The sequence below is a fragment of the Mirounga leonina genome, unplaced genomic scaffold (genome assembly GCF_011800145.1).
Source record: "Mirounga leonina isolate KUSES-001 unplaced genomic scaffold, KU_Mleo_1.0 Mir_114, whole genome shotgun sequence".
Classification (NCBI taxonomy): Eukaryota; Metazoa; Chordata; class Mammalia; order Carnivora; family Phocidae; genus Mirounga; species Mirounga leonina.
Genome location: NW_023270265.1, coordinates 22,561,762 through 22,705,940, shown reverse-complemented (window position 1 = coordinate 22,705,940; position 144,179 = coordinate 22,561,762). Strand labels below are relative to the sequence as shown.

At 38.4% G+C, this 144,179-nt stretch overlaps 2 protein-coding genes and 1 long non-coding RNA gene across 4 annotated transcripts in view; 1 reads left to right on the top strand and 2 right to left on the bottom strand.

Moving 5' to 3' along the window:
- The window catches only part of CCNJ (cyclin J), a 20,832-nt gene extending 89 nt beyond the window's left edge, over window positions 1-20,743 (bottom strand). The window contains exons 1-6 of one of the 2 annotated variants that reach the window (XM_035025912.1): window positions 20,559-20,742; window positions 19,799-19,908; window positions 11,158-11,368; window positions 3,796-4,095; window positions 3,549-3,708; window positions 1-2,985 (exon numbers count right to left, since the gene is read on the bottom strand). The exon at window positions 1-2,985 is cut by the window's left edge and continues 89 nt beyond it. In XM_035025912.1, the coding sequence (XP_034881803.1) occupies window positions 2,574-2,985; window positions 3,549-3,708; window positions 3,796-4,095; window positions 11,158-11,368; window positions 19,799-19,867 (1,152 nt within the window). In that variant the 5' untranslated portion in view covers window positions 19,868-19,908; window positions 20,559-20,742 and the 3' untranslated portion in view covers window positions 1-2,573. Of the gene's footprint in view, window positions 2,986-3,548; window positions 4,096-11,157; window positions 11,369-19,798; window positions 19,909-20,558 lie in introns of both variants that reach the window. The other variant, XM_035025905.1, reaches the window with a different exon arrangement.
- A 9,934-nt stretch (window positions 20,744-30,677) lies between these two features.
- CC2D2B (coiled-coil and C2 domain containing 2B) lies at window positions 30,678-120,887 on the bottom strand. Its single transcript, XM_035020550.1, has 34 exons — window positions 120,846-120,887; window positions 119,321-119,372; window positions 117,793-117,869; window positions 117,373-117,439; window positions 115,039-115,133; window positions 110,519-110,717; window positions 110,081-110,217; window positions 109,851-109,979; window positions 100,969-101,178; window positions 98,044-98,141; window positions 93,600-93,740; window positions 92,184-92,292; window positions 91,865-91,983; window positions 88,946-89,123; window positions 86,514-86,664; window positions 85,108-85,255; window positions 79,879-80,017; window positions 78,546-78,749; window positions 72,168-72,260; window positions 71,896-71,987; window positions 70,444-70,614; window positions 62,193-62,289; window positions 61,075-61,184; window positions 55,602-55,698; window positions 48,960-49,058; window positions 46,202-46,384; window positions 45,838-46,035; window positions 43,840-43,929; window positions 41,956-42,069; window positions 39,924-40,058; window positions 39,404-39,526; window positions 34,605-34,663; window positions 32,740-32,917; window positions 30,678-30,866 (listed from the first exon to the last, which is right to left on the bottom strand). Exons 1-34 carry the CDS (start codon window positions 120,885-120,887, stop codon window positions 30,678-30,680), a joined length of 4,323 nt encoding a protein of 1,440 aa, XP_034876441.1.
- A 21,218-nt stretch (window positions 120,888-142,105) lies between these two features.
- The window catches only part of LOC118020744, a 5,009-nt gene continuing 2,935 nt past the window's right edge, over window positions 142,106-144,179 (top strand). The window contains exon 1 of the long non-coding RNA XR_004681998.1: window positions 142,106-142,180. This is a non-coding gene — a long non-coding RNA (uncharacterized LOC118020744). The remainder of the gene's footprint in view (window positions 142,181-144,179) is intronic.

Sequence of the window (144,179 nt, the reverse complement as noted above, 5' to 3'; positions counted from 1 at the left end):
TGTCACAACACAGATACATTTTGGTTTGCAGTCTGTACTTGAGTAGTGTTTATTTAGTGGACTTTGGTAAAGCCCTTTATACATATCATTAATCTCTTCACAGTACACATTTAATGATGGTCCAGTAATCTCAAAAAAAAAAAAAAAAAAGACCTACTTTAAAGACTAACCAATAAATTAAACAAAACAAAACCCACACAACTCCCCCCACCCCCATCCCGCAAGGCTAGCAGTTGTGAGCTATTATTTATATTGAAACTTAATGTTTTAAAAATAGTTCTGATTCTCCAACCACCCCATTCCACCCCACCCTGGGTATGCAGCAATAGTAACCAATTAATTATTTTATTCTACCCCCCACAAAATTAATCCAGTGTTCTTTAGCTTTTTTAAATACAAACTGGGAAAGTGTTATAAGCTTTTTAAAAAGGCATATTCTTCTATAACAAGAATGACATTTAAACCAATCAATAAAAGCATTTGACAAGACATTAAATTACCATAGGCACCGGTTGTTGTTTCAAGTTGGGATCTCTATCCCAATATCTTACATTCATAGCATTATTGAGGTAGTTAAAATACTGAAAATTGGACTCCAGATGCTGGGTTCTGAATGTGAATGTGAAAGATATATTCTCTTTTGAACCCACTTTCCCCCAAATAATTCAAGCTCTCTTTGAGGTAAGAACTACCAAAATCCAATTAGCAGCCTTCTGTAAAGAGGAAAAGTGATTATACTTTCAGAAAAACAATTTTCAGGGTTGAAAACTGCCATGAGTGAGTGTTCTTACCTGAGTGGTTTTTTATCTACCAGACTAATAAATCCACATCATGCCCTATGTACTCTAATTATAAAAGTTACCATTCTTTTAAGGAGAGGACATTCTCTAGGAATTCACGCTGGCAGAAGCCACCCACCCACATTTATCCACTGGAGCCATCTGATCAATCCACTACTGCGTTGAGTCCCTTCCCTTCCTAACAAAAGCCATCGGCGTGATTACTGAGACTCCAGCTGCATACCCACAACGTCTTTATAATAAGTTTGTCTTCAATGCATATTGTGGCAGTCACACACCTGCCATGCAGTTTCCCTTCTATTCAAGTGCTATCTTTAAAAAAACACAAACAAAAAGACACACCTCACTAATTTTTAAATCAGAAAGCTTCCCTCCACCAAATCTCTCTTCTCCCACAGATAAGAGCACAATGTATAGTTTCAGTTATTACAATGCTTTCTTTTTTACTTTTTATTCCCCCCGAACTCTCTCCCCCCCACTGCCCTTGCTGTAATGACGACTTATTGCTGTTTTCACTCATTACCGACACAGTGAAATGTCCCAGGGCCGTTCTGGGGCTAATGTAATCCAAGTGGCTGCTGCAATCCAGTACTGGGTTCCTTCGCTGATACACAGATGGGCTTGGATTGCAAGGCTGCTTGTAAAACTTGCCCTCCACGTGACAACGTGCTGCTCTAGCACAACCTGAGAACTACCCTGGCCACATTCCACTTCCAAATAAACCTACAGGACTTCATTCTAGTACTGACATTTTACCGTTACGCCTTCCCTTGAAAAAACTTCTAGAGTAACAGCAAATCTGAGTATAAATCATTGATTGCACTGAGAAATGCAAAACCTATATATGGATTATGAATGATAGGAACCACTTCATTCATTCTAAGCTACAATTAGGTTCTCAGTTGAAAACACATCCTAGCAAGAGTATTGTTATTAACCTATGTTATAAAGGTAGTTCATACTATAACATTCCCAAAGCATGTTGCATTACAGTTAAGTGTTTCCAAGTAGTACAAATTCCCTGAGTTAAATGTGTTTTAATCCTAAAGATTTGAGGTTGATCACTTAGGGCAAAAAAACAACAAAAATTTATGACCATGATTTTAAGAGATCTACTCCACCCTTAATTTTAGTACATAAATCCAGATACCTATATATTGAGATAGGAAGTTATAGAGACTCATCTAAAAAAAAAATTTTTTTTTTTTTTACTGCACAGATTGGTAGAGCATAGCAATTCATGAGTTTAAACTCAGTCAAAAATTCATTTATAGACCAAAAATGTAACTCAAAACTGCAGAATAAAAAAAAAGGACCTCTTCAAAAATTAATACTGTAACTTTCCTTCATAAAAAGACCATTTGGCAAGTCCACAGATAAACATTAGTCTCTGACATATAAGCCAACATTAGGCCCAGAGCCCACCACAGATCAAATCTCAAAATGGCGATTTAGAGTCTGTCCAAATTTTCTGTTGTATTGAATATTTTTGAAATATTTGGACCATCAGCCAGGGCTTGAAAGTTTTTGTCATATAAGGATGTGTTTTAACAGGATTTGATATACATACTGTTAAAGTGTTTGCAGTGTTGGTTCAGTCCTCCCCGGTATTCGTGGCACACTGAAAGGGATATTCTGTCTTCCTAATGCTGGTATCCGAAGCATTCTGATGCAATCTGGATCCCTTTCCTTTTGAAGAGAACTTTACAAAAAGCTTGCCCCAGAGCTTCAAGTCACAGAACAGCCTGGGTCAGGAATTACCTTCACATAACATCACCTTTCAAAGCAGGGAGTGATGCAAGGGTAATGTTCATTTATCTGATAACTCCGGTTATAAGAAACATTCAGACAGGGCTTAACTTCTACTGGTATTGCCAGGGACATCCCGACACCAGTCTGCACGTGCCCAAGGCCCTGCACACTGGTTTGGAAGCCAGCAGGACACGTCTGTAGTGTGTAAGACGAGGTGTGTGTGGTAGATGCAATCTGCGGGCAGCTTGGCTGCTCGGCTACAGGATGGCGGTACTGCAGCGGGGTGTGGTGCGTCTGATGGAGATAGTGGGGCTGCTGAAAGTGAACTGGCCGCGAGGCCTGGGAGGCTGACTGCAGCACACTCAGCTGCGCCGGCTGGGCCCCCGCCTGGCCTCTCTGTTTGTTTGCCTCTTTCACATCGTTATCATGCGCGCTGTACGGAGAGAGAGAAAACTGTTAATAACGGTACTTCCACTCTTCAACGGCTGACTCCGCGGACGGCCCCACCGCCTACACGGCAGTCACTTTAACCGGAATTCCGACAACGGTGCGATCTCACTCTTATCCTTCTAAAAAGCTCCTTCCTTTGGCACAAACCTTGGGAACTCGCTGCTGGTAGCCTGGAGGCCTATTTCCTGCTTGGGAAATATATCCACAATAAGCACTTGAACACCGTTGCCCCTTTGGTGACACCCTGGTGGCGCCACAATTCAAAGGTGTGGAAAGAAGGAGCAGGGCAAGAGCTGCCCGGAGTGATCTGGGTTACGGGCTCACTCACGCAGAGCATGCCGTGTACCCAGAATCGTGACGGCAGCGACAGCCTCTCCCCAGGAAACAGCCCAGGTGCAGCCTCCCGCCAAGCACTGCTCACGGCAGCCAGCAACGGTCAGGGCCGGTGTCCTAAAAGCTCTGGGCTTGCGAGAAGTTGTTTGTAGGACCCCTTATCCATGAAGAAAAATACTGAGCAATCACAAACACAAGATTAAGGAGGCTTACATCAATAGCCGTTCAATGCACTGCACTAAAAAATCCCAGGAGTAAGCAGTAAGACGATGCAGTCTTGTAGGCCACGTTGGAGAAAGACGAAGTATAATCCTTGAAGAAGCCACACATGCAGCAGCTACTAAAGAAGGTGCATAATTTAGAAAGGCATAATCTGTGGAGACATCAAAAATGAACTTAAGCAACAGAATACACAAGTCACCAGCTCCCATGTCATCTCCTGGCATCCACAATGACTCACCTTGCAAAGATACTTCCAGGAAATAATCTGCATACTTGGCCATGTAGAGTTTCGTTTTCTCCAAGCAAATCATCGGCCAGCCATCATGAAGATCTGTTTCGTGTACTGCTTCGGAGAGATAATACTCAATGAAATGGGCAGCTGTTGGAAGGCAGAGGTTCCACTGAAAGGTTTCTAATAGTAACAGTTCCATATGTAGCAAATTTTGCTTTGTTAATACTAGATTCATATTAGTCATACAACCCAGGCTGTTGAGCTGTTCCAGCTTAGGCACACTATCTTCTTTTTCTTCAAATTTACCTTATAAGCAAAGGGGGGGGAGAGAGAGAAAGAAAGGTTACACAAGCCATCATATTATGGGATTTGCTGTCTCACTGCAAAGATTTAGATGCAAAGACATTCTTTCTCCTACCTCGGGCCGATACAATTGTGCCAGAACTCTGGCTCTCATATTCTGCGTGTTTTCTTTCCTCCTGCCCCCATCCCCTGTCCCTCACCCTCCTCTAAAAAAAATGGAACATGTAAACATGCTGACCTATGTGACACTACATAATGAAAATAGTCCTATGTGCCAATGAAAAAATAACTCTCTCAGATCTCACCAGCTGAGTATTTCCAGGAAATTTCTTTTGGGGAGGGAGAACAGGCAGTGGTCAGTGGAAGAAAATTAGTTTATTTTAGAATAGAAGAAAGTGTACAGAATTTAATGTCTGAAGTTATCTGAAATGAATAACTTCATTATCTGAAAATATGGAGTTATCTGAAATCAAAAGTAGCTAAGCTTCAAGTGTTTCATCTTGGTGTATTTTTCAGAACAATCTCAATTCTAGAGAGACAGCAGGAGAAAAAAACTGGGTGAATATCTAATAAGCCTTCTCATTCTACAGAGCAGCCTCCTCTTCAGAATTCAAAACAGAAACCTAGCTAAATCTGTTAGCAAAAAAGGGAGGGGAGGATACTTTTTATCTACTTTTATAACCTCTTCCTGAAAGCAGAATAGAAGTAGACAATCTGATGGCTGGACTTCATTATTCTAAGGCATTAACTTCTTTTCAGGAAATATTCATCCATATGTACAGCTGAGAAACAGAATTCCCTCAGAATTCTAGCCCCAGAATAATGTTCCTATAGGTTTTGTACCATCTTACACTTTAATCTTAACTATACAAAAATCATTCATTTTAGGTATCTCTAGAACTTATGGCTGGAGAAAATTGAAACTATCAACTACCAGTATGGTTTTCCAGATGCAGCAATAGAACCAAAGAATTGTCTTCAAGTTTCTTTGGGTTCATTCCACAGTGGTCCATAGAAGAAGGGAAATTAACTAAAACCTTCTACCTTCTAGTATTATGTTCTATTTTACATTAAAGTTTAAAACAGTCATATTATATTGCAATTATTCCTAATTGTATGCAACACAATCTATCATACAGATTTCTCACAACAGCTTTTATGCTTGCTCAAAATTACAGTTGTTAGACTATGTTACATATTACTGTATAAAATTTTTTGTTTTACTATTTTGATAACTTTTTCAACATATTTGGTTTCCTTGGAAATCTTCTAATTTTATTTTATCCATTAAAAACATACTTTGGAGAAGAGCCAGAAAGACTGCCAAGCAGTAGAAACCAGGCAGGCTTCACTGGGAAATTTCTCTTCCAGAAGGGCTGGGTTTGTATCACCCACCCGAGGTACTACAACAAATGGCAGTGGCCCTCGGGACAGATGTTCAATGGACTGGACCCAGTGGGCCTGCCTCAGGGCTGGGGAAAAGCACTGCTGACTACTTGGGTCTTTGCTTGGAGGGTGGGAGAACTGGAGTAGAAGGCTGTGTCTCCTATGCCAGGAGAGTCAAAGCTCATGACTTGAAGAAGAGTTGGAGCCCAAAGAGAATTCCTCTCCCGCCTCAGAAATTCTGACCTTCTTTAAATCTAAATTATTCTTAACACTAAATATTGCTGTGGGTAGGAGTTGATTTAAAAAAAAGTACACAATTCAGACTTTTAAAGAATCTAGACAGCCCTTCCCAATTCAAATCACATAGAGAAGAATTTCCCAAGTTTTTCCGATATGATATACTTAGTACAGCCAAATGCACTAACGTGGTCTTTAGAACATGGTCATCCAGCATCATCACTGCATAAAGACACAGTAAAGGAACCACCGCTCTCAGTGTCAGAGTGGAGAATGTCCCAGGAATTTAGTTCAGTCCCTCTGGATGAATCATTAAGGTTCTTCAAGTAAGTACCCTGCCATGCGCAGCAGTGACACTAGCAATACACTTCAAAGGACCATCGTAAAAACTCATGTGTTTATTTATATCATGCTTGAAGTTCCTTTGAAGAAACTAATACACCATAATTCACTGTTTAACTCAAGGATCAAGAATGTTCCATATTATCTTCCTGAAACTTTCAACATTGAAAACAAAATTGTATATGACTAATTTCAAAGCTCAAAAAAACCAAGATAGTGAGGTTGGCCAATTCATTTAAGGTCAAGTAAGTTGAATCAAATAAAAAATGGAAGCCAAAAAGGAAGACTTATGTTTGAATTCCCAAATCTGTACTTCTAGATCAAAGTATTGCACTGGGTTATATGGGAACGACAACTATCAAAACAGACAAGATGTCAATATTATTAAGCATCTACGTGGTTTCTGTATTTATAAAGTACTTGGCTAATCCAAGTGTGAAAGCCTTTGCAACTTGACATGTAGAGTTAAAAATAACCTTGAACTACATAAATAACCATACTTGGGATTTTATTCAGGCTTATGTTTTTTGGAACTTTTTCATTATATATAGTGACATAAATATTCAGAATCACGGAAACTAAAGGATTTCAAAATGTGTGACAGTGTCAGTGAGTACCTGCATTCGTATCCATAGTTTTTGTTGTGCTGAAAGCTATGTGCATGGGTATTTTAAATCTACTTATCTGTAATACCACATACAGGTCCCAAACATCAGTTTCTTCAATTGAAAGGAAATACCAGAAGCCATGTGATTATATTGATAAAGGCCTCAAACAGGAAATAAGGGCACAGGAAATTCACATCTGCTTCCCAGAAAATAAGGAATTAGACGCCACAGAAACAAAACATCAGACTTTCTTTCCTTTATAGGAAATGCTCAGATCAGCCATGGAAACGAGCACATTTTCAAAGCCAGCAGTGAACGGCAGGTATGTGGCAGAAGGGCAAGGATCAAATGTCATACTGTAAGCTCTGCCAATCCACATTTGATTCTGTTAGTACCGAGTAGGGAAAAAAGTCATCCTTAATATATACCAAGGATTTTCACAAATTTGTAAGACTACCAATCTAATGGAAAAACAGGTAAGGAACAGGAAAAGACAATTCATAGGGGGGGGAATAAAAGGTTCTATTCTCATTAAAAATTGAGATGTAAATCAAATCAACTATGAGATAAAATTCTGACCTTTCAGTTAATTAAGTAAAAAGCTCTGTCAACCCATTACTGGTAAGCAAGGAGAAACAAGCACTTATCACAGATTTTTCTACTAACAGCCTATAATCTTACTTTGGCTTCATCTTGATTCTGCGATCATTTCTTAGTTACACAAATTATCAAAAGCCTCATCTCCAAGACTGCTTTCATGTTCTCCACAAGTTCAGTGCTGATCAAAGAAGCCAAGGGAGGCCAGGGTATACATGACAAAGAGTTGGAATTTCAGAATTTCCCAGGATAATTGGAGACTTTTCTGGAAAGAGCCAGAATCTTTAGGGCTAGGGAGCCAGATTAAAGATTACAGAACAGATTATGGCAGAATTAATCATTACAATGCTGACTTTTGTTTCAATTTCCTATGTGCTTTTAAACATCTTACCCACTTGATCCTCACAACAACTTTGTCAGTTAAATGTCTTTATTTTCATTTTATGGACAAGTACCTTCAGACTTAAGGGCTGTTGAAATTCATATTGCTGACAAGACATACAAACCTAGGAAATTCATCACTGTAATCCCTACTCTAAAACACTGCATACCCCTCCTCTCCAATCAAGGACAGTCTGTAGGTCCTTTCTTCCTACTTCCAATAGTGCAAACACAGGCAGCTGGGTATGCATATTACCTGGAACTTATACCCTGTGCTCGATCTTTGGCCAAACTAGAGACAGCCTCCCATCCTACTTAACAAGTGGAATCCAACTGTCACCCAGTCCTGTCAGCTGTAAGCTGCTCTTCACTTTTACACAACAGGCTGCCCATCCTAAAGCAGGTAGCAGCTGGAAAAGGACATACAAAGTTCAATCATTCTGGGAGGAGATAAGCATTACTTAAAGTTTATGAAACCTAACTGGAGAGCTGCCAAAGGTAAGAAGAGTGTAAGAATGTAAAAAACACTAGAATGTATTCCACAAATTAAAAACAGACATTAGAGGGCGCCTGGGTGGCTCAGTTGGTTGGGCGACTGCCTTCGGCTCAGGTCATGATCCTGGAGTCCTGGGATCGAGTCCCACATCGGGCTCCCTGCTCAGCAGGGAGTCTGCTTCTCCCCCAACCCTCCCCACTCTCATGCTCTATCTCATTCTCTCTCTCAAATAAAAATAAATAAAATCTTTAAAAAAAACCAGACATTAGATACTAAAAACAGGCTACTAGTTTATAAGCACCTTAAGTGCTTTTGTTGCAGTAAAGTTACAGAGCAGAGGCAAGAGAGATTGTAGCCAACTACTAAGAGCCAGCCTCTTTGATTCCTGACCCAAGCACAGAGCTGACAGCTTGAACTTTTTTTTTTAAAGAAAGATTTTATTTTTAAGTAATCTCTACACACAACATGGGGCTTGAACTTACAACCCTGACAGCTTGAACTCTTGCCCACTACCTACCTGGAGGGGCTGAGACCCTGGGAGACACCTACCTCATACTCTTCCATTCTCCAGTGGGAAAGGAACAATGGAAAAACAATTCTCTCTCAGGGAAAGAGAGGGTAAGGGGTGTCAGTAGAACAAAAGGAGGAGGTATCTGACTCTTTCAGTAACAGCTGATTAACAATTCATATTTGAACCACAGCAAATACAAATCCTAAAGCCTAGTTCCTGGAAAATGTGCAAAATCATCTTCAATAAAATAAACTGATCATAATCTTAAACTAACAATAATTAAAAAAAGAACAGCTGAAAACTCCATTCCAATCAACCTAAGATGGTGTGCAAATAAAGTATCCTTCCCCCAAACTGTACAAATTGCAGAAACTTGGCACCAATGCCAAGCACTGCATGGTAGCCAGAAATCTTAATAGATTATTTGACTGGAGTCCCCAGTGAACTTTCGCAATAACATGTGGTTTATGAGTATCTAGTTTAGTATCCCCTAATTCTTTGGGGATAAGTTACCAGTAAGTAAACTTAAGTCACAAATGTAAGTCAGTCCATGAACTCTACATCATTCATAATTTCACAGTCCACCAGCAAGAATCTCCCACTTGGTCTGCACCACACTTTTAAGAATCTCAGGCATAGAGCAAATGGGACTTGGTAGTGGTAAAAGCACAGTGACAGCCAAAACAGGCAAAAATCATTTTTCATTAACGATCCAAAGTTTTTAAAATAACCTAACTTGTGTATGTGATTTCCAGTATCTCTCTTCTATAAACTGATCCTATTATAAACTAACATTTTGTAGGATAACAAGAAACCATTCCATGTGTGGATTCTCACACATCCGATACGTCAAGGATGGGTTTTTCTAGTCCTATGCAAACTATGAAACCACAAAGGGCTTCACAGACAGTGATGAAACATATACAGAATTGTACATGAGATTGCTTATGAGAATGACACTCTGATTAAAGGTTAAAGGTTAATTATAAATGCAAGTATTACCTCTCCAGCTTTCTGGGTAGAGGGAGAAGAACAGGTGATGTGTCTGAATCTTAGAGGACAACAGATTAAAGGAGAAATACAGATTTTCAGGAAATAGATGGTATTCTGGTAAGACTTTGGCTCAAGGTGCATGGTAATAGGGTGGGACGATAAGACTGGAAAGGTGGCGGGGTCTAGACGAAAGGTTCTAAATGTTACATTAAGGAGTTTCTACCTTAACCCATAGGGAGTGGGAAGTCATTACTGGGGCTGTGTTTATTTATATTCAGCCGGGTCCACAAAGGATTTGAAATAATTTAAAAAAGACCTCCAAGGAGACAAAATCAGATCAAAGGAATAATAAGGGTAGAAAAAGAAATCTGTCCTAGAAATGATTACACAGGTCTGCATTTGGTTTTAGGTTTACTTGCAGTCTAAGAACAAAGTTGTTCTAGAAAGAACTCTGGTGGCAGGGTATGGGGGAATGTTCCTTAGACAGCAGCCATACAAGATCCCAAACCTCAAGTGGGGGTTAGAGATGAAGGCAGTAGGTATTTCTACATCCTACTTTAAAGTGGTGTTTACATTCCTATTGTAATGTCATAAATAATATAAAGAGTAATGAATTCAATTTCAATATTATATACAATCTTTCTCACATTACTAAAAGAAGAAAAACCCAATTTCAATTCCTTTACTCATCCTCTTTCTCTTTGGTCAAGGTACTAACAATGAAATAATTTACAGGAAGAAGCTAAAAGAAAGAGGCACCAAAAGACCCACCAGTACATTCTGCATCAGGTAACAAATACGGTTTATCAGAGTCTACCTTGCAGCTGACCACGGAACTGTGCCTACTGCAGAAGCAAAGTCCTCCCCATTTGTAGCAGAGGCCTGTGAATCTTTAGTTCATTAAGCCAACTCATTATGTAGTCAGTAGAAGGTATTCTAACAATACAAGAGTACAGTATCTTTTAGACAGAGTTTCTCAATCTAGTTCCACTGATATTTTGGGCCAGTAATTCCTTATTGGGGGCTGTCCTGTATATTGTAGGAATTTAGTAGCATCCCAGACCTCTCCTCACTAGATCCTAGCAGCATCCTCCCAGGTTGTGACAAAAACCAAAACCGGCTTCACTCAAAGCCAACTATTTCTTGTGGGGCACAGTTTTTCGCAGTTGAGAACTTTAAGGCAATGGTTCTCAATTGGAAAAGTACATCAGAATCACCTCTGGAACTCGAGCCCCATGATACAGATTCTGAGTCAGTAGATCTGGAGTGGCCTAGACTTTTGTAGCAGAATCTTCAGGATGTAGGGCTTAAGAACATGTTTTCAAAAGACTGCAGAGCCCCTTCTTAATGTCTAGTTAAAAATTATTATGCCAAGAAGCACTTTCAACATAAACTTTCTGATATTAGTAAATTGGAATGAATGGAATCTGGTGATATTTCACTGAGCTCTACATACATTTTCTTTATTATAAACAATGGAAATTTCCAGTCATATACATGAGGTTCATACTTACTTGCTAAAAGCAGACAGGAAAGTGCAACTAAATGCAGCTGCTGGATAGATATGTCATATCGATCCATAAATAAGTCCAGCAAATAGACAGCAAGATGTCGGGCAGAAGGGCAGAGGGTGAAGCGATTGCTCACAATGGCAATCAGGTCAGCAAAATACCTTCTGAGACTTAGTTGAGGGGACTGGCCTTTGTAGGAAGGCAACTTCAGCTCCTGTATCAAGAGGAACAATATTTAGTCTAACATAGCCCGTAGGAGTAGTATACCTGCACAATGCAAAGACGACCCCCCCAATATATTAGTGTTAACAAGTGCCTAGAACACTTTTCTTGAAAGAAACACAAACATGAAAAAGTTGATTGGAAGGATAATGAACAGTATTAATTAACAGCACTTGATTTAAAATTTAAAACCAAACTTTTCTCCTTCATTTTTAACCATTTCTGATGTGAAAAATTGTGTTTCTTGCATTACAGAATGGATATATTCCAGCAAGATTTTTGTATCTTATTTTCCTTACCAGGTGTTTTCAGAAAAACATCCTTATCAAAATCCCAACCACACAATACATACACAGCCCTTCCAGAAAGCTCAAAGCTTTGGATCAGAAGGTAACAGGGAAGTGAATATGCTCCTGGTATGTCACATACTTTACTACACTTGCAGAGGTATGGAAGGTAGAGACTAGTATTCATCCACTAGTATCTTCTAAGCATGTTTCCCTTTTAGCAGTTTTATGACGCTCTCTTTTGCCATTACCTTTTCATATACCTAAAATTTCTCCCCTCATTGCTGTTCAATCTCAGAATTGTATGAACCCATTTTTTTCAAGTTAGAAATTTTCTGTAGTACTAAAGTATTTCCACAGCATAGAGAAAGACAGGTTCTAAATTATTTCATGAGATCAGCATAATACTAAAACTAAACCCAACAGGTATCACAATAGCAGGAAATTACACAGATATGACCCCAAAAGCACAGGCAAAAAAAGATAAATGAGACTTCATCAAAATTTAAAACTTTTGTGTATCAAAGTTCACTCTTTTCAATAGAGGGAAAAGGCAATCCACAGAATGGGAGAAAATATTTGCAAATCATATTCGGGCAAGAGGTTAATATCCAGATTATATAAAGAATTCTTTTATACATGCAATCCAACAACAAAAAAACAACTTGCTTAAAAATGGGTAAAAGATATGAAAATCATTTCTCCAAAGAAGACATATAAATGGCCAATAAACACGTATAAAGATGCTCAACATTACTAATCATTAGGGAAATGCAAATCAAAACCATTATGAGATAACATTTCACACCCACTGGGATTGCTATTATCAAAAAAAACACAGGGGCACCTGGGTGGCTCAGTTGGTTAAGCATCCGACTTGATTTTGGTTCAGGTCTGGGAGCTGTGAGATGGGAGTCATGAGATGGAGCTCTGCATTGTGCTCCATGCTGGGTGTGGAGCCTGCTTGAGATTCTTTCCTCTCCCTCTAGCCCTCTCTTTCTCTCAACAAAGCAAAATAACCATAGAAACAGAAAACAAAATTAACAAGTGTTGATAAGAATGTGAAAAACTGGAAGCTTTGTGTAATGGTGGGAATATAAAATTGCACAGACACTGAACAATGGTATTGCAATTCCTCAAAAAAAATTAAACACAGAATCACTATATGATCCAGCAATTCACTTTTAGGTATACACCAAGAAGAACTGAAGAAGGGACTAAGATATTTGTATATATATTGACAGCAGCATTATCCACAAAAGCCAAAAGGTGGAAACAATCCATCAACATATGAATGGATAAACAAAATGTATTTTAGTTTAAGAAGATGACAGGGCTCCTGGGTGGCTCAGTCGTTAAGCGTCTGCCTTCGGCTCAGGTCATGATCCCAGGGTCCTGGGATCGAGCCCCACATCGGGCTCCCTGCTCAGCAGGAAGCCTGCTTCACCCTCTCCCACTCCCCCTGCTTGTGTTCCCTCTCTCGCTGTCTGTCAAATAAATAAATAAAATCTTGAAAAAAAAAAAAGAAGATGAAAAAGTTCTGAAGATGGAGAGTGGTGAAAGTAGCAGAATGTAAATGTACCAAAAGTCACTGAACTGGACACTTAAATATGGTTAAAGTTCTATGTTGTGGACATTTTACAATAAACAAACACCAAAAACCGAAGTTATATATCTAACTTAGTAAGGTATAAAACTTTAGATAAAATGTTAGCCAATGTAATTTAATAGTATATCCAAAGAATATCATCAATTGTAGTACATCCCAGGAATTCAAAGATGGTTTAATAGCAGGAAATCTACTACTATAAATCATAATTTAAAAATCACACATGAATATTCACAATCATCTTGACAGATGCCAAAATAGCATCTGGACAAAGGTGACCCTGGGAGAAATAATATCAGATGTATATTTCTTTGATGAAGGAGGGAAGGTAAAAAAAAAAAAAAAACCTCAAATTAAAGAGCCAGCATCTCACTTGAAGATAAAACAGTAGAAGGATTAGCATTCTAGTGCCTGCTATTGCAATATTACTTAACATTATTCCGTGAACACTAACTAATCCAAATAGAAAAAAGAAAGAAAAGGTTTAATGACTCGAAAAGGAGAATCAAAAGTCAGTAATAGGAAAAAAAATATTTTTTAGATGATAGAATTTATATCCAAGAAAACCAACAGAAAAAATAAACAGTATTCAGTAAGACGGCTGTTCACAAAATTAATATTAAAAAAATCAATAGCCTGGGGGCGCCTTTGGCTCAGGTCATGATCCCAGGGTCCTGGGATGGAGCCCAGCATCGCTTCTCCCTCTCCCTCTGCCTGCCGCTCTCCCTGCTTGTGCTCTGTCAAATAAAATCTTAAAAACAAAAACAACAATAGCCTATTTACATATTAACTGGTTAGAAAACAGAAGATTCCATACAAAGTAACTATAAAAATTAAAACATCTAGAAAAAATATTTATATTTCAGCACTCTATGAAGGTAACATTAAAATTCTAAAGGAGTATGGAAGACTTGCATACATACTCCATCTCACGACTCCCATTTTTCTTGGATAAAGAAATCGATTTGATAACAATGGCATTTCAAATCAGGAGAATAGATGAATTTAATAAATGTTTCTGACACATAGGACAGAGTGAATTTCTCTATTATTTAGAGAAATCCTACACATACACATCGATAAGAAAAAGGCAACATTTAGGGGTGCCTGGGTGGCTCAGTCGTTAAGCGTCTGCCTTTGGCTCAGGTCATGATCCCAGGGTCCTGGGATTGAGCCCCGCATCGGGCTCCCTGCTCAGCAGGAAGCCTGCTTCTCCCTCTCCCACTCCCTCTGCTTGTGTTCCCTCTCTCGCTGTGTCTCTCTCTGTCAAGTAAATAAATAAAATCTTAAAACGAAAAAGGCAACATTTATAAACAGTTTACAGGAAAATTAAATATGGTCAAAAACATATAAAAAGATGGCTATTCTCATTCAAAACTAAAGAATTACATACTTTTTCACTTCCCAGATTATATTTTATTAACTTTTGCTTATGCTATCAAGAGTGGAAATAGGAACTACCATGTATTTAATAGGTCAGGTTGACAACTGACATGACCTTTTGGAGGGAAATTAGGTAATATAAATTTTTTAAAATGCAGACTGCAAATACCTTTCAACCTAGCAATTTACCCTACATATAAGAAGGTCCTTTGCAACATCGTTTTTATAGCAAAATAGTGGGAAAAGCCTGATATCCAAAAATCTGGATGAATCTACAGAGATTTATTGCTGAGTGTATAGAGCCAATCCCAGGTCACATACTCGTAATTCCACATACATAACATTCTTAAAAGGACAAAATTACAGACATGAAGGACAAATTAGTGGCTGCCAGGGGTTAAGGGGGAGAATAAGGGTGGGAGAGAAGAGGGTGTGGCTACAAATCATAAGAGATTCTTGTGGTGATAAAAAAATATTCTGTATCTTTGACTATATCAATATTAATATCCTGGTTGTGAAAATTATACTAAAGTTCTGTAGATGTACCACTGAGGGAAACGGGGTAAAGGGTATAGAGGATCTCTCTCTATCATTTCTTACAACTGTATGTAAATCTACAATTATCTCAAAAAAAAAAAGTACAATAAAAAAAAGCTTGGCATTCGTCAACAGGGAACTGATAAACCATAGGACATCAATTCAATGTGGACATTAAAATAAAGGGCAGTTGATCCAAATGTGTTGATACAGAAAAAAAACATAAATAGAATGAGTTGAATGATGGTGAGGTGAAAGGATGGTACAGAACAGCGAATATATATTCTGACCTCTTGTATCAACAACAAAAAATATTTGCATATATACTAATTTATTGGGTATCTTTTCAGGAAAAAAACAACAACGGTGGTAACCTTAGGGGATCAGGGAACAGTGAGGGTTGGGAAAAGCTTTTTAACCATATGCATGTATCACTTAAAAATTCTAAAAAATAGGGGCGCCTGGGTGGCTCAGTTGGTTAAGCGACTGCCTTCGGCTCAGGTCATGATCCTGGAGTCCAGGGATCGAGTCCCACATCGGGCTCCCTGCTCAGCAGGGGGTCTGCTTCTCCCTCTGCCCTCTTCCCTCTTGTGCTGTCTCTCATCCTCTCTCTCTCAAATAAATAAAATCTTTAAAAAAAAATTTTTCTAAAAAATATTAATAAGAGTTACTTGGTAGATAGACTAATAGGCCATTTCAAATTTTTGTGCATGTGAGAAAAGCATAAACAAATGCTATTTAGGAAAAAAACTACTGGCTTAGGCTTGCTTGGTTCTTTGAAGAGAAAAAAAATATTAACCTCCCCCAATAAAAGGAACATGCCGATTTCTCATGCAGCCCCCAGGATCTCCTCTTTTACCATTTCTGCAGATCTTTAGAATGGTGTAAATGAGTTACAATTTTAAACTTCACCTTTCTTTGCTGTCATCACATGACATTTATTGAGCATCTCTTATGTAGCAGATACTGTGTTAACCCCAGGGATAAAAGCTGGCTAACAGCCTCAAGCCTCTCTTGCGGAGGTAAACCAAAACAAAGAGATGATTAGGATATAATATAGTAACCACAGGGTATTACAGAACACTGAGACGGAAGATCTAACCCAGCTCAGGGGATGGAGTGCTGGGAAAAAGCAAAGTCAGGTTAGGCTTTCTTTAAAAGAGGTCTGAAAGGGGCGCCTGGGTGGCTCAGCCGGTTAAGCGTCTGCCTTCGGCTCAGGTCATGATCCCAGGGTCCTGGGATCGAGCCCCTCATCGGGCTCCCTGCTCCGCAGGAAGCCTGCTTCTCCCTCTCCCACTCCCCCTGCTCGTGTTCCCTCTCTCGCTGTGTCTCTCTCTGTCAAATAAATAAATAAAATCTTTAAAAAAAATAAAAAATAAAAAATAAATAAATAAAAATAAAAGAGGTCTGAGGGTCGCCTGGGTGGCTCAGCCGGTTAAGCGTCTGCCTTCAGCTCAGGTCATGATCCCAGGGTCCTGGGATCGAGCCCCAAATCGGGCTCCCTGCTTAGCAGGAAGCCTGCTTCTCCCTCTCCCACTCTCCCTGCCTGTGTTCCCTCTCTCACTGTCTCTCTCTCTCTCTGAAATAAATAAATAAAATCTTTAAAAAAAATAAATAAAAGAGGCCTGAACAAGGTGTTAAAGCTCACTGGGAAACAGCTGGAAAACACTGTAGTTGGTGGACTTTATTTTTCACTATATTAACTTTATGAAATGTGGACAAAACAAAGGCAAGAACACCAAAGACCAACAGGAGATTTTTAACGAATACATTCTCCTTCTGTCATTTTAAATGGTAAAGTACAAGTGCCTACCAGATGGCTGTCAGATTTCGTTCTCCTTGTCCAGGTACTGCCTGCTGTTGGGCAAGCTGAGGAAATAATCTGTGCTTCTCTCAGCTTACAAGGTTTTTCTACTATCTATTCCTGATCCTCCAGAATTTTACACTCTTCTTCCTCCCTGCTTCTCGGAATCCCGTAGGACCAAAGCACTGAGACCTGGACTTGTCATCTCCATCTCCAGTCTCAAGTACCAGTCAGCTCCCCACCCCAAATGCCATCCCTTTCCCAGAACAGATTACTGTCCAGCCAGGATGGAAATAAAGGCATAGAAGGAATACTCACAAATGTAAATACAACTCTGTGGGATATTTTCTGAATGTTTCTCACAAGCTAGCATTGTTCGCATCTGTCATAAAGACTCCTGAAAATACCTCCCAAGCATCCTAAGGCACTAGTATATACAGCAAACAATGAGAAGACATAGGTGTAAGAAGACAGTTGCTTTGTAGGGTTTTTTGGGGGGGAGTGTAATTATATTTTACAAAAACAATACATCTGGTTTTTGGGGTTGAAGAGAATTTCCATTTGTTGTCATTTTTACCCTTCTCTAGTAGATACAATGCTGGTCGAAGCAATTATTTCTCTATACACCTTGGATCTAAACACAGAATACCTTCCATAGTGTCTGAATGGCACCTGCCCAAAGGAAGACCTAAATTGAGATGCTCTGATTTATAGGAGATTAGACCACGTAAAGCGGATTATACCTTTCTCATTCACTATTACTATTTTAACACCTGGCATAGCACCTTGTACACTGCAGGTACTCATACATGTTGAGTAAATAAGCATATGACTATCCAACTAAACCACCTAAATAACAGCTTGGAATTAACATGTATTATTATTTTTTTTTTAATGAGAAAAGTTCATTTTAACTTTCCTTGACTTCAGTGTACTACAACCGGGGTTCTTTCCAGTTCTACGATGCTCAAGTTTACTGATTAACATAAATTATTCAAAAAAGTGTGGCCTTTGTGTCAAATGTGGCTTACACACGGCTTAAAGATAAAATAAAGACAACCCAGGGTAGCATGCCACAGGTGGCCCAAGGTAATTTTCAGTGCCATTCCCTCAGACTCTGTGCTAGCTCATCCTCTTGATAGTTCGTAAGCAACTTTAGTACAGGGTTGTGTCTTATTCCTTCAATCCTCCCCAGAGCCTAATACACAAAAAGTATTCAACAAGTCTGTGGAAAAAAAAAAAATCCACTTCCAACCTCAACTGACAAAATTAATTCAGGAAATCATTCAGGATTAAAATTAAACATAAAATAACTGAAAACCATGGAAGTCCATTAAGAAAAATCTTTTGAGGGGCCCCTGGGTGGCTCAGTCTGCCTTCAGCTCAGGTCATGATCCAGGGGTCCTGGGATGGAGCCCCACACTGGGCTCCCTGCTTAGTGGAGTCTGCTTCTCCCTCTCCCTCTGCCCCTCCCACTGCTCCTTCTCTCTCTCTCACACGCTTTCTCGCTCTCAAATAAATAAAATCTTTAAAAAAATAAAAATAAAAAATAAAACTAAAAGACCACATCTTAAAAAAAAAAAAAGAAGTATATGGACAATTTTCAAAGTGGAAAACCTGAAACTCTCTTCCTAACATTCCAGAGAACCATTCCACAGTTGAGACTTTTTTGTGATAGGAAAAACCTCTTAGGGGGCTGAGGTGTCTTTAGTCCATCTAAGAGGCTGAATGTCAGAATTAATACATAGCATTTAGAAATCTTAAACCTCAGAAAAGGGTACAGTTGGAACAATTGAAGTTAGAATTAGGTTTTCTAATCTAGTTAACCCGGCTTAAAAAAAAAAAAAATCAAGATACAAGTTCATTATCATCCCAGGATCTCCCAACTCCAACAGTCAGCATCCCTTTTATTAAAGAGTCAGTGCTTTGCTTCTCTCTCATTTTCTATACATAACAAATGGCTATCTCCACCCTTGGTGAAAATGAGTCAAGTTAGGGATAGTTTTGATCTGGTCTCTCTTCTGGTTATCAAAGAGGCAGAGATAAATCCTTAAGCTGGGATATGACAGAGTAAAACTGTTACTTAAGAGCAACAATACGCAGACTTTGCATTATGCCAGAAAAGTGAATTCTCCCTACCAACATCTATTAAATATATTAAGTGTACTTTCTGCCTTACATTTGTTGGAAGCAGCAGTTAATTCCTACCTTAAGGCATTCTGAACAGCCCGCAAATCTGAGGGTCTCAGGGAAAATAAGTTATGGCTTAGTGCTTCTATATACCAAGCCCTGTTCTAAAGCTCATGTACAGTATCAGCTCATTAATCTCACAATCCCCGCCCCCACAAGGCACGTTCCATTATTATTATTCATTCTACAGATGAGGAAATTGGGAAACAGGAAAATTAAGTAACTTGTCCAAAGTCTGACTTACAGCAAGTTAGTGGACAGGCTGGGGAGTTAATGTACAGATGTGACATAACAGCCAATGCAAGAGCAACTACAGAACAAGGAGGGCTACTCTGCCCAAGAGAAAGGCAGCACACACATCTGTTTAAGCACAGTATCAAAGTCATGTTCCACCTTCCCTCTCCCAAATACCGCGCCCCACCCCCTTCCTCATTTAAGTTGCAGGTTCTTCTGATACATCCAAAGGAAGAAACTAAGAAGTTAATTAACCTCGAGCAAATAAGCAAACGCGCCCTTTCTGGTCTGGAAACTAGCGACCGCACTTCCCAGGGAGCTGAGATTTATACAAACTGGCACAAAACACTGCAAGGAAAAGTCCGGGATCGGAGTTACCTTGTATCGAAGCGCTTGATGAATGTCTGCGGCCAGCTGTCCCCGCCACCACTGTCCCTCCAGCTCCATGGGACCGGGCGGCGCGCCTGCCCAGACGCGGCAACTTCAGTCTGTAAGACACACCCCAGACGCGGTCACGGCCAGCACCCTCCACACGACCCTCCGCGCCCCCTCCTCGAGGGGTGTGCCCTCAGGCCACCCTGGGTGGCTGTTCCTCTTCACCCGCCTCGACCTAAAGCTAGCACCGATGCAAACCAATTCCCCGACGCCGCGCATAAGGCCCCAGTCAGGAGGAGCGGGCTCACGCTGAGAACTGCCGGCCTGGGTGCCGGGCAAAGGGGTCCAACTTGGGCCCGAGTTCCCAAGGCGCGGCCCCGGCGGCGCGCACGGGAAGCTGGAGGCGGAGGCCCGGCTGAGGGCTCCCCGCGTCCCGGGTTCGAATTCTCCCGTCGGCCGCGGGGAGCCGAGAGACTGACACCAGTCGCAGACCCCCTGAGGAGAAAACCTCCCGCGGACAAACCGACGGACGAAAGCCCGCCTGGCTCCGGGTCCCGGCTGCAGGAGCCCGGGAGCTCGTTCCTCCCGGGGGGCCTCCCCGCGGTCCCGCCGGGGCCGGCGCACACCCAGGCCGCCGCCTCCTCGTCCGGAGCAGCGCAGGGGATCGCGCGGCCCCAGAAAGGCGAACAAAAGGCCGGGCCGGGCGGGTCCGGTGTCCCGCGCCCAGCACAGGCCTGCCGGTCCCCACGGCGGCCTCCCTTACCCGGAACCGCGGCCCTCACAGCCCCAGCCCCGCCGGCGTGCCTGGGACGCCGGCCCCGCTCATGATGCGGACAGTCGGCCGCGAAGCGCCGGCCTCAGCTCGGGCCCAGCGCCGGGGCGCTCGCGCCGCCCATTGTTAAAGGACCGGCAGGCGGCTCCGCGTACAAAGCCAGCGCGGGGGCACATGCGGCCCCGCTGCTGCCAATCTCGTCTCGCGATACAGCCGGGTCACCCTGAGCCGTCCAATCGGCGGCCGGGCCGGGCCCAGGTGCAGCGGTCGGCGGCGGCTCGGCGGCCCTGGTCGGGACCCGGTAGCAACAACCCGCGCCGCCTCGGCGCGACCCGGTGCTCGGCGTGGCCCGACATCTCCGCCACCGCCTACCGGGAAGCCGGCCCGAGGGGCGGGCAGAGGTCGGAGGAGGGCGCCAGACAAATTACAACGTTGATCATCATTCCGCGGGCCAATCTGGTCATGCCACTCACCTGCTGAGAACCTTCGATGGCTCCCGATGCCCGCAGAGGAAAGTTCTGAAGCCTCAGTTTGGCGTTTAAAACCTTTACAGTGTGGATTGAATCTGCTTTATCTCACATCACAACAGCCCCGTATACATCCTAGGGGCTGCTCAGTGGGATTATTAATCCCTCCACAAATGCTTTAGCCGTTTCCAAAGCTCCTAAACGGGCTTGCTCTTTGAAATTCTGCTAAGTTCCACCTCAAAACCTATTCCTGCTTCTAGAAACGTAATTTATCATTCCCCCTCTTTATTTCCTTTGCTTTAGAGATCCCCAAGAGCTTTGAGTAGAGATTACCTTTAGTAACCTAGTTTGTCAAATCCAAAGTGGATGTAATTTGCCATCTGTGGTCTTAAATCAGCAAACTACAAAACTGTGGAAACACTCCAACATCAAGTAAGGTGATATGGAACCTGGAATATGATTCGCAGAAATCTAATCAATTGTATTTTAACCTTTTTGGTGGAATATCACAACAGAAGTGCATGGTCAACCCAGGACAGTGATGCTTGCTTTTCTGAGAATGTGGATCAACCTCATTTAATATTTAAAAATGAATCATGGAAACTTCCCCCTTTTACTTAGAATTCTTTGTCCTAAAAGAGGCATGCTTATAGCTACTATAAAGTGAGGAATGTATGTTACATAAATCAGTCTTATTACCACAATGACATCTTGATATATTTGAAGAGCAGCTGCAGATACGTATGTGAGACAATGCTTAAGCCCAGGAGAGCAGGGCTACAGGAACTAATGGCAAGACAAGGAAAACTCAGAAGCAGAGCTCGGCAGAACCCAGCCTAGCCCAGTGTTGTCCAGGGAGAGGCTGCCCAGGCCTATCTCAGTTGCAGGGTTTCCCTAGAGAGGAGAGGAACACATCCAGGCCAAAACCTCCATGCCATTTATAATGGTGTTTAAATAGTACCTACCTCCTTAGGTTCTAATTCATGTGCACTAAGCAACTTTATGACAGTAATTTGGCATCCCAATAACTTAAATGTGCAGGGTCTAGTTAAGAACCCTTTCAGAAAAATAGGTCACAGACTGTAATCATCAGTATAATAAGTAGGTTGTCTCTCATGGCTTACTTTGAAGATGTTATTCACTGGGAGATATTTGTTCACAAAGAATTCTCAGATTTTCTGGATTTACCTATGATGAAAGGAACTTAATGTTCATTCATTTTATAAATTTGTGTGTGGGTATGTATACACACATATATACGTGTGTATATGTATATATACACTTTATATATATATATATATATATATATATATATATATATATATATACACACACATATATATATAAATGAATTTGCCCTAGTATGTCTTAGATTATAAATCCCTAAAGTGTAAAACTCAGGTTTATTATGATTTCCTCATTAATTCCTTTCGGGCAAGCTGGACACAATTAGGTATTTACTTAATTCCTTAATGAAGTCTGGTTTCATAGAGTTTATATTCTAATGGGGAGAGAAACACAGTAAGTGAGCAACAACAAAAAGTCACATGGTGACAGGTGCTGTGAAGAAAAATAAACAGAAATAGAGAATAGAAAGTGACAGTGAGCAGACATTGTTTTACCATAAAGTGAGGTGTGCAAAGGCCTGAGGGAAGTGAGGAAGCATGCAGATATCTGGTGGCTGAGTGTTCCAGGCAGAGGGAACAGCAGATTCAACAGCCCTAAGGAGAAGGCATGTTTGGAATGAACATGGAGGTCAGTGTCTGCCTGGAGTGAAGAGATAGGAAGCACTTGGAAATCTTGGAATCAGCAGCCGGCAAAGGTATGAAAGGATGGAAGTAAAAAAAAGACAGAACTTCTACACAATGAGCAGAGTAGAGAACTCGCAAAGGGTCTGTTGTGCCTGCTGCATAAGGCGCAAAACGGATTAGGCAAAAGATGAGGGCAGGACCAGATTCTCCGGAAAGCTTTTAAAACTCATGAACTTTAGGCAGTGAAAAGCAACTGATGTTAAATTGTTTTTAAAAAAAAAAAAATTTTTTTTAATGAATGTATGCAAAGGTAATACATTCAAACTGAAAACTGTATACTGTGACTACCAAATCTCCCTCTCTCCTCTAATCTCAGTTCTTCCTACAAGCAACATTAATACCATTTTCTTTTGTACCATTCTAGGGATATCCAGGTACTTAAAACCATGCATATACATAATGCATGCCTCATTTTGTGCAGAAATAATCACACTTTACACTCTCTGTTGTGTACCTAGTTTTGTCATACACTATATTCTGGTGAACATTCAATAATAGAACATCCAGGATTCCTTTCAATGGCTACATTGTATTCCACTGGATGCAAAGGACTAGAAGCCAGAAGCCCTGAGCTCTGGTTCTCAGTTCTTGATTTATTGCTTCCAGTTAGAGTACGGGTATTTTATCTCCTCTGAGACTCAGGTTCCTATCTATAAAGTGAACTAGATGATGGCTGAGATTGCTTCTGACTTTAACATTTTAGGTTCTTTGCTCTTGCCACACACATGACAAAGTCTTCTGTGGGGAAAGAGACCTGACACTAGCCATAAAGCTCTGATCATTATCCAGTTTTAAAGGTTTTAAATTTAAAATATTTCCTGGCAATTCATGTCTGTACACCCATTAAAAGTCAAATATTTCTAAAAGGCATATAATGGAAAGCAACCATTCCTTGTTCCACTCCCTCCTCACTCCCAATTCCCATTCCAAAAGGTAACCACTTTGATCTCTTTTAGCTATTTCTCATGGTGTTTGCTATCATCTTTCAAACTGTCATGTTTATATTATGATTTCAATTTGTCATTTTTAGATATATTTACATATTGTCCTGGAAAATAAAGATTTAGATGCCATACGTTACCTTTCACACACACATTTCCCCCTTCCTCCATCTCCCCAATATATAATTTTAAGATATTTTTTGTTACATCTACTTTCAGTTGCTTTCATTGTTATGACTACACAAACATGTTCACTGTTAAGCCACATGGTGTCCTATAATTATACTTTCCTTTTCGTTTTCCTGGACTTTTTTTCCTTAGCTTTCGTCAAGCCTGTATCTTAAGTTTTCTACATTCTCCAATAGCTCTGTAAAATGTCTCCATTCAGCTTTCAAAATAGTCAAACCTTCAGATAATTTATTGGTTTTATCTTTCTGCTCTTGATTTATCCTCCTGGATCCATCTACCCTGATACTCCAGCTCTAATATTGATGGCTTCTCTCTAGAGCTCTATCTAGCTGCCTATCCTGGGATAGATTCCTGTTCCCAGGATCCCATGTCATTCTTTTCCTGAGTTTACAGAGCCCAGTAGCTTTCTGAGAAAGGGTACCTGGGAGGCAAATCTTTGAGACCCAGTATATCTGAAAATATCCTTAATCTCCCCCTCATCCTTGGTTGTTTGCCTAGGTACGAAATTCTAACATGGAAACCACTTCCCCTCATAATTTTGCATTTATGCTCTAATTAATGCCTTCTAGCCCTCTCATTTTCTGCCAAGGGAATAGGGAGATGGTGTAAGACTGGCTGATAATGTTTTGGAGGCTACATTGAAAAGCAGCCTAGAAGACTGTCCTCACTATAAACAGACTTTCACATGATTTCTCTGTTCTCAGTAAAACCCCTTTCTCCTTCCTACAGTTCAACCTCTTTAGAATATAAGCTTTCAGACTTCTAGTGTTGGTAAGTAGAGTTGCCTGGCTACAAAGGATGAGGAGGGAGATCTTACAGTTTAGTCATTCCTTTTAAAGACTTTTAACCAATCATCCTATTTTTAATTCACCTAGTATCTCTACCCTGCCTCCATCTTTAAACTATCACAGGTCCTGGGGTATCTGGGTGTCTCAGTCTGTTAAGTGTCTAATTTTGTTCCAGTCATAATCTCAGGGTCCATGGATGGTCATGAACTCAGGGTCCATGGATCGAGCCTCGTGTCAGGCTCCTCCTCAGTGGGGAGTCTGCTTCTCCCTCTACCCCTCCCTCCGCTTGTGCTCTCTCAAATAAATAAAATCTTTAAAAGAAAGATGTCACAGGTCCTGAGTTTTCAGAGGTTCTTGTTGACTTTGGGAAGTCCCAACATCCCTGAATCTATAGCCACTTTATTTTCAACTTTCTCTGCTCTGGTAACTTGGTTATCATGGGTCTATCTACTTTCTAGTTTCTAAACTTTTATTCACTCTTGTGGTCCACTTGAGAGGGAGTAGAATAAATTCTGTGTTCAATCTGCTATATTTAACTTGAAGTTGAATTATTTCCAGTAAAAGTCTTACATTTCGTTCTTGACTTTTTTTGATATTTCAGAAGTATGTTTCATAACTACAGCTCTGTTGGTTCTACCTCCAAAATATATCTTAAATTGGTCTACTACTGTATTAGGTTTCCCAAGACTGCCATAACAAACTACCAGAAATTGAGTGGCTCAAAACAACAGAGATTCATTCTCTCACTGTTCTGGAAGCTAGAAGTCTGAAATAAAGTTGTCAGCAGGCTCCTCTGAAAGCTCTAAGGAAGGATCCTTCCTTGCCTCTTCCTAGCTTGTGGTGGCTCCTGGCAAATCCTTGGTGCTCCCTGCTTGTAACTACATCATTCTAATCTCTGCCTTCCTCTTCACGGGACCTCCTCCTCTGGTGTCTGTGTCCTCTCCTCTTCTTGAAAGGATAGTAATCATTGGATTTAGGGCCCACCCTAATCCAGGATGACCTCATCTTAATTATATCTTTCTACATATATATATAAAGGAGGAAAGGTAAAGAAATCTATATGGTGGTGATAGTTCTACAATCTACTTAAAGTGGTAGATTTTAAGTAGACTGTGAAAAGTTAAGTATGTATAGTACAATCCCCAGAGAACCCTTTAAAAATACACAAAAAGATAATAGCAAAAAATATATACATTAAAATGAAATACTAAGAAATGCTCAAATAACCTAATAAAGCAAAAGAAAAAACAATGGAACAAAAACAGAGAGGAAAAATGGAATACAAACAATAAAATGGTAGACCTAAGTCCAAACATAAATAATGACCTTAAGTCATGCCAATGACTAAATATGCCAATTAAAAAAGAGATTGTCAGAAGGTTTTTAAAAAAATAACCCAACTATGTGCTATTTATAAAAAACTCACTTCAAATAAAATTATATAGGTACATTAAAAATAAAAAGATGAAAAAAATATATATACCAAGTAAACACAAATCCAAAGAAAGCTGAGTAGTATACAAACATCAGACAAAATAGACTTCAGAGCAAAGAAAATTAATAAGGATAAAGAGGGACATTGCATAATAATAAAAGGGTTAAATAACCAAGACATAAATCCTCAATGTATGTGCAGTTAACAACAGAGCTTCAAAATACATGAAGCAAAACCTGACAGGACTCAAAGAAACAACAGACAAACCCATAATTACAGTTGTCAACTTAAATACACTTCTCTCAGTAACTGACAGAACTAGTAGACAGAAAACAGCAAGGGTATAGAAAAACTAAACAACACTTTGACCAACTGGATCAAAAGATATTCTTATCAATAAGAGAATGGTTGAATAAACCCTAACATATTCACAACAAAGGCCACCACATACTACACAACTCCAGGGGTCCTTGCACATAAATTATGAGTCGTGTGGTGCATGGACTGCTTAAGTGTACGTAGTGGTTCTGCCCACGCTTTAGAATACTATGGATCCTTTAAGAAATAAGGATTAGTTCACTTGGAGGTATTTCTACTATTTTCGAAGGAGAAAAGCAACATACAGAAAAGCATAAATATATGGTCCCATTTTTATAAAGCAAACAGGAACATATACACACACACATATGTACATATGTATATTTGAGAATGATGGTAAGTGGAAGGATGCATACTTGGTTGGTAAGCAGGTGAGTGAGGTGAATAACACAGATGGAGGAGGGGAGAGAACAGTGGGATAGGAACCCAAACAAAAAAAGAAAGAAAGAAAAAGAAAAAATTAGCTGCATTTAAAAAATATCACATTTATGCACTTACACAAAATAATGAGTATCTGTAGGAGTAATTTTTAAAGTAGTCTTAAATATGAAAAATATTTTACTCAGTTACTTAACACCTTTCGATGATTTGTTATTGTACTTGAAATAAAATCTGAATTCCTTACCACGACTGATGTGATCTGATCTTTGTCTACCTCTCCAACTTTACGTGCCTCTGCTGTCCCCTCCTTGTGTCTCTCTCTGGACTCAAGCCCTTTGCAATTGCAGTTTTCTCTGCCTGCTAGGCTTTTGCTGTAGGTTTGCATTACTGGCTTCCCCTCATCTGTGGAAGCCACAGGTGCCTGCCCCGTAAGCCACCCTCCCCTTCTTCCTTACCAATAGAACACTGATTTTATTGGGACAGCAAAACCTCATTTACAATACGTGACCTCCCAGCTTGCCCGTAGCTAGGAGTGATACCATTCTGGTCGATGGCAGATAAGTGGAAGTTACTAGGCATGGCCTCCTGGGAAGCTTTTTAAGAGAGCTACACCAGCTGCGTCCTTTACCTCCCCCTTCTCTTTCTGCGTTTTCTTGCCATGGAAACAGTTATGTGAGGCTAAAGCAAAGGTTCTCAAGGTGTGGTCCACAGATCAGCAGTCCAGGCATCACCTGGGAGCTCGTTATAAATGCAAATCACTGGGTCCCGCCCCAGGCCCACTGAGGATGGATGGAGACTAGTACACCTATAACATCACAGATCCACTGCATCAGACTTGGATTGCCTCCTCTAAACCTGGCAGTTATGTGAAAAAGTAATCCCTATTTGGTTAAGCTACTATGATTAGGTTTCTGTTACATGCAACTGAATGCAATTCTAGTTGATAAATCATCTAAACCTCGGCTCTAACATTGTCTCTTTAGAGAGGACTTCCTTAACTACTCTGCTTATACCCTCTATCCCCACCAAAGTCCTTCTCTATCATGCCATCCTGTTTACTTTCTTTATAGCACTCAGTACACACTGAAATGATCTCAGTTATTGTTTATTTGCTTATGGTCCATTTCCCCTGAGGAATGTAAGCTTCACAGGGGCAGGACCTTTGTCTTTTCACTGCTGTACTCTAGCACATACTGATGTGTCTGGTACATAATGGATGCCCCATTATTATTTGTGGAATGATTTAGAGAACTTTAAAATTAGATGTCATATTTAAAATCATGTATTTTTAAGTTAAAAATAGAACTACCCTACAATTCAGCAATCACACTACTGGGTTTTTACCCAAAAAATACAAAAATACTAATTCAAAGGGATACATGCACCCCTATGTTTATAGCAGCATTATTTACAATAGCCAAGATATGGAAGAAGCTTGATGAATGGATAAGGAAGATATGGTATATATATATGTGTGTGTGTGTGTGTGTATATATATATATATATATATATATATATATATATATATAGTGGAATATTTATTATACAGCCATAAAAAAAGAATGAAATCTTGTCATTTGCAACAACATGGATGGAGCTAGTGTAATGCCAAGTGAAATAAGTCAGAGAAAGACAAATACCATATGATTTCATTCATATGTAGAATTTAAGGAAAAAAACAAATTAACAAAAGGGAGGAAGGGAGAGACAGAGAGAGAGAGAAGCCAAGAAATAGACTCTTAACTATAGAGAACAAACCGATGGTTAGCAGAGGGCAGGTAAGTGAGGGGATGGGGATTAAGGAGGGCACTGTCATGAGCACAGGGTGATGGATGGAATTGCTGAATCAACCTGAAACTAACAATATAACACTGTATGTTAACTAATTGGAATTAAAAACTTAAGAATAAAATCATGTATTTTTAAAGTAGACAAAAAATGGTTCATTACAGTTTCAAAATTTTAAGGAAAAAATTTTAGTTGAGAAATCCATACACCTGTAAAAAAAAAAATGCATATGATACAGAAAGGGTCCTCTATGCTTGCCTATGAACACTTTCTCCCTTACTCATGAGTGGCCTAACAATTCAAAAACCATAAACAACTAGCAAAATAGTAATGTAAATATTGAAGTTGCCGCAGAAATGAACTGCATGAGTTCAGTATTTTTTTGGTAACCTTGTCTTTCCATTGACATCGTTTTGTGCTATCCCAATCACCGTGGGAGACTTGTTAATAACAAAACTTCATATAGCATTTAAACACAAACATTCAAATAAGAACAAAAATTCTAATTAATTTTCATATGTGTGCCAGAGAACACACACAATTAGGTTTTAACCTTGGAGAGAAAGCATTCTCTTCACCCACATCCCTACTATTTTACTCTTCTAGTAATCTCAAGTTTGGTCCAAGATGAACATCACTGAAAATAAATGAGGTCTTCTCTGGCATCAGCCCATGAAGGCACTCTGCAGGAGAGAATTCAGATTGAGGATTCCCCAGAGATGAACTTGGGGTCTCTGCTTATGAGAGTGACCCAAGAAGCTCCCGCACTTCTGCACTGGGAGAGGTCAATTTTCTTTCTCCTGTTTTTACCTCCTATAAAAGTGCTCTCATCAACCTTTGGAAATCTGTATCCTTTGGTTTTTCTAAAATAAGTTGTTCTGTAACGTTTAAGTGTATATTTTTTTCTGTGAAGCACAGAACAATTAAAGAGAAGAAAGTGCAGTGCTTCTGACTCAGGTCCCTGTCCACTCTCTCTCTCGAGGCTCCTAGGATCTAGATGGGCCTCCTTGACCCCCCCTCCACGGGGAAAGGAAAGCAGCAGAAAAGTGCCAGAGGCAGGATGGACAGGCTGTTCACTAAGGGAAAAAGGAGCCTTGAGATTTAGTAAGACCATTTTCTCCCTTTCTCACAGAATCAGGAAAGCATATCAAACAGAGCTTCTTGGGAGACCCTTCCAAATAGTTGGAGCTGGAAGAACTTCAGGTCAGTAGCATCCCAAGTGAAAACTTTTAGGAAGCCCCCAGAAGCTGGCCTCAGCCCTCAGCCCAACGTGGCAGATTTTCCTTTGACTTCACTAGTGCAATAATCTTTTATCTTATGAGAGGCAATGACCTCATGTTCGTACTGGAATATCTTCCACCTGGAATGGCATCAGAACCAGCATCAAACGTGCCAAGCTCACATTGGTAATGACAACATTTTGTAAGGCAGGGTTCTCACTCTTAACAGGTCATCAGAATGATCTGGGGGTCTTGTTTACAATAACATGGGTTCTGGAGCTTCACTCCCAGAGGTTCCGATTCAGTAGGTCTTAGGTGGGATGTAGGAGTCTGCATTTTCAACAAGCCTCCCCAGGCGATGTGACGGAGGTGGTGTGAGGCCTACAACCTGAGTAATACTGGCTTCAGAGGGAGGGGCCAGAATCACTTCTTTCCCATAATAAGACCTACTGTAGACAGTGACCCAAGGCCACCAGACTAACCAAAGTGTTCTCCTTGAAGAGGTCTCCGGTGGGGAGGTCATCTACACTCATTCTCAAAGGCTCAGGGAGTGAGTCTCCATGGTGCCCAACTCTATAAAAGAACCAAAACTTGGGTTCATACTTGGCTAGACTTGAGGATAAGTAGCAAAGTCCTAAAGTATCAGAAAAGTCTTGATTGTTCTGGGCAAGGGGCCCATAGCACATTTTTTTTCCTTTTCCCTTCTTCCTTTTCACTGATGTTGAGCTAAGGAAGCCAAATAGACCCACACAGACAACACGTTGTTTGGGTATGGGTGAATGTACACAGCCAGAGCAAATTCTGTCTGGGGAAACTCAGAAGAATGAATTCCAGTTTGATACACAGCATCAATAATTGACGGTACATCAGTGTATGGCATCTGGATAGGAAATCCTGTGACCTGGACAAAAGACAGAATGACGTGTAAACCCATGCTATAATTATGTAGGTAATCAGGCATCACTGTATGCAAAAATATCACAAAAGCCTCAAAAAATGATAGTCATAAAATAATAACAGTTATTTTACAGGTGCTTATGATGTTCTAGGAACAGTACTAAATGCTTCACATACATATTTAATCCTCAAACAACCTTATGAAGTAGGTTCTACTATAATCCCCACTTTCTAGAGAGAGAGGAGCAGAGCCAGAGCTGAAACCAGAGCCTGCACACTCAACACTCCACATACTTGCACCCTTTCTAGAATAGCAAACTGCCAACGAAAAAATTACCTGGTCCTACAAATGAGGTATTTAAGTGAGCATTATGGGAGAATTTATTTAACACTGATCCAGTTCGTATTTCTTAAGTGACAACCATGTGATGGGATTAAAGGATTATGGTACATGGTCCTACGTAAAATTATCTATTTAATAATACACAGACAACAATCATACACCTCTTTCAAACCTTAGATTACTTACTTCAGGAGGCTTTTCTTGATCCTTAAATCTGTTCATGTGTCCTTCCCATGTGGTTGCAATAGGATGCTATCCTTTCCAATGTTACTTAATAAAATATATTGCAATTATATGTTTTCTGGTCTGTTTCATTAGCCTATAGTCTCTGTGAATGCACAAGATTGTATCCGCCCTGTTTATGGTCATAACCCCAGTGCCTAACACAATGCCTGGCACATAAAATACAAATAATAATTAACATTTGCTAAACACTTGCTGAGTGTTAATCCTCACCATAACCACAAACCAGATAACTATTTTTAACCCTGTTTATCTCGCCCAGTGGGGTGGAAAGTATAGAGAAGTTAGGTTACTTGGTCAACGCTAGTGAGTGGTTGAACCAGGGTTTGAATCCAAGCCACAGGATTCAGCTCAGGTTTATGATTGTGTGTTATTAAATAGATAATTTTACAAAGAAATTCTAAGTTTTAAACCTTGGCTTATATTGCTTTGCTTACCTGTTTACCCCTAATTCTGTTTTTTTTTTTTTAATGCAAAACAAAACAGTTCCTCCCTATTCATGAATAAATAGCACCTGCAGCTCCCCCCGACCTGACAGCCTAAGTACTGAACTCCCAACAGATTCTTTCCTTTCTTCTCTCATAGGGTTTCCCTAGGAGATATTTCCTAGTCTATGGGATAGTAGGGGGAAAGAATCTCACTTTTGGGAGGCTGGGGCTTTCAAAAACCCACCGGAACAGTTCATAGGGAAGAGTCGGTGAGAGGATATCCAGAGCTGGGGGTAGGTAGAGGAAAAGAAGAAGGACCCTAGCAATATACCAAATGCCCACCATGTTTGGTTATGAACTTGTTGAGTTTGAGATGCCTTTTAACCATCCAGGATGATGTCAAATGTGTTGGTAAATACATAAGAGAGGAGATCAGGAGAGAAGTCCAGGCTGGGTACATGCATTTGGAGTATTTTGCATATAAAAGATATTAAAGTTTGCCTGGAGTCCTCTTGCCCAGAACCAAGGACAGGGAATCTATTCTATTACTACCACCAAGGGATCATTTTTCAATTTCTCGTTGCAGGTGATTTCCTTTTGGTCATCTCTTTCCAGAGGTTGTGATTTATATAACATACTACATATGACCAATTCCAAGAAAATGTCATGCAGTGTAGTCATGGTAATAGCTGTTCAGTATATCTGAAATTTCTTAGTCTTTAAATAAATGTATTTTAATGTCATATCATCCATCATCTAGGATCAAGATAAAAGCATTTCAGGGATATTTAAGGCTACTATTACCTAGTAATGAACAACATAGATAAAACAAATGTTATTAATGCACTAAATCATATACACACCCAATAAAACTGTAGTAGTCTTTCAAATTCACTCTCTTCTTCAGATGAAACAAAGCTTCCAGTGCCAAGTTCTAGTTTAGGAAGGATTTTTCGCAAAATATAAGTGCATTGTCGATTCCAACGTGTTGGCTGTTTAGGTCGCCATTCCATCATTTTACATTTCAGAGTCCTTTCAATCCTAACATAAGAATGCAAAGATTAGTTTATGACAAATTACAATTTGTTTAATAAATGTGTAAGAGTTTCGGCACTTTGCTCAAGTATGAGAATGATATATTTTTTTTTAATTTAGGATGAACCAGACCTCTATGGCTAAGGTTATCTGCCATCATTCACATTATTAAGTTGGGGAGAAGCAGCTCTTGCTTGGCTTGGGAAAGCAAGAAGCTTCCTGGAGTAGCCAGCAATGAGATCTCAGGGGCACAGCTCTTTTCCAGTTACCTGTGTGTAGGCAGCTGCCTACTGGGTGTGATGTGACAACCATCTACTGTCTGGTCACTGGACCGACATCCCCATTCTCCAGGACCCTCCCCTGCCATAAAACATTGTGTTTCCAAGGAACTGCATTTACCAAAGTTCAGATATCTGGTCTGGGTGATGTTAGCAGGGATGGATTTATTAGATCAGTTAATTCAGCAAGCAGAGTTGGAAGGAAATAGGCACAGACTGATAAGTATGATGATCAGGTTCCCCTACTAGAATGTACCCTCTGTAAGGGCAGGGATTTGTGCCTGTATATTCAGCCCCTAGAACAGTGCCTGCTGGTAGACTGTTCCAGGGACAGTGCAGGTTGGATTGATGGGGCCCACTTGGGAAGCCTCATCTCTGCACAGAATCAGTGTGTGCTCCAAAAAAAAGCCACTGGGAGTCTCCTCTTGGCTGAGTCCGTGGTGTAACCAAGCAGTTTGGAGTTTGCTGTCTCAGTAGTAGCTAAGCATCAGAATCACTAATAAGGCTTTATCAACATATTGTACCTCCAGATACCGATTCAACAGGCCTGGTCTGGGACCCTGGCATCTGTATTTTTAAATAGTTCTAGAATCTATGAATCTGATTCTGATAAAAAACCAGAAGCTGGGAATCATTTCTCTAGCCCATTTCTTCCCCTTTTTTGTTAAGAATTGAGGAAAAAGGAAGGGAATAAGAGGTGGGAGTTGTGTGCTAGTGAGATAAGAGAGTAGCAAAATTATTTTTGTCATGCTTTGTTTTGATCAGTTGGTAGCAGCTTATGTGGCAGCCTACTATGTCGGCATGAGTCACTGGAGGCAGTAAGATCTAGAAGCTTCTGACACGTCTGGAGTAGGAGTAAGGCCTGCTGCAAAGTTTGTGACTTTGACAAACTTGTTCAGCTTGACTGAGTAACTCCTTAGGGCACGTGTGTGTGTGGTGTGTGTGTGTGTGTATGTGTAAGGGAAGGGGTTAGTGCTGGGGGTGGGTGTGGGACAGTATTGATGTTACCACCCAACTTGGATGTTTTTTCCATACTCCAAGTGGTGGGCCATTTACCTTCATGTCCTTTCAAGAGGTATTAGCTATCACATTATTATTATTACTCTAACATCAACAAGTGTCTGTGTTGAGAACTTCCCAACAGCAGCCCCACAATGTTTCCAGAGGCAACCATTTTTTTTACTTCGATGGTCTTTTTAAGGAGTGTTCTGGAATGGCAGAGGGGCTGCTTTTCGATGCACAGACCAAAAGACAGCTGACTCAGTGGAAGAGACTATTATAAACTCCATTTCCTGCTTCTGTTGCGGAATCTAGAGGTATTTTGAGAGACTGGGTTAGAGGACTGAAAGGTGGAAGGAGGACTGAAAGATTCGGGAGAAAACGTAGTAATTGTAAGATATAAATAAAGGTGATACCTGTTCTTTAGATCTTCTATCATGCTTTTACTAGTCTCACAATAAATTATTTCTTCAGGCTGAAATATACAGACAATTGAAAGTCAAAAAAGATTCTAGGGAGACAACCTTTACATCGCGGTCACTCCTGGAGTGCGAACTGTAACAAGGGGAACCCAAACCCCTTTCATGTGGCAAAATCACTCCACTACAGAGGCACCAAGGTCAAACAGATCACAGTGCTTCCTTTGATTTTAGTACTACTTTACCAGAGCACAGGATGAGGAATTAGGGTATTTTTCCTAGATGAGACGGAGCTGCTGCCCACATTCATTTATTCAAACAAGCATTTGCCATATTTATAGATAAGACCAGATAGCCTTTGGCAAGCTGCTTTAGTCTCTTCCACTGATCAACTGGGGTCTAGGTGAAGTTACTTAACCTGAGTCTCAGTTACCACATCTTTAAAAGAGGGACAATAATCGTACTGATGTCCCTAGGGTCTTGTGAAGATTTTGAAATAAAGTAATACACGCAGAGCCTGGCACATATTGTTCAATAAAATCAGGTATTATTGTTATTACTACTCCTTTAACATGGTTTATCATCTTCCTTTTTTGAGTATCCTTTTCTTTCAGCTTGCAGGAGCTGGGTCTTTTTGTTTGCGTGCATGTGTGTGTGTGTGTGTGTGTGTGTGTGTGTGTGTGGTCCATTTCAATTTCCCCTGTCTCCAAGCCATTGTAAAAACAGCAGAGAGCAATGCTCTACCACGTTCCCCATATTCCCTTCCCTGCCCTATGGGATTTGCTGCAAGGAGAGAGGACTCTTTAAGTCTACCACCCAAACCAGCCCTCCCCGCCCTATCTCGCAGGGCTCACATGGACAAGAAGGCTGGGTTTAGACATTTTTACTTTGGGCATTCCTGAACTGAGAAACAGAGAAAGCTGTAGAGACAGGGACACGAGTGGAAGGAGCGTTGTGCAAAAAGACGGCAACAGTTCTTAGACCTCTAGGTGCTAGAATATCTCAGGAGTGATGGAGAAGATTCAGTCTGTCACGTGGTGATCTAAGCCAGTGGTCCTTGAAGTGTGCCCCCCACCCCCACCCCAGACCAGCAACCTCACACCTGGGAAGCCGTTAGATACAATTTCTCAGTCCCCACATGGGACCCACTGAATCAGAAACTCCGAGGGCAAGGCTGAGCGCTCTGTGTTTCAGCAAGCCCTCCAGGGTTCTGGTGCCTGCCGTGGACAGATGTGACAACAGGCCCAGGCACAGGGAGCTTCCCCATAACAGATCCCGGCAGGAGATGGGAGGCACTGCAGAATGGGAACTATGAACTCCAGCGTCACGTTGCAGGGCCACCAGCTCTCTCAGACAGGACAAGTAAGCCGAATACCTTTATTGCTGCCACCAACCACTGTGCAACCCTCCAACACCTCCACTCCCCTCCCCCGCGCCTTCTCTCCCGCAGGTAACTCATGGATTAGTGAGGCCAACTTCAGGCCCGAAAAAGAGGCCTGGGTTATGTTAACTCGGTACAAATACCTCATAAAGGTTATTTGTCCACTTTCCTTTTTTGGCAAAGTCCCCTTTCTTTCCGGGAATTCCTATCTTTTAAAACTTCAAGAGGATTTTCCTGTTAACTTCATCTCTGCATACCCACATACTCATCTTACATGCTTAAATTTGTGTCTGCGATCACGATACAGAAGTGTTCACTACAGATAGCAGTTTATTTTGGGATGTGTGTGGCAAGACAGAAGATTGAGGGCCATTAACCCACAGGAAAGAAATCAGTAGAGATACAAGCCAAATGCAATTCTGAGTTTTATATTTATAGATTCAACTTGGCAAACGTTTCGTTTCCACGCTCAGGCAGAGTGGTTTTTAGAAACTACAGCTGTGATCATGGCAGCCTTGCCTTAGTGCTGTTGGCTTCTGACTGCCCTGAGACACAGGGACACATCCTTAGCAGGACTCTGCTCAACGCTGAGCTTGTCTTGCTCGCTCCCTGGCAACGGCCAAGCTGCCTTTCAGCTGCTCCCCAGATCCCTCCATGCCCCGCACGTCTTCGTGCTTGCTGTACCCTCACTCTGCTGCGTGGTTGTCCACCCTGAATTTCCCCTCGGCCGGCTCCTGCTCACCTTCCTCCCTTTGCCCCTCATCCCTTTTTCCCAGGAAGCCCAGCAACTGTCCTTCCCCTCAGGTCCTCCTGCTGCGTGCTCCCAAAGCACACTCATTTCTTCTGTAATCACATTTACCACTCTGTCCTGCAAGGGCTTGCTTCTTTCTCTTTGCTCCTTGAGAACACAAGCCCCCAGACTACTGAGACATGTCTTTTCCTTGTGGAACCCATGCCTGACACAGCCCTGGCTCAGCAGGCATGCAAGAAGCGCTCACTAAACGCCTAATAGACTGATTAATAGAACACATAAGACCTCATCTCTAAATGTACCGTTCTCCTCCCTAGGGGGCAGCAGGGCATCAGTCACAACTTTGGGAGGGCAAGAGTAAGGCATGGCCTATGGATGCTGAAAGTGCTTGCTCAAGAGAAATAAGCGCATTTCCCCTTCTTTAAAATGACTTTACAAACAGGAAATATAAAATATATATATATGCTTGCAACATGTGGAGAATGTTTAGAAGGACGCACAACTAAGTTACTACTAAGAGTGGTTATTTCTTAGTGAGGAAAAATGCTGAAGGGGGGGACATTCTTTATACAGTTTAGTACTGTTTGATCCCTTCCCTGCAACCTCCATGCATTCTTTTTGGTATTGTCAAATGCCTCAAATACACAGACAAGCATTGAGAATAACGTAATGAACATCCACTCAACTTACCTACCACTTAGCTATATCTAATATTTGCATTCTTCTATATTTGTTTTAGATTTTTTAAAAAGAAGTAAAACATTACAGATAGACTTGAAGTACTTTGTATGTTGCTCCCTGATCTCATTTTGTTTTTTGTCTCCAAAGGTAGCCTTTCACCTAAATTTGGTATTTATCATTCCTATGAATGCTTTTACATTATCACTATGTGTCTATATATACATAAACAACACATAGTTTTCAAACTTTTATTATATAAGTGATTTTGTACTCTATGTGTCATTTCACATATTCTTTGTTTTGCTTAACATTACTTTTTTAATATTCATTCATGTTGATGTGCATGGCTCTAGACCAGTCGTTCTCAACCTCGGCGGCACATTGGAATCACCCGGGGAGCTTTAAATAATAATACAGGTGTGCGAGTTCCACCCTCAGAGATTCTGATGTAATTGATACACAGTCCAAGTTGAGAACTAGTGTAAATTGTTTTATTTTTTTCTTACTACTATATAGAAGATTTCATAGTATGAATACTTAATAACTCATGTATTCTTTTTCTGGTGGATGAATTGTTTCTTTCCTTTTTTAAAAAATATTTTATTTATTTGACAGAGAGAGACACAGCGAGAGAGGGAACACAAGCAGGGGGAGTGGGAGAGGGAGAAGCAGGCTTCCCGCAGAGTGGGGAGCCCGATGTGGGCTCGATCCCAGGACCCTGGGACCATGACCTGAGCCAAAGGCAGACGATTAATGACTGAGCCACCCAGGTGCCCCTCTTTCTTTTTTTTAATCTTTTTTTGCTATTTCAAGCAATTCTATAATGAACATTATTGTACTTGTCTCCCTGTGCTTGCTCCTTTATGGTATATACTTAGAAGTTGAATTGGTGGATCAAAGATGGAGCATCTTCAATTTTATCAGATATCATCATAATGCTTTCCAAAGTATTTATAGCAATTTACCTTCCCACCATTTCTCTGCTTCTTTGCCAACACTTGGTATGATCACACTTAAAATTTCTTTTGTCAATCTTATACATGTGAAGTAGTGTTTTGTTTTAAATTGTATTTCTCTGATTGTGAGTGAGATTGAGCATTCAAGTTTCTGCTTCTATGAACTGTTTTCTGCCTATTTTTCTACTTTTTTTTTTCTCTCACTTTCTCTGGGCTCGTAGCTCTTAGTTTATGGATTTTGCCATTGCTTGCACCCTGCTGTGCCCTGGCCCTCAATCCAGAAACAGCCACTGAAGTGAAATTTGGGGTGTCCTCACAAAGTGACACTGAGTCCATCACAGATCCACTGGCTGAGCCATCTCTGGTCATTAGGTTGTTCTTGACCTCAGGTGTGAGGTGCTTCCTCCTCCTGCCTCTTATGCCCCAGGCAGTGAGTCTGCAGCGTTCCTTCCCCATCTTCTTTCAAGAGTAGTGAAGTAGGAAGCCCCATCACAACCCCTGACTCCAAAAAGTGGGACTAGCTCTGGTTCCCTGGATTTCATGAACCATTTTCAGACCTTGCTGCTGTCGCCTGTTTGGCCCTACTCACTCCTAGTATTTCTGTCCTGTTTCTATTCCATGAGACAATCGTCATGGTGGAGCCCCGATAAGCCTTCTATTTTTCAATTTTTATATTTTACCATTGCCACGGATGTGGAACAGAAGGACTAGGTCAAAGTAAACTTACTGCACCATCTTAACATTATATTTTCAGTTTTAGAATAAATATTAAAAATTTTTACTTTAAAATCTAAATTCACATTTAAGATGATACCTTCTTCTCAACTCTTCTTTTCTGCAAGCAGAGGAGTATGGTTAGACTAGCCCAAACTCAGGCTGGATGGCGAAGAAAACTAGATTTTATTAATATTGCCAGGTAAATCAACATGCAACCAGCTATATAAACATAACAAGAGCTGGTATGACTGGCAAAGATTAGAATAAATGGTAACTTTCATACAGACACACCTGGAAAAATATAATTTACCTGTATGGTATGTGCTTTTGTCCCTTGGAAATTTTTTGGAAGCAACTGTTTCCAGAAACTTTCCTTTGAATAGTCAAAATGTACAGCCATCGGTGTATTATTTTCTTGAATATTAAACCAGACCTATTAAAACATAAACATAAAATCAGTATAGGCACATGGGAGCACAAAGGCTCTACCCTGGTTAGGATGGAGCAAAATTTTACAGTCCTACTACCAAATGAAGTGGTAGAAGCCAAAGGAGGTTCTGAGGTCAGAAGTAAAACAATTCTAGGGGTATGTGAACATTAGACTGATTACTGGTGCTCAATCTTGGAGGCACTACAGAATCACCTGAGGAACTTTATGGATAAAAGTTTTCCCTGGCTCCATATCCCATGGATTCTAACTGAACATCTGTAGTTTCCTCAGAGTTTTCCACACAATTCTAATGTAGAGCCAGGGTAGAGGTCCACTGTTTGACTCTCAGGCGATAACTCAAAATAAGATTCCGCGCCCCCCACACCCGCCATATACTTACATTTCGATCATCAAACAAACAGTCTACACTTTGTAAGGGACAAAATGGGTCAAACTGCTTATGACATTGCCCAGTTAATGGATTCCAAAGCAAATATTCATCAGTTTCTTGAGTTAATACATAAGCCACTTGTCCCTATATGAGGAAAAAGAGCTACAGTCATGTTTGGTGGGTGGTTGACTTAACTCATTTTTGTATGTGGAAATTATAACGTAAGTATGTGATATCTTTGATTTCTAAAAGTCTTTTTTAGGGTCTTCAAAGTCTTTTTGAAAAGCAAAAAAGCCAAAGCTCCAGAAATCCTCAGGCCCAGGCTAGCATGAAGATTCAAAGAAGAGAACTTTTGAGCTGGTGCTGCCATGTACAGCCCTGTAGGGTGTACCCTCGCAGCAGTAAAACATGTTGTTCTAGAAAAATCCGTATACTCTGACAACAGCTAGCACTGAAATGTTTTGAGGTAGGGATACTTTGGCCTAATTCACACAAAGGCACTATATGGACTAGCCCTGCTTTGAGTGGAATATACTTGGGGACTGAAGGGGAACACCACGCAGAGTTAGGAAATGGACACTTGCCTAAGGCTCTGAAAAAGCCAAGTGAAGTTAAAAAGCCATTAAGTTAATTTTGAGAACAAGATCTGAAGTTAGAGGCTAGAGAGAAAGTATATAGGAAACCATCTGAGGAATAAAAGTAGTCATTATGTTATTATTCTGTTCTGAACATACCTTTTTAAGTTCAAAGTTTTCTTAGAAAAGAATAACAATTTCAGGTAATAATAATAAAGACTATTGAACATTTATTGGGAATTTATGTGCACCAGGTATTGTGCTCAACATTCACACGAAATTTTTTCACTTGCATTCACTTCAAGTTCTTTGAGATGGGGTGATCATTATGCCCATCTTCCAGATAGAGTCAGAGGTTGAGGGGCTTGTCTAGCGTAACAGTAAATGGCATTAGTCCTGTTTAGGGAGAGGATAACTGAAGCTCAGAGAAGTAAACAAGCTAAGATCACACAGTTAGTAAACGGCATTGCTGGGTTTTAAACCCTTCTTTGACTGACTCCCAAACACAAATTCTTAACACCGGGCTGTGCAGCCTGGTCTCTCCAAAGCTCTTGTTCTTTATCACTGCGCTCAACTTCTTTACAATAAAGAGGAGGCCTCACCTCAGCCACACAGCTGAGGTGAAACACACAGCTTAGGTGCCACCCACCGTGTTGACTCACAGGCACAAAAAGCAAACGTTTGTTGAAATATTGTCAACTGTTTACTGCCATCTAGTGGCACTTAAAGCTACACAGGGGGATGGCAAGGGGGGAGATTAACCATGACAAAAATAATAAGCCATGCCAAGGAAATATAGAGAAATAAGTGATCATAACACAAAGCCTAAAACCGGACTGGAAATCTTGACCCTTATCAAGATATTCATGGTAGAAATAGAAAATCCAAAAGACGATAGCTTTCTGGAGGTATGAATGCAGGAGCATATTTAAGTTGTAAAAATTTCAGGTAGGTAAACACAAATTTCAGACCCACATCTTGTATGACTAAAAACTGAGGAAGGAAGAATAGGGAGAAGTATTTCTTAAGGATCTTTAAATCTATTATTAGAAAGTTATAAAGATGATGGTGGTTGATAGTTAACAACCCCTACAACTACTGCTATGACTATTGTTACATCACCACAACCACCACCACCATAACCACCATTTATTGAGTATTTGCTATGAACCAAGGTGCCGTTCTCAGTGTCACATATTCACTATGTAATTTAATATCTTAGTAACCCCATGAAGTAGCACTATTATTAGTATAGCTTTACAAAGAAAAGTGAAGGAAAGCCTTTCTTTACATGGTGGTCATTTTGATGAGCCAACAGTATCCTCTTAACTAAATAACTGGTTGCACATGAAATTCCCCAATTAGCTTGTGAAAAGGCAGAAAACTGGGTTTGGCGTCTTTTAAACTTGCAGCTGAAGGCTGATTAGTTTTGTTTACACTATTTAAGTATTAACTCCAGCACTTACTTCCAACATTGAGGTCCCCAGGAGGACCAAAGCTTTCTTTCCAAAATACAGAAAGAAATTACAGAGTAGTATGGCATGCTCTTCCTTATTTCCAATAGCCAAACTGATGCAGCGCTGAGGCAAAGCAAAAGCAACAAGGCCAAAAGAAAACAGAAGAGAAAGATGAATAATATAAGCATCCAACAGATTTAGAGCCTCTCTGTTCCCTCCAGGTTCAAAGCTCTGATACCTCTGTCTGAGAAAACACTGGGGAGAACACTAACTTGGAATATAGGGGTCACCCTTACTATGGGACAATTAATGTGGATACTGTGTAAGTGACCAAATAGTTCATCATCCAAAAATAGGATATTTCTGTTTAGGACAAATATTAAACTGCCCTTGGAAAACAGGGACATACAGACTGATGTTTTAAGAAACCTCATCTGATAGGAAGTCACATAGAGTTTTTAGAGGAAAGGATCCCTTGGTCAATGGAGCTTCACTCTGTCCAATACCAATATAGTGCTCTCAACTCAAAGAGAGGAAGAGGATGGAGTTGAAGCCCCATCAGGAAGATGACTGAAACTTCTTCAACTGGAAGAACGGGGTGGGGAGAGACTCAGGAGTACTAATATTTACCTGAATGGTTATTTTTATGGTTATTTCTTAGATATTTTAGAGGCTCTTTCAATGTTCTGCAGGATCATAATACCCATGAACATATTCTGATTAGGTCAAAGAGTCTCAGAAGAGTCTAAAGTTAATGACAACTCTTTGAGTGCTACTAGATTTGAATCACTGAATCACTAGAACCACATGCTTGTGTCTCCCTTTGCAGAAGAAGACAGGGTAGCTGACTAATTAAGTTAGCCCTGTGCTCCCTAAATCCGTTTCAGCTCCATTCTAGCCTCTAAAACATTCTAGATTAAGTGCCAGGACCATTGGTTCCAGACGGAAAGTGTCCCTCTCTTAGGCTCCTGTCATACTAGTAATTTTCAATTAATAGTATTTATTGAATGCTTGCTACATTTACGTAAAAATATAAAAATAAATAATCAAGTCTACTTCTTCATTCAGAGGTTAAACTTGGGATATATATATGTACAAAGTGTGGGTGTAGGGTCAATATATAAGCAACTAAATATAATTTAGGGTGGAATGAAAAAACTGCTCTAATTAGGGTTGCCAGATTTGGGGGAAAAAGTAGATGACTAACTAAATCTGCACTTCAGATAAACAAATGTTTAGTATAAATATGTCTCAGATATTGCATGGGGCTTGTATTCTAGTTGGCAACGAATCTAAAGAGAACTTTAATCCAAGTGCTACGGAAGAGCAATGCTGTGTAAGCTCTTCATTCAGATGTGGGGAGGCTGGGCAAAGCTTCTGAGAAGTGGTGGTATTTGTCCTAGACACAGCATCTGTCCAGCTCCATAGTGACAAGCCATATTTCTCCCTGGAGGATGTCATAATATTGTACTCCTGGGATTCCCATCAAATTAAAATATTCATGAGCTACCACTTATAACGCTGAATAAGATTGTTCCTCTTTAAGAATTATTTCTATGGATTGTTATAGAGCTGAAAATGTATTAAATTATCAAATGCTTTCAAATTTCATAAGACAAAGTATTTCATAAGTGCATAAATGTTTCTTTAGGAGAAAGGTAAGAAATACTATATATTTCAATTATAAAACTTAATGGGGGTGCTTGAGTGGCTCAGTTGGTTAAGGTCCGACTCTTGGTTTTCACTCAGGTCTTGATCTCATGGGTTGTGAGATCGAGCCCCATGCAGGGCTCCGTGCTCAGCGGGGAGTCGGCTTGAAATTCTCACCCTCTGCCCACCCCCCACTCATGCACGCACACACTTTCTCTCAAATAAATAAACATAATTCGTTACCTCTGATGTCATCCATATGTCAAAACCATCATTTTCATCCAGAATATCAGGCACAATAGGAATCAAAGATACAAAGCGAGCAATGAGGTCCTAGAATAATATTAACTAACATTTATTAAGTGCATACTACATGCCCATCACTAAGCACAGTGTTTTACATGCAATATCATCACATTTAGTGTATCCCACAAGCCCATCAAGTACATACTATTATTACTTTTGTTTTACATAAGAGGAAACAAGTATAGAGTGCTAAGATAACTTGCCCTGGATCACAGAGCTAACACAATGTATGGAGTCTCTGGGAATAAGCCCAAGTTAGCCTGACTCCAGAGAATGCCTGTTAACCATAACACTTCACTGTAATAAATTATTAAAGTGTTAAACATGATATATATTACATATATACCTTAAATTACAACTGTTAAGAATTTTTTAGAAAGATACTGAAGAATAGCAAAAGTTTGATTTGCTTTTTCCAAATCGATCAGAATTATTCTTATTCATACAAGCTTGTTACAAGCTGTTGAAGCTAGAAAATGTTGGTGCTGGAGACAAGGGCTCAGACTAAAGTAGGAAAGGAGAAAGGGATACAAGTAATGAGTCCACACAGAAAGTTTACTGATATTTTCACTGATTTATAATAGCCATCACTTAGGCACTAATGACCTCCTACATTGGTCACATTTCTGACTTCATGCAATTAATTAAACATGGTTCATAGTCCTTCATAAGCAAAGTTGCTAAGAGTTATATATATTTTTAAAAAGACAGAGATTGTCTTTGAAATAAATCTAGAGCATTATTAACTCCTTGGACTTTGGGTGATAGGAAACAGACGGGAAGAAACTTGTGATGGAAAGGTAGAGTGTAGACAGAGGCAACCTAAATTAGGACTTTTGATTTTATCCTAAAGAGTCCAACTAAGGGAGCTTTATAGTGGACAAATAATATAAATATTCTGAAGTAAGCCAACTGACTCAATCAAACCTGAATAAACAAAAGATATAAACCATTGTCCACGGATGCCCTTTAAGCAAAGCTAATTTTTTTCTCAAAAAGGAGACTTAAATTTCTGATTTCATATTTTCCTTTCCCAGAGTAGAAGGAGGTTTTGAGTCCATAGTGAATAAATCTTCATTTTATATGAAATTCAATTTTGAACATATGTCTCTCTTGTCAGCTGGTAAATAGATATGCATAAAGAAAAAGTCACATAAGGATGGAGTGGGAGGTGTTACGTTGGCAGTTTACAAAGAAAAATATAACACAGTTTCTTCATTCCCACATACAGTGAAAAGCTATCCTGAGAAGGACAAAACCCCTTTAGAAATGTAACTTTTAGGGCGCCTGGGTGGCTCAGTCGTTAAGCGTCTGCCTTCGGCTCAGGCTCAGCTCATGATCCCCGGGTCCTGGGATCAAGTCCCACATTGGGCTCCCTGCTCGGCGGGAAGCCTGCTTCTCCCTCTCCCACTCCCCCTGCTTGTGTTCCTGCTCTCGCTATCTCTCTCTCTGTCAAATAGATAAATAAAATCTTTAAAAAAAAAAAAAAAGAAATGTAACTCTTAATTTTGCCTGGAAGTCAAAGGAATTTTTCAAAGTTTGGTAGAAATGTTACAAAGCCAGTGTGGTCATGTGAACTGCTGTAGCCACAGTGACTCTAGTCCAAGGGGGCAGAAATGAAAGGAATCTAGAAGAAATATTCTCCCCCATCTGGGGTTCGGGAGGACATACTGCAACATAGATGGTTTCTCTCTCAGGAAGCTGTCTTTGAAAGCAAAACAATTTTTAGTAAGAAAGTTATGCTCAAAGTTAATATAAAAAAGTAAACAAAATAAATATAAATTAAGATTGACAAAAATATTCTAAAATTTACTATGGTGATGGCTGCACCACTCTGTGAATATACTAAAAACCATTTAATTTTACACCTTAGGTGGGTGAATTCTATGCAATGTGAATTATACATCAGTAAAGCTACTAAAATACGTATCTTACAAGCGTTGCATTAGAATCATGAAAAAACATATCCAGGAGTTGCTGAGGTGGATTTAGTGCCTTGATGTATCTGGTTACTAAGATCTGTAACCCTTCACCATTAAAGACAGTCGTTGTGATTCTTCGGTTGGGAAACATCGCCTTACAAGTTTTATTAAAAATCTGTGCTCTCTCCAAAACATCTGTTTGATCTGAAAACTAGAATAAAGTTCAAAATATTTTGACATGGTACCATGTTGTTCCCACAGGAAAATATCAAGAACCGATGTTCATTTTTACCAGCTTTGAAATTATTATTACTAGTTTTTAAAAGAGTTTATACTTCTTTAGTAGTACACGTAAAACAATTCAATGTAAAACCTACCTTGTCTAGTTCTGGATTACAGGTGACATGTGATATCTGAGGTTCAATGGTAGCAAAAATATTTAAGAAGGTATGTTCTTTTAAATTCTGCCCATTATAATCTTCTTTAGGAGACACATAAGTCTTACTCCAAGTATACCCAAGCAAAATTGGTGGAATATTTACTTGAAATGTTCCACTAATCTGAAAGAATATATCAATATAATAGATTCCACATGAGGAAAATACACATCAGCAAATACAGTACAGCCCATTTCAGTCTTCTCCAGAGGAGGAAACAGGCTTGCATGCGTACGTATGTGCTGGTTCTATGCACCTGCACAAGGATGATCACATTCTCCATGGTGGTCTATTCACAGGCACCCTTGACACTCTGGGTCCCTCATTAATATGAACTGTGTGGAGAGGGCATATGTTAGAAAGGGATGACATGAGGATGCAGGTTACCCTAACAGAATGACAGTTCTTAGAAGATCCAATTCAGGCTCAGAGAAAATGCTAAAAGACCATATTATGTTTTATATTCGGTCTAGAAAGAGAAGAAAAAATATAACAGCAGGAAGGACAATCCACAGGTCCACAGGAGGAGGGATCTTGTGTGTGTGTGTGTGTGTGTGTGTAGGTAGGAGCTAATTTACAATAATAACAACTAATAATAATAGCTAATAGTTATTGAGGACTTACTATGTGCAAGGCACTGTGCCAAATATTTGATATAGATCATATCATTCAATGAAGTAGGTATGGCTCTTAACTCCATCTTACAGAGAAGGAAACTGAGGCTCACAAAATTTAAGTGATTTGTGCAAACTCAGACAGCTAATGAGGTCTGTCCACTTTTGAAGTTCACATTGTCAACTACCTTTCTATCCTAGAGTCTGGCCTGAGACTGAGAGATATCGAGAGATTTACAGATGTAGGAATCCCTGTACGTCTAACAACTTAAATCTCTATTGCTGGGGTGCCTGGGTGGTTCAGTCGGTTAAGTGTCTGCCTTTGGCTCAGGTCATGATCCCAGAGTCCCCGGAATCCTGGAATCAAGCCCAGCATCAACACTGGGCTCCCTGCTCAGCGGGGAGTCTGCTTCTCCCTCTGCCCTTCACCCCACTCATGCTCTCTCACTCCCCGCCCTCTGCTCGTGCTCTCTGGCTCTTGGTCTCTCAAATAAATAAATATAATCTTTAAAAAAATAATAAATCTCTATTGCTCTTTATTTGCAGCCCTCGTACTTGCAACATGCTCCCGTGTGACATCCCTCTTGATGACACATTATGCAGACATTTCTCCTCTCCTCCCTAATATCCATTCTGTCCTCCTTTCTCACCAGTGGTTTTAGACAGCAACAGGACAGCCACACAGTGGCCAACTCACATAAATGTAAGAAGTCTGCCAGGGTTTTCTGAAAAGTGTCTGTTTTCCTGATACAGGCACGGCCCCTTCTTGCTTCACCCTGCTCTTTTCTACAACATGGATATGAGGCTGGAGGTGCATTGACCAATTTGCAATTATGAGGATGAAAGGTACATGATATTTATGTGATGTGATGATATTCTTGAGCTGCTGCACTGTCATCTAGACTCCTTTTTAGGTGAGATAAATAGACCCCTTGCATCACTGTTAGATTTTCTGGGGCAAATGGCTGAATGCAATACTAATACACACATAATTCCTTCTGAGTCAAATGCCCTCTTTTGTTTGACAAACCATCTTTAAGGACTTGATTCAAACGTTATCTCTTCTGTAAATACTTTCCTGACCTTTCATTCTCCTCCTCATACCCCTCTGACTCAGCCCTGACTCCTCTGAATACCCCACACTCCTCCAAGCCAGGAAGAGTAAGGTACTCCCTACTGTGTGTTCTCATAGTACTATCTCATGCCCTTATCAAAGCACTACAGCATTATTAGGTTGTACTAAAGTGTTAGTTTTCTTCTATAGACAGTGAGCTCCTTGAGGTAGAAAATTCATTTCTGAAACTTCTGTGTCTGGCATAGCTCTGTAAGAAAGTAACAAAGCCTAAAATGGAGTCTAGGCTGAGGTTTTTATATTTTGCTGGCCACGAAGGCATATTTGTGCTACATAACTCAACAGGAGAGCCCTGTGGGGATATCACAGAGACAGGTGCTAATCATCAGTCTCACCATTATCAACAAACAATCCCAAGGAGCTGAAACTCCTGGAACCCATGGTCACAAAGCAACATCACTTATCATTAATCAAAGAACATTCGTGAATCTGGTCCTAAAAAACTATTATATGCAAATATAAGTGTTGCTTTAAGACCTAAGGCTAGCTTTGCTATTCTTTTTTTTTTTTTTTTAAGATTTTACTTATTTATTTGACACACACAGAGAGAGAGAGAGAGCAGGAACACAAGCAGGGGGAGTGGGAGAGGGAGAAGGAGGCTTCCTGAGGAGCAGAGAGCTGGATGCCGGCTCTATCCCAGGACGCTGGGATCATGACCTGAGCCGAAGGCAGACACTTAACGACTGAGCCACCCAGGTGCCCCTAGCTTTGCTATTCTTTATCAGTGAACACACTAAAGATATAAGAAATAAATTTATGGGTGTCTCCTGTTCTAGAGACAGCTAAAACATTTAAATTCTGCAACATCCTAATGGCACTCAAATACAATATTGTTTTAACTGACCTACCAATATATCAATCACAGAATCTGATTCAAAGACAACAAACAGTACATTTCTATTTACCAGAGGTAAAAACTCAGAATAACTAGCAAATAATCACTTTCTATTACCTCAGATTGTTGCAGAAGAGCAGAGAAAGGGAAGACAATGGATCCAAGCCAATTCTTTCTTATATGTGAATGACTACTGCAGCTCTTGAAATAGGGATCCTATTAATATGAATAATTTTTCTATTACTTACTGTATACCATGTGATGAGTAATTTCACAAACTTGCAAATAATTATAAAAAATCATTTTTTCTTTTTAAAAAGAAACCAAAGAGTAAGCAGAAAGAATATTTTTCTCTTTAAAAGATAACTATTTTTTTAAAAGATTTTATTTATTTATTTGTCCAATAGAGAGAGAGAGTGAGTGTGTGCATAAGCAGGCAGAGCATCAGGCAGAGGGAGAAGCAGGCTCCCCGCCAAACAAGGAGCCTGATGCGAGACTCGATCCCAGGACCCTGGGATCATGACCTGAGCCGAAGGCAGACACTTAACCGACTGAGCCACCCAGGCATCCCAAGATAATTGATTATTTAAAGCAAAATAATAACCTATGGTGGAGTTTATGGCCTATGTATGGCTATTTACATTATTGTAGTAGATATGCTCTGTGCAGCAAACTTTGAAAATACACTAAAGAATACAAAGAATTGGGGCACCTGGGTCGCTCAGTGGTTAAACATCTGCCTTCGGCTCAGGTCATGATCCCAGGGTTCTGGGATCGAGCCTCACACTGGGCTCTCCGCTCAGCAGGAAGCCTGCTTCTCCCTCTCCCACTCTCCCTGCTTGTGTTCCCTCTCTCGCTGTCTCTCTGCCAAATAAATAAATAAAACCTTTAAAAAAAATAAAGAATACAAAGAATAAAACTTACCTTAACTCAACCCTGAAGACATCACCACCATTAACAACATTTTAAGATATTAAATGGTAGTGAAAATATGTCAAAATGATGAGGACACCCTCAAAGAGAAGAGAAGCATCATGGATGCTGGGTCAGTGAGAAAAGTAGACTTAGAATAGAAGTTTGATGGTTGATATAACATGGTCAAAAAGAAGCAGGTTTGTTGACATGGCTAAGTAATTTAAATGCATGACATGTCTATTGGAAACAGGTGACCCCCAAGGCTACCTCATTAAGCCCTTAAAACCATGTGATTCAGTTTTCTCTGATTTACCAAGCAGTCTTCTGAGCCCAGTTCAGTTTCTAAGAAAGGTTTCTCTGTGGAGAAGTGATTGCACGATAGACCAATTCTGACTGCTTGGTATGTTATGTTTCTTATGCTAGCTGACAGATTGTTTATTTTCCCTAAGGTCCTGATCATCTGTATCATGGGAATTTCAGATTTGCAAGATTGGTTTGATTTCCTTTCTTTCCTATCCTCAATTTAGCCTTGGGTAGAGCTGGCCTTACACTTCCAAGACCTTGTCATTAAAGAAGTAAACAACAGGCCATCCTGTTAAAGTAAACCATCCATCTGTGTACAAAGAGAAATTAATCATTTTGGCCTGTTTAGAATATTAGGATTGATTCTAGGCATGCTTAAGCCCCATCATGTTGCAAACTGGGAAAAGGAAATTGTGATAGTCATGTCAACTTGACTGAGCTAGGGGATGCCCAGATACAGTAAAGCACTTTCTCTGGGTATGTCTGTGAGGGTGTTACTGAAGATATCAGCACTTGAATCAGTAGACTGAGTAAAAAATCAGCCCTCATCAATGTGGCAGAAATCATCCAATCCTTCTGAGGGCCCGAATAGAACAAAAAGGTGGAGGAAAGGCAAATTATTTCTTCTTGAGTTGGGACATCCATCTTCTCCTGCTCTCGGACTTCGGAGCTCCTGGTTCTCAAGGGCTTTTGGACTTACACCAGCAGTTTCCATGTCCTCAGGCCTTTGTACTCAAACTGAATTATAGTGCTTGCTTTTCTGGTTCTCCAGCTTGCAAATGGCATATTGTGGCATATCTCAGCTTCTATAATCCCATGAGCCAATTCCCACAATAAATCTCCTCATATATATATCTTATATATAATTGATTCTGTTTCTCTGAATACTACTACAAAGATAATTAAAGGGGAAGAGGGGATATATACCATGTATGTGGGATTGGAAAGATCAATATTATAAAGATGTCAATTCTAATCGAATTGATCTATGTATTCAATCCATCCTAATAAAAGTCCTAACAGGTTTTGTCTTGTTTTTGGAAATCAACAAGCTGATTCTAATATTTATATGGAAATACAAAGAGCTAAGAATAGGCAAAGCAATCTTGAGGAAGAAAAACAAAGCTGAAAAACTTAGGTTTCTAGATATTGAGATTTATAACAAAGGTTTAGTAATTAAGACAGTGTGGTATCCATGTAAGGATAGATAACAGACCAATAGAACATAATAGAGATAACAGACCAATAGATCATAATAGAGTCCAGAAATAAACCCACATTTATACAGTCAGCAGATTTACAATAGTGATTCTGTAGTGCAGTGGGGGAGGGGATGATCCTTTCCACAAGTGGTGCTGGGTCAACTAAATAGCCTTATGGCAAAAAAAGTAATCTTGAACCTCTAGCTCACAGACACATAAAGATCAATACTGGTTGGATTTTAGATCTAAATGTGAAAGATAAAATGATTCAACTTTTAGAAGCATCCACAGGATAATATCTTCATGAACTTAAGTGGGCAATATTTCTTAAATAGGACCCAAAAAAGCACCACCACTGCATTGCACTATACTAAATCAAGATTTTCTGTTCATCGAAAGACACATTAAAAAAGTAAAAAAGACAAGCCAGTGTGGGAAAAATACTTATAAAATGTATATCTGACAAAGTACTCATATCCAGAGTATACACAGAGCTGTTAAAAATCAATGGGAAAAAATGGGCAAAATACTTGAACACATCTTTCACAAAAGAGGATATCAAAATGGCCAATAAACATAGAAAATGGTGCTCAATTTCATGAATTATCATTAAAATGCAACTTAAAACCATAAGGTGATATGATTACTTTCATTAGTATGTTTGAAATGAAAAAATCAGACAATGCTAGGTAACAACAAGGATGTGGATCAATCTCATAAACTGGTGGTGGAAATATGAATCGACATAACCATTTTGGAAACTGCCTGGCATTAAACTACTAAAGCTGAGCATATGCACAGTCCAAGAGCTAGCAATTTTACTCTTAAGTACATTTCCAACAGAAATGCATTAATTTCCCTAAGACACGTCCAATTACATTTATATCAGTTTTAAATGTAAGAGCTGACAACTAGAAAGAAGCAAATGATCCATCAGTCATAGAATGAATAAAAAAGTTGTATATTCCTATAATAATATACCATACAGCTATGAGAATCATTGAGTAACATTACAGATGACTCCCACAAAGTAGAGTAGAAATAAGCCACTCACAGATGGATGCATACTGTATGAGATTTCAACCATACAAAGTTCAAAAATAAGTAATACCTAATACATGTTGTTAGAAGCTAGGATAGTGTCCATCGACAGATGAATGGATAAAGAAGATGTGGTATATATATACAATGGAATATTAAATCAGCCATCAAAAAATAAAATCTTGCCATTTTCAACAACATGGATGGAATTAGAGGGTATTATGTTAAGTGAAATAAGTCAATCAGAGAAAGACAATTATCACATGATCTCACTGATGTGGAATTTAAGAAACAAGGCATAGGATCATAGGGGAAGAGGGAAAAAAATGAAACAAGACAGTCAGAGGGAGACAAACCATAAGAGACTCTTAATCTTAGGAAACTGAGGGTTGCTGGAGGGGATGGGGGTGGGGGATGGGGTAACTGCGTGATGGACATTGGGGAAGGTATGTGTTGTAATGAGCACTGGGTATTATATAAGACTGATAAATCACAGACCTGTACCCCAAAACAAATAATACATCATATGTTAATTAATTGAATTTAAATTTTTAAAAAAGAAGCTAGGATAGTTACCCATGGGGAGGAAGTAACTTGGAGAGAGCACAAAAGATGTTTCTAGGGTGATACTAGCAATATTTGGTTTCATGTTCTGAAGCAATGACATTTTTTCCTTTTTAGCCTTTGTCTCTACTATTTATTTTCCCTTGGATAGAAAGCAAAATGTTTGCCAGAATAAGTTTGTCAAAACAAATTTAATTAAGAAACCTGGAGTTGAGTCTCTTGCATCTGAATAATCTAAACTTATCTGAAGTGGTCTGTAAACTCTAGAAAAAGCATATAATTAAAATTAATCTTCAAAAATAAAATGTTTTAAAGAGTTATGTTTTTCAAAAATCATAGTACCAATTATTAAAAATTCACAAAGCACTTTGGCTACAAATGCAATAAAACTAGAATTTATTTTTTTAAGATTTTATTTATTTATTTGAGAGAAAGAGTGAGAGCACAAGCAGGCGGAGTGGCAGAGGGAGAGGGAGAAGCAGACTCCCCGCTGAGCAGGGAGCCCCCAACCCAGGGTTCAATTCCAGGACCCCAGGATCATGACCTGGGCTGAAGGCAGACACTTAACCCACCCAGGGCCCCTAAAACTAGAATTTAAAATCAAAACTTTACACTAGAGTCACTCAAACATTTGAAAATATAAAAACATAATATTAAATACCTTGTAGGTCAAGAAAGATAAATGTAATAAAAATACATAGAAAATAACACAAAATAAAAATAATCTAATATAAAAGATCTAGTCTAAGATATTTTAGAGATAAATTCATGGTTTCAAAATATTACCACTACTATGAGAGAGAGATTGATTCCAAATTCATCTCAGCCCAGCTCTTCCACCCCCAGTGCTAAAAATAGGCCACGCCACGTCTGTGAGACTTCGAGTCCTCAGCTTCCTGCTAACGAAGGGGAGACCCACAGGAAGTAAGAAACAGTTGATAGCAGGAAGAAAAAATACACAGGGAAAAGAGGAAAATCGAGGCATGGAAAGAAATTGTTTTCTAAAGAATAGTGATCGATGATAAACTAAAACCTTCTTTCAACCGGGTGGTCAATTTGGGGCTCATCCTAGGTCTGGTCTTTTATGAAAAAATGGAATGTTTGGGCCTATAGTTACCTTGTAACCCAGTGCATGAGATGAAGGCAAGAATATAGGCCAGGCCCTTTCCTTTGCTAAAGAGCATGCCAATGTTGTCACAGATGTCTGATACCTGAAGCATGTGGATTCCATTCACTAACAACATAAGCACTTAAAAGAACTGAACTATTAATCAATTACTATTCAATTCTGGTCAAACTGATCATTGAGATAATTCACTTCTGAGAGAGAAAAGTCGGTTAGGCATTCTTTTGGGTTTCCCAAGTTCTACCCATTATTAGTTTAGATATTCAGAAACTACTCAGTTTAACTCCTTGGAGAATAGCCATCACTGGGGCGCCTGGGTGGCTCAGTCCGTTAAGCACCTGCCTTCGTCATATGATTATCATATGATCTCACTGATGTGGAATTTAAGAAACAGGTCATGATCCCTGCTCAGCAGAGAGCCTGCCTCTCCCTCTCCCTCTGCTTCTCCCTCTTCCCTCTACTGCTCTCTCCTCTTGTGCGCTCTCGCTGTCAAATAAATAAATAAAATCTTAAAAAAAAAGAACCATCACCAAATTACTCTTCAATATTTTTACCTTCAGCCTTTATGAAGAATTGATAGAAAACGTTTTAATAAGAATGTGTGTCTGGGATCCCACCCTCTCTACCTCCCCCTGCTCATGCACATGCACATGTGTGTGCTCTCTCTCTCAAATAAATAAATAAATAAATAAATAAATAAATAAATAAATAAATAAAATCTGATTGAATAGAACTGGGTTTTAATCCTACGAATAATTTGGTGTCTTCTGCAGAAGTGGTGTATATTCTAGGATCAGACAGTGAGAAATATATAACCCATTTTCATTTTGTTTCATTTATCTTGGCTACCAGGGAGCTCACATTTAAATGTTATGTTTAATTTTAGAAACCTACTTGTCCCAAATTCTTGGTATATTTACCCCTCCTCCTCCTATACGTGGTTTATGATCTCTGTTATTTTTTAACTGACTTGTCACATGTCTAATTTTATTTCAAGTTACCCCAAATCCTTTTTAGAAAATGCTGGAAATAGACATTGCATCTAAAAGCAAATTTACCCTAGCACATACCCTCCCCAATGTCTATCATCCAGCCACCCCTTCCCTCCCACCCCCCATCACTCTAGCAACCCTCAGTTTTTTTCCTGAGATTAAGAATTCCTCATTATGGTGAGCTCTGTGAATTGTGTAAGACTGTTGAATCACAGACCTGAACCTCTGAAACAAATAATACAGTACATGTTAAAAAAAAAGAAGATAGTAGGAAGGGGAAAATGAAGGGGGGGAATCGGAGGGGGAGATGAACCATGAGAGACTATGGACTCTGAGAAACAAACTGAGGGTTCTAGAGCAGAGGGGGATGGGGGGATGGGTTAGCCTGGTGATGGGTATTAAAGAGGGCATGTACTGAATGGAGCACTGGGTGTTATACGCAAAAAATGAATCATGGAACACTACATCAAAAACTAATGATGCAATGTATGGTGATTAACATAACATAATAAAAAAATGAATAAAAAAATAAAAGCAAATTTACAAATATGTTACTAGATTTCATTCAGTTTGACTTTAGAATCAGTTCAACATTATTATAATTATTCTAATTTACCTCATGTTTTTCAATAATCATTTCATCAAAAATGTTGATATATATATTATCTTTTATTTTAGATAAGCTTGAGAAGCTATAGTCATGTCCTGGTGAGCTGTAAATAAGAAAAACATGTAAATGCTTAACTTATTTTATAAGAGTATTGTACATAAAGAACCATAAAATTATCTGTTCTTTTCTTTTATAAACTATAAGCTAAGAAAAAGCTATGTGTTTTGCAGATGAGTGTTATCTTTCACTAAAGCCGGTATGTGCTTTGTAAATTATCTTATATCTCTCTTAAAGTAATTTGCATGAAAATAAGAATGTTTAAATTTCAGGCAGAAAGACTTTCACTACAGCCATCCATTGCAAACAAATTATCCAAAGTATGGCGTATTAAGATTTTCCAAATACCTTAAACTCTGCTACTTTCTGCTAGTTCCCATATGTAGTTAAACTGCTCTTTTGCTCTCAGCTAAGAGATGACTGTTTAACCACAGAACTTATTCTCTTTCCCACATTTATTTTCTCCAACTAGAAATTGGAATAGTGGAATGCATTTTGCAAGCTGTCTGTTGATGGCTTACTTGATTGGATACGTTTTTGGAGGTAGCTGAAAGGATAGTGTAGTATACCACAAGCCTAGAACTTGCTTCACTCTTAGCTCCAGCTTGTGCATGGAACCTTGAACCTTGATCAAACTTCTAACAGCTCAGAGAAGTTAAATAACTTGCTTAAGGTAATGCCACCAGCAAATGACAGAGCTGTATGTGAACTCAATTCTGGCTGACTCAAAAGGCCAGGCGCTTTTCACTATACCAACTGCCATTGATATTACTTATTAAAGCTTGTTGCTAAGGAAGCAACTACTATTTCAAAGGATCTCCAAAAGTTTGTATAACTTTTGAGACCTACAGTCAGTGGCAACTGAAAAGTGTTAGCTGAGATTAGAGAACAATTTTAAGTTGAAGTTTCCTTATATTTTTAAGTGATAAGCTAACTTCCCTACCCTGTTCTTCAAGAGTTCCCCTTCGTGTTGCAAAAGGCTTAAGACAAGACAGAGGAGGCAATGAATACTTACAACACTATGCTGGCAGGAGAAATGATAACTGTCATCCTCCAGACATTTTTGTGTGTGTCAACTTAGAATGTCTCTTAAATCTCTCAAGTCCTGCATCATCTTGCATTTGTATTCTACTAAAACCTGATTCAAATTTCACCACAATTTCTCCTCCAAAGTAGAGCTCACGAGGCTAATACTATTTATTTATTATTACTCTCTATCCCATTTGCATGTGGTTTTCATTCACTAAAATGTCATGTGGAGAAGGGAATAGAGCTCTTGAATCTCAGGGAACCAAAAGTGGTACTGAATGGTGTGCCTTAGCTGAACCCTCTGATCTACTTGGTTGTACTCTAAATGTGTTCTTGGCGTATCTTGCTGCTATAACTGTGAGAATGCAAATACTCTACAGCCTCCTTCTCTTTAGTTCACTTATAAGTTTATTTATCTTATCAACTATTTTGTGTTCTCCTAAATCCATTTATTTAATAGAGAGACACCATCAAAGAATAATGCAAATAGGAACCACATGATCTGCAGAACTTGAGGGAGCTGAACAAGATTGGCAGGAGAAGGGGAAAGGACACCAGGACAAGAGAAAGGACTTTGATAATGGATGTGGTTGACAGTTCTTTATATTCTTTCACACCAGGGAGAGCTAAAGATACTTAGGAAGTGATAACTGGAAATGGCTAATTGAGTTTAGAGAACAATTTTAAGTTCTAGGTTTCAAATTTGTCTTGATCAACGTACTTTATTTCAAATAACAAAAACCTATTTATACAGCTATCGTATCAAATATAAATCTTGAGAAAGAAGAACAAAGCTGGAGGCACCCAATTTCCTGATTTCAAAATATATTACAAAGCTACAGTAATCAAAATAGGATGGTACTGGGATAAAGATAGACATGTAGACCAATGGTATAGAATAGAGAGCCTAGATAAATCCCTGCATCTACATCAGGACAACTGGTCTTTGACAAGGATGTCAAGCATATACAACGTGGAAGGAATAGTCTCTTCAACAAATGGTGTCAGTAAAACTATCAACATGCAAAAATATTCACATCGACCCTTATTTTACACCATACACAAAAATCAATTCTAAATGGACTAAAGACTTAAAATGTAAGTAAGACCCGAAACTATATAGCTCCTAGAAGAAAACACAAGGGAAAAGTTTCATGGGATAGGTTGTGGCAATGATTTCATTTCACAGATATGACACCAAAGCATGGGCAACAAAAGCAAAAATAACAAGTAGAACTATATCAAACTCTAAATCTTCTGCATAGCAAACAATCAACAGAGTGAAAGGGAAGCCTATGGAATGAGAGCAAATTTTTGCAAACCATATATATTATAAAGGGCTAATCTCCAAAATATACGAGGAACTCATACAGCATTCAATAGTAAAAAAAGTTAACAACCCAATTTTTAAAATATGCTGAAACTTGAATAGACATTTTCCAAAGAAGATCTACAATGACTGACATGTATTTGAAAAAATGTTCTAGGCCCCTGGCTGGCTCATTCAGTAGAGCACGTGACTCTTGATCTCGGGGTTGTAAGTTTGAGCTCCACGTTGAGTACAGAGATTACTTAATAAAACCTTTTTTAAAAATGCTCAATAATTGCTAACTAATAAAAAAATGCTCACTAATTATCAGGGAAAGGCAAATCAAAACAACGGTGAGGTACCACCTCACACCTGTCAGAATGACTATTACCAAAAAAACAAAAGATGAAAAGTGTTAGTAAAGGTGTGGAAAACTGGAATCCTTGTACACTGTTGGCAGGAATGCAAAATAGTGCAGCTGCTATGGAAAACAGTATGGAGGTTCCTCAAAAAATTAAAAACAGATTTACCATCTGATCTGGCAATCCCATTTCTGGGAATCTATCCAAAAGAATTGAATCAGGATCTCAAAGAGATGTTAGTAGTCCTATGTTCATTGGTAGCACTATTCACAATAGTCAAGATGGAACATCTTAAATGTCTGTTGACAGATGAATGGATAAAGATAATGTGGTATATACATACAATGAAATAAATTCTATTTACCCTTTAAAATCTATTAATAGGGTAGATATCATGTTAAGTGTTCTTTCCAAGTTAACAAAAAATGAGTAGACCTGAGTAAAGCAAATTACCCTCTGTAGTACTGGCTCACGTGATTATGAGGCAGCCAAGTCCAAAACCTGCCAGGTAGACCAGCAGGCTGGAGGCCCAGGGAAGAGTTGCTGTTCAAGTCTTCCCAGGGGGAGGTAAGTCTTTTTTCCATTAAGCCTTCAACTGATTAGATGAGGCCTACCCATATTCTAAAGGGTAAGAGAGAGAGAAAGACAAGACACAAAGATACATACACAAAGACAGACACACACACACACACACACATACCCTATTGATTCTGTTTCTCTGGAAAACCATGATTAATGCAATGACATTCTGGAAAAGGGAAAACCATGGAGACAATAAAAACATCAGTGGTTGCTAGGTCCCAGGGGAAGGATGAAGGGATAAATAGATGAAGCAGAGACTATTTTTAGGTCAGTAAAACAATGCTGTATGATATAATGGTGGGTACATGTCATTATACATTTGTCAAAACCCATAAAATGTATAACATGAGAGTGAACTCTGAAGTAATGGTTGATAATGATGCATCAACACTGGTTCATGGATTGTAACAAACATACCACACTGATGCTGAGGGAGGCTGTGTGTGTATCGTGAGAAAGATATAAGAACTCTCTGTACTTTCTACTCAATTTACTGTGAGACTAAAACTGTTCTAAAAAATAAAATCAGGGCGCCTGGGTGGCTCAGATGGTTAGGCGTCTGCCTTTGGCTCAGGTCATGATCCCAGGGTCCTGGGATCGAGTCCCACATCGGGCTCCGGGCTCAGTGGGGAGCCTGCTTCTCCCTCTCCCTCTGCCTCTCCCACTGCTCATGCTCTCTCTCTCTCTGTATCTCTGTGTCTCAAATGAATAAATAAAATCTTTAAAAAAAAAAATCTACCAATTTTTTTATTATTTTTTTAAAGATTTTATTTATTTATTTAACAGAGAGAGAATAGAAGCAGGGGGAGCAGCAGGCAAAGGGAGAGGGAGAAGCAGGCTCCCTGCTGAGCAAGGAGCCTGATGCAGGACTTGATCCCAGGACCCTGGGATCATGACCCAAGCCGAAGTCAGACGCTTAGCCGACTGAGCCACCCAGGTGCCCCTATCAGTTTTTTTAAATGAGAAAAAACTCAATCTCATTAGAAATCAGGGAAGGTAAATTAAACCACAATAAGAATATCATTTTAGATCTATCATATTAGAAAAAATAATTTTAAAAATACAAAATATTATTGAAGATATGGCACAATATATATTGTGTTGGGAGTGTATATTGGTACAGTCACTAGAAAACAGTTCGGTATTATCTAGTAAAATTGAAGCTGAATTCAATTACAACCCAGCAATTCTACTCCTGGACATATATCCTAGAGCAGAGGTTCTCAAAGTATCCCCTGACTAAGTAGCATCAGTAACACCTGGGAACTTGTGAGAAATGGAATTATCAAGACCTACCCCAGACCTAGTGAATTAGAAACTATGAAGGTGGGCCCAGCAATGTTTTAAGAAGCCATATAAGTGATTCTAATGTACAAAAAAGTTTGAGAGCTACTGTCTTAAAAACAAACTCTTGCATGTGTGCTCCAGAAGAAAGTACAAGAATGTCCAGAGCAACGTTATTTGCAATAACAAAAGGTTAAAATAAGCCAAATGGACATCAACAGGAAAAAGTTACGGCATTTTAGTCCAGTAGAAGAATACTATACAGAAGTGAAAATAAAAGAAGGAAAGAAAGGAGGAAGAGGGGAGAAAAGGTAGGAAAGTAGGAAAGAAAAAAAGGGAGGAAGGATGGGAGGGAAGAAAGTTATGAGTAGGAACACAGATGAATCTCTCAAAATAATTAAGAGTAAATAAACAAGATTGCAAAAGATGATTCAATTTATACAAAGTTGAAACATCCACAAGTGAATAATACATGGTTAGGGATAAATACTTATGATATAAAATCATAGAGGGAATGTTAAACACAAATTAGTGGTTGCTACCACTGGGGGAAAGAAAGGGAATATAATTAGGTACTGGCTTAGTGACAGCTAGGTATTGGCCTTTGAAAGTAATGGTAATATTCTATTTTTTAAGCTGGATGGTAGATACACAGGTATTCATATTATTACTTTTCCTCAGAACTTATATTTGCATATACATTATATATATCAATACCTATGTAAGAACTATTTCATAATTTAAAAGCTTAAAAAATACAGCCTATCTCAATCATTAATTTCAAGCAATGGCTCAAGAAAACAATTGTGTTATTGCTCTATTTTTAGAAGCTGAGGAAAGATAGATTCCAACTTACATAAAATCTACTTTAATTTCTTCATTCCAGCATGGATGAGATCCACTTGCTGTACTGGTTTGGTATACAGTGTGTTGAAAAGAAACCTCCACGAAAGGTTGTACAGTATCCTGAAACACATAATAAATACTGACTAGATTTTTGTGCTATCTCATATAGTTGATGAAAGGTAGAAGGCCAGGAAATTACTTGTTTACTGGCTGACAACTGGATGGCTTACTTTTTCTAGTTTTTCAAACAGCTATTATTCGTTCACTCATTTAATAAACATTTATTGGTCCTACTCAATATCAGATACTTTTCTAGGATCAAAAGATAAATGGAACTGACCCTTAAAGACTTTAAAGTCTACCAGGGGAAAATAAACAGGTAAACATATAATTGCAACGAAATGTAAAAAAGAAAAGAAATATATTCAAGGTATAATAGTTACTCAGGACAGCCAATGATTTTCTGGAGTAAGGACAAGGAGAGTTTCAGAGAGAAAACATTGATTGACCTTGAGCTTTGAAATATTAAGCAGTAAGTTTCATGTGGCCAATAATATGGAACTGTGTGGAGGTCATTCCAGACAAAGGAAAGGGAAAGAGGCCTTCTAAAAGTAGAGGTTTGATATGATACTGTCTTGAGGGGGAGAGAGATGTGGCTGATTGGTAGGTAAGGGCCAGATCATCATAGATTTTTGTAAGCATCCTAAAAGAGCTTGTACCTTATTCTTATGCCCTGAGAACAGGGGAGCAGGGAATGAATTGGTTAGGATTACATCTTATAAAGAATACCTTCAGGGGCGCCTGCATGGCTCAGTTGGTTAGGCGACTGCCTTCGGCTCAGGTCATGATCCTGGAGTCCCGGGATCGAGTCCCGCATCGGACTCCCTGCTCAGTGGGGAGTCTGCTTCTCCCTCTGACCCTACCCCCGCTCGTGCACTCTCTCTCACTCTCTCTATCTCAAATAAATAAATAAAATCTTAAAAAAAAAAAAAAAGAATACCTTCATTGTGTTATAGAAAATCAACTGGAAGCTTAAGACTCTAGAGATGGAGCGACCAATTAGGAGCCAGTTGTAATTCAGGGCAAACATAATCAAAATTGCACTTTATAGAAGTGTTAAATACTTACTTCATTTAAGATTTCATCTGAAGCTACTGATTCGATTGTTTCTTTATGTCTGAGGTGAGATATTGATGATTTCAAATTGGTAGGCAGATCCAAGGCTCTTCAGGAAAAACAATATAGAGATATACACTTCAGATAATTGTAACAGAGAGGAGGAATTAAGATGGCAGAGGAGTAGGGGGACCCTAAGTTTGTCTCATCCCTCGAATACAACTAGATAGTTAATCAAATCATTCTGAGCACTTGAGAAATCAGTTGGATGGCAAGTCTACAAGTAGAAAAGCCACCACCTTTTGGAAGGTAGCAGGTGCGGAGCCTTGAATCTGGTGTGATAGAACTGAGGATATGGTGGTGGGGAGGGAGCCTGTTTTAGGAGGCCACTGCAAAGTATTATAAGCAGCAGAGTGCAAAATCGGAAGTTTTAGAAGTCTGCTACAGTGGGGGCTGTGCCTGGCTTGAAGGTGCTCAGGTGGTGAAGTGGGACAGAATCCCAGGTGTGACACTGTGTTCCGAGGATCCCCCGTGACACAAGAAGAATGGGTGGCACCTAAGTGATGCACTGTTCCCAGACATAGGAGCGTGGAAGCTGGCCAAGAACACCGAGTGTAGATGCCGGCTTTCTGCTCTGTCTTGCCATAAACTGAGAACTGTGGCATGGTCGTGGGACCACTTTGCTGGGAGGGGTCCAACAAAAGGCAGAAGCGTGGTGAGACACTCCTTGGGAGGAACATCGTGGGTCTGCCCCACAGGACTCCCTAAAATTTGGAGTTTTGAAACTCAGTCGCATGCCTGAGCTAAAAAACCTTGGACACAGGCAGGGTGAACACAGAGTTCTGGACGGAAACCACGGAGACAAGTGTGATTGATTTCTCTTTTGTGAGGGCTCACTGAAGAGCGGGGGGCCACGAATTTTCAGCTCCAGGGCTAGAGAGCGAGGGGCCACCATATTCATTCGACCCATCAGCGCTGAAAGCCCTCAGGGAGCAGAACAGCGCCACCTAGTGGAGTCCAGAGCCACTTACACCAAGCCCTGCCTCCCTGCACTCTAAGGCACATTTCCATTAGGGCAAGTCCACTTGAGAATCAGGGCTTCAGGCACTCCCCCAGAAGACCAGAAGAAACAACTCACTGGCACCAGGTTTACTGGTCATAGACGGCTGCAAAGTTTCAGCTCTAGGGGAAAATAGTATCTAGAACCTTTTGTACTTTTATTCTTTAATTTTAAATTATTTTTTCAGTTATCTTATTTTTTTCAATTCTTTAATTCATTAATTTTTATTTTTATATATACTTTATATTTTTTATTTTTTGTTTCCTTTCACTGTATTTTATTTCCTTCCTTCCTCCCTTCCTTCCTTCCTCCCTTATTTTAAGATCTTGTTTCTTTTAATAAGCAGACCAAAACACACACAGGATTTAGGTTTTGTTGTTGTTGAGGCTGTTGTTGTTTTTTTTCCTTTCTTCTTTTTTCTTCTGGACAAAATGACGAGATGGAGAAATTCACCCCAAAAGAAAGAACAGGAGGTAGTACTCATAGCCAAGAATTTAATAAATACGGATATAAGTAAGACGTCTGAATTAGAATTTAAAACAATGATTATAAGAATACTAGCTGGGCTTGAAAAAAGCATAGAAGACACTAGATAATCCCTTACTGTAGAGACAAAAGAACTAAAATCTAGTCAGATTGAAATAAAAATCCTATAACCGAGATGCAGTCCCAAGTGGAAGCCATAAAAATGAGGATGAATGAAGCAGAAGAGAAAATCAGTGATATAGAAGATAAAATTATGGGAAATAATGAAGCTGAAAAGAAGAAGGAAAGAAAACTATTAGATCACGACGACAAACTTAGGGAACTCAGTGATTCCATAAAGGGAATATCCAATTATAGGAGTCTCAGAAGAAGAAGAGCAGGAAAAAGGAGTAGAAGGTTTATTTGAACAAATCATAGCTGAGAACTTCACTAATCTGGGGAACACAACAAGCATTCAAGTCTAAGAGGCACAGAGAACTCCCCTCACAATTAACAAAAATAGGTCAACAACACAACATATTATAGTGAAACTTGCAAATTACAAAGATGAAGAGAAAATTCTGAAAGCAACTTGGGACAAGATTTCCTTAACCTAAAAGCATAGACACATAAAGCTGGCAGCAGACCTGTCCACAGAGACCTGGCAGGCCAGAAAGGACTGGCATGATATAGCCATATTTTCCCGACTTAGCCATGATGTGCTAAATCGGGAAAATATGCAGCCAAGAATACTTTATCCAGCACGGCTGTCATTCAGAATAGAAGGAGAGATAAAGAATTTCCAAGACAAACAAAAACTAAAGGAATTCATGAACACTAAACCAGCCCTGCAAGAAATATAAAAGGGGACCCTTAGAGCAGGAAAGAGAGACCAAAAGCAACAAAGACTAGAAAGGAACAGAGACAATCTACAGGAACAGCGACTTTCCAGGTAATACAATGGCTCTCAATTCATATCTTTCAATAACTACTCTGAATGTAAATGGACTAAATGCTCCCAAGAAAAGACACAGAGTATCAGAATGGATAAAAAAACAAGATCCATCAATATCCTGCTTACAAGAGACTCATTTTAGATCCAAAGACACCTCCAGATTGAAAGTGAGGGGATGGAGAACGATTTTTCATGCTAATGGACATGTAAAGAAAGCTGGAGTAACCATCCTTATATCAGACAAACTAGAGTTTAAAGCAAAGACTGTAATAAGAGATGAAAAAGGACACTATATCATAATAAAGGGGTCTATCCAACAAGAAGATCTAACAAATGTAAATAGTTATGCCCCTAACTTGGGAGCAGCCAAATATATAAACCAATGAATAACAAACTTAAAGAAACTCATTGATAATAATACAATAATAGTAGGGAACTTTAACACCTCACTCACAGCAATGGACAGATCATCTAAGTAGAAAATCAACAAGGAAACAAGGGCTTTGAATGACACCCTGGACCAGATGGACTTACCAGATATATTCAGAGCATTTCATCCTAAAGCACCAGAATACACATTCTTTTCAAGTACACATGGAACATTCTCCAGAATAGATCACATAGATCGGGACTCAGCTGGAACAAAAAGATTGAGATCATACCATGCATATTTTCAGACCAAATGCTATGAAGCTTGAAGTGAACCACAAGAAAAAATTTGGAAGGACCACAAATACATGGAGGTTAACGAACGTCCTGCTAAAAAATGAATGTGTCAACCAGGAAATCAAAGAAGAATTTAAAAAATTTATGGAAGCAAAAGAAAACACAACAGTTCAAAACTTCTGGGATGTAGCAAAGATGGTTAAGAGGGAAGTATATAGCAATACAGAACTTCCTCAAGAAGTAAGAAACATCTCAAGTATACAGTCCAACCTTATACCTAAAGGAGCTGGAAAAAGAACAGAAAATAAAGCATAAATTCAGCAGGTAAGAGAAATAATAAACTTAAGAGCAGAAATCAATGATAGAGAAATAAAAAAAAAAAAAAGAACAGATCAATGAAACTAGGAGTTGATTCTTTGAAAGAATTAATAAGATTGATAAACCCCTAGCCAGACTTATCAAAAAGAAAAGAGAAAACACCCAAACAAATAAAATCATGAATGAAAGAGAAGACATGGCAACCAATACCAAAGAAATACAAACAATTATAAGGGAATATTGTGAGCAATTATATGCCAACAAATTAGGCAATCTGGAAGAAATGGATAAATTCCTAGAAACATATAAACTACCAAAACTGAAACAGGAAGAAATAGAAAACCTGAACAGACCCATAACTAGCAAAGAAATTGAATCAATAATCAAAAATCTCCCAACAAGAGTCCAGGGCTCAGTGGCTTCCAGGGGAATTCTACCAAACATTTAAAAAAGAATTAATACCTATTCTTCTGAAAAGATAGAAATAGAAGGAAAACTTCCAAACTCATTCTATGAAGCCAGCCTTACCTTGATCCCAAAACCAGACAAAGACCCCACTAAAAAGGAGAATTACAGACCAATATCCCTGATGAACATGGATGCAAAAATTCTCAACAAGATACCAACTAATTGGATCCAACAGTACATTAAAAAGATTATTCACCACAACCAAGTGGGAATTATTCCTGGGCTGCAGGGGTGGTTCAACATCCACAAATCAATCAATGTGATACATCACATTAATAAAAGGATAAAGAACCATATGATCCTCTCAATAGAAAGAAAAATGCAGAAAAAGCATTTGACAAAATACAACATCCTTTCTTAATAAAAACCCTCCACAATGTAGGAATAGAGGGAACAGACTTAAACATCACAAAGGCCATTTATTAAAGGCCCACGGCTAATATCATCCTCAACAGGGAAAAACTGAGAGCTTTTCCCCCTTAGGTAAGGAACACGACAGGGATGTCCACTCTCACCACTGTTGTTCAACATAGTACTGGAAGTCCTAGCCTCAGCAATCAGACAACAAAAAGAAATGAAAGGCTTCCAAATCAACAAAGAAGAAGTCAAATTTTCACTCTTCACAGACAACATATACTCAGAAAACCCGTAAGGCTCCACCAAAAAATTGTTAGAACTGATACAAGAATTCAGCAAAGTCACAGGATATAAAAAAATTTTTTTAAGATTTTTTATTTATTTATTTGACAGAGAGAGAGAGAGCAAGAGAGTGCACAAGCAGGCGGGAGCAGCAGGCAGAGGGAGAGAGAGAAGCAGGCTCCCCACTGAGCAGAGAGCCTGACATGGGGCTCGATCCCAGGACCCCAGGACCATGACCCGAGCCTAAGGCAGAAGCTTAACTGACTGAGCCACCCAGGCACCCCCACAGGATATAAAGTTAACACACAGAAGTCTGTTGCATTTCTATACACTAACAATGAAGCAGTAGAAAGAGAAATCAAGGAATCGATCCCATTTACAATTGCACCAAAAACCATAAGATACCTAGGAATAAACCTAACCAAAGATGTAAAGGATCTGTTCTCTGAAAACTATAGAACACTTATGAAAGAAATTGAGGAAGACACAAATAAATGGAAAAACATTCCATGTTCATGAATTGGAAGAACAAATATTATTAAAATGTCTATGCTACCCAAAGCAATCTACACATTCAATGCGATCCCTATCAAAATACCATCAGCACTTTTCACAGAACTGGAATAAACAATCCTAAAATTTGTATGGAACCAGAAAAGACCCTGAAATAGCCAAAGTAATGATGAAAAAGAAAACCAAAGCTGTAGGCATCACAATTCCGGACTTTAAGCTCTATTACAAAGCTGTCATCATCAAGACAGTATGGTACTGGCACTGGAACAGAAGAGAGAATCCAGAAATGGACCCACAACTCTATGGTCAACTAATCTTCAACAAAGCAGGAAAGAACATCCAATGGCAAAAAGACAGCTTCTTCAACAAATGGTTTTGGGAAAGTTGGACAGCCACATGCAGAAGAGTAAAACTGGACCACTTTCTTACACCATATGCAAAAATAAATTAAAATGGATGAAAGACCTAAATGTGAGACAGGAATCCATCGAGATCCTAGAGAAGAACACAGGCAGCAACCTCTTTGACCTCAGCCACAGGAACTTCTTAGTAGACACGTCTCCAGAGGCAAGGGAAACAAAGGCAAAAATGAACTATTGGGACTTCATCAAGATAAAAAGCTTTTGCACAGTAAAGGAAACAATCAACAAAACTAAAACACAACCTAAAGAATGGGAGAAGATATTTGCAAATGACATATAAGATAAAGGGCTAGTATCCAAAATCTATAAAGAACTCATCAAACTCAACACCCAAAACACAAATAATCCAGTCAAGAATTGGGTGGAAGACATGAACAGACATTTCTCCAAAGAAGACATCCAAATGGCCAACAGACATATGAAAAAATGCTCAACATCACTCATCATCAGGGAAATACAAATCAGATACCACCTCACACGAGTCAGAATGGCTGAAATTAACAAGTCAGGAAACAACAGATGTTGGCGGGGATGCAAAGAAAGGGGAACCTTCTCACACTGTTGGTGGGAATGCAAACTGGTACAGCCACTCTGGAAAACAGTATAGAGGCTCCTCAAAAACTTAAAAATAGAGCTACCCTACAATCCAGCAATTGCACTACTAGGTATTTATCCAAAGGATACAAAAATAATGATTTGAAGGGGCACCTGCCCCCCAATGTCTATAGCAGCAATGTCCACAACAGTCAAAATATGGAAAGAGCCGAGATGTCCATCGACAGATGAAGGAATAATGAAGTAGTATGTATGTATGTATGTGTGTGTGTGTGTGTGTGTGTGTGTGTGTGTGTGTGTGTGTATATATATATATATATATATGGAATATTACTTGGCCATCAAAAAGAATGAAATCCTGCCATTTGCAATGATGTGGATGGGACTAGAGGGTTTTATGCTAAGGGAAATAAGTCAGTCAGAGATAGACAAATACCATATATGATTTCACTCACATGTGGAATTTAAGAAACAAAACAGATGAGCATAGGGGAATGGAAGGAAAAAGAAAATGAGATAAAAACAGAGGGAGGCAAACCATAAGAGACTCTTAATTATAGGGAACAAACTGAGGATTGCTAGAGGGGGGTGGGTGGGGGGATGGGGGTAACTGGGTGATGGGCATTAAGGAGGGCACTTGATGTAATGAGCAGTAAGTGTTATATGCAACTGATGAATCACTAAATTCTACCCCTGAAACTAATAATACACTATATGTTAACTAAATTGAATTTAAATAAAACAATTTTTAAATAAATTATTTTAACATTAGTTTTGGTGGGAATAGGCAGGGTTTTGCCTATGTTCATGGTGATAAATAATCCAGTTACCCTAGATCTTAGAGAGTTTGCTTTGGATCTTCTTATCATAGGTGGCTAGAGCTAAACATTTAATAATCACCACTCTGGTAGAGTATCTTCTAAATGCTGAATCATGGATTGGATTCAGTCTGTGGTAAAGTTTTCAATAGTCCTCAGCAAAGTAGAAAAATAAGGCCAGTGATACTTTGAGATTATATTCTTTCTATTTTGGGTGTTACGATATTCTTTCTTTTACAAATTGATGATTATAGAAAATGGTGGTGATTTTATGATGTCCTTACTTCATAAAAGTTAGCTTTTGGAATGTGCATTTGTTTTGAGAACATCAATTCTATTAGATAAATAAAGTTGTTGTTTATAAAACATAGGAAAAACTTTTAAGAGGTTTAACCATAGATTAGTACCTAGTAAGCAAAATATTTTTCATATGTAGAATTCACTGGATGTGGTAAACATAAGATAAGTAGAGCACATTATGTGCTAAACACAGAGGGGGATACTTAATATTCCTGAGATACCTGGGTTCTAAATACCGATAATATAGGATTCATACATGAGACTAAATACAGAGACACTCGATATTCAGGACACACTAAATATACATGAGCATTTATTATTCATGATGCCTTAATTTGGCCACTAAACAGTGATCTCCATTCTGGCCCCACATATCCTCTGCTCAAAAACATAAATAAAACCCATGGAGTGCCTGCAGAAGAGCTGAGTAAGATCTGATTTTTGCAGAGGTCAACTAAAATAACAAGTCTGAAACAGCCTACTCTCTCCTGTGTTCTACCTGCAGTCCTGAGAGGGGTCAGTGGCAGAGAACAATGCAGGTGGTGACAGCAGGGTCACAAGTGCTCACAATAGGGAACAAGGTCAAAAGGCATTTATATGATACGGCACCCCAAAACACACATGGTAAAGTTACTGTGGTCATCGCAAACTTCTGAAAATTCTTAATACATGGCAATGATGGTATGACTATCCAAATGAAGATTTCAACTTTCCTTCCATTTCTTTATACGGAGCATTAATAAAGTGCCAAGTTGGGGCGCCTGGGTGGCTCAGTCGGTTGAGCGTCTGCCTTCGGCTCGGGTCATGATCCCAGGGTCCTGGGATCGAGCCCCGCATCGGGCTCCCTGCTTGGCGGGAAGCCTGCTTCTCCCTCTCCCACTCCCCCTGCTTGTGTTCCCTCTCTCGCTCTCTCTCTCTCTCTGTCAAATAAATAATAAAATCTTTTAAAAAAAATAAATAAATAAAGTGCCAAGTTTCACACAGAGGACAGCATGGAAATTTACATTTAAGATAGAGCTTTTGCAAAAAAAAATTTTTTTAAAAGAACTTTTGCAACTGTAAACATTGGTGCACACTGTCTTACCTATTAACTGTTGTGTTCCTGGTAGGAATGTTATAAGCCCGCAATATTCTGACAAGAATCTTAATATCTCCATCACAGACAGTGTGCGCTGCTACCTTTTTTCTTTCTTTCCTCTGAGGCTTTAACTTCCTTCGTCGTTCAACAAGCTTACAAACTGCATGTGTCAACTGGCTAAAGAGTAAGAAAGTGATCAGCTGCATATACCCAAGATAACTTTGTTTTAAAAGACATCAATTTTTATTTTTTATTTTATTTTACAATTTTATTTATTTATTTGACAGAGAGAGACACAGCGAGAGAGAGAGCACAAGCAGGGGGAGTGGGAGAGGGAGAAGCAGGCTTCCCGCCGAGCAGGGAGCCCGATGCGGGGCTCGATCCCAGCACCCTGGGATCATGACCTGAGCCGAAGGCATACGCTTAACGACTGCGCCACCCAGGCGCCCCAAAGACATCAAATTTTAAAGTGAATTATTGTGAATAAGGCCATTATTCGGAACCATATTCTCTCCATTGTGGAGGGGAGACAGAGTTGTCTTAAGCCCAAGGAAAGAACCTTTCTCTAAGCACAGAAGAGATTCTGTGCTCACTATCATGTTGTGAGAAGATGCGATTGCCCCATGCCCTTTGGGTACATGGTCCAAGAAGAGACAAGGGCATGGAGACGTCATTCCACAAAGACATGATATTCTTTCAGAATATTATTCATTTTTCAGGAATCACTCTCTTGAAAGTGATCAGATACTCAACTTTTCTACAGGCTCTGAAACAGGAGTTAGTAACACAAGCTGTAATTCCACAAATCCATGGAATTGCAGCTTTATGGTCACACTCATTTCCACCCCCTCAAAAAACGAAAGTAAAATACAATAGATTTCAGCATCCAAGCCAATTAAAACCAAATTGGTCACATTAGGAATCTGCAAGTGGCCCCAGGGAGGATTCCCAGAAACATGGCATCCCTACTCCTAGTCCTACCCCTGAGGTTCAGAGATAGAACAGTATGAGAATTGAGTTGAGCCAAAGGCTCCCCCACCTGCTGCCTGTGGGTTGTAGCACCCACGGATGGCTGAGGATTTTTGAAAGGGAGAGATTATAGGCTTAGTATGCGGTGCTGCCAGCAACTTTTCCAGGAGCGGCTCCAGGACAGGAAAATCTTAGGACAAAACTAATTTGGGACAAAGGTATTTCTTTTCTTTTTCTTTCCTGCCCTAAAAACTATCAATAAGGAAAGGGTTAAAAACCAGTACTATGCAACTGAAAACACCTATCATATAGATATGTCCAAAATGCAATTTTAAAATAACCAAATATATTTTAAGTCACTATATTTCACTTTATGCCTTGTAAATGCATCCTCTGACATGTAACTTAATATTAAAACAGAGAACTTTGAGGGCATTAGCTTAAAGCTTTATATTTCATATTTAAAAAATAATAATTTTTACGATGTACCTTGCAGATACAATTTCTTCATAATCAGCCACAACATCTGATAAGTTAAATTTGCTAACTTTGACAATTCTTTTCATTATCAACCTTCTTATCTACAAAAAATATATTTAAAGAAATAATAGTTAATATTTGAAGATTAAGTATTTACAATGCTATTGGTGCCACCATTTTTTTAGTCTTAATTTTTGCAAGCAATGTATGTAAAGGGAGATTAGGAGGATTTCACAGAAGTAAATGCAAACATACTGATAATACTATTTTGTTATTGCTACCTTTTTCAGAAAATTGGCAGAATTAATCCTTTGTGCAGTAATAGAATTGACATCTGAAATGGAGATATCCTTCTCTGTCTGACGTTCATATTCCTAAACAGAGAATTAAGTTAGTTTTACCTCTTCAATGTAACAGAGTTCAGAGTATGATGCACTGCAATAAGATATAAAATATTAAATATTCAGTTCATGTGTGGGAGACACTGGCAACACTCTGGCATAAGAGAAGAAAACATTTCTTTCAGATTCTCCTACTGAGCATTAGCTAAGAACAGCTTTTGTCCATATTTCATTTGTTTCTAGGATGAGGTCCATTCATCTTTTAAAATAGATAATGTTGGGGTGCCTGGGTGGCTCAGTCAGTTAAGTGTCTGCCTTCAGCTCAGGTCATGATCCCAGAGTCCTGGGATCAAGCCCCACATTGAGCTCCCTGCTCAGCAGGAAGCCTGCTTCACCCTCTCCCTCTGCCCCTCCCTGCATCTTGTGCTCTCTCTCTCTCTCACACTCACTCTCTTTCAAATAAATAAATAAATAAATAAAATCTTTAAAAAAACATAGAAAAATTAAAACAGTACGTTGAGAAAAAATTATGATTGAGAAAATTATGAGAAAATGTGAAAATGATGGCAAAATATTCTTTATGCATGCATTTACCTGGCAATCACTGAAAACAAAACATATGGGAAGTAGTATAGTATCAATAACTTTAATTTTTAACTTCTAATTTTATTTTTTTAAGTTTTTTTAAAGTAATCTCCACACCCACCGTGGGACTCGAATTCACAACCCCAAGATCAAAAGTTGCAGTCTCCACCAACCGAACCAGCCAGGTGCCCCTTAACTTCTAACTTTAAAAAGTTTATCAATAACGTTAATTTTACATCCAGCAGTTGGTATAAGATTGTCAGGCTGCTTCATCTATATAATTCAGAATAAACCTGCATCTGTTAAATCTGTATTTGTGGGATACATCCCTAGTGCACATGGAAATTGTTTTACATTATGGATAACACTAATGACTACACAAAAATAATGAAGTAGATACTTTAGAACTTTTAGCCATGTTACAACGAACATTCTTTCATCTGAAAGTAATTTATTTGTTCTTCTGATTATCTGCAAGAAATCTTGAATTTAGTTCTGTTGGTAAGTAACAACTTTTACTTAAAGATATATTAATATTTCATATCACTTTACTCTTTATTAATTTATAGGAGCTACTTAAACATTATAATATCTAGATATTAACTTTTTGTTATATGTGTTGCAAATATATTGTCTTAATCTGTAGGGTTTAATTTTAATATCAAATTTATTAACCTTTTTTAAAATTTATACTTTTTGTATTTTAAGAAATACTTTCTTACCCCAAGATTAAGATATCCATTTAAGGTTTGCTTTTCACATGTAACCCTTTTCTTATTAAGTTTATTTTAATTCCAGTATAATTAACATAATTCACATGTAGTTTTCATTACACATGGTATTTATTCCTTTTGTGAGGTCTGAATCTAATTTTCTTTCTTTCTAGACAGATGACCAGAACCGCTTAACAGATAGTCCATCTTTTTTTTCTTAAGATTTGTTTTTAATTTAAAGATTGTATTTATTTATCAGAGAGAGAGTGAGCACAAGTAGGGGAAGTGGCAGGCAGAGGGAGAAGCAGGCTCCCTGCTGAGCAGGGAGCCCCATGCAAGACTCAATCCCAGGACCCCGGGATCATGACCTGAGCTGAAGGCAGACCCTCAACCAACTGAGCCACCCAGGTGCCCCTTTTTAAAGATTTTTTTATTTATTCATTTGAGAGAGACAGAGAGAGTGAGCGAGGGCATGAGCAAGGGGGAAGGGCAGAGGGAAAGGGAGAAGCAGACTCCCCACTGAACAGAGAGCCTGACTCGGGGGCTCGGTCCCAGAACCCCGAGATCGTGACCTGAGCCGAAGGCAATGGCTTAACCCACTGATCCACCCAGGTGCCCCAAAAGTCCATTCTTTTCCAACTGATTTGTGATCATACCTATCAAATATAAAGTTTCCACATATGCATAGTAAGTCTGTTTTGAGGCCCTCTGTTCTATTTCACTGGTTTGGAATTGCATTACTACATTTACAAAATAACTCGGGGATAACTGGCATCCTACAATGTTGGCACCTTACAACTTCCTATCAGTGAACATTTACTCAGATTTTTTTTACATCATTCAAAATGTTTTATAATTTTCTCCATTAAGTCCTTGCTAGCCAGTTGTCCCACATTCCAAATTTGATTGTTTCCTTGCGGTGCCATTTAACTTGTTTCTCTATTCCTCATACTTCTTGTTAAACAAATTAATCTAAAGTCTTAATTTGATTCAGATTACACATTTGTGGCAAGGATACTTCATACATAATGTTGTATATTTCATACTGTATCATATAAAGGGCAATAATGTCTGTCTTTTATTAGTGCATTAGTTTTCTCTTCCTGCTGTAACAAATTATCACAAATTAAGTTGCTTCAAACAACACAAATTTAGTATCTCACAGTTCTGTAGGTGAGAAGTTCCGGTTGTCTCAGCTCGTTTCTCTGCTCCAGGTTTCACAAGGTTGATGTCAAATTGTAGGCCAGCTGGGTTCTTATCAGGAAGATCTGGGAAGGATCTGTTTCCAAGCTCCTTGACGTTGTTGGCAGAATCCAGTACCCTGCAGCTTTGCGACTGAGGTCTCCTTCCCTTGCTGCCGTCAGCTAGGGACCACTCTTAGCTTCCAGGGACCTCTCTCCAGTCTCTGCAGGTGGTCCTCTAAGTCTCTGAGCCAGCAACTACATGTTTAATCCTTCTCATGACAAATCTCTCTGATTTCTCTTGCTGCAGTTTTTGCTCCCAGCTGGAAAAATGTCTCTGCTTTTAAAGGCTCATGTAATTAGATTAGGTCCCACCCAGATAATCCAGGATAATCTCCCTATTTTAAACAATGTAACACAACATATTCACAGGTTCTGGGGATTAGGGAATGGACATCTTTAGGGGGCCGTTATTCAGCCTACCACTATTAATAAGATTAAGTTGGATCATTGAGTCAAGACAGCTAGATATCTCCATTGTAGAGGTACAATGTTCCTTTTGCAATAAAAGATTAGTCATTTTAAATATGGATATTATAGTCAACAAATTTACTAGTTGTGACAGTTTGCTGTAGTTTCTCTTTTGTTTTCTATGTAGACAAATATATTTTCTGCAAACAAGGGCAATTTGTCTTTTCTAATTCTAATTTTCTTCTTTCTGTCCTAATGCATTGGCTCTTAGTGGTAGAGATGTTGGCGGGCATCCTTCCGTTGTTCAGATTAATGGGAAAATTATTGTCTATCCACTAAGTATAATGTTTGCATAGGAGCCTATGAGGAAATGGATTTCGGATCATGTTCCTTACACCAACTCAGTTCAGAGCCATACAATTAATAGGGTATTGAATCACAGTCAAGGGGCAGATTATAAGGAATAGGTTTTCCAGAATGCTGAAAAGCTGGAAACAGAGATTTTGTTCAGGGACACCTGGGTACTGGCTCTATTTCTTTTCTTGAAGGAAAATATGGCTTTAGTGACCTTGACTAGGGATCAAGAACCAAAGGAGGCCAATGTTTGTAAACATTCCCTTAAATGGAAGTGCATTTACCATGTAAGTATTAATTCTCCTGGAGTAGTTAGGTAAACCTTGCCTATTGTGTACAGGGGTTTTTTGTTTGTTTAATTGATTTTTTGTTTGTTTTATTTTGTTTTGTTAACTCTGGCAAAACCCTGTTCTGTGTGGACAGGTCACAATAAGCTTACCCCCCATTATGGTACCAAAGTCCAGGAAAAACCAGCATCTAAATTTGTTGCAGCTCTCCTGTCCTGTGTTCTGCTCTGCTTTCTGTATGTTTCTGCATTACTAGCTAATTACATCTAAAACTCAATGTAATCAGCCAGTGGGTATGTGGTACCTTCTTGTCTCTCCTCCCATCCTCTCAATTCCACAATTTAGAAGAAGCACTTCTTTCAATGGAGTTCACATCAGCAGAGAAACCCAAAATGCTGTAACATTCTTAATCAGTTTAAAAAAGTTCTCTTCTAAGGAAACAATCAACAAAACTAAAAGGCAACCTAAAGAATGGGAGAAGATATTTGTAAATGACATATCCAATAAAGGGTTAGTATCCAAAATATATGAAGAACTTATAAAACTCAACTCAATCCAATTAAAAAAATGGGCAGAAGACATGAACAGACATTTATCCAAAGAAGACATACAGATGGCCAACAGACACATGAAAAGATGCTCATCATCACTTATCATCAGGGAAAGGCAAATCAAAACTACAATGAGATATCACCTCACACTTGTCAGAATGGTTAACATCAACAACACAAGAAACAACAGGTGCTGGCAAGGTTCTGGAGAGAGGGGAGCCCTCTTGCACTGTTGGTGGGAATGCAAAATGGTATAGCCACTCTGGAAAACAGTATGGAGGTTGCTCAAAAAGTTAAAAATAGGACTACCCTACGATCCAGCATTTGCACTACTGGGTATTTACCCAAAGAATACAAAAACACTAATTCAAAAGGATACATGCACCCTATGTTTATAGGAACATTATTTACAATAGCCAAGATATGGAAGCAACCCAAGTACCCATTGATTGATAAATGGATAAAGATGGGGTATATCTATACAATGAAATATTATTCAGCCATAAAAAGAATGAAATCTTGCCATTTGCAACAACATGGATGGAGCTAGAGAGTATAATGCTAAGTGAAATAAGTCAGTCAGGAAAAGACAAATACCATATGATTTCACTCATATGTGGAATTTAAGAAACAAAACAAACAAGCAAAGGGGAGAGAGAGACACACACACACACAAACCAAGAAACAGACTCTTAACTATAGAGAACAAACTGATGATTACCACAGGAGGGGGGGTGAGGGGGATGGGTGAAATAGGTGATAGAGATTAACAGTGCACTTGTGATGAGCACCGGGTATTGTATGGAACTACTGAATCACTATATTGTACATCTGAAATTAATATAACACTGTATGCTAACTAACTGGAATTAAAATAAAAACTAAAAAAAGAAGAAATTCCCTTTTAATTCTAGTATACTAAGAGCTTTCATCATGAATGAGCACTGATTTTATTAAATGCCTTTTGGGCATTTATCAAGAGGAGCATATTTTTCCTTCCTTAATTATGTTAATGTGATAAATTATATTAATTGATTCCCTAATTAAATTAGCTTTGTTATGTGAAAACAAATCCTCTTAGATTATAAAGTGTAATTACATATTTATATACAACACATTGCTTTCCAATTTGTTGAATTTTTATTAGTAATTTTACAACTATGCTCATAAATAAAATGATCTAAAATGATCATTTCCTGCTCTCCTTGCCCAATTTTGGTATGAAAGTTCTATCAGACTCAGAAAATGAGTAGGATTACTTTTCTTTCTTTTCTGTTCTCCGAATAGTTCAAATAAGATAAGGAAAGCTCCTAGTTTCAAGAGCAGAAACTGTTCCTCTTTTATGATGTTATATTCCCGATTATGCTGAGCCTTGTGCTTTGCCTGTCGCAGTTTATGGAACTGTAGAATTGAATTCAATCACTGAGAGAAGCAGCAGGAGGAAACTGAATAACTTTCTAGCTATTCTAAGCTATTCTCAGGCCTTCCCACTGCAGTTTGCTAACTGAAGTTCCTAAGGTCTCAAAACAGGAGACTGACCATAATTAAAAGTTGGGAAATGCTTTCCGAAGCCGAATACCAATTGGCCAGTTTGTGATTACATATATTTCTACTCACCCATGTTTGTGAAAGTCATAAATTATCTGCAAATCCTATTGTTATATGACTATAATAGTCAAATGTGCTAACTGGTGGTGCTAGGACATTGTCAATGAAAAATCATTAATTTGCATTTCCCCTTTCACCTCTGAGCCACACCAAAAGAGTCTCCGGACAGTCCATTTGGTTCAGAACATGAGTGTCCTTGAGTTTTTAAACTTAATGAGTCCTGTATAGTTTTGTTTGTGTATCCTCTAAATTAGGGTTTACAAGCTAAAGGATGGCTGTGTGGCAACAATAAAAACAAACACACACTACTTTTTAAAACAATTTTTATTTACTAGTAAGTGGCTTATTGCAATTTACTTTCAGTCCAGAATAAAATGAAGACAAATATCGAAGATTTTATCCATTTCTTTCTTATTGATAATAACCAAAGTTAAATTAATAAGTCTATTATAACCTATTTTTAAGTGTTTTTTTAAAATAGGTTTTTTAATATAAACTTATTAGTTAAAAAATTAAGATAGATTTAAAGCAGCAAAAATATTAATTTATCATACAATAAGCCACATACCTGGAAGACTAAATCTGGAATATCTTTGTCGTAAAGGGGTATTTGCTGCAGAAGGAAAATGTCTAATTGACCTGCATTTCTAAGTTGCAATAGCTGGAAACGTTTACTCTTTTTCATTTCTTCTTCAGAAACAAAGTTAAATTCATCTTGCAACTGTTCAAGACGAAAATATTTTGGAACATCCTGTCCTTTATGTTTCATGTACTATAAAACATAATTAATATAGCCTTTACTTAAAATATTAATTTTTTAAAATTTGGGAATTATTTCAAAACACTTTTTTCCCCTCAACTGTGAGATGTTAGAGTTGCCATATATGTAGGAAAAGGAGCAATGAATCTATACAGAGATAGAATCTGGAAAAAAAAAGAAAAGAAAAGAAAAAATAGAATCCAGCCTACATAGCTTTCCAACCTTTTCCTGGTCATGACTAAAATGAAAAGTGAAAATATTTATATTGCACACTGGGTTAAAAGATGAGACTATTCATATCTGTTTGCCATAAATGTTGAGAAAGGATCAATGTTTCTGTATACTTGTAACGAACAGAGCACTTTAGCTGGAAGCTGTGATCTAGGGAAGCTTAACCGCAATAATCTATGCATTGTTTTATTCAATAAATGCAAATGTGTGTACACGGTACATGCCAGGAAGAGTGCTAGCTACCAAAGGTTTATTCACTGTAGTTCTAAAAGGAAAGATAAAACACAGAATGAATAGCTACAGTAAAGGGCAGAATGATATCAGAGTCATAGAAGTTGTAAAAAGAAAAAAAGTTAACAGGAAGGAATGGAAAGAAGGGCCCATATCTGAGGTTATCAGGGAAACCTTTATCAGACTTGCAGGCTACCAAGAGCGCCACCTAGGGTGCCCTTCCAGGCAGAGGGAGTGACATGAATAAAGGTATGAAGAGTGCACGTTTGAAGCACGCAGAGCAGTTCAGGTGGTTATAAGAAAGAACAGGAGAAGTGAACAGTTAATGGAGTCACTGAGGGAAGGAACGCGTCTATAAATCATCTTTATATCTTTATATCAGCACCCATAATACCATGGGTACTCTGCAGTTGTACAAGAGATGCTAGCCTGAAGTGTAGCCTATAGGATGCCCTGCAGGTTGCTAAGTAACGGCAGAGTACCAACCACCAGGCCTAAAGTAGCAATTATCTCAGTTGTTGAAACTCTAACTGCCTTTACAATACTGTAAAACTGGTTGAAAATCGTAGCTGTCCTCAGATTTATCTTTATATGCCTCCTGGTGCCTAGAAAAACTGAAGTATAAGGGGGTAGAGCTTAGGAAATAGAATATACAGTACTGATATTTGCTATAACTTACCATAAGAGATTCCATTAAATCAGAATATTCTGGATTATTTGGATCAATTTTTACTTCATTTGCCCACTCAAAAAGCTTCTGTGCATTAATGAACCATGGAATTCCAGGAACACCTCTTGCATCTACATTCCTTAACACACTAACATAGAGAAAAATATCTTGTGAATTTGCATACAATATCTAAGTTATACATCTGTTATACAGGGTAAAACCTACCCATTCCAGGTAGTTAAAGATAAAACCTATGCAACCTCTGCATTTCAGGATAAAACAGAAGATTTAGATGTGATCTCACTCTTGGTTCTTCTCACATTCTAATTTGTATCCTAGCTCTTTGATAAATGTCTACCCCCACCCTTAATAGACAGTAAGCTCCTTAAGGGTAAAGTCTGTAAATATCCATCTTTGCCATCTCCACCTGGTGTAGTAGCTAAAACATAGTAGATGCTGAAGGGAATAGTGCTTGCTGAATGTACTTTGTAAACCCTGAGGATAGTAACTTGTTAAATATTTTCTTTCCATAGGATGTACAATATTGCAATTTAATCAAGATGTTAGCTCTGGCAAAATTAATAAAGTCCACAACATAAAAAGAATCTTCAGGCTCGATCTATACAGTTGAAACATAATACAGAGTAATACAATTAACTGGGAAGTATTCTGCCAGAAGAATATCTCTGGTCACATGTGGCCGTCTTGAGAAGTGGGAGAGCTGCAAGAGCCTAGACTCATAATTCATCCTTGGTGGGACCTCAGCTATAGGCTAAGTGAAGAAGAAATTCAACCCTAAACAGTAAGGATTTCTTGAAAACCATCAATTATCCCAGTTATTTAGTCTCTCTCTTCATAGAAAATTTGCCTTATCATGTGTAATTACAGGGACTTGGACTAGAAAATCTCCAAGATCCTTTCTATAAATTAATTCAAGAAACATTCCAGTCCATAAACTGGGAGTCCAGAAATACAGTTCTGACTCAGATTCAATAATGTCTTAACCCAAACGTGGACACTATCTTATACTGTCTACTTTCCGTCAGCATCTATTCATATTTCTGTGATGAATCTTGGGAAGCTATTGCTAACAAAGCCAATGCCTGGTATGACAGGATATAAGCAAAATTACAAATAGGTGAAGTATGAGTATTCTTCCTTTCTTTAATTCCTATTTCTGTCCTTATATTTGAACTGTTTTTGATATCTTTGTCACAAGAGATCTCTACGGCCTGAGATCTGATTTCTTACACCATCATGTAAGAAATTTTCCTTCTCATAGGAAGAGTCCTAGCCCAGGTCACAAAGCCTGAGGCAAAGCTTACATGTTAATTAACAGATCAGGGAGGGAAACTTATCCAGTTATAGCCTTAAAATAAAAAAGAAGTTGTAAATGGATTTCAATGTACTCCCACGATTTCTGCCTTAGGGAAGGTAATAAAGACCTCAGAACATCTCAGGCCTTTGCTACAATGATTCCTCCAGCCACCCCTATAGGTGTTCAGCTATGGGCTACGGTGAAATCCCTCTGTCACCTGGACTCCCTTCTCCACAACCAAATGCCAAGCAAGGAACACAATTCAGTGGCATTAAGTATACTCACAGTGTTGTACAACCACCATCGCTACCCTATTTCCAGAATTTTTATCATTCCAAACAGAAACTCTGTTAAACAACAGCTCCCCATTCCTCCCTACCCCCAACTGCTGGCTTTGTGTCTCTATGAATTAGGGGGGAAAAAAAATAAAGTTATTAGGGAGGAAAGATAGACCGTCTACAAAACACCAACATGGCAGACTTTTAAACAGGAATGATAAATCCCAGAAGATTATGCAATTATAGCTTCAAAGTGTCAAGGGAAAATAAGTATCAGCCTCAGATGTTACACCCAAACTATTATTCAAGAATGAGGACAAAATAAAGATATTTTCAGATATACAAAAACTAAACAAATTTGCTAGCCACAGAGGCTGACTGAAAAAATCAATAAAGGAGCAGATTTTCATCAGGAAAAGTAAATGTAGAATGAAAGTGTGGAAGATAAAGAGGTGCAAACGTAAAAGTCAATTAACCATGTCAGAAAATTTCATTAACTAGTGAGCATAAGAAAATGGTTTATATTTTAAAAATGTGTTAAATGAAAACTCTGGACAATAATCACTGAGATTCGAGAAGTGTGCTCAATGTGGCATTAAAGTATTCCAAGATCTTTTCGTTCACTGCTTCATCTCAAGCTCATCGATGAATGAATAAATGAATGAGTAAATCAGAGAATTACATGAATACTTTCTTTTGGATCTTCTTGCTCTGAAGGATAGCTCCAAGCTCTGACTCTCACAAGTCAGCCCTGCCTTTTGGAGCAGGCTCCTGGAACCCGGGCTCGGCACCAGCCCTTGAGCACCCACAACTGTAGAAGAGAGTTCTGGAACCAACCACTCTGATCACGGAGGCCCCAACTGTAGTTTTACTTCAAGTTAACTTCATTAGAGAGTGCTCTGGACTTTGAAACCTCCTTTGCAATTCACTGCCTCTTGAAATCTGGCATCTGTCCCACTCTTTCACAGAACTGCTTTCAATCTTTTGTAAACCTGAGTTCCCAAGTAAGTGGAACTGCTAACTGCAGCATCACAGAAGCCATTAGAGAAAAGACTTCAAGAAGCAAAATGATGAGGATAAGCCAATGAATCTGGCCAGGAGGTCACTGGTAGTGTTCAGGAATAAATGGGTTGAGTTAGGGAGGGAATGTGTGAATAAAAAGTGGAGGCTTTGTACACAGATCAGTAGACCACACAAATGAGGACTTGGACAGGAAAAACAGCCAAGACAGGTTTTCAGGGTTTAATCAAATGCTTGGGTTTTTCTTTGTTTTAAAACAAAGAAGGCTTCTTGAATACAAAAGACTAACAGCTTAGGGAAATGGAAGAGATAAAGATAATGTAAGAAAAGGATATAAATACGTCATCAAGATCCTAAAGGAGACAAAGAAAAGTGCCTAATTACCTGTATAAAAGTTAGCTTTAGAGTAAGAAGAACAAATATTTGACTCCAAAAAGAAAGTGAAGAATAGTATGAGGAGACAAAGATTGGAAATAGCTGCAGTGGGGACAATGCTGGGGAAAAATGAAGAAATACAAGCAAATAATGGTTCAGAGTTTTAAAAGCTTATTCACTAGCACCAAAATGGATTATCTTTCTTAATTGTCCATTTTTCTCTAAATGCGTTTATTCAGGTCTCTAAGAAGATGACCTTGTTTACTTAGCAAAACAAGGACATCATCAAAATTGCGTTCCTGTCTACACAGTGATTTCCGTTTCCTTCTCTGATTTAAAGAGGTATTTCCTCTTCTACAGAGCCAAGCTATCACTTGCGTTCTGGTTCGATATCTTCTTGAAGAGTCAAGAAGGATCTCATACTTTAATACATTCTGGCTCTTTTTCTATGGATTTCATCACTTATTCTAAGAAGATAAAAATTGCCCCAATTTTCAAGAAACCTATACTTTGATTCTATTGTCTCTCTTATTTTCCAGCCTCTTTTTAAAACTTCTTGGTAAGTAATCTACAAATACCTTAGCCTCTTCAACATCAATTGCTGAGTACTACTGACACTTTGTCTTTTTTTCTCTAAAACTATTGCCAAGAAAAGCATTTATGAACACTTACTATGAATCTGGCCATATGCCACTGGCTTTATAGTGTTCTCACTGTTATTTTTAAAATAGTCTCTAATTTCAGTTTTGATTTCCTGTTTAATCCAAGTTATATATAGCAATGTTTTAAATTTTAAAAATTATTTTTTTTCAGAGCAAGACTGATCAGAAAGTGCAGTTTCCATATGTCTCCTACCTGCCTCCAACCTGCAGTCTACTCTACCATCAATATCTTGTACCAGTTATAATTTATTACATTCATTGCAATAAAAGAGTTGCATTTGTTATAATCAATGACTGACACATCATCAGCACTCAAAATCCACAGTTTACATTAGGGTTTACTCTTGGTGTTGTACATTCTATGGGTTTTGACAAATACATAATGACATGTATCTATAATTATAGTATCATACAGATAGTAGTTTCACTGCCCTAAAAATCCTGTGTGCTCTGCTTATCCATCCCTGTTTCCTCCTAACGCCCGGCAACCACTGATATTTTACTGTCTCCATAGTTCTGACTTTTCCATAATGTCATATAGTTTGGGTACAACAATGTTTTTTTTTAATTTAATTTAATTTTAATATGTTATGTTAGTCACCATACATCATTAGTTTTTGATGTAGTGATCCATGATTCATTGTTTTTGTATAACACCCAGTGCTCCATGCAGTACGTGCCCTCCTTAATACCCACCACCAGACTCACCCACCCCCTCACCCCCCCGCCCTCTAAAACCCTCAGTTTGTATCTCAGAGTCCATAGTCTCTCATGGTTCGTCTCCCCCTCCAATTTCCCTCCCTTCATTTTTCCCTTCTTCTCCTAATGTCCTCCATGCTATTCTTTATGTTCCACAAGTAAGTGAAACCATATGATAATTGACTTTCTCTGCTTGACTTATTTCACTTAGCATAATCTCCAGTCCCATCCATGTTGATGTAAAAGTTGGGTATTCATCCTTTCTGATGGCTGAGTAATACTCCATTGTATATATGGACCACATCAAAAAATATGTGTTTAGATGGGGAGGCAGAACCATCTTTTTGTTATCATCATTCTTTAATTTTTAAATGATGGAATCTACTTAGCCCTTTATATTTACTGTTTTATTCAAACACAGCACTATATATAAACCAGTATTACCATTTTTATAGATTTTTACTGAACTTAATTCTAGTAATCCTACTTGTGGTATGATCTAGAAATTAATCCCAAGTTCTCTAAGAAGTCCTAGGGCATAGAGTAAGATTTCTAGGATTTTTCTTCTAGCAAGTTGATAATGCATAAATGATTCTTTCATAATCCAGAATGGTTGGGAGATACAAAGGATCCAGAAATAAAATCCTTGGGAGTCTCGGCCTCTGCCTGCAAGAGCTATGGAACCACTTCTCCCATCATCCCTGTAACTATAAACCTAAGCATTAAAGAGATACATTCACTTACATGTAAATCCAAATGAAAATAAATAGTCCAAATCAACTAGACTGCTCTTACCCCTGCTAGAGTTCTCCCTTTTACTGACACAGGTTCTGTGTGATGGTTTGCTGAGGACTGGCATTATTTTTCAAGCATAAAAATTTATTACCTGCAATAAGCAGATCTTAATGACTGTGACATGGGTGTCCGAGGAATACCATTTTCATCTAAAGCCCATGATAGAGAGTAGCTCAGTTTTCCTGACGTCAAAAGACAAAGTTCCTCAGTTCCATTTCCCTCAAGAAGAAAAGGTACATCTATTTATAAAAAGCATTAAAACATGACTTTTTAATAAGGCATAGAATGTGACACATTGTAGATTTTTTTCTCCCTGACTTTACTTGTGAAACCCCAGGCTGTTCTGTGGTGACCCCAGGCTCTAATCTCAAAACTCTCTCTCATTTTCCATCTATGGTACCTCAAGGCAGACCACTTCAAACAGACTACAAAACAGAGAGGAAAATATTGATCTGAAGACCTAGGGATGGACACCTCTGTGATACTCTTCTTACTACTAGAAGCTTTTTTAACCATTCTTTCTGGAAGTGGCTTCCAGCAGGAAACGACTGCTGGCTGCAGAACTAGGGGCAAACCAGCTACTACTCTGTCCTCTTTCCCTATCCTCCTGAGTCTTCCCCCTCTATCCATTTTCTTTTGCAATCTCCAGAGAGCTTAACAATACTCCTCGAAACTTCTGCTGAGTTCCTGGGGCTCCTTAAATTTTTTGCCCTAATTTCTTTTCTCCTGGGTTCCCACAACCCTATTTTCTCGCTTCAGCTGGACTAAGCAAACTACATTCCTGTCTTATTCCTGTCCTTCCCAGGCTTTTTTGCCTACTTATTTCCTTCTGTCTCCTCATTGCTCATTTGTTCATACTTCCTTTTCACTTGCTCGTACACAAGCAGCTGTGAAACTCCTATTTAGGAAGGTGAAAGAAGGTATCTGGGGGAGAAGGAGAGGAATGGAAGTGTTCTCACAAGCCTTGTCCCCTGATGGCAGCTCTCAAAACTTCAAATGCTAACTTGAATTTCATTGCGTGAGGAGTGAAATCAATTGAAAGACAAGTGAACAGAAACATGCCTTCTTCCTTCCCTCCTGTTCTCTTTTTCTTTCACTCCTCCTCTACCTCCCTTCTCTATTCAGCTCAAAGATGCATCAAAACGTCCCGTCCCGTCCCATCCCGGAGCATCTCTGGGCTTTGCTAAAGGACAGGCAGAAGCGGAGCAGTCTCTCTACTCAGAAGCAGAGCTCCTGTTCCAGAGAGTGTAGTGCTCTTATCTCAGGTGATTTAGGAAAAGCACAGGTGCCAATTCCAAATTTTAGATTTCCCAAAGATCTGATTCAAGACAGTTTTAAAAATGTTAGTTTAACATCTGAAAGGAGAATTTAATACACTTTAAACCTAATACTGTAAACACAATGCTCTTTACTCATATAAATGACCCAGGGTCAGGTACGACATGGAACTCGAGAAGAGAATGAAGGTGGGGAGGGGGACATGTTAAATAAACTTACTGCTTCCTACTTCTCCATAAGCAGGTATGACCAGCTCATCAGAGCTAAACTCTACATATTCCAAAACAGTTTTGCTTTTCAACTCTGTGTTGTTAGGTAAAGGTAAATATAGTTTTGCCAGTAAGCTTGTCCTTTTACTTATCTCATAAACCTAAATATAAAAGAAATGGTTGATAGGTCACTGAACATACAAAATGGGGGGGGGGAGCTAAAATGAGAACCCTCAATTAACACATTTTTATTCCTTTTTAAAAATACTAGCATATAAAATAGGTATTTTTCTAGAGCATTTCATCCACATGATTATGAGAAGGAGATAATCCTAAGTCCTTAAAAATATAATGCCTTTTACTGGTTTCAAAGAAAATAAGTTGAATTAAAGGATAACAAATATATTCTGAGCATATAGGTACATATAACACAATACCCAAAAAACTTACTTTTGTATAGCACTTTTAAAGTTCTTTATCTCATTTAAGCCTGATAAAAATGATTAGGAAATAGGTATTACTTTTCTAATTTTATAAATGAAGAAATTGAGGCTCTATATGAAACTACATTCATAGAAATTCAGGTTGAATTGTTTAGGAAAAGGGGAGATTCACTGGCTCATAGAATCAGAGGAGAAGTTAAACAAACCGTGGGAGGCAGGGGAGGGAGAAAGAGTCCCGGAAGAAGGAGTAAGGGAGGGGCTGAGTAGACAGCTCCATAGATGTCTACTGGATACTAAACCCAGGTCTTCTGATTCTGTATGCGGTTCTTTCTACTACCATTCCATCAAATCCAGTCAAATCTGGTTTCTGGGACCGCAGGGCTGGAGGCCCGATCCTGGATAGTAAATGTAAAGGTAGAGGATTCCACCTCCGTAAGTGAAGTCTCCTGGGAGAGCCTCGTCCCCTGATGGCAAACTCTCAAAACCACTGTGTGACTGGAATGGAGTGTCAAGAATGAAAATGGGCCTTGTTAAGTGGGAGAACTAGAATGTTCAAAAGCTCAGAAGCAGGAAATTGCAAGGATGTATGGGGGGAAAAAATCAAGCAGTTCAGTTTGGCTAAAGTGAAAAATGAATAAAGAGGAATGATAAGGAGTAAATTCAAAACGTAGGTCAGAATCTGTTAGGTTAGGGCATATAGATTTATTTTGCAATTTCTGCAGTTGCTCATGGTGTACTTTATCCCCAGCTAGATTCCTTTCTTTCCCTGCCTCTTAGTTTGCTACGATCATGTTCTAAGTGGTAGGATGATGAAGGTTTCAAAATACACATTTATCTCCTTGGAGTTAGGGCAAGTTTTATACTTCAAGTGGTTGGATTATTACGTCACAATTTATTTTAGGTACTACAGGAAAGTATATTCAGTATATTTTTTAAATAGGAATTTCAACAGAGGCACATTGTAAGATGATAGAAACTTGATAGTATACATGAACAAAATGAATGTAGCCTCTGATCAGGGATAGAAAAAAATTATTTTAGGTATTGTAAAAATACCTTTGATTTAGATTTGTAATTATAATTCTCTCCCTACTCCCCAAACCTCACTCTATCTTTATTCCCTCCTAACTTTCCTTTCAGGTCTAATTGCAAGTTTAGCCCCTATGTTAGCCATCAAGACTTCTTATCTAGACTCCTTTAATGTCTCTAATTTTTTTCCATTGTCCTATTTTTCCTTCCTTTAGTGCAGGGGTTCTTAATTTTTTTTTTTTTAAGATTTTATTTATTTGAGAGAGAGAATGAGAGACAGAGAGCATGAGAGGGAGGAGGGTCAGAGGGAGAAGCAGACTCCCCGCCGAGCAGGGAGCCCGATGCGGGACTCGATCCCGGGACTCCAGGATCATGACCTGAGCCGAAGGCAGTCGCTTAACTGACTGAGCCACCCAGGCACCCTAGTGCAGGGGTTCTTATGGTGGGGTCTTTTGATAGGGATCAGTAGTCTGTTATGTGTATGTTCTTTCATCAGATTCTTAAAGCAATACAAAACAGAAATGAACAAATAGATGAATGAATGAATGAATGAAATACACACATACATACAAATTCAGCAAGATACTGAAATCACTAAGTCAGGGCTGAGACAATTTGGAGAAATCACTCAACACTAACAATAGCTGTGCTACACGTTGTAGTTTAAATAACCCTCTTCCATCACACCAGCAAATGAACAATAGTAGTGCTGCACATCCAGGGCTGATAAGAATTTTAGCAGGAGAGAATGGAAGTATTTAGAACAACCACAAATCAAGTAATTTTGTACTTGTAGCATAAAAGACTATTGCTGAGTTATAAATACATTATTTATAAGTATCTTGCCTACCCATATAGATCAGTCATCTCTAAATAGAAATTACTTGTCACCATATAACAGTAACTAATGAGAGATTTAAAATTACAAATGGCATAAAATAAGATACAAAAGTAAATGACAATGGCATACCTCCAAGCAAATTGTTTCAGGCCAGTATATTAACTGAATATTGAAAATTTGCTGAAACATGACTTTAAAATCAAACTGAAGAGGCGATACTGAAGTGCAAGAAACCTGTTTATTGTTGTATAATATTTTAATAAAATACTTAAGCTTCTGAATTTTGGCTCTCCTCTTTTGTTCGTGCCTAAAAATTAAATAAATCTTTAAAGGATCCTTGAAAAACAAAATGGATACAAAATATTGTTCTTTTCAAAATGCACCTAAGCATGTTAAAATATGACCATTTTGAGGACAAATGCTATCTTAAAGCCCAATAACGTTTGCCTATGTGTGGATAAAAGCCTCTCCTACTCTAATGTTTTTTTAAAGAAGATATTTACTCAAAAATAGAAAGAGAACTAATTTAGGTACTATAAATCACTCAGCAATTTATTTTACTAAATTGAAACTTAAAGAGATTCTGGCACTTACCCATCATAAGATGTCTTATAAAAGGAGAAAACTGAGGGACTTAGGAATGGGGAGGAGCTTGAATTTAAAATTTGAAAATATTTTCTAACTTCTAGGAGAAAGACACACTTTTAAAAGAAATATGCCATGTTTTCAATAACCTCACTGAGGTGGCTCTCAGTCAACAGGCTTGTTGTATCCTCTTTAAGGTCTTTAAAAATCCCTTTAGGCTTTAGGTTGTACACTCTTTTTCTCCAGGACATTCTTTCTCTAACCACAAAGATCAGAGAGGCAAGCCAGATTCCCCAGGGTTTCTATTAAACACTTGCTGGGAAATAAACTGATCCCTTAAGTGATATGAAATTCCTAAAGAGAGTCTTCTAGCCATTCATTCATTTGCTCATTCACCCAACATTTATTGAATACCTTCTCAGCTGCAAGGCAACTGACCTAATGATGTTTAGGACTTCTCTTTTTCAGAAAGATAAGCTTTAGGTTGAAACATAACATGCCCTTCTGTTCTCCACCCTAATTGTCCTAGGCATCCAGTATCTCCTGGCGCCCAAATCTGCCCACGTTCTCTGTAACCTTTTCAGAGGGGCAGGAGACAAAAGATTACTTTTTTTTTTTTCCTTTTTAAAGATTTTATTTATCCATTTGACAGAGAGAAACACAGCAAGAGAGGGAACACAAGCAGGGGGAGTGGGAGAGGGAGAAGCAGGCTTCCTGCAGAGCAGGGAGCCCGATGCGGGGCTCGATCCCAAGACCCCGATGTCACGACCCGAGCCGAAAGCAGACGCTTAATGACTGAGCCACCCAGGCGCCCCAAAAGATTACTTATTTTTCCTATCTCCCTGTTGGCCTCTTCTAATCATCTTCTCAATTAACTCTAAAGAAATATGTTAGGTACATTTCCCCTTTATGTTGCCCTCTGAAAGTAGTTTTAATAATGAGCTCATGAACTGATTATGAAAATTCATTACTTCAGGATTATATTTATCCTCAGGAAATCTTGCCTTTTTCATCACCTATAAACTCTTTATAATTCTTCTTTAATCCCTGTATTCCCTTCATCTCTATCCTTGCCATCAGTATATTCTTCTTTCCTAGAGAATCGATCCTTATTCAACTAGACATTTTAAATGGATAAAGACAGCAACGCCTCACAACAGCAATAACTTTCAAAAGACAGCACACATCCCATTTCCTTTTGCCTTGACTTCCACTAAGTTTTAACCTCCATTTATCTTCCTCCTCCTCTTACTTCTAACTTCCATTTTATGGCTCTTGTTTTCTTATCCTCATGTAGGTGGTCCTTTTGGATGCATGTCTCACATAATAGTTATCTCAGGCACTGTTGGGAAGTAGGTGTAGAAAAAACAAAGCTTTCCTCCACTGCTGCACCTTGCTGGTCAGAAAGAGAGCAGTGGTAATTGTGCTTTTGTGTCTGCCACTCTTTATGTCATTTTAAATGTAATCATCCATCCAATCATTTCATAAATATGAATATTTTGGGGGCATTTACTACCCTTCAACACTGTGCTAAATGATGCACATTCACAATACTCAAAGATGAATTGGTACAAAGTGTCTCATGGGACAGGGATGTCGAAAAGTTGGACTTAAGTTCCGTGTTCTAAGTTGTCATATCTTCTTTAAAGGAGATGAGATCTGGGGCGCCTGGGTGGCTCAGTCGTTAAGTGTCTGCCTTCGGCTCAAGTCGATTCCAGGGTCCTGGGATCGAGCCCCGCATCAGGCTCCCTGCTCGGCGGGAAGCCTGCTTCTCCCTCTCCCACTCCCTCTGCTTGTGTTCCCCTCTCTCGCTGTGTCTCTCTCTGTCAAATAAATAAAATCTTAAAAAAATAAAAAATAAAAATAAAGGAGATGAGATCCGTAGGCCCAGAGATGGGAGAAATGGGGATCTATATTAGATCTGTTTTTGCATGAAAGTCCTAGGAATAGGGAGAAAACAGCTCAAGGAAAAAGTCACAACTGGGAAGGAAAGAAGTTTGTGTCAAAGTAGAAAACTGCCCAGAGGATCCTCCAGATACAGAATACTTTTTATGAAAGCAAGAGGTCCCCTTAGTAAGCAAGGGCAACCACATAACCTTATTTTTTACAGTGGCTTTATATCCTACCTATCTATATCTGAACAAAAATTACTGCCATAGCAAAACAAAACAAAACAAAACAAAACAAAACAATCATTAAACCAAACAGGTTTATGTCCTACCTCAGTCATGAATTAGAAGTGTGACCCTGGACAATTTACCCTTCCATAAGCACAAATTCCCCCATCTCTAAGATGAGGATAATACCACAGAGCTATGGTTGCAATTAAATGTGCAAATGCATTTAAAAACTTAAAGTAAAGTGCCCAGCTATGGGACTAACTCAAGAAATCTAACACTATTATTAAAACAATACAATAAAGAGATACTATATAATGAAGAAATAATCCTTTAAAATGCTTACAGTGAACACTTGGATAAATTTGTTAATTCTGCAGTGAAAGAGAGTTGTGGCATCAAGGTAATTGGCCTTATTCTTTTAATATCTGATTCTTCAAGTTCTGAAGCTAAATATGAGAAGTTCTAGAAGCCAAAATATAAATATTTAATATACAATGTAAGTTCATTGCTTAAGACAACCATTCTTAAAATTAAACTTTTATTTCTTATGTTTGTCATTTTGTTGGGTAACTGTTACAAATACCAAGACTTCTTATTCTACCAAGCAATTAAATATTATAACCAGTTAAGAGGAGTTGAATGTTATTTTGCAATATAAATACCTCCTGTTTTTCCCCATTCTTAAATGCTTTTCCTTCAGTTTTCTTCTCAGTTTCAGACATTTCTAACAGTTCTTCTTGGTTTTGTTCATCACATTTATTCATTTTTATCCTAATTAATAATAAATATAATTATTTGAAGCAGAAATAGTGGAAGTATTTGAGATTTGTTACTGGTGTTGCTAACACACATATACACATACGACCAATCGCTTACAACAAACAATTTTACATCCCAAGGACGATCGTAGTGAGAATAAGAGTGAGTGGTGAGCAGGCACAGGTCCAGAGCTACGGTTCTGAACAAGCTTATGGCATCCATGGCTCTCCTTTTCTGCTCAGGGGTTCAGAATGCATGTGTGTATCAGACTCGTTTAAAGAAATGGAGGCAAGTAAGCAGGTTTACATGAATTCAGGACTCTACCACATAAAGTTTCATGCTGGGTAGGTTTAAAAATTGTCAGAAGCACTTACATTAAAAACCACTGCAGCGGGGGAAAAAAAGTCAACAAAGTAAACATCTTTCTTAATAGGCTGAAGTTACACTAATCTCCTACAGTTTTGAAAAAAGACCATGGGTTGTGGGGAGGAAACCAGTTATTTCACTGAGTTCACAAACAGCTTAAGTGATTAACAAGTACAGGTTTTAATTGTAACCATCTCCTCCACTAACCATGTTTTTATGACTGTATGTTTCACCTAGAAGTATGATGGGTCTGTGTGCAGCTTTATAAAAAGTGCCACACTGTTTTCAAATGGCTGTAACATTTGCATTCCCATCAGCAATCAATGAGAGTTCCTGTTGCTCAATATCCTTGTCAGTATTTGTTATTGTCTTTTAAATTTCGTTTTGTTTTGGATTTTAGTCATTCTAAATGGTGTATGGTATATTCACATTGTGGTTTTATTTATTTATTTATTTATTTATTTTAAGATTTTATTTATTTATCCGACAGAGAGAGACACAGCGAGAGAGGGAACACAAGTAGGGGGAGTGGCAGAGGGAGAAGCAGGCTTCCCGCGGAGCACAGAGCCCAATGTGGGGCTCGATCCCAGGACCCTGGGATCATGACCTGAGCTGAGCCGAAGGCAGACGCTTAATGATTGAGCCACCCAGGCACCCCTCACATTGTGGTTTTAATTTACATTTCTTTATTGACAGGATATGATGCTGAACTTCTTTTCATGTTTGCATTTGCCATCCATATGCCTTCTTTAGTGAAGTGTCTGTTCAGTTTTAAAAATTGAGTTGTCTTATTAAGTTTTAAGAATGATTCATATATTCAAGGTACAAGTCCTTTGTTGACTACATTAAATAGCTGTCTAGCTTCTGGATTTTCTCCCAGTGACTGTGAATTCCCAGTTATTCGTGAGCAGTTCCTCAGGAGCCCTATCAGAACAAATAGACAAGCCACTCACCTTTGAAACTGTAACTTTACTGGGGTGCTTGTAAACCCTTGCCGTTGTCGGAGGGATTTTATTTGTTTCCAAGTCCGTAATATACTGTGTAATAGAGAGAAGTCTTTTCCCCTTTCTAAGTCATAGAGCTGTTTTGTATTACTACAACAATAAAGGTAGATCAAAAATACATTGGTGGGTTAGAATTATAAATCATTAAAAATGGCCTAGGAGAATGTAACTAACTCTTCTGGATACCCTCACCTTATGATTTTTTTTTCATTTTACCCACATCTTGGTATAGCTACTGAAATTCCATTAATTAATTCCTTTATGACTTGAAGATTTTTCACTATTCAAAAGTGCTCTGCTAAAATCCAGACTTTTCCAGATGATCTGGTCATTCTGGAGTGTATTTATTATATTTTTTTCAGATTAACGAATGAAACCATTGCTTCAAATTTAGAGGTACTTTGCTGGATGGGGTAGTGATCATATTATTTGGATATTGAGGTAATATACTGTTTTAAAAGATGCTTATTCTGTTTCATGACTTTACAAACACACTATTAGTATGACAAATTACACTAATTGACTTTCTAATGTTAAATCATCCTTGCACTCCTGGAATGATCCCAATTTCACTGTATTATTTGATAGAATTCTGCTTAGCATATCTGTAACTATGTTTATGAATGAAATGGGGTTGCAACAGTTTTTGTATTGTTATCAAGTTTTAATTTCAAGGATAAAACAACCTCAGAAATGAAGTTAAGAATGTGGCCTTTTTTTTTTTTATTCTTTGAATTTGTGAAAATAGAAGTTATCTTTAAATCAGAGGCTCCCAACCTTTCCTATATCAGAATCACCAGAGGGCCTGCTTAACATAGATTGTCAAGCCCCACCCCCAGAATTTCAGATTCAGTAAGGCTGTGGTGGACCTGGTAATTTGCATTTTTAACAGATTTCCAGATGAAGCTGATGCTGCTGGTCTGGGGAACCACATTTTGAGAATCACTGTTTTAAATGTTCTACCGAATCCTAATTTTGTCATCTGAGCCTCAAGTTTTCTTTGCAGAAAGATTTCAAATTACCGATTTGATTTCTTTAACAATGATTGAACTACTTAGGGTTCTTCTTCTTCTTCTTCTTCTTCTTCTCCTTCTCCTTCTCCTTCTCCTTCTCCTTCTCCTTCTCCTTCTCCTTCTCCTTCTCCTTCTCCTTCTCCTTCTCCTTCTCCTTCTCCTTCTCCTTCTCCTTCTCCTTCTCCTTCTCCTTCTTCTTCTTCTTCTCCTTCTTCTTCTTTCACTTGTTGGATATATGCTTTGTTTTTTTTAAGATTTTATTTATTTATTTTAGAGAGCAAGAAAGAGACAGCACAAGCGGGAGGAGCAGAGGCAGAGGGAGAGAGAATTCTCAAGCAGACTCCCCGCTGAGCGTAGAGCCCAACATGGGGCTCTATCTCATGACCCTAAGATCAAGACCTAAGCCAAGATCGAGAGTCAATGCTCAACTGACTGAGCCACCCGTGCACCCCAATTCTGGTTGCATTTTTGTACAGATTTGTCCTTCCCATGTAAATGTTCACATTCTTAGGCATGAAGTTTTTCAAAGTATACAGCATGGGTAATAATGTCCCCCTTTCCTTCCTGATATTGTATATTGTATATTTGTACTGTTTCTTTTCTTTTGTTTTTTTAAAAAAGATTTTATTTATTTATTTGAGAGAGAGTGAGAGAGAGCACAAGCAGGGGGAGGGGCAGGGGGAGAGGGAGAAGCAGACTCCCCACCAAGCAGGGAGCCTGATGTAGGGCTCGATCCCTGGGATCATGACCTGGGCTGAAGGCAGACGCTTAACCAATTGAACCACCCAGGCACCCCATGCTGTTTCTTTTCTTGATCAGCTTTGCCAAGTTTATCAAATGTTTACCAAACATTTGAGTTTACTGATTCTATCATAGCTCTCTTAATTTCTGCTCTTTATTTCCTTCTATTCTTTTTCCTAACTTAAGAATGCTTAGCTCATTCATTTTCAACCTTTCCTTTTTCTCTCATGTGTATTTAAATAAACAAATTTTCCTCTAAGTACTATTTTAACTGTACCACAAATTTTCATATATATTAGTTTTTAATCAGTAAATTAAAAATCCTAATTATCAATATGATATCTTCTCTGAAAAATAGATTATTTAGACATGTATTTCTTAATTTCCAATCATATAGATTTCCTAGCTATACTTTTGTATTAGATTTCTTTCTGCATTGAATGATTTAAATCTGTTGAATATATTGAGACCTTGAGATTTATTGAAATAACAGAACATCAACTTTTGTAAATGTTCCCCGTGTTCTTGAAGAGAGTGGCATTTTGCAGTTGTTGGGTACAACGTTCTCTAACTATATATTAAGTCAAGTTTATTCATCATGTTGTTCAAATCTTTTATATACATACTGAATTTTTTTGGTCTACTTGTCCTGAGAGGAGTGTGTAAATATTGCCCAGTATGTTTATGAATTTGTTATTTCTCCTTGCACTTCTATCAGTTTTGCTTTATTTATTTATTTATTTCTTCATAAGAGACAGAGAGAGAGAGGCAGAGGGAGAAGCAGGCTCCCCGCTGAGCAGGGAGCCTGATGCGGGACTCGATCCCAGGACCCTGGGATCATGACCTGAGCTGAAGGCAGACACTTAACCATCTGAGCCACCCAGGCACCTGCTTTATTTATTTTGAAGCCATTTTATTGTATGCATATATGTATATATGTGTATATTCATATATATGAATACATGTTAATTAAACTGCATCATTTTGATGTGGCCCTCTTTATATCTAGCAAAGCTTTTTGCCTTTCAAGATCTATTTTACCTTATATTGATATAGCTATGCCATCTTTATTTTGTCAGTGTTTGTGTGATTTTTTTTCCCATTATTTCTATTCTCTTTTTATATCCTTATGATCTAGATGAGTCTCTTATAGATAACATATAATTGGATTTTGGTTTGGGATTTTTTTTTCTCCTTTTAAAAAATTTTTTATTGAAGTATAGTTAGCACACAATGTTACATTAGTTTCAGGTGTACAACATAATGATTCTACAATTCTAGAAGTTATACTATGCTTACCCCAAGTATAGCTGTCACCATACAACACTAGTACAATACCATGGACTATATTCCCCATGCTTCACCTTTTACCCCCATGACTTATCCATTCCATAACTAGATGCCTAGAACCCCCACTCCCCTTCACCCTCAACTCCCCACCCCCCTCCCCTCTGGCAACCACCTGTTTATTGTCTAGATTTATGGGTCTCTTTCTGCTTTTTGTTCATTCATAAAATATTTTTTGTTCAATCATATTTTGTTCAATCATAAAATATATATATTTTAAAGATTTTATTTATTTATTTGACGGAGAGATAGTGAGAGAGGGAACACAAGCAGGGGGAGTGGGAGAGGGAGAAGCAGGCTTCCCGCTGAGCAGAGAGCCCAATGCGGGGCTCAATCCCAAGACCCTGGGATCATGACCTGAGCTGAAGGCAGATGCTTAATGACTGAGCCACTCAGGCGCTCCATTTATTTGTTTTGTTTTTAGAGTCCACATATAAGTGAAGTCATGGTATTTGTGTTTCTCCATTAGACTTACTTCACTTAGCATAATACCCTCTAGGTCCATCCATGTTGTCACAAATGGCAAAATCTCATTCTTTTTTATGGCTGAGTAATATTCCACTCTGTATATATACCACATCTTATTTATTCACTCATCTAATGATGGACACTTAGGTTGCTTCCATATGGATTTTTAAAAATTTTAATCCAGTCTATCAGTCTAGACAAAAATGGAGCACTCAGCCCATTTAGATATATTTAGGTTTAACTCCATTTTCTTTTATGTTTTTTATTTGTCTCATCTGCTTCTATGTTCCTTTTTCTCTCTTTTCTTGCTTTCCTTTCGATTGTTTGAATATTTCTATATTGTCTCATTTTCCTCTTATATTGATTTGAGACATATATCTTTTTTCTTTTTTTTTCAAAGATTTTATTTATTTATTTGACAGAGAGACACAGCAAGAGAGGGTACACAAGCAGAGGGAGTGGGAGAGGGAGAAGCAGGCTTCCCGCGGAGCAGGGAGCCCGATGCGGGGCTCGATCCCAGGACCCTGGGATCATGACCTGAGCCAAAGGCAGATGCTTAACAACTGAGTCACCCAGGCGCCCCAACATGTGGTTTTTTTAATCAATTGATATTAAAATTACAACTACTTTCATGTGACACTTCTATGAAATATTTTTACACAAAACTGGGTCTAAAGGAAAGGTTGGAGCCATTTCTGTAATTGCCTAAAGAGTAGGGACCTTCTCTTTTTCTTATTTTATATCCTCCATAGCAAGTGCAATACTCAGTTTAAAGAAGTTACTTGATAAATGCTTGATAAATACATTAATGGTCCCAAACCTACCTTATCTGCCAATAATAATCTTGTAAAGATTTTTTGGTCAGTTGGCTTATTTCCAAATTTTCATTTGCTAGTTTGGTAGCATCTGTCAGTGCTTTCAGCTACAACAAAGAAAAGAGCTTTTCGTATATTCCATTCACTGTTACGAGCACTCCAATTTCTCCAAAGGTCTAGGTGTGTGCAGCAGAAGCACAACTGTATAACTTTTTGTGTATTACTGTCTTATCTTCCAAAATACATTTCATATAAGCACCTTGGGGTAGAACTGAGAAGAGCCTCAATATCTAAGAAATAAACATTATACCTAGAACTTTCTAGGTAATCAGCTCCTCAATTAATGTAAAAAATGCCAGTCAATCAAGACGGCAGATTGAGCCCAGGAATCTACCTTATCTTTCACCTAAAATCCCATGGTTATAGAAAAAATAGCTGTTTATCTGTCTTTATCCATATCCACTGCCAACATTACATCCATATCTATACATGTATATTTATAACTGTGTTTATATCTATATCTGTCTATAAAAATGAATGCGTAACATAGGAAAATAAGAAAAAATAAAATCAAGAGAAAACGATATGCTGAGGAAAGCATAAGATAGAAATATCCTCAGAGAATGTCCATAGAGAAATAAAACTGGAGGAACCTGTACCCTAAAACATATGTAGGAGAAATCTGTCATAGTTAGGAACAGTTTGTAGGAACTCAGTCTAGAGTCAATTAATATAAACTTTTACTGGAAGAAATCAGAGAAGACCTCAACAAATAGGAAGACATACTATAGTTCTGAATGAGGGAACACAATTTTTATAAAGATAAAATTTCCTTCAAAATTAATATAATAATATAATGTAATCACAGTAAATATGGTAATAGAATTTTAAAAATAGAAGTTGACAGACTAATTCTAAAGTTCATATGGACGATCAAATCTTTAAGAGCATACAAAAACATTCTAGAAAAAACGAGGAGTCCTTTGTTCTACTACATTATAATTTAATAATATAGTAATTAAAACAGGGAAGGACTAGGCCATACGTCAATGGAATAAATAGTCCTTAATCTATGTAAATATGTGAAGCCAGTTTATAATAAAGGCAGAATCTTAAATTAGTAGGAAATTATGATGTTTGGATATTAGGCTAAACTTTTGGGGGAAAGAAACTGAATTGGAGCCCAATCCACAAGACACAAATATAAACTCTAGACCGAATAAAAGCCTAGAAATTATACATACACACACATGTATATTATTAGAAGAATATATAAGAAGATAACTATAATTTTGGTCTCTTAGACACTATTGGTTGCCCTTGAAAGGTCATTTTTTTTTTGTTTGCAGAACCCCAATTTTGTTCAATTGCTTAATCATCTTCCACATGTTTCAGAGGTAAACCCTGATTAGCCATTTGTAGCAATTTCATTCTTTTTGCTAGCGCTGGTTTAGGCATAATCATGTGATATAGTTCTAGCTAAAGAGACAGGAGGGGAAATTGCCCATACGTGGGGGAAAGGCTGAAGAGGGTTCTCAAAGCGAGATACTATGCATACTGTGTGTCTGGTCAGCATGCCTTGAACTGGAACAGCCAGTAGTTTACCTGACAGGAGCTAACCAAGTCAATTTGCTGAAGATGAACATTAGAAAGAGAGGAAAAAAGCTAGGGTTGTTGATGATATTGTTGAGCCACCAAATCAGCCAACCCTAAAGTTGCCCTAACTTGGGACTTGTGATGTAGGAGGTAATACGTTTTCCTTATTGTTTAAAGCAAATGAGAGAGCGTTTTCTGTGAATTGCAACCAAAGGCATGCTGACTGATACACTTGGGGTAGAGAAGGTCTTAGGAAGCAAATGACAAAACCTAATATACACAAAGGAAAAGATTGAAAGATTTGGGGCGCCTGGGTGGCTCAGTTGGTTAAGCGACTGCCTTCGGCTCAGGTCATGATCCTGGAGTCCCAGGATCGAGTCCTGCATGGAGTCCCGCATCAAGTCCCGCATCAAGTCCCGCATCAAGTCCTGCATCGGGCTCCCTGCTCGGCAGGGAGTCTGCTTCTCCCTCTCCCACTCCCCGTTTGTGTTCCCTCTCTCGCTGTGTCTTTCTCTGTCAAATAAATAAATAAAATCTTTAAAAAAAAAAAATTGAAAGATTTGATCTCAGAAAAATTTTAATGTTTGCCAAGAGACACAAAAAATGAAACTAAAAAAGCAAGTAAATGAGAGGTACGAATTCATAAAAATAATCGGTGGGCACTCATTTGATTTCTTTTTTTCTTTTTTCTTTTTCCAAACTTTTATGTACCCTTTATGCTGTCATTGGATGACTGGGTTAATCATTCTCAGACCAAGACTTTTCACATTTTATATGAGATTCAAGATCTCTAATATATTTTTTTAAGATTTTATTTATTTATCTGACAGAGAGAGACACAGGGAGAGAGGGAACAGGGGGAGTGGGAGGGAGAAGCAGGCTTCCCGTGGAGCAGGGAGCCCGATGCGGGGCTTGATCCCAGGACCCTGAGATCATGACCCAAGCCGAAGGCAGACGCTTAACGACTGAGTCACCCAGGCGCCCCATCAAGATCTCTAATATTTTTACCAAAAATACTTTATTAGAAGACTTAAAACAACCATATGGCTCTTTTAATCTTTTCAAATACTCTTCTTGAATCATAGGACCAAGAATACCACTGATTAGTGAACCATTTGTAAGTACTAAATACCCTGCAGGATATGTTTGAGGCTACCTCCCTGGCCAGTCAACACCCAGAGTTTCTTTTTAGAAAAACTGAAAGCAACTATTGTTCTAATTGGTTAAATACTTAAAATGCTAAGGGAATATGTTCTAGGATAGCTTGCTCTGTATTATTTGTTTTCCCTTTCGATATTAAATGTTCGGCTCTATAAATATAATGAAAGCCATTCTCACCTTCTCATAAAGCAGCTGAGATAAATTCTGTTGCTGTCTGTCCTGGAAACACTCATAAAGTTGAAGCAGCCTAGCACATAATACTTGCTCTTGATTGAAGAGAGGATGATGGCTGAATTGGAAACCCACAATGTTGAGATCTAATTGGTACATTTCCCTTTGACCTTCCATTTTGTTCCTAATAGAGCTTTCCAGATCAGGTTTCACTGCCTTTTAAAGAAAAATATGTACACAATGTTGATTCTTTCTTTTGAAATTATAAATTTCCTTGTAAAAGTAACACATTAATTGTAAGAAAATTAAGGGATATGGTGAGTGCTGTGAATTGTGTAAGACTGATGGATCACAGACCTGTACCCCTGAAACAAATAATACATTATATGTTAATAAGAAAAAGAAAGAAAGAAAATTAAGGGATATAGAAAGCAATAAACAATAATTTGATCCTTCTTCCTTGAAATTGATTATGGCCCTTGATTTCATAAAATATATTTATATTACATCCACTTTAATCATCTTGCTATGAATTATTATCAGATACTTTACTGTTGTGTGCTGGTAGAGTTTAGACTTTCAAGTTATAAGCCCTGCAACGATTTCCTATAGCAACACTATGACAAATGGTGTTTAGATCTGTTGGGTCAATAGTTCCAACTACCTTATGGTCTAATAGTCATCTATGGGCCAGTGTTAAGTGGCAAACCCTTACTAAAACGCTGTTCCTATGTGAATATACTGGTAATCCCCTGGAAAATTCCCTGGAGGGGCTCGGACCCTCCAAGCAAGTGCTAAGGAGACCATCTTTCTTTATATATGAGACTGTCTCCACTTACAATACAAAAAATATAAATAATATAAGCACTCATTGAGTGTCTACTATATGCTAAGCATTTGGATATGGGTTAGCAATTGACAGATTGCCCCTAAATTAGTTGAAGTCTGTGGGCCTTAAATTATATACAAAATGATTCAATTATGTTTTAGTACCCTATTCTGAATTTAAGCACATTTGTTTGAATACGTATGTGACTTGTTTTCAGCGATATAATTTGAGAGGGCTAATGGGTTACTTAGCATGTACAGTCTAGTTTGTGAATGCCTAGCCACTCCCAGTAAGATCCATGACTGCATCTCCCTGAAAAAGAGAGCACAAGCCCTCTCTCTGGACCAGTCTGTGTAACAGAACATGATTTCCTGTCTGTGCCATTGCTATTACAACTGCTGTCACACTGAAAAACTGTTGTCCCACCTCTGCCTGGCATGGCAGATCCTCAAGGACGGCAGGTCACAGTGTGATGCCTGCATTTCTCCCTCCCTACTCTCTCCTGAGCTAGGAATCTTCCCATTTTCTCACTGCTTTGAGGGAAGGCAAGAGAAGAGTCATAAAATTTGTTTTTGTTTCATCCTTACTTTATAAATCTCTATTCTCTATGGAAGGACCAACTCAGAGGGGAAAACCTGCTCTTGATTCCACTTATAAGATTTAGTCAATTGGTAGTAAAATGGTCATTTACCAGGCATAAACACCAACGAAATAAACAGTTTTGGTATTAAGCAACCAAATTATAAACTTTTAAAAATTAAAGTTCCTAAGCTAGAGAGGACTGTCTTATTGAACAGATTCTGCACTGATCAGTTAAGTGAGGGGATTAAGTGAACTTCTAGAACTAAGTTAGACTAAAAGCACAAAGATCTAGGAATAGTAAGTCAAAGGCCAGATAAACGCACAAAAACATCCAAGCTGATGACAAGTGTAAAATCTACATAAACACATAAGAGAATGTTAGAAGAGGGAGTAAAGGGCATAGTCAAATGGTCAGCGAAAACTCACACAGGCAAATAAGACCTGGGGCAGAGGAACGTGGCAGAGGCAACAGCAAAGAGAGGGCTTTGGTACTCGGGCAGCTCTTACCTGTGCTTCAGTCGCCTTTATATTTCATTTATTCTGGTGAGAAACCCCAAATGAGCCTTGCCTCTAAGTCTAGCTGGACAGAGTAACAAATGTGGAGAAGATAAAAGGGAAAAGCAGGCAGAAGCATTTGTCTGACGCAAATTCCAGAACATCATCTGTTAAGGATGCTACAGAATGAATTTTAATACTCAGTTTAGATGCTTGGTGAGTGACATTTCCATTTATTTCCAAGTCTAAAAGTCCATGAAATACTGAAATTATGCTTGGATGAAGCCAGAACAGATGCACTTAAGGAAAAAGGTACTTGTTCAGCCCAGTGGTTTCTAGTTTGGGATTCTGGTGGTTACAAAGGTCAATCCGGATGGTGGTTAATATTTCTCCAAAAATTGTATATTTTGCATTTATTTGTTATCATTCATTCACAATTGTTCATTCATTCACGCATGCATGCGTGCATTTATTCATTCAACAAACTGCCATTGTTTCAAGGATCTCTCTCCCTAAGAATGGTCTCAATTATATAATTTTGTTAGAATATCTGTGCTTTATCTTCAGCAAAATTTAGATGAAACATATTGTCACCATAAGGTATAAAAGTTATGCCACATAATAGCAAAGAACAGGATAAGATAAAAACTAGGGATTTTCTCTCCTCCCTCTTTCATTCTTTTATTTTTATTTTTAATGGAGATGGGTGTTTTTAGTAACCAAACTGGAGAAAACAGAAAGATATTGCAATGTTGGGTGTGTATGTGTATTGGGGAGGGGGGCTCACTTACAAAATGTCAGTGAATGTGTTATATTATAAATTAGGATGGGGCAGAGACATGCCAGTTTCTCATGGTATTACAGGCACCATGCAAAAAATAATCTTTTCTAAGATTATGCCAGTCAACTGAGGTCTTTCTCTTCTAATGTATACTAGGACCATAAAAGTCGCATTACAAATAATATAAGCACTCATTGAGTCTCTACTATATGCTAAGCATTTGGATATGTGTTAGCAATTGACGAAAGAAAAGAAAAGGAAAGAAAGAAAGAAAGAAAGAAAGAAAGAAAGAAAGAAAGAAAGAAAAGAAAAGAAAGGAAGGAAGGAAGAAAGACCCTACTCTGCAGTCAAGCAGGAAAGAGATTAGGAAAACAGAAGACATACAGACAGAGCCTTGAGAGAACAGCAACCCAGCTGAAATCAGTTAAGTCCCTAATTGGATTAAAATGATTATCCCCACTCAATATGCCTAACAAAGCAAAGGACAGAACCTTTCTGAAAGAAAGTATCTTTAGAGCTTTTATAACTTTTCATATGTAATATTTGCAATACAATGGTCATCGACCATAATAAAAGACAAGTCTAAATGAGCAAAATGAAGAGAAAAAAAAATAAAAACAGACTCTCAGGAACCCAGATATTGTAGTTACTAGATATGGACTTTAAAGTGGTTATCATTGGGTGCCTGGGTGGCTCAGTTGGTTAAGCGACTGCCTTCGGCTCAGGTCATGATCCTGGAGTCCTGGGATTGAGTCCCGCATCGGGCTCCCTGCTCGGCAGGGAGTCTGCTTCTCCCTCTGACCCTCCTCCCTCTCATGCTCTCTGTCTCTCATTCTCTCTCTCTCAAATAAATAAATAAAATCTTTAAAAAAAATAAATAAAGTGGCTATCATTAATGTGTTTTAAAAAACAGTAAAAGAGAAAATACATGAAATCATGGCGTATTCTAGGAGGAAACTGGAATATATACATAAGAATCAAATGTCAAATCAACATTTTAAATTAAGAATTCATTAGACAGGTGATTCTGGGAATATGGTGGCACTATAGTTTTAGATAGTCCCAAATCTCTACCATTAAAGCATGCAGAGCAACTAGATAGCAAAGCCAAAAATCCATGGACAAGATCCATAACAAAACTACATCTCCAAGAATCCCTCGTGAAACCCAAAATACAAGTGGATGGAGACAAACCACCAACAGTAGAAAGCGTGCATAGTGTTGGTGATTGTTTGGAAGAAATCAGAGAAGCAGTGAAGCATCTGAAGGTCCTGACAGCAGGAGAACCCCAAAGAGACAACAGTTAGTTGCTCACCAGAAAGTGCAGCATGCCAACTCAAAAACAGCAGCTAAAACTGGAAGAGGTTTTGTCTACTCCAACTGTGGGGAGTGCAAGGGCTTTTGGAGAGGACTAAAGGGGCTTAGAGGAACCTACTCCCTCAGAATTTTTAGGACAAGTCTTCACACTAAAGAGAAACTGCTAGGAGTGGAATAAAAATTGAGAAGGCCAGGGATCACAGACATTAAGGGAAGAGAAGATACAAAAAAATATCCGGGAAGGGAAATACAGCCAAGAAATTTCAGAAATCCAGCCACTATATATTTTTAACACTACACAAAAACAACATAGTTCTGTGACATTATTAGAAAAGTTATCAGAGGGGGCCTGGGTGGCTCAGTTGGTTAAGCGTCTGACTCTTTTTTTTTTTTTTTAAAGATTTTATTTATTTATTTGACAGAGAGATAGCGAGAGCAGGAACACAAGCAGGGGGAGTGGGAGAGGGAGAAGTGGCTCATGACCTGAGCCGAAGGCAGATGCTTAACGACTGAGCCATCCAGGCACCCAAAAGCGTCTGACTCTTGATTTCAGCTTAGGTCATGATCTCTGGGTCCTGGGATGGAGCCTTGCATCAGGCTCCCTGCTCAGCAGGGAGTCTGCTTGACATTCTCTCTCTCCATTTCCCTCTGCCCCTCTCCCTGTGTGCACTCTCTCTCTCAAATAAATGGATACATCTTTAAAAAAAAAAAAAAAAGAAATAAGAAAAATGAATAGACAGCAAAATAATATTCCCATAAAGTACAGCAGAAAGAAATCCAAAAAACAGACAAAAAAATAGAAATGGGGGTACCTGGGTGACTTAGATGGTTAAGCGTCTGCCTTTGGCTCTGGTCATGATCCCAGGGTCCTGGGATCGAGCCCCACACTGGGCTCCTGGCTTAGCAGGGAGGCTGCTTCTCCCTGTTCCTCTGCCTCTCCCCCTGCTCATGCTCTCTCTCTCTCTGTATCTCTGTGTCTCAAATGAATAAATAAAATATTTTTTTAAAAAGTAGAAATGTACTGTCGAATGAGCTAAAAGACATTGAGAAAATTTTTATGACATTTAAGAACATAAATCAGAATTAGAAAAACTGAGAAATGAGGTGACAGAAAGTGACAGAAAGAATTAAAAATAAAAAAATATTTTAGAAATTAAGCCTAAAATAGAAGGAGCACAAGGGCAAAGAAACACAACAAAAATGGACTTTTTCTTAAGGTGAAGAGGGAGAAATCTTTCTAAATAAAAAAGAAATGAATAAAGAGAAAGAATTCATTGGATGGATTTAGCAGGAGATAAAACAGAGCAGAAAAAAAAAACAGAGCAGAAAATTAGATAAGTGAACTAGAAAACAGATCAAATAAAAAATATTCAGTCTAAAGGATCAGAGAGAAGACAAGGAATAAAAAATAAAAAAAGCAAAATAAGACACAAGGGACATGTGTACTTAAAGTCCCAGAACAAAAAGAGGAAACTGAGGTATCAGACATATTTGCTAAGAAAATGGCTGAGAATTTTTCTAAAACTGATGGATGACATGGAATCATACATTCAGGAAGTTCTAATACCCTAAAGCAGAATAAATATTGAAAAACTCACAGCTTAACATATTACAGTGGAAATTATTGAAAACCAAAGAGAAAAACTGAAAATGCAAATAAGACTTTAAGATGGCTTTTCAAGGGGTACCTGGGTGGCTCAGTCAGTTAAGTGTCTGACTCTTGATTTTACCTCAGGTCACGATCTCAGGATTGTGAGATCAAGCTCCATGTCTGATTCTGTTCAGAGAATAGATTTGCTTAAGATTCTCTCCTCCCTCTCCCTCAGCAGCGCCCCCTTAAATAAATAAATAAATGCTTTTTTAAAAAGATGGCTTTGCAATAGAAACAATGAGATTCAAAAGAGAGTGGAAAGCTCTCTTCAAAGTGCTAAAAGCAAAATAACATCCAATCTAGAACTCTAGACCTAACAAAAAATACCCCATCTCAGATTTTTATTTTATATATTTATTTTTTCTTCAGGGGTGTGCTAGAATTCTCCACTGGACTTGTGAACTTCCACAAAGGCACTCTTGTCCATGGGCGATTGTCAGAATCAGTGTACTCTGGGGAGGAAGACAACAGAAAACTCTTATTCTGCCATTATGATGATACCATTCTTTCTAGCTTTATTCTTCTTTTTTTTTTTTTTTAAGATTTTGTTTATTTATTTGAGAGAGAGAATGAGAGAGAGAGAGCACATGAGAGGGGGGAAGGTCAGAGGGAGAAGCAGACTCCCTGTCAAGCAGGGAGCCCGATGTGGGACTCGATCCCGGGACTCCAGAATCATGACCTGAGCTGAAGGCAGTCGCTTAACCAACTGAGCCACCCAGGTGCCCCATCTAGCTTTATTCTTCTTTATCAAGATTGTTTTGGCTATTCAGGGTCCTTTGTGGTTCCATATGAATTTTAAGATTGTTTTTCTGTTTCTTTGAAAAATACCATTGGGATTTTGATAGAGATTGCATTGAATTTGTAGACTGCTTTGGGTAGTATGGATATTTTAACAATATTAAGTTTTCCAATCCATGAACATGTGATTCTTTCCATGAGACAGTCTTTTATTTTTTTAAAGAAACTATAATTAAAAACAATCCCACAAATAAATTTCCAGGCCAAAATGGATTCATCAGTGAATTCTTCCAAACGCTTAAGAAATAAATAACACCAATATTGTACAATTCTCCCCAGAGAAGAGAAAAAGAAAATAAATATATTTTTCATACAATGGAGTTCTATATAGCAAGAAGATTAAGCAAATTATTATTGCATGCAGCAACATAGAATACCTACTCTATTATTACATTTATGTAAAACAGGCAAAGTAGCAGGTAAGAGTAATCTACAGTGGTAGAAGTTATAATAGTAGTTACCTTGAGGGGAAATAGTTACTGGAAAAGGACATGAGGGGGCCTTCTGGAATGTTGGTAATATTCTATCCTTGATCTCAATGGTGATTACACAGGTTTGTTGACTTCATGTAAATTGACCAAGCTAATATACTGGATATATTTATATTTCTGTATGTAAAGATAACTAAATGAACACATTGCTAAAATCCCTCTCAGAGCCTTGAAAAGGGACCTCTGCAAAGTTAGGGACCCTAACCTTAAAATTCATTAGTTTCACAGCAAAACTGCCTCTGATTGAGGCAATGGCAATTCTCTTTTAGGTGTACTCATCTTAAGACACCAGATTAAGGGGCCCCTGAGTGGCTCAGTCGGTTGAGCATCCAACTCTTGGTTTTGGCTCAGCTCATGATCTCAGGGTCGTAAGAACAGAGCCCCACATCAGGCTCTGCACACAGTGGGGAGTCTGCTGGAGATTCTCTCTCTCTCTCCTGCTGCCCCTCCCCCCTCTAAAATAAATAAATCTTAAAACAAAGACACCAGCTTGAGCTTTCTAAAAGCAATTCTGTATATGCAATTGAGGATCAGGACAGAGATCTGGGAAAGATACATGTTTGGGAGTCACCAGCAAGTACATGGTAGTAGCAGCCATGGAAGTTGGGATTATCAGGCAAAGAGTATGAAGAAAAAGAACATAAAAAGACCAAGGACCTAATTATACATCCTCATCATTGAGTTTCTTTGCTTCTGGTTGGGTAGAATTCTGCTCATCAAATGATCAGAAGTTCTAGTAGACAACTGTATATGTCTGTAATTTATAAAAGTGGGAAAATTAATTAAAGCTTAAATGCATTTTATATAGTAAAATGACAAAAGGTTTTCTTAGCAGCACAAAGTGTTGGTATATTTTTAGAAGGTCCTCAGAACAATTTATAAGCAGTATAAAGATATGAAAAACATATCACAATATAAGAAAAAAATTTTTGATTTACTGAATTCTCTGGGAAAGAAATAGAAACTAGGGAAGAAAAGAGCATATATCATATATAAAGAAGATCCTTACATGTTATAGAAAGACAAGGAGACTCCTAAAACTATTAATCTCTTCAGTTGAGGGAGAGCCCTCATTTCCTCAGGCTGAGAAGTATCAACCTAAGTGCCCTTGCTATTAATATGTCCCTGCTATTGGAATATGCAAGAACTAACAGTAACAATTATAAGAACAGTAACAATTATAAACAGATGGAAGGCATATAATTACTGGGGAGAGCAGAAGTAACTCACAGGTTCAAAGCAACAGAGGGAATAAAGAGTAACATCCTATAAGTATTTTTAGTAGGTATTTTTCCACTTTATATCTACTTACAGCCATATTTCTTATGTATGGAATGGTTAAGGCAAATGAATGGGCAATTGAGTTTTTGTACATAGTTCTGATTTAAATTTTTCAAGCCAATTTTTAAATATAACTATTTCTGTCTAAGTATTTCTTCTCATTAGGTTAATGGACTGTTAATTTTCATAATGTCTTAGAATACATATAAACTTTGTTTCTTGATTATGAGTATAACATACATTCATTTTTGAAATTTAGAAAATAGAGAAAGAAAGAAAGAAGAAAATAAAATAATCCTATGTCCTACTATCCAGAGATAATTATTTGATATATTTTCCCACTCTTTTAATCTATCTACCCATATATGTGTGTATTTATTCATTCACTGATTAATTCATTCATTATCTGTTCTATAAAATTAGGATCATATATGATTTGCATTCTGCTTTTTCACTTTGCATTTTGAGTATTTCCCATATCACTGAATATTCTTCAAAAACATAATTTTAATGGCTATTTTACATTTCATCATAGTTTTGCCATTACATTACTAGATTTACTAATATCTTTACAGGGTGAATTAATACCAGAAACACATAAGTTATACCTGATATTATAAGAATTCTTCTAACCATAATCACAAATAAACTGTTGTTGGTTACCTTTCTGTATATGGTCTTTAGCGCTGGATTTAAAGATCCCTTGCTTGTGGTTAGCCTGAAATTCCATGACTGTCTAATGGGTGAAGGTAATGACATAATTTCTCCACTTTCTTCAAACCAACACTTTCCCTATCAAAAATATTCAAGAAATAGTGTAATAAAATATTTCACTAAAAACAAATGTCACATACAAGCAATGAGTGGTGTAACTTATTAGCTGGCGCACTTGCCTCTTCTAGGGTAAGCAGGCGATTTTCCATTTTGTTGCAGGTCTTTTTATGTATTTGTGGCTTTCTCTGAATATAGAATCCTTCATCTTCTAAAATGCGTGGAATCATATCTTTTGGCAGTTTACACTGGTTGACCACTTAACAACAAAACCTAGATATTACTTTGAAGTCCAAATTATTAAACTGGTAGTGACAAAACAAGGAAAAAAAGGTAACTATCATATACCCTACTACTAAAGTTTAGTAGGAAGTCTAAATATATATATGATAAATGATTTCTTTTAACCAGTTTCCTTAAAGTCAGAGAAGATTTGAAGAACAAATAAAACTTTCTGTAATTTTAGATCAGTACTTTTTATCTATCCAACATACAAAGAAGCTATTATTCTATAATATGATTCATTAATGACTTAAATATTTTGTTGTAAAGAATTTTACCTGGAGAACTACTTGGTACAAAAATGTTTGCCTGTTGTTTTTTTATTTGTTCTTGATCATCTTCATATTCAGCAGCTTTTACTTCAAGTAAATCTGGGAAAATGATTTCCTCCATAAAATCTTCATCTTGGCCTTCAGCAAAATTTTGTAAATTATCACCAAGTGAAAAATGTTTGGGATAACTATCATTTACTGATCTCTGTTGAATACAAAAAGAAAAAAATAAGTAAATATGTTGTCCCCATGATTATATATAGATAAGTGAGATGTATTGGGACCTTACTGTGAATCGTCTTTCTGAGCCATGCCACCTAGTTCAAGCTGAAACTGTTATAATAAAATTTCATTGAACATAGGAAGAACTCATTTAAGGCTTAATAGTATACAGTATGATTTTTCTATAACCTTTCTTTGCAATTCACAATAAAGGACTAACTGAAATAGAACTACAGTTCAAGTCCCTCCTCTCCCATGGAAAATGACCTGAGATATTGGACTACGGCATTTCAACCACTGAGAATTCACAGTGTAAGGCAAAGCCCAGAGACATCAGCCCATGCAGTCTTAAACTGCATTTTTTTTTCACCATTCAGAAAGCAGTATTACCTAAAATTATATGGAGCAGTCATGCTGGTTTCTGGATGGTATGTATGTATGTATGTATTTATTTATTTATTTTAAAGATTTTATTTATTTATTTGAGAGAGAGAGAATGAGAGACAGAGAGCACGAGAGGGAAGAGGGTCAGAGGGAGAAGCAGACCCCCTGCTGAGCAGGGAGCCCAATGTGGGACTCGATCCCGGGACACCAGGATCATGACCTGAGCCGAAGGCAGTCCCTTAACCAGCTGAGCCACCCAGGCACCCTCTGGATGGTATTTAAAAGAAAAAAAAAAAAGATTCAACATAGAAGTCTATGGCAGAGTGATTATAGTGAAATTCTGAAATATGATAGATACTATAAAAACTATAAACAATCTGAATATAGGTATCAAAACACATGTATTACTAAATATAAAAATGGATACTTTTATATCAGGATCAGAAATTCTATATGAGTTTCTTCACACACAAAAAAATCACCAATTTATTCTTTTTTTTTTTTTAAGATTTTATTTATTTATTTGACAGAGAGACACACAGCAAGAGAGGGAACACAAGCAGGGGGAGTGGGAGAGGGAGAAGCAGGCTTCCCACTGAGCAGGGAGCCCGATGCGGGGCTTGATCCCAGGACCCTGGGATCACGACCTGAGCCGAAGGCAGACGCTTAACGACTAAGCCACCCAGGCGCCCCTCACCAATTTATTCTTGATTGACTTTACTTATCTAATTTGAAATCTCTATATATTGAAAAACAGAAGGAGACAGAAAGTGTGTGTGTCATGCAAATAAAATCCCTCAATTTTCCAAAACACACATTTGTGGAGAAATAAATTAAAAAATAATCACAGAATTCCTTTGAATATTCCTTGTAATAGCCAATTACATGGCTTTGACCAGCTCTGACAAAATTAAGAAATTAACATAGTTAATCAACACTTAGGTTCATACAAGTCATCACAACATCGCACCCTCTCTCTTATCCCCATCATGAAATCAAGAAAGTATTTTATATCCAAAAACCTTTGTGACATTTTTCCAGAATTCAAACCAGGTATGACACTGACATCTAGAAGCAAGATTTGGGGGATCTTTACACAGAGGATCTCTGAAGATTCCAATCACCTACAAAAAGGGGCTTGAGCTCCCATTATCAGGCATCCCTCATAATACCCCTGGTGTGGACCAGGGCTTACAACAGGCCTTCAGAGCTAAGGTTTGTCCTGACGGCTGAGTAGGTCAGCCCTCATCTTGGATCCCAGCCTTTTATTTGTGACCAAACAAGTCACTTGTATAAACCTTACTCTATTCAATTGGCCTATATTTTTAGCCTGAGACAAACTGTGATTTCAACCAATATAAGCCCCATCTGACCGACTATTCCTCATTTAATCTAAGGCTAGCTGCTCTCCCAGATCACCTTCCTGGTCTTTACTATGCAGCTCACAGCAAAGCAGTGTCTGTGCTATTAGGTGTTGTGTGACAGGTAATATGAGGCCAGAAGGCATCCATCTAACTTTCCATTCATAACTCGAGATAGATACACCTGAGCATGGTGTGGTAAAAAAGAGATATTACCCCCCGCCCCCTCCATGTCGCAGGAACACACCTTGCTAATTGTGGTATAAGTAGAACTGTCAGAAAATAACCTTGGACCTCACTCTGGGCTGCCCAGACAACATATTTGGGACCAGGACTCCCCTTTCTCCCAGCAGGAAGAAACTCAGCCTCACAAATAGTGGTTTTCTCCTGTGATGAGGACAATAGTTTCCTATGGACCTCAAAGTCACCAGGTACAGGGCAATGGCTTTTTAAGACAAAGCCTCTAAACAACCCACATCTAAACCTGACTTACTAAAGCCCAAATAGCCTATTTGCCTCACTGATCTAATTTCTCTCATGCCTGCCCTCTGGGAAGGAAAAGCAGCCAAAACCACAATAATAAAAACCACTGACCCTGGTATCCACTGGGTGGATCTTCTCGTTTTCCCAGAAAAGCTCATTCCTTAACCCATATTGTGAGACTCCAGGAGGTCAGATGACTTGGCAGAGCATGCACATGTTTGAAACTCATTTATTCAATATTCATTGGAATATTCATTGAGTGCCTAATATGCTTCAGGAAGAAAATAAACAAAAAGATATAGAAATATATGCTCGGTGGTGGTAAGTGTGTTGAAGGAAAAAAAAAAAAAAAGCAACACAAAAGGATAGAGAATACCAGGCTGGAGGGGGGGGTACTATTGTAGATAGGGTTGTCAGATACAGTATCTTAAATGATGTGTCATTTGAACAGAGACCCAAAGGTAGTGAGAGAGAGAGAGAGCATGAGGATAAGGGAAGAGCTTTTTAGACAAACAAAAGGTGCAAAGTCCCTTGCATATTGTGAGGAATAGGAAGGAGGCCAATCTGGCTGGAGTTTGGTGGGAGAAGGGCAAAGTGGTAAGAAATGAGGTCGGAGAGGTACCAAGGGGGTCAGGACACATAGGCTTTGGAGGACGTTAGCTTTTATTTTAAGTGAGATAGGAAACTATTAAAAGGTGTAAGCAAAAGAATGATCTGTCTTAGATTTTAACAGGAGCACTCTGGCCACTGTATGATATAGAAAAGAGATTGTTGGGGCACTAGTGAAAACAGAGGGAGACACTGGCAATGATCCAGATGAGAGGTTATGGTGGCTTAGACTAGGATTATACCAGTGGAAGTAGTGAAAAGTGGGTCAGATTCTGGAATACTTTGAAGGTAGAACCAACAGGATTTGTGATGAATTATATATGAGGTCTGTTAGTAAAAGAGGATCCAAGGATGACATAAGGGTTTGGCTGAGCAACTGGAAAACTGGAATTGCCATTTACAAATATGATTCTATTCATATAAAAGTCCATGTATGTGCAAGTCTGGGCATAAGCACTGAGAAATGTATGAAAAATGATAGTGGTTTATCTCAGAGCAGTGGGATTTCATGTGATTTTTAGGTTCTTCACATGGTTTTCTGCATTTTAAGAAATAATGTATATACTTACCTTAAACTTTTAAAAGATAAAGCTCTTTTTATCATAGAAAAACCAACAATAACAAAGAAGGAATGAAAGGACTGGGCAGGTTGCAAAGAAAGGGGGATGGAAAGGACTGGAAAGTAAATTGGGTGTCCAAGAGGGACTCAGGAGGCCTGAGGGATTAGGCAAGGCTAAGCTGCGTCAGAAGATACTGGGTAGAACTCCAGGGATAGTAGTACTGGGGGAGGGGACCAAGGAAACTGTGCAGAGACTTAAGGCAGAGAGGACCTGGAGAAACTGTAGAAGAACAGGAGCAGACGGGGAGACCAGAGGGATGGACAGTCATCTTAAAGACCCATGAGACTGACTGGTATGGGAGGAGAGGACCACCAGGGAATAACAGGGGGCTGAGGAGTTTGGGAGGCATGGGGAAGAACTGCTAGAAATTAGAAGGGTCTGGGATCAGACTGGGAGGGATGAAGAATGAGGCATCTATGGAGAGTAATGGAGATTACGGAGAACGGGGCGGGGTGGGGGGAGGCACTTGGAGAGAAGGACAGGAACAACAAAAGAAAAAGAAGATACAGGCTTTGGAGCTGACAGCCAATGCTTCCAGCTCTACTGATGTTTCACCCTCTATCCCTGAGCTTCCTCACGTTTAAAGTAGACATTATAGTAACACCTGCCTCATGCGATTACTATAAGGATTGAATGATGTAATCCGTATTAAAAATTTAGTACAACATTGGGCATCCAGTAAGTACTCAATAAATGTTTGGAATTATCATTTTGAACAGATTCTTAATTCAAAGAGAAGAGGGTGGCTCAATAATAAAAATTTCATCTCCCATCCAAGTATTTCATTCTATGCCTTTAATAAAGAGCTAATTTGCCTGGGACATGAGAGGAAGGGAACAGATCTGACCTGCTCTGAACACCAGCCCACAGCTGAGCCTTCCTCACCACTTGGCATGAAAAACCAAAGACCTTCATCCAGGGAGACATCGATCTGTGGAGTAAACAACAGTAGACCAGTATTTAGGGTGGAAAAGAGTATTTTTTCTGCTTATCAGTGGAAGAAATACTTTTCTGTAATATGGTAAACAGTAACTGTCATCTTATTCATGAGCAAGGAGCAGCAAGAGTCTGTTCGGTTCATTACGTTTTTTGGGTTTTGTCTTGAAGGTTCTGGTAACTACAATAAGAAACAGAATAAAGTAAAGCCCAAATGCTCTGCCTCCCAAACTCTCTCTTCACTCTAGCTAGAGTACTAAGAGTATTACTTTACAGTGCGATCAAAATGGGGGCTCAGGGCAAATCTTTCTTTTCTCTCCCTGTTTTTGGATGCTCTCATGGATGTGTGCGCTCACACACAAGTACCACCCAGTCCACCTACATTCTTTTGTGGTTATAGACAATTAAAAGTATTAAAAGCAGGAGGGTGCCTGGCTGGCTCGGTCGGTTAAGTGTCTGCCTTCCGCTCGGGTCATGATCCCAGGGTCCTGGGATCGAGCCCCGCATCAGGCTCCCTGCTCAGGGGGAAGCCTGCTTCTCCCTCTCCCACTCCCCCTGCTTGTGTTCCCTCTCTTGCTGTGTGTCTCTCTGTCAAATAAATAAATAAAATCTTAAAAAAAAAAAAAGAGGTATTAAAAGGAGCATATCCTTAGTTATAAATTTGCTGATAAATAAGCTTTCATTTTTCAGTACTATCAAGTCTGAATCTTTTAAATGTAAATCACTTACCACTTCTTTCTCACACACATATTAAAAATGAACTGTTTTTAGGGAGATTTGGGAAGGAATTAATTCTATGATAAAAAGTAAAACTCATAGTTACTAGAAGTCAAAGAATTTAAAAATATATAAAATACAAAGCTTATCTTATATCCTGTTTGTATCTACAATTTAGCTGTCACATTAACTTTAAAAGTTATTCACCCTGCAATAACGCTGCATATCAAAATTGTCAGTATGTACTTTACTTCCCTTTATCTCTGCTCATCACAAAACCACCTGTTAAGCAGATACTCTTATCTAGCAGTTGGTATGGGGAGTCTTAGAAGCCAATATCTCTTCTTTTTCACCTCTTTTCTTGACACTCCTGGACTAACTTTGACAAGCTTCCAATTTTTTATTATTCACAGTTACATAAATCCAAATTAGGCACACTTCTATTTGTTGAATGAATAGCACGGATACATTTTTTTTTTTAGTCTGCTTTTATTTTTAAATTTAATTCTTACTAAGCACCCAAGAAGAGCATTGTGGGGGAGACAAAGATGATTTTTAAAAAATTCCTTGCATTTTAAAATTTGTAGAGTTAAGGGGCGCCTGGGTGGCTCAGTCGTTAAGCGTCTGCCTTCGGGTCAGGTCATGATCCCAGGGTCCTGGGATCGAGCCCCGTATTGGGCTCCCTGCTCTGCGGGAGGCCTGCTTCTCCCTCTCCCACTCCCCCTGCTTGTGTTCCCTCTCTCGCTGTGTCTCTCTCTGTCAAATAAATAAATAAAATCTTAAAAAAAAAAAAAATTGTAGAGTTAGTCTCGTTGCTTATGGAAGAAATGACTAATTGTCCATTATTGTCTTTCCCCCATCTCTAATAACAGAATCTACTTTTAGTGGGGGACCTAAATATTGTCCCCACATTCCTTTAAGGGAAGTAATGTGTGCAGCTTGCAGGTCTTGTCCTGTAAGAGATCAATCTGCAATGCTCTGGCTCTTTCCTTCTTTCCCTGTGGCCAGCAAATAAAGGCACTGAAGCTTTCCCACTGGACTCTGAGATAGAAACCATCTGCTGAAGATGGCAGAACTCTCCTAGCAGTTTAGACTACTTACCTTTTACAACTAGAGAGAAATGAAACTTCGATCCTAATTAAGACATTTTACTTGGAATCTTTTGGCTAAAGCTGCTCAGCAACCTTTACCCTAAATAAGATAGTTTCCCAAAACAGAGTTGTTTTGTCATTTCAAGTTTCAAAATGTGATTACACATTGAGTTGTAAAACAAAATCTGTAAGTCGGGGATCACCTATAATATTTTATTATAATTTTTTAGGATAAAAATAATGTCAGCTACGAATAGAGAATGCTGCAAATCGGTATGAGGGATCTTTGTGGAGTGACAATAATGGACTATAGTGTTGACTGCATCATTCTGTAAGTTTACTAAAAATCATTAAATCATACACTTAAAATGAGTGATATTCTGCTATATAAAGTATACCTCAATAAAGCTGTTCTAAAAAATATAAAAAATTATTTACCTTAGGCCACTGATATATCTTCTCATCAATGAGTAGCTGAGGTGAGGATTTTTCACCTTGATTAATCTGAAACACAACATAAGTAAATGGTATGGAAAATTTAATCTTCACAAATATAGACATATTTGTGCTCATAAGTCTTTTACTCAAAATGGATAAAAATCAAGATTTCTCAATGCTTTTAACTAGTTATATACATGTTTTCCCTTGAGATGTCATATATAGTTACCATGACCAACTCAACTTTTCTTGGCTTTAGGTTTGGAAAAAAAAGTATGGAAAAGAACTTGAAGCTTTTGGGACTTAAGGAGCTACGTTAAGGCTGAATTTTCACTCTTTTTTGACAAAGAAAAGTTTATTATCATACATATTGCAGTAAACAGTAAATATGAAAACAGGAAAGAAAAAAGAAGCATTACCTTAGCATTTTTTAGCTTCTCTCTTACTTTGCCTCTCAACGTTCCTATTACATTTTGATTTTCTTCTGCATCTAAATCTATCAAGAAGTCAACATAGTACAGAGTTCATGACACTTTCTTATAATAAAATAGCAATAGCGGCAAAAGTGCTTAAATAGCTAAACTGCATGGATTTCTAAAGATCATGACAATTATGAAGGCTGGGTCATTGCCCCATGTGAGCTTAGAACTTAAGACCAGTGGCTGTTGTCACTTCCCTCTTTTCCAATCTGGACTAAATAGGACTGAAACTTGCTTCTTTTTGTGACTTTTTCCCCTACCTTCTATATCCTCAGCTATTGGAGACAGTCCTTTACAGTCAGTCAAAAAAAAAAAAAGAAAAAAGCAAGCTCAGATAAGCATCTGAACAGTCATATTCTATGTAGATTGTTCTGGAGAGTATACAAATAACAAAGCCAGGTTACTTCAATCTGATTAAACTGGAGAGAAAGGAATAGAGAGAAGTCTCTAGGTACCCATTTTAACTACTTATGTCAGTTCTGAAAAATCAGTACAATACTGCCAACCCCTACTTTTGCCAGCTCTTAAAGGATATGAAACATAGAGCATAAACAAGGTCCCAGGTAGTGTGTACACTCCAAGTTATGTGCTATTTTCTGCTCATCCACCAGACAATCCACCAGATGGACTGAGAAAGACAGGGGTTGTGCAGTCCTATGTACAGTAGAAAATGGAGGGCCTATTGGTTATTCTGCCTTGCATTTTTCTTTTTCTTCTTTGAGTACTCAAAGGTTGTATAGAGGCTAATGGAAATAAAGGGTAAATATAAAACTATATCACTACAGGTAATGAGAATCTTCATTCTTTTTTTTAATATTTTATTTATTTGAGAGACAGCAAGAGCATGAACGGGGTGAAGGGCAGAGGGAGAAGCAGGCTCCCCACTGAGCAGGGAGCCTGATGAGGGGTTCGATCCTGGAACCCCGGGATCATGACCTGAGCCGAAGGCAGATGCTTAACCAACTGAGCCACCCAGGCGCCCCAAGAATCTTCATTCTTAATTGCAGTATTCCTTGGTAAGTTTAAAAATTACTAGTTGGTTTGTGTATACTCTACTCCCAGAATTTAGAATGGCAGATGCCACAAAGTCGGGTCTCAATAAATATTTGGTGGATGAATGAACCAGGTTTCAACCATATTTATATATGTTTCTCCCTGAGATCTGGAGCTTCCTGAAGCAGGTTCCGTATCTATGCTTGTTTGTGGACTAACACAGTCTCAAGCACTAGTGGCTTCTTCATGTTTGTAGAAAGGGAGAGAAAACAAAATTTGGTTTTATTACATGTGTTGACTTTACTATGTATTTTCTTATGCCCATCTTATATTATCTAGGAAGTTTAGTTTCTGTTTGAACTCATTTCTTAAGAAACTTGTGTTCCCAGTTGAAACCCTAGGATAGGATTAGTCATTTATATCTTTAAAAAATAGAAACCAGCAGTATCAGAGTTGTGGTATACTTATTGAGAACCTTTTTGGAGATGCTTGTTTACATTTTCTTCTGCACTGTTATCTTCTGACATCTGCAAAAAAGTTGTGGGGAGCAGGTTACTTTATATCTTTTTGTTTTGGCATTGAACATCTTTTCATATGTTCATCAGCCCTTTGAAAGTCATCACCTTTAAAATGCCAATTCATGTCCTTTGCCTGTTTTCCTAAGTTTCATTTTTTTTATCAATTGGTATAAACTCCTTAAATACAGTGAATTTTTAAATTAAGAAATTTCTCTTTGTAATATCAAAAAGGACCTTTTAATGATAAAATCCAATGGTTAGTTGTTAGTGTTGGTATACTGTCAACTTTACACATCTTTTAGGAGGGCCAAATAAGACCAGACATATGAAAATACTTTGAAGCTCAACACTCTATCCATGTTAACTACTACTTGATTACTCCGTAGCATCTGATAATGTTGGGTACCTTTATTTTCTGAAAACTTTCTATATCATTGCTCTCTGCTCTTCTACTTCTCTGGCCACTTATTCCCTGTGTTCTTCAATGGTCACACTTCTCTTCATAGCTTACATGCAGGCACATTCCAAGGCTTTGGAGAGTGGATGTATTACCAGGGCTTCCCAAATCTTGCTTCCAAGGCTTCCAACCTTGACTGCTATCCTGAATACCATATTTCTAGTTGCCTATTGGTATTTCTAATTGAATATCCTACCATTATAAAAAAACTCGATATGTTCAAACTTCCTTTTAAGTTTTTTAAGCTTCAATATTCTGAAATTAAACCATACTAGCAATGTCAAGTCTGTTTTTAGAACAATATAGATTATGAGTTTGTTTTTCATTTTAAGTTTAAATACAATAGCAAAAGACTCCTTAACTAACAACTAAAGTAAAAGACATTATCACAATAAGAGTCTCATCTACAGATTTCCTGAAAGAACTTCAAAATCCACCAGTGCTTACTGTATCACACTTAAGAACTATTAAGAACATAAACTAAGATGTTCAGCATCTTCCTCAACACAATTAAAAATACCTAATTCTATTCTGGACCAAGGGACAGTAAGTGATTGATAGAGGTCTCCCTTTAGTTTCCAATAATCTCAACCAGCATTCCCAGGATTCTGCACACTTCTTCATAACTTCCCATCCCTCTAGAAGGGATAAAATATGAATATTAACTAGAGTTACTCTAAAAGACCTGTAGATATTGGTCCTATATATGTTTTACTTAGTCACTAAAAAAAAGAAAAACTTTTTTTTTTTTTGGAGCAAAGCAGAAAATGGACCGCTGGCTGAGAGAACAGGTAAATGAATTAATATTTATATAAGGGAATAAATAAATAACTCACCTCTAATACTATGGCATAACTAACACACCAAAGAGTGTAATTCATTCTTAAGCTTATTATTTTTTTTAACATGCGAACTATGTGATATGAATATAGAACCAAATATATCACATTGTTCAGGACTATCCTATATTTATAATTGGGCTATTAGTATAATCAAGATCCTTATAATCTCCATTAATACCTTACCTTTTTTTTCATATCTTCTTTTCTCTTTGAGATCTTTTTCATGATGGTTCTTTCATTTCTACTTCCTAAATAAATAAGAAATAGTCTTAAGGATGATATATTACTGAAAGTATGGTGTTATACTTAAAGGTATGCTACTTAATTTTTAAAATTTAACTAGAAATTAAACAAAGAAATATGCTATCACCTTTAGTATATAGTAAAAATTCCAGTTAATGTAATAAGACACATCAAAGAAATAAGAAGTATAATTATTAGAAAAGAGAAGACAAAGTTATCATTGTTTGTAGAGGATAGGTTTTTATACATAGAAAAGCCAAGACACTCAATCAAAAAGTTTAGACACAGTTAGAAAGTTAGGTGGCAGAATACAAGAGGAATATATGTCAAAGCTAATAGCTTCCCTATATGTTAATATAATAGAGAAAGATCACTTTCATAATAGCAATACAACAAAAACATTTTCAAAATACTTAGGAATAACTTCAGCTAAAATATGTGGAAACTCTCTGAGAACTATAAAACTTTAGTGAGAAAAAATATCTCATTAAACATGGAGATATATACCAGAGGCAGGAAGACTGGTTAGGAGGCCATTATAACAGTCCCAAAGAGAGATGCTAGAGATCTGAATCAAAAACGGAAGTGGGAATGGAGAGTGGAAAGAGCTTCATTTAAAAGATAAAAATCACAAGATTTCATGAGCAATTACATGGAGAAGACAAAGTGAGGGAAGAACCAAACCAGGTTTTTGGTTTGAGTCACTGAGAAGTAGCGTCATTTCAAGTATTGTCAAAGTAGGAATGTAGTTGCGGTAGGGATCAATAAGTTCAGTTTTTGGATGTTGCTAATGGATCTTTATGGGACATTCAGGTGAGAAATCCAGAAGATGATTAAAAATACTGTAATAGAAGAGAACAGAAAACAGAAGAAAATCAGGTCTAAGTTAACTAAATTCTTTGTTTAATCAGTAAACAGACATTTAGGAAGTTGATTTAAGACTCTTTAAAATATCTTTAAGATTCTTCCTATTAACATACCAAAATTAGGCACAACAGGAATATAATGCCAGGAAAAGAGAATTTTTAATTTATTTTGCATTCTGTAAGAACATCTAAAATAACCTTCAAATCAATACCTAGCTTGCTGATATGTACATCTAAAATTTTATCTGCTACACTAGGGGAAACTTTAGTGACAGCACATCCCATAGATAGTTAAATTATAATAAATTTAAAAAATTTTTAACAAGGTACTGTTTTGTAGATCTGGAGATGTTTCTAACCTGGTTCATTTATCATTCCATAAATGATATAAGATAAATAAATGATTATAGACAAAATAATAAAACAAAATAATAAATAAAATTGAAGATCTGGAAGAAAATTGCATTTGCTTTTTTGAAAATCTTGCAGAAGTAAGGAAAAATTGTGACTCAGACTTTTACCTTCTTACAGAATTCAACTCTCTTTATTGAAAAACTCGATCCAACAGTTAAACCCAATCTTCTCTTCAAGGCTATTGCTAATTTGCAATTCTTGCAGTTAAAGCTCTTTCTAAAGGGTAAGGAAATTGAGGATTAGCTATTTTTGTATCAGATGACCTGGAGGTCCATAGTCAAAACCTGAGAATTAAAGTCAAGTACTTCATTCAGCCTTTTCTGATTCACAGCAAACAGAAGGCAGTTTATGTGTATAAATGTTTGCCTCTTGCGTAGCATTTAGAAATCTCTAGGTTCTGCAAATTTATCCAGTTGTGCCTTTATCACTATGGTGATTCCTGAAATTAAATTTTATGTTGTGTGTAAATTTAACATTAAATTACCTTGATTACTTCTGTCATATGCCATTTGGTTTCAGGAGTGTTAGCAGAATAAAATTACAGAAAAATCTCTAACATATGGAATGGTCACAACATGCATATTCTGATATCTAGTAATATTTCTTTGGTTAATTATGAACTAACTAGGAATTTGTTTCTCTTTTCGTTTTCTCCCAGCTCTTGGAAATCTTTCCAAATGTATTAATCCACCTTCCTTCCTTAGCGGAACTGAATTCAGGTCCAAATCCAACTTTATTTTAGTTCATCTATTGCCACACAGTATGATCAGTTCCTTCTGAACTCCCTTATAGCAGTGTTTCTTAAGTCATGCTTTTCCACACTTCTTTGATTTGCATTGTGATGTTGTACAAAAAACTTAAAGTCTCACTCAAAGTTATGAGAAAATTAAGGCAATGGATAGCATTTTGCCAAAATCAAAATTTATTAAATATATGGCAAATATACTGGTTCTAAGGTATGGAAAAGGTGGAATTTAACAAAAAGAAATTCTACAATTAGGTAAATATAATAGCATTATTTCACAATGTTTTCCAGAGAGCATGATTACTTCCAGGTGTTTCATTACCTGACAAATTTGAAAATGAATACCTTTTAGTTAACTATAATCTTATTTTCTAAAATAAAAAAAAACTACTGTGCTCGCTTCGGCAGCACATATACTAAAATAAAAAAACTACAAACAGTGGCCTGACAAAGGATTTTCTGTGAATTTATATATAAGTCTTCAAAAGGCATCAAAACGAAATCATCCACTGCAAACAGGACTAAGCCCCCAAATCACCATAACCTGCTCTTAGGATTTTCTGTGAATTTATATATAAGTCTTTAAAAGGCATCAAAACGAAATCATCCACTGCACACAGGACTAAGCCCCCAAATCACCATAACCTGCTCTTATGGGTCAAGAAAGATTTGGGTTCACTTCCCTTGAGAGCTTAGGTACATAGAGATCGATTAATGCCAAAACAGGTTACAAAAACTGTGGTATATTTTGAAAGGTTATATCTAACACACACACACACGATGTAATGTAATTTTGCCACTCTCAAGTTAATTACAGGATTTATAAAAATGTATTAATTCATAGAGCAACACAGGCCATGATGTCCAGAAACTGGACACAGGTAAGTCCTGTGATGTTGCCTTTTATTTAAACCTGACGTATCTCAGTGCCTGTACTTAGAGTCTCAACTGGAGAGAGAGTCAAAACGAGGCCCTTCCTGAAAAGTCAGGCCAAAAGACCGCCGTGTCTACTCTCCCACCTAAGCCCTGCTCACTACTCTCCAACATAAACCTTTGCCTATAGCCTGATCAACCTTCTTTATATTCCCTGCCACATCCACCCTTGGATTTTTGCAACTTTCCTCTAACCTAGAGCATTCCACGTCTCAAAGCCTGATTCAAATCCCACATCTTCCGGGATTTTTTTTTTTTTTTTTCCTGACTCTGGCCCTTCTGTGACCTCCAAAAGCATTATTTTTGTTCATTACATCCTACTCTGCAAGTTCATCTTTTTGCCTACCCTAAAGAGAGGACGAGAGCTGGGATCCAAACTCATCTATCCTCCACCAATCCTAGCAAGATGTTCAGCACAAAATAGGCACTCAATAAATAACATGGTCTCGGATTTGATGCAAATCAAGCACTACTCTCGAATGCTGCAAAATGGAGTTCTCAACCCACTTAATTTCCCAAGGGAATGACGGACGGGTCGGCCAGGTTCTGGGGACTACAAGTCCCAGCGGCCTGTGCGGGTTTGTGTCTGGTTCCAGGGGGCCGCCGCTAGTTTTAGTCCACAGAGCAGGGCTCCAACCAGCCAAGATACCGGGGTGTCTGACAGGGAAGGGTCAGGGGGCTTTAACAGGCAGTATGACATTCACCTGGATGGACAGGGCACTCTTGCTACTTATGAACAGCTAAGGCAGGACGCACCATTTACCGCGGACTCTGAGAGGTCACTAACCGCCCCGCAAGGATCCTCACGACCGCGGTCACAGCCCGCCGCCCGCCTAGCGCTCCCTCCTCGGGGATTGACGTCAAGGCCGTCCGGGAGCATGCGCGGTGCGGCCCCTGAGCCGGCTGGGTCCCCGGAGAGCGCAGAGCGTGCGCCTTCGGGAATCTTCGGTGCGCTACGTCTGTTCACCCGTTGCTTGGGCTTCTGACTAGAACTGAGGCGTCGGAGCCTGGCACTCCCGCCCTGGCCTGGGCCTATAGCGCCTGCAGGAGCGCTGGCTCTGATCACCTGCGGTCTGGGTGTGTGCCTCAGTGGCCGCAGCTGCCCGAGGGAGAGAGCTGGGAGCGCGGTGTCCTGGCGCGCGGAAGCCCCGCACCTCTCGCGTCATGGTGAAGAAGAATAGTATCCCCAACGGGTGAGTACCGGCCGTGAGCTCCCCGGCGGACGCGGGCCCGCGGCGACAACCGGAGTGGCAGGCGTCCCGGAGGACACGCTCGCGAGCCCGCTGTCCGCGGTCCAGGTGCGCCCTGTGGTCTTGGGCGGCGTGAGGGGCGGGCGGCGGGGAAGGTGGCGCTCCGGGCGCCCGCGCGACACGCCGCTTCGGCCGCGCCGGGAGTAGAGGGCTTCTTTGATTTCGGGTGCTTTGGGGGTGGCATCCCAAGGGGCGTCCTAAAGATGCCAGGGGTTCTTTTTCTTTCCGGCGCTTGGTACGAGTGTAACCAATTTAATACTCTTAAAAGCCTTGAAGTAGGGCACGCAGGACATGCTCACTCGTGTCGTGTCATCTTTGCTTCATCAACGCAACAGCTTACATTTCTTTTCCCAGTGACTCACCCCGAGTTAAAATAATGAGTTAAGTGAAAATGTTCTGTTTTGAAACTTGTCCTGGGAAACTGGCGGGCATGAAGTTAGGAAACTTGCTAGTAAGGAAAGCAGCTCTGCGGTGTGAGGGAGGCTTCCATTCATTCAGATATTCGGCGGATGTTTTCTAGCGGCTCCCTGCGCCAGGCTTTGTGCTTGGCGCTTGGACTCCAGGGAATCTTAGAAGGGGGTTCAGACTTCTGACAGCCTTGTATGTTTGGGAAAGGGGAGGTGTGGAAGTGAAGAAACTGCAGCAAAAATAATGTTCCAGCATACGTTGGTACATCGTGGCATACGTAGAAATAGAACTCGGAAGTTCTGCTCGCTCTCTCATCTGAGGTAACTGCATATCGCTAAATGTGTCCGAGCCTCGAAATCATTTGGCCATGTTGTTATTCTGAGTAAAATCCTTGCCGGGTCTCCCATCTTGAATTTCTGCGGCTCTTCTGCTATGGGAATTTAGGAACAATGTTAGTGGTGAAAGAAGGACCAAGTCAAGCAATACTTGAGTAAATAGCAATGTTATAAGCTAAATAGAATAGGAGTGCAGGTGCAAATAATATGTAATCTGTGCTGTTCCTTAAATTCACTTAATTTCTGGAATAATTATCACACAGGGGTACTGTTTTTGTTTTTTGTGTGTTGTTTTTTTTTTTTTAAGATTTATTCATTTATTTTAGAGAGGGGTTGGGGGAGGGACAGAAGGAGATGGAAGGGAACATCTCAAGCCAACCCTCTGCTGAGCTGGGAGCCTGATGCAGGGCTCCATCTCAGGACCCTGAGATCATGACCAGAGAGATCATCAAGAGTGGGAAGCTTAACGGACTTAACCACCCAGGCGCCCCAACAGGGGTACTGTTTTTAAAAATACATACAGTATGTATTTACTGAGATATACTGTTATAACTACACTTTCATATATGTCATAAAGTATGTAGGCCCGAATAATGAACAGGCTAAAGTGAGGTAGTGTAGGATTTGAGGTCTAATATTGGACAGTTTGTAGTTTAAAGAGCTAAAAAAACAACCAACCCTAAATATTTTCAAGTTTAAAGGAAAATCGTATCAGTCCAGCAGATATCTTACTCAGATTGGTCATCCAAATCTCACTTGCCAAAGTGTTTTGCTTCAGTTCTTTTTTTTTCTGTTTTTAAGTTGCTGTCATTTAAAGGCCCGGAGCTTTCACATGAAAATCTAGATTTCTTGAAAAATCAGATTTAGGAAACCAGATCTGTACATGGCAATAGTAAGTGATTTGCAGCTGTTTTTTCTATAAAGAGTAAGCCTCTCCAGTTTCCCATCCCCCTTTAGCCTCCGAAGCACTGAGACTTAGAGTTGATTGACTTTATTATTTTATCATTTTTTTTTATTTGGGACACGTTTTTCTTAGGTATATCAACCGGCCTGGCATTTGATTTTGTAAGTCCAGCTGTAGAGGGTAAATGGGAGGAAGGAACTTAGTTTATTATATTACTTGTTTCCAGAATAAAATGTCATTTTGAGTGCTGCCAGGCAGTGCTGTGGACTGTTTTGTCAAAAAGCATGGTTACGGGGCGCCTGGGTGGCTCAGTCGTTAAGCGTCTGCCTTCAGCTCAGGTCATGATCCCAGGGTCCTGGGCTTGAGCCCCGCATCAGGCTCCTTGCTCCGCAGGAAGCCTGCTTCTCCCTCTCCCGCTCCCCCTGCTTGTGTTCCCTCTCTCGCTGTGTCTCTGTCAAATAAATAAATCTTTAAAAAAAAAATTAAAAAAAAAAAAGCATGGTTACCTTCCATATTGTGAGCCCCAGAAGATGACACCACTTCAAATATCCCTACAGTCCTTTAACTTGGTGAGTTGCAGTTTTGGCATCTGAATAGTCTGGGTGATCGTAGTATTCCCGGTTCTACCTCCTACCTGGGAGGATGGTGAAACGTGACAGTGAAATAGGAAAGTACTTGTAAACTGAAGAGCCTCTAAACAAACTAGTTGCAATAACTCTAAAATAGCAATTTTCTTATCTGGAGGTATAGATTTACTTTCATCTTCCAATGATCTCTCTTCCCAAACTTGTTTTGGTTTTTGTTGTTGTTTTTTGTTTTTAAAGAAAGAAAAGATATATGGCTACAGACAAGAGATACTCTAATTGGGATTGATTTGGAAAAGAGTTTAAAAATGGGGCACCTGGGTGGTTCAGTTGATTAAGCATCCAACTCTTGATTTCATCTCAGGTCATGATCTCAGAGCGGTGATATCAAGCCCCAAGTCGGGCTCTGTACGCTCAACGGGGAGTCTGCTTGAGATTCTCTCTCTCCCTCTCCCTTTGCCCCTCCCCACCTCTCTAAAATAAATAAACTTTAAAAAAATTTTTTTAAATGTGCAATTGCCCCTTTAAATTACACAGGATTTTAACATGAGTTTTTCAGAAATGCTCTCTTTATTTGATCCGATTGGAATACTCTTTTATTAAGTTCTCTGTCTTATTGTTTTTTTCTTTGAGAAATTTCCCTCTGTTAGAAGATCAGTTCCTGGTGATTACACTTTGGATCTAGTTGTTTTTTTTCCCCAAGTAAAATTCTGTTCATTGCTATATGAATCCTAATAGGTATTATATATGTTGTGACAAAGTAATCACACTGAGGATTTTTATCCCTCATCCCACTATATTTGTATTCAAAATAATTTGGATCCTCAATCCAACACCACTATGTCTTCCTCCACCCATTTGCCCATTTTTCAGAGCTTTTCTGTCACAAAACCAGAGGGTCTGCTGTGAGAAGGACAGCTGTATGTATGGGGGTGGGGGGACAAAGTCCCTGAATCCTGAAATTGGGAGTGGAGTACTATCATATTGATTCTTGCCAAACATTGAGTGAATTTAAGCTGGGACCTCACTGTGTAATGTAAATATTCAGAATGGATTTGTATTTTCAAGCAGTATTCTATAAACATACTATCTAGAGGTCAAAATACTGCCTTATGTTCCAAACTATCTCTTTCATGCTTCTAGCGATATCCTTTAGTTCTCCTTTGAAATTTGTGAGTTTCTTATGAGATTTTAAGCTTTAATTTTATTTTCTGAATGTCCATATTAATGACAGATGAGTGTAAACATCATTAATTTTATTCCGAGTTTCATTGATTGCCTGGGTTTTTTGAAATTCTTTTTACTTTTTAATAATATAGTCACCAAAACTAACACTGTTGTTTAACCTCAGCAACCAAATAAAGTCCTAGTGTTTTGGGCAGCTTGATACTCAAAGAGTATTATGAGAGTTTCATTTAAGATCGGAGATCAGTAAATCCCATTCTACTTCTAGTTTCTGTCATACGTGGTAACCACACTGATAATTTTTCATAGCCTTATCCCCACAGTTTCTCTATCTCTTGATCATCAGCCTTCTTCCAGAGACATTAACTCTTTCTCTGGACTCCCCATACGTGATATAAATAAACTCCTCTTTATCCCCTTCTTCTTGCATAACATTCTTCCTCCTGATATTTGGAGCCTGACTCTCCCATAAGGCCACTGCTTTCCCAGCAGCTCACCACATTGGAAGTCATGCCCCACATACCACAGGGGGCATTGATATGTTCCATCTCCTCATTGCCATTGCTAGGCACTCCATCCTACCCTTCTAGAACATAATGGAAACCCTTGTGTAATTACTGTTTACCTTCCTCTTCATCATTTATCAGCTCCCTGGTCACTCCCTCACTTTTTAAAAAGAATTTAGCACCCAACTCAGTTTTCATTACTCAAGTCCTACAAGACCATGGTGGGACTAAAGCAGTCATGTGCATCACAGTTCCAGCACCTGAAATGACTGTCTGTGGGACCTTAATGTCTAAGACTATTCCATATTAAAAATCCTAAATTCTAGCATTCTCCTCTCATATTTCTGTTTATTCATCTCTCCCTCTTCCTTATTTTTCTATATTTAATCTGTGACCTCATAAAGACCCTGTCCTTTGACTACTGTTTTATCATCATCAGCCTCTACCTAGAGTAACTTTCTTCCTTGTCTAGCCACACTACTTGGTTCATTATTTACTCAAATTTCCCTGCCTTTTGTCTTTCTCTGCTTTTGCTCTCTGCTCTAGTTCAGTGTAGTCATTTGCTTTTTCAACTCATATATTTAAAGATAATTAAGTTCTAGTACTGAAAATTACAAAACCGATTATCATCATGACGATATGTCACAGTCCATAATAGAGCTCAGCCATTCTTTTCCTTTTCCACCTACAGCTACTATTCTAATTTTTATCACTGTTTAAACCTTCTATCCCATCTTTGACCTTGTACTTTCAGCAGCTGGTTTTGCTTTTTCAGAGGAAATAGACTCTCAGAAGTGAATTTGTAACAGTGACCGCCAGGACAACTTAACTTCATCAGCAGATATCCTTCTCTCCTGTCTCAGCTAAAGAGGTACGCTTTTTTCTATCCACAACTGATCCTATATGTATGCTAGACCCCATCCATTCTGTCTCCCCCGGGGCCCTTGCTTCATCATTTAACCTTTTCTTTTATCTTCAGTATACCTTTTCTCACCCACCTGCACCAGCTTCATCTTCCCTGTTCAACAACAAAAAAACAACATAAAAATGCCTCCACTTAGATTATCCTCTGATTTCTGCTCTCTCTTTCCTCTCCCTTACTATCAAATTTGTGGAAAGAGTAATCTCCCACTCCCCAAGTCTATTAACTCTTCCACCTGCAGTGTTCTGGCTTCTATCACTTACCTGCCATTAAGGACTTTATAATTGACAAACCCAGTGTATCTTCTTAGACCTCTTAAATGCACTTGGTTCTGTAGACCATTGCCCAGTCTTGAACTTTCCTTCTTTGGTTTCTCTAACATCAGATTCTACTTTTCTTCTCCCATCTCTTAGAGCATTTTAAATTTTCTATACTCATTCCTCTGGGATCTCACTCTAATCCCTTCTTTCTATGATTTTTTAGTCATTTTCTTCTCTTTGGCATATGAACGTGTTCAAGTTCATCTTAAGAAAAGCAAAAAATAAAACAAAAAGACAAACATTGACTGTTGCTTTCTAGGGTTTTGTCCTTTATCTTGTTCTCTTGAGTAGTCTCATAGCCTCAACTACCATCTGTAGGATAATAAATTCCAAATCTATACTTAGCCCACACTCCTTACCTGAGCTCCAGACTGACTATGTATACCCTTACCCCAATTTCTAAAACTCTGAATATGCAGAGTTTAAAACCGACCTTGCCTCACAAAACTTATTCTCTTTATTTCCTGTTTTTTGAATGAAGCCAGTAGGGGCGCCTGGGTGGCTCAGTTGGTTAAGCGCCTGCCTTTGGCTCAGGTCATGATCCTGGAGTCCCTGGATCGAGTCCCGCATCGGGCTCCCTGCTCGGCAGGGAGCCTGCTTCTCCCTCTGACCCTCCCCCCTCTCATGTGCTCTCTGTCTCTCTCATTCTCTCTGTCTCAAATAAACAAATAAAATCTTAAAAAAAAAAAAAAAATGAATGAAGCCAGTATTCAGTCACCCAAGTTAACTAAGAATAATTCTGAAATTCCATTTTTTTTTTAACACCCCACACACAGTTGCAGGTCATTTGATTCTATCTCCTAAATAGCTGCTCTTTGGAGCCTACTTTTCTCCTTATTGTTCTGCTTTAGCAGCCATCATCTCTTCATAGTAGCTTCTTAATTGATGTGTTTGTCTCCAAGTTGTCCTTTTCTGGTTCATTTTAAAAATTGAATTAATTAATTTAAAAAAATTATAAAGATTTTATTTATTTATTTGACAGAGGGAGACACAGCGAGAAAGGGAACACAAGCAGGGGGAGTGGGAGAGGGAGAAGCAGGCTTCCCGCTAAGCAGGGAGCCCGATGTGGGGCTCAGTCCCAGAACCCTGGGATCATGACCTGAGCCTAAGGCAGACGCTTAACGACTGAGCCACCCAGGTGCCCCTAATTAAAAATTTTTAAATTGAAGTATAGTTGACACAATATTACATTAGTTTCAGTTATAAAACATAGTGATTCAACAAGTCTATACATTATGCCATGCTTACCACAAGTATAGCTACCATCTGTCACCGTACAACACTATTATAGTATTATTGACTTTTGCCTGTGTGTACCTTTTATCCCCATGTTATTCATTCCATAACTAGAAAATTGTATCTCCCACTCCTCTTTACCCATTTTGCCCATCCACTCACGCCCCTCTCCTCTGGCAACCATCACTTTGTTCTCTGTATTTATGGGTCTGTTTCTGCTTTTTGTTTGTTTATTCATTTGTTTTGTTTTTTAGATTCCACATATACCGTCTGTGGTATTTGGGTTTCTCTGACTTATTTCACTTAGTATAATATCCTCTAGATTTATCCATGTTATTGAAAATGACAAGATCTCATCCTTTTTAATGGCTGAGTAATATCCATTATATATATACAAAATACATATATATATTACATCTTTTAAGTAATGAAGTATGGTTGACACACAATGTTACATTAATTTCGAGTATACAATGTAGTGATTGGACAAGTCTGTACATTTTTATACCACATCTTTTTTTTATCCATTTGTCTATTGATGGACACTTGGTCCATATCTTGGCTATTGTATTAATGTTGCAATAAACATAGGGGTTCATATATCTTTTTGAATTAATGTTTTTGTTTTCTTTGGGTAAATACCTGGTAGTAGAATTACTGGAACATATGGTATTTCTATTTTTAATTTTTTTTTCCATATTGTTTTGTATAGTGGCTGTACCAATTTTCATTTCCACCAAGGGCTCCCTTTTCTCCACATTCTCACCAACACTCGCTCTTTTTTGTCTCATTGATTCTAGCCATTCTGATAGGTGTAGGGTGGTATCTCATTGGTTTATTCTTTATACTCTCACCAAACGGTCTTCCTAAAATGCAGGCCTGATTCCCTATTTTCATTTCCCCCATCTGGTAAAATCTGAGCTCTTTACATGGCATATATGAACTGTCTTCTTTCTTTCTAAGCTTCATTTTTTTTTTTTAAGATTTTATTTATTTATTTGACAGAGAGAACGAGAGCAGGAACACAAGCGGGGGGGGTGGGAGAGGAAAAGCAGGCTTCACGCTGAGCAGGGAGCCTAATGTGGGGCTTGATCCCAGGACCCCGGGATCATGACCTGAGCCGAAGGCAGACGCTTAACGACTGAGCCACCCAGGCACCCCATAAGCTTTATTTTTTTTTAACTACTCTCCAGCATGCATATTATACTAAAACCATACCGAGCTGCTCACTGTATCATAGGCCTAGCATGTGGCATCATGCCTGCATGCCTTTTCATGTGCCATTCCTTCCTGGAATGCTACCCCTTTTTCTCCATAAAGTTTCTACTCAAGCTTTCTTTGTGATGCCATCCCTAATTCACTCTTTTATGGCACTTTATGGTAATTGTCTCTCTCTCCACCAGACTAAACATTGTTTGAGGGCTAACACTGAATTTCTCCATTCATTAGTACTTAATAAACTTGTTGAATGAATAAATGAATAGCAATGAGCACAGTATCTTCAGGTAACAGTGAACCATGATTCCTGGATAGTTTGGGTGATGATCAAATATTAACTTTGGGAAGAACCCCCAGAGACAATGTGGTCCAGCTCTTCCTTTATCAGATATAGAAACTGAGGACCAGTAAGGACCAAAGCACCTGTTCCTCAGGCATAGCATATGCATGGATGCCTTCATATCTTGTTTTTGCTCTTCCCTCTGCCTAGAATGGACTGTTCTACCTGGCCATGTACTACTTGTCTATGGATCTTGTTATTTCAGGGTTGTACTTGGACTACCAGCATCAGAATTACCAGGAATGCTTATTTAAAATCTAGATTCCTGGGGCACCTGGGTGGCTCAGTTGTTAAGTGTCTGAGGGGGTAGCATTCCAGGAAGGAATGGCACATGAAAAGGCATGCAGGCATGATGCCACATGCTAGGCCTTCGGCTCAGGTCATAATCCCAGGGTCCTGAGATCGAGCCCCGCATCGGGCTCCCTGCTTGGCAGGAAGCCTGCTTCTCCCTCTCCCTCTCCCCCTGCTTGTGTTCCTTCTCTCGCTATCTCTTTGTCAAATAAATAAATAAAATCTTAAAATAAAATAAAATAAAATAAAATGTAGATTCCTGGCCGCCATCACAGAATTTCTAAATCCGTCTCTGTAAGGGAATCCAAGAAATCTATTCTAATTGCAGTTTCACCCTACTAACCTAAGAAACTAGTCTCTACTTCCCCCCCCATACTCTTCCTCTATAAAACAAGCACACAAAGAGTGTGTGCGTGTGTGTGTGTGTGTGTGTGAGAGAGAGAGAGAGAGGGGAGAAGAAAAATATTCATTCTAAGATGAGAAAGGACCTCTTTTAGTAAACTGCCAATCACAAGCTTTCAATACATCTTTTATGATTTTCATCTTTGTTACTTAAAAAATGAAAGCAAACTGACACCAATTTACATAGTAATCAGAACAAAAACTAATTGAAGTTCAAATTTGCTGTTGCTCATTTCCTAGTAAGACCTCTCTCCTAAAAAGTACTCTTGAAGTTCAGAATTTTTCAGTGAGATTGTTGCGTGTGTCTATGAGAGAGACAGAAGGAGAGGGTGATGATTTTCTTTCTTTTTTTTTTTTTTAAAGATTTTATTTATTTATTTGACAGAGAGAGACACAGTGAGAGAGGAACACAAGCAGAGGGAGTGGAGGGGGGAGAGGCAGGCTTCCCGCCGAGCGGGGAGCCGGATGCGGGGCTCCATCCCAGAACGCTGGGATCATGACCTGAGCCGAAGGCAGGCGCTTAACGACTGAGCCACCCAGGCACCCCAGGGTGATGATTTTCAAAAGGGTTCTTTTACATTTAGTGGTTGAAGGTGAGAACATGTTAAGGCTTCAGAAGAGAAGGAGGCCCCGCCAATTGCTGACATTTCTCCATGAGATTGGAAGTGCCCTAACAGGTAGTTATCTCCTCTAACTTAAAGATACAATGGCACTCTACAGAAGGTGTGAACAGAGGCTGCTGATTACTATGGAAAAGTGAATGTTAGGTTGACTAACTGGAAAGGGGGAATAAATAAATACTATGACTGGTAACTGAAATTTTTCCAGGCCAAAACTACTTTTAACTACTTTTAATTCTAGTAGGCCCAACCTTTGGAAATTCTGATTTAGCATGTGTAGATTGGGACCAAGACATCTAATATTTTTATAAAGAATTTTTGAAATTTTTATGTATACCTGTGGTAGAGATCCACTCTTTAAAGGGAAAGAACCCAATCAAGTACTTATTTAAGCATTTACATTTAGGTGGGTTTTTCCTCTATCTAGGCAAGAGTTCTACCTCCTTTACTTGCTCAGTAAGGTACCAATTTTATTGTCTGTCTGTATTTAAGAAAAAATAGTGATTAATTACCACCATGTGCTTAATGCTAATGGGTTTGGGTCTTTATATCTGTGGTGTGCACGTAAAGCCTCTAGCTTATATAGATCTGTTATCAACAAGTGATATAAAACACCAGCACTCCAGATTCTTATAAGACAGTAGAATCCAGAATTGTCCTTTCTTTACTTCTTCTCAAAAGCTTGACTCAAAGAAGTTGACCAAGAGAAGATCATTTCAAGGGTCTGTAGTCCATCCATTTCTTCCAGTGGATCAAGCTGAACCACTTGGAATTTAGGTGCTTGGACTATAGTGCCTTAATTCCTTGAAGAATTATTTTCACTGAGTCATGCCCAGTCATGTTAAATGTCATGTCCAGTCATGTGAATGATTTATTTTAGGACTCAGTAATAGACATTGTTTCCTTTTTGCTGTTGTCTCTTTTTGATATTTTATCAATATGTAATGTATAAATTATTTCACTTCTTTTGCTTTTGTTTCTTAGAAGCTGAGAGGTGAATGTGAAATTTAGTTAACATTGAATCTGGCTTTTATGATCTGTATGTTTTGATGTAGGCTGTATGATATATGGCCTTGAAAGAGTCTAAAAAACAGATTTGAAATTTATCCTGTAATGATAGTATTTACAAAAGATTCTATAACAGTGACATATAGGAAGGGATAAATGGGGGAGAATCTGAAAGGCAAAGGAGACACACTATGGGAGACTGTTGCAGTTACTCAGTGATGAAGTGGTAAGTAGAGAGCACAGTGGTAGGAACAAAAAGGAAGAGCTAGATGTAAATTTGTTTCAAAAGCTAAGGTTAACAATGGCATTTGAGGGTTTAAGGAAAGGAAGGGGACCTAAGTGACTTTTCTTTTGATCTCAAGCCACTTTCTAGTGCTCTAATCACTGAATTTCCCCATCCATCCCTCTCTAATACATCATCTGTGTCATTGCAGCTGCTATTTCTGTTCTATGACTAACCTTCTCTTTGTCCACCTACTCCTTTATCCACTGAGTAGAAAACCTATGGAACATTTTAACCAAGGAGGTGGTACAGACTAAAAATGTACTGTTTCAAGAGGGATTCAAAACTTGGCAGGTAAAGTTTTGATGTTAAGACTGGTTTTCTGCCTTCTTTGAAAACATCCCTTCCTACCAGTGACCCAATGTCTGTTGAGATGGAAAATTGATTTCTTTATGCACTAAATTACTAGCGATTTGGGTAGGATATTTGAGGAAAAAGATCTTAGGAGTTCTTATCCTCTTTTATTTATTTTTAAAGATTTTATTTATTTATTTGAGAGAGAGTGAGCGAGAGAGAGCAGACCACAAGCCTGGTCTTGTGGGAGAGGGAGGGGGAGGAGCAGACTCCCCGCTGAGCAGGGAGCCCGATGCGGGACTTGATCCCAGGACCCTGAGATCATGACCTGAGCTGAAGGCAGACCCTTAACTGACTGAGCCACCCAGTTGCCTTCTTATCCTCTTTTAAAAGTATAGCTACTTGGGAAACACTTGGGTGACCCAGTAAGTTAAGTGTCCGACTCTTGATTTCAGCTCAGGTCATGATCCCAGGGTCCTAAGATCGAGCCCCACCTTAGGCTCCATGCTCAGTGGGGAGTCTGCTTAAGATTCCCTCTCCCTCTCCCTCTTTCCCTCCCTGCTCCATCCTGCACACACACACACACACACACACTCTCTCTCTCTCTCTCAAATAAATAAATCTAAAAAAAAGTATAGCTATTCCTATAGGATAGAATGGTTAAGAAAATTTTTTATTTTTATGTTACAGCCTAGAATTTGGACACCATTGAAATGGGAGTACTTTGGATTCTGTTTTATCTTCTCTCTCCAACTAGTGAGGTGTATAACTTTGGATAAATAATTTTATATAGTAATTAGCTTTAGTTTCCTTTTCTTTTTTTTTTTTTTTTAAAGATTTTATTTATTTATCTGAGACAGAGAGAATGAGAGAGAGAGAGCGCACATGAGAGGGGGGAGGGTCAGAGGGAGAAGCAGACTCCCTGCTGAGCAGGGAGCCCAATGCGGGACTCGATCCAGGGACTCCAGGATCATGACCTGAGCTGAAGGCAGTCGCTTAACCAACTGAGCCACCCAGGCGCCCCTAGTTTCCTTTTCTGTAGAATGGGAAAAAATATGTGCTTATTTAAGCATAAGTATGTGATGAGATCTAGCAAGGTAGGTAAAAATTTATTCAAAAATATATATCCTTTATATATATGTGTGTATGTGTGTGTGTATATATATACACACATTGTCTATGAATGCAAATTATAACCAAATTTTATTTTCATAGGGGTCTGTAATAAGATTGTGGTGTGGGGGATTTTTAAAAAATAGAATCAAGGGACACCTGGGAGGCTCAGTCAAAGTGTCTGCCCTCAGCTTAGGTCATGATATCAGGGTCTTGGGATTGAGCCCCACACCGGGCTCCCTGCTCAGTGAGGGGTCTGCTTCTCCCTCTCCCTCTGTCCCTCCCACCTGCCCATACTTTCTCTCTCTTTCTCAAATAAATAAATAAATAAAATCTTTAAAAAAATAAAAATAGAATCAAGCTCAGAGTCCTAAGAAAATAGCATAGGAATCAAGAAGGAACTCTAAAAAGCTTAAATTCCCACCATGGGGTGGAGGCTTTGTCTTTTTTAGTTCCTACTCATTGCCTGTAGAGTACACTGTTCTCTTTAAAAAGCTAAAAACTCGAGTGTAAACCACCCCCCTTGCCTTTGGTTCCTAAACAAAAAGTTGCTTATGCTCTCCTGCCTCTTTTGCCTCAAATATAGAATGTGCCTTAGAGGAGAAGCAACAAGACCTAGCTTCAAGTCTTGACTTTACCATTAGTATACTGGGATACTAGGCAACTCCAACTCTTGGCCTCATTTTTTTCATTTATCAAGTGAGGATAAATACCTTAAAAAATACCTTACAAAATGTCTGTTCTATCTATCTCATACAGAGTCATATGAGGAGCAAATGAGATAATATTAATGAAAGTTTCTGAAAAAATTTGAAGTCTGGGAATGTAAATTGTTATTACTACTACCTTGTAATTATCACCAGAATATGGTTCAACTCTGGTTCCAGAAAGGCTAATCAGTATTAGTGAAATTACCTCAGTTATATGTAATTTCATTTACTTTTCTACAACTTTCTGTTTAATTTCTATTAGAATTACTGTATTTATTTGTTATTTATTTGGTGTGTGGTACAGATATTATTTCAGTTAAGTAAGATATTGCTACTTGTCATTTTTTAGTGGGGTTTATGGCTCAGGGAAATATTTGTTCGTTTGTTTTTATGGCCCCATCCTAATCTTTTATTAACAGAGAGTTTATTGAACATACACTATATACATATTGCCATGCCAAGTGCTTTGTGAGGATAAGACTTACCAGAAAAAATTTAGAGACTAAGACATAATAATAGCTTGCTGAACTCTATGGTTCATTGAGTAAATAGAAATGGCAGTTCAGAGAAGAAAGAACTCAAAGGAGATTTTTTTTTAGGGTAGAGTATTACTAATTACATTTTTTATTGTGCCATCATTTGTTTTTTGTTTTTGTTTTTTAAAAATTTCAGAACTTCAGAAAAGTAGGAATAATACAGTAAATATTTTGTAACCTTTGCCTAGAATCTAATTTGCCACATTTGCTTGATCTTCATATGTATACGTATACACTTAACCCACTTTTTTTTTAGCCATTTGATTTAGTTACAGAGGCCATGACAGTACACTCCTGAATACTTCAGCATGTATCTCCTGAAAACAAGATAATTCCCTGTTTAACCACACATAATAATCAAACTTTGGAAATTAAACATTGACACAATATTCTTATAGTCCATATCCAGATTTCCCAATATAATTATGATGGAGTTTGTTTTTTTTCCCAAGAAGGTCTTGCATATATTTAGTTGTCTCTTTAGTCTCCATCTACAATAGTCTTTTTTTGGTCTTTCATGACATTGTCATTTATTCAGTCTAGGCCAGTGGTTGGCAAAATATGGCCCATGGGCTGACCAACTGTTTCTGTAAATAAAGTGTTTTTGAAAAATAGCTATACTCATGATGTACATTTTGCCTCTAGCTGCTTTTGCACTACAGGGGCAGAGTTGTGTAGTTGCAACAGAGACTGTGTGGCCCATAAGCCTAAAATGTTTACTACCTGACTTTTAGGAAGTTTGTTGATCCCTAATCTAGGCAGTTGGTTATGTATGACCCTCTTTTTGAGTTTGCTGATTGTTTCTTTAATTATATTCAGGTTGAACTTTTTGTTTTGTTTTTTTGTGTTTTTTTGGCAACAACACTACATTGGTATTGTTGTAGCCTTCTCATATACTACATCAGGAGACACATGAGGTCAGTTTGTCCTCCTCTTTGTGATGTTAAGTCATGGGGGCGTTTTGTAATAAAGGATGACTTCGTGAAAGAAATGATGTTTTAAACTAATCCTCAAGGATAGGGTAGTATTTGAATAGGTAGAAAGATTTTTCTAGTAGACATTGTCTGTAACATTCTTCTGTTCCTGCTTCTATTAATCCTAAATTAGTATTTTCATCCATTCACATGGCTGGAATGATTGATAGCTTAACAACTTATTGATCTGTTGGTAGCAGTCAGAACATTATAGGTTTTCTCCATACAGTCTCTACTTTTTATTTATTTGTTTAATTTTGCAATGGTAATTGTCTTTTATCTTACACTGTGTCCAAGAATTCTATAAGCAAGTTTTTTTTTATTTATTTATATAGAATACTCTAAAGATTTCTGTCTTTTCTCGGAGCTTAATAAAATTTTATTTGTCTGAAAACCAGAACCCCATAAGTATTGCATTCCAGAAGCAAATGTTGGGAATGTATATAGATTCACTTACTTTTTTTTTTTTTTTAAAGTAGCTGAATAGATCATTTAAATGAAGTACTAGTTTATTTAGATACCATCATTTATGTCATTGTGGAAACATTAGTTGCTGAAATAAATGGATTGAAAAAGTGCATATTATAGTAATAGATGTAATATATGTAATAATGTTGGCAATATTAGCAAATGGTCCAAAATTGCTTCCATATGGTTCCTTTATATTGTTAATACAAAAAGAACAGCTTCCAACTGGATGTCAAAACCAAAGATGAACATGTTTATAGAATTATCATAGTCATAATTGAATGTCATTCATAATAGTGGAATTATATGTGCTGTCAAGGAAAGGATAAATGTTAAGTATTCAAGGGTGTCTTATTCCACGAGTGAAGAATTCCATCAAAGAAATGATCTTTTAAAAATGTCACAAGCAAAAATCTAAGAGTTAATGAGTTATTTAAAGGTAAAAATGAGGCCTTTTATTTAGAAATGAAGCCTTTTATTATGCTAGAAATCATTTTCTAATTTTTATTTTTTTTATTTAAAAAAACTTTTTTTTTAAAGATTTTATTTATTTGATAGAGAGACAGTCAGAGCAGGAACACAAGCAGGGGGAGTGGGAGAGGGAGAAGCAGGCTTCCGAGGGAGCAGTGAGCCCAATGTGGGGCTTGATCCCAAGAGCCTGGGATCATGACCTGAGCCGAAGGCAGACGCTTAACGACTGAGCCACCCAGGCTCCCCTCATTTTCTAATTTTTAAAGAGAAAGAAACCTAGTCCAACATCATTGCTTTGTTATTGGATTTTGGTAGCATTTGGATTGTATTTAAGAACTTGAGAAACTATATTTTTCAACTTCAGATAAATTATCAAAATAAAATTTCTGTTCTTACAGAGCAAAGGACTACTAGAACATAGTTATCACTCTTTTTTTTTTTAAGATTTTATTTATTTATTCGACAGAGAGACACAGTGAGAGAGAGAGGGAACACAAGCAGGGGGAGTGGGAGAGGGAGAAGCAGGCTTCTAGCGAAGCACGGAGCCCGATGGAGGGCTCGATCCAGGACCCTGGGATCATGACCTGAGCCAAAGGCAGACACTTAATGACTGAGCCACCCAGGCACCCCTATCACTCCTTTTTTGAAGGATAGTTTTGCTGGATGTAGAATTCTTGGTTGGCTATATATTTTTTTCAGCATTTGAATGTCATCCTACTACCTCTGACCTTCATTATTCCTAATGAGAAATCAGCTGTTAATCATGTATAACAAGTACATTAAATAGTGATTTTATGAAACCAAACTTACTCAATATTATTTAATATTTATGGCATATGTGTGGTGTGGCAGGCATTGTACTGTGAGGAAAGACAGACATGGTCATTCTCACAGTTTATGATCAAGAGAGAAACCACGATTTGTCAAAAAAAAAAATTACATAATCATGGGTATAGTTACAAACTGTTAAGTGCCAGGAAAGAAAGTGAAAGTTATGTCTAATGGGATTGGGTGATGAATGACAGACACGTTCCTTAGAACTGATACTGGAGCTGCAAGCCGAGGGTGACTGAAGGAGTGAAATGGGAGAAGGGGGCTGAAGGAATAGCATGGAGCATTGGAAGGACTAGGGAAAGGAAACAGTGTGAATCCAGAGCCTGGTGAAGGAAAGGATGGTACAGAAATGAAGCTGGAGAAGTAAGCAGGGAATTAAAATGCTCATTTTAAGAAATCTTCATATGTTATAATTGGAATTTATCAAAAATAAGTTGGAAATAATTATATGACAAAGTTATTTTTAATACCAGATTTCTCTTTGTTATTCATAAAAAGTCATCATAGATAAATCAAGATATTTAAAGTTAATGAACTATAGTTCTTAATTCAAGATTAATCAGAAATTAAAACAAGACATCTCCAAAATAATCATGTTGTGAAAATGATTTGTTTCCTACTTACAGAGCTGTAGAAAACACTGTAGGTTTTCATACTTTACTTTTATTATTCCCACATTAAATACCTGTTACCACTTTTTATTTAATATATAATCCGTGACATTATTTTCCTTCTCTTACTGTTGCCCAAGAAAAATAAAGACAATATTGTTTTGGGTATTGGAAGTTTATATCAGGAATGAATGCTACCTTACTTACTGTAGAAGTGTCGTACATATGTAAAACCTTCCATTGTTTTTGTGTTTTTTGAGGGAGGAAGCAGTAAATTTAAATTCATGCATAATAGCACTCAAAAAGCAACTAACCAACAAATGAGGCTCTATTTATTAAAAAAAATAGTTTCTTTATTTACCATCTTGAGTCATTAAAATATTTTTATTATAATTGTAGTTGTTTATTTTCATTTCAGGTGGAGGACTGTGACGCCAATTGGACATCCTCTACCTGGAACACGATTTATTGCTTTTAAAGTTCCTTTAAAGGGAGTATGTATATTATTTTCTCATCTATTTTATAAGGAGAATAGGGACTAATGTGATCCATGTTTACTTAATGTTATGCTGTTTTTCATGAAAATATGTGAAATTTCCAGCAAACGTTTGACATTATGGAAGTAACAGTAAACTTTTTCACACATGTAATTATTAATTGTTCATGCTAGTGTAAGGGAGTAGTTTTGGATTAATTTTTTAATAGCAGCTTTATTGGTATGTAATTCACCTATTCACATTCACCTATTTAAAGTATACAGTGGCTTTTAGTATATTCAGGGAGTTAGGCAGCTGTCACTACAAGTTTAGAACGTTTTCATCACCCTCACTTCCTCCCAAAAACCCATGGACAGTAGCAGTCACTCCCCTTTATCCCTCATTCCCACCCCCCACCTCCTAGACAACCAATAATCTCCTTTCTGCCTTCATAGATTTGACTGTTCTGGACATTTCATATAGATGGAATGATATAATATTGTGACTGGCTTCTTTAGCATAATGTTTTCAAGGTTTACCCATGTTGTAGTGTGTATCATACTTCATTTCTTTCTATTGCCAAGTTGAATTTTTTAACGGTTCAACTTACTTTATTAAAAGCATTTAACAAGATTAAATACTTTTTGAAAGAAAGTATCTTGAATCCTAATGTTATTTCTGCTTTTTATATTTTGACCTATTTAAAAGTTATATAATGCTCTGGTTCAAAGATAAAGATAGATAACTTTTGAGTACCCCCCCCCCCCGCAAAAATCAGCATTCCTTTACTAATTTGTCAAATCCTTTGCATAGCATTTCCTAAAAAAATCAAAAGATACTTGAAACCCATGCCATGTTTTATATGGCCTCAGATCCATGACAGCTTTAGTTTCTCCTACTTGCTCTGACATTGGGAATGTGTGAGCACATAGTTCAGAATCTTTTATACTGGCCTCCTAATTTAACTCAGATTTTTCTCTTTCACAAGTCTTTAAGTTACTTCCTTAATATATTGAGAAGTAACTTTAAGTTACTTTTTAAATATGCTTAATATAATTAATACTTTAATTCACATACCATAAAATTCACCTTTTTAAAGTATATAATTTAGTAGTTTTTTTAATATATTCACAGAGTTGTGTAATCAATGACATTAATTCCAGATCATTTTCATCCCCTCAAAAAGAAGCCCTGTGACCATTGGTAGTCATTCCCCATTTCCCCTCCCCCTGGCCCCTGGCAACCACTAATCTACTTTCTGTGTAGATTTGCCTATTCTGGACATTTCATATAGTGGAATCATAAAGTCTGCGGCCTTTTGTGACTAGCTACTTTAACTTAGATGTTTTCAAGATTCATTCATGTTGTAGCATACAGTTCATTTCTTTTTATTTCCAAATTGATTGCGTATAACACCCAGTGCTATATTGAATTAATTTTTTTAAATTGTTTATATTTGGCTCTGTAATACATTATGTTAACTAATTGTTTTTATTAATCATATAATACAAAAATCAAATCTGTTGTACAATCAGCACACACCACTGAGAGCAATAACAAATACAGCAGTCTAGAAGAATGCTGGTAAGTTTATAGACATTGACCAAAACTATAGATTTATCTCCAGACAATCCATATATAACATCTGATAACATTTTAAAAATTCTACACTCTGTTTAATATAAACATAGAAACTTAGAACCTTTATATCTGGGAGAAAAACGAACATTTAATCAAACGAGTCAGACTGGTATCATGAGCTGGATAAGGTAAAAATTTCTGGTTAAAATCTTGACTGCCATCTAGACTGTAACGTTGGACAAGTAATTTAACTTTTCAAAGCCTCAGTTCAAATGAGAACTCTACTACAAAATTATTTTTCACTTGTGGTTAATACTTTATTCAAACTGAATTTGGTGCAAGAAAATTCCAGTGGATCCAAGCAGGACAATCCATTTTTGAAGTGTTCTGAGTCCTTGGTGACAGGACATATGTAAAATCACTGAAGCAAATGATG

Excerpts from the sequence above, each read along its gene's own strand:
- CC2D2B (XM_035020550.1), bottom strand. The coding sequence starts at position 120,887 with ATGAAAAAGATCTCAAAGAGAAAAGAAGATATGAAAAAAAAG. Across the intron at positions 78,750-79,878 it reads ATTTAATGGAATCTCTTATG|TACATGAAACATAAAGGACA; the intron begins GTAAGTTATAGC and ends TATGTTTTATAG. Across the intron at positions 46,036-46,201 it reads GTAATCCAGAACTAGACAAG|TTTTCAGATCAAACAGATGT; the intron begins GTAGGTTTTACA and ends ACTTTATTCTAG.